We start from the raw sequence: 144,179 nt of genomic DNA, 5'->3' as shown, positions 1-144,179 counted from the left end.
TAATTATCAATACATATTTTTAAAATTTTTAATATATATTATTTATATTTATATATAAGTATATTAATATATTATATTTATATATAATGTGTGTATGTATGTATGTATGTATGTATGTATGTATGTATGCATCTATGTATGCTGTATGTGTGCTGGTACACTTTTAGACTAATAGAGATGTTGGGCTGCCTGGAATGGTTGGGCGCCCACTCACACGGATACTAGGAATCCAACTCCAGTCCTTTAGACGAGCAGCAAGGACGTTTTACCTGCCATCTGTGTATCTCTCCATTTACAGTTTTAAAGGTGTAGGTTTTTGCTGGGTATATTGCTCAGTGGTACAGCACCTGTCTAGCATGCATAAGTTCCTAAATTCAGTTCCCAATTCTACCCCAGCAAAAAAACTCTTTGTTTTAACAAACTTTATTTAAGATCTGTTTTTATTTGCCATTAATAGCATGTATTTGTCCCACAGAGTGCATCATAGTCTCCTTGCACTATGAACACTGGAAAGCAATTACACAATATGTTCTGGGGCTATTTAAAAAAGCAAGGCCACTAAAAATTTAAACAAAACAAAGACATGGTACATAAAAGCCAAAAGAGTGGTATGTATATAAAAGCTGAACGAAAAAGCAGGACGTGACTTATGTAATCTCCACTAGGAGCATGCTTATTGGGCAGTTCAGGCTGGGCTGCTCTGTGCACAGCCACAAATTGAAAGAGCAAGTTAGAAGAGCAATGCCAACCAACCAGAGCTTCCAGGGACTAAGCCACTACCCAGACTATACATGGACTGACCCAGGGCTCCAACTGCATGTGTAGCAGAGAATAGCCTTGTTGGGCCACCAGTGGAAGGGGAAGCCCTTGGTCCTGCCAAGGTTGGACCCCCAGTGCAGGGGAATATGGGGGGCCAATAAGGGGGATGTATAGGGGGAATACCTGCATGGGAGTGGGGAAGGGGAGGGAATGGAGGCTTATGGACAGGAAACCGGGAAGGGGAATAACATTTGAAATGTAAGTAAAGAAATATATCTAATAAAAAAATTTTAAAAAGAGGAAAAATAGTATTGATTTGTGTGTTACAAAACAATTAGTGAGTAGGAAAATTTTGAAATCCTGTTTGTGATCAGAATCAACTCTCATCTACAAACCCTTGCAACTTGCAATAACAACTGACCTACAAAATATACTGGTGCATTAGTGGCACAGATGTTATGGGAGTAGCCAATCGCTTTTAAAAAATAGATTTTATCCCATGAGATGAAACCAAAGCCTGGCACCCCTAAAGTATCCAAGTACTTGAGATTAGCTAGATCCTGTGCCCTAAGGGAAAAGCTAGTACTATTTATTATTCTACTGAATGAACTTATCAATAAAGTGACTCTTAATAATACATATCTATAGGCTTATATCTTCAAAACCTAGTTTAATACAGATACTTACATGTTTTAACCTCCCTTCTAGCTTACCACCCACCAGAGATAGTGGAAAGGAAAGGTTAAGAGGGCAAAAGAGGGTATTGATTTACTTAGAAATAGTTCTTTGGCACGATTCCAATCTTGGATGTCAGGACTGCAGCAGTTCAGTTCACACAAATCAACAGCGGTAGCTCCACCCACTCACAAACACCAGTCACAAATCAGCAACAGCAGTTCAATCCAGAAGAAACCACCAGGCTCTGCCAATCTACTGGAGTCCACAGAAGCAGTGAGAAGCTGTGAAACAGCACCAGAAGTTCTTTGGTGCATTTCTCTGTATGAAGTCATGACAATGATCAGCAAAGAAGGCAAGGAAAACCAAGGCCACAGCATCAGCAAAGTCCAACAAAGACCAGCAAGGAGGGCCAAGGCAAAGCAATGGCTCACAGCATCATCCTATCTCCATTGGGTTATATTTATACACTTTCCAAACAAAACGTATCTCTCAAGAGTTTGTTCTAGCAAAACATCACATGCCCTTTTCCCAGATAGCTTCTAGAAAAGTGCCATGTGAGACCATTTGTCTGTTCTCAGCAGAACATCCTCCTATGTGTCTGCTCAGCAAAAAATCCTCTCATAAGACAGTTTCCAGAAAAATATTACATGTCACAACTGAGTCTCCAAAGAAACCAAAAATTTCCACTTCACAAATTCATAGATAAATACATTGCTCGGTCCTCATCAGAGAAGTTTCTTCTTGTATTTGATGGTAATTAGTACAGAGACAATATGCAGAGAGAGTCTTTGAAGTAAGTAGATCTGAATGAGAAGTCTTCATCAAACCCTTCCCTTCAAAGCTCAAAGATCTATATGAAAGGTGGGGTGGAAAGATTGAAAGATCCAGAGGTAGTGGATGACTCCAAGGAAAAGTATCTTTCAGACACAACAGGACTGATGCACATAAGAATCCACTGGCAGAATGCATAAGATCTTAAGATTTGCACAATCTCAACCTAGATAAAATCTTGGTATGGAAAAGGGGAAGTGGACACAAAACTCATACCCCTGCAATTGGTACCAGCTAGGGAAGAGAAAATCAGTTCTCTCCAGTAGAGTGACAGTGGTATATCAATCACACTCTTGGGCATGCCTCAGGCACAGTGGTTGGTCAATGCAAAATGAGCACCATGGTTTTTTTTGTATGCATTTTTGTTTTGTTAGTTTTTGTCTTATGGACTTTTTGCTTTTTACTTTATTTTTATTTATTGTATTTGATTTTTATTGTTAGAGAAATAGAAAACATGATTTTTTTCTAGAGAGTATCTAACTGTAAGGAGTTGGGGTAAGGAAGAATATAATAACAATTTTGTATGGAAATATTTTTTAAATAAAAAATAGACAAAATCTGAGCACCTTGACTAAAGTTTTAATATGACCCTTATTTGCCTCTCTAATTCATCTTTCCTCTATGTAAATGAGTATATGCTGTATCTGCTCACCACTGAAAGCGGGTGATTAATGGTACTTTCCCTAATTCCAACAGTCTTAAAGCCACTCTAAGTTCTATCTGTTCTTTGCTGTATTCAACCAAATGCTTTCCTTTATTAAAATAACCCACAGATACATACACACCATCTGTTATTGACCTTTCTGTCATAGGAGTGCTGAGAATACAGATGTACATTACTATATGTAGCTTTACATGGGCTTTGGTGATTCAGACTCGGGTTCTCACGCTTGGACAACAAGCATTTTAACCACTGAGCAGTCTCCTGGGTGTCCTCCTTGCCCTGAGCTTAACACAGTGCTGTGATCAATTCCACTTGCTCATAATGTGTAGTTGGTTGCATCATCGTCATTCTTATTTTTACCTTGAGCAAGATCTCAAGATCTTTCCTTGAAAGACGTTGAGGACTGCATTAGAATTATATACTGAGTATGAGTAGGAATTTCTAATCTTCTGGCTTCCCTTTCCCAAGTTCTGAGAATAGAGATCGGTGCCAACATGCCAAATTTATGCAGTGCTGTGGATTGAACCCAGGGCTTTGTGTATCCTAGACAAATGGTCTACTAATTGAGCTATGTTCCTAGCTTTTAGTATTAATAAACCACTGGTATGGTTTGCTAGTATGTAAATAAGAAATTTTGCACATCTATGAGGTATCTGTAGTGTTTAAAAAACATATTTGATGTTCTTGATATCAAGATAATGATGGTCTTATTTAGTAAAAACTTTCTTTATTTCCATTTTTGTCTTATAGGTATTTGAGGAGGGTTGGAGAAAATTAGTTAAATGTATGGTACAATTTATTGGCGAAGCTGTTGTTCTGTGTATTATCCTTCTGATAGAATAATGAGTTATTTGAGACAGTCATCTTATTAAAAGGTTTACATTGGGTCCTAGTTTTGGAAATTTCAGTGGAAAGTAATGAAGATACATTGAGTTGGGCTACAGTGGAGATTTGAGTGGAAATAGAAGGAAATATGTTTAAGAGGGAGTCCAGAAACAAAGAGAAAAAGTGAGCACCCATCCCAACATGATCTCTACCCCCAAAGACACTGAATGAAATAGAACCTCTTTTTTAAAATTTCTTTTTATTTATTCTTTAAGCTTTTTTTATCCCCCTCCTGGCCCACCCTCTGACTGTTACAAATCTCATAACACCCCCCCCGACTCCAGTCTCCAAGAGGATGTCCCCACTCCGTCCCCCATGCCACCAGACCTCCCCAATCCTCATGTCTCTTGAGGGTTAGGTGCCTCTTCTCTGACTGAACCCAGATCCACCAGTCCTCGGCTGTAATATGTTGGGGGGTCTCAGCTGGTGTATGCTGCCTAGTTGGTGGTCCAGTGTCTGAGAGATCTTGGAGGTCCAGGCTAATTGAGACTGCTGGTCCTCTTACAGGGTCACTGTTCTCCTCAGCTTCTTCCTGCTTTTCCCTAATTCAACCACAGGGGTCACCAGCTTCTGTATATTGGTTGGGTGCACATATCTGCATCTGACTCTTTCAGCTGCTTGTTGGGCCTTTCAGAGGTCAATCATGCTAGGTTCCTGTTTGTAAGCACATCATAGCATCAGTAAAATTGTCAGGCCTTGCAACCTCTCCCTGAGCTGGATCCCAATTTGGGCCTCTCACTGGACCTCCTTTTCCTCAGGATCTTCTCCATTTTTGTCCCTGCAGTTCTTTCAGACATCAATAATTCTGGGTCAGAGTTTTTGACTGCAGGGTGGCAAGCCCATCCCTCCACTTGATGCCCTGTCTTTCTACTAGAGGTGGACTCTACAAGTTCCCTCTCCCCACTGTAGGGCATTTCATCTAAGGCCCCTCCCTTTGAGTCCTGAGAGTCTCTCACTTCCCAGGTCTCTATCCCACTTCCTACCTCCTGAGGTTGCCTATTTCCACTTGTTCTGTTGGTCCTCAGAGCTTCAGTCCTGTTTCTCCCACCCAATACCTGATTGTGTTCCCCTCTTCCCCTCTGTCCTCTTTCCCATCATGGGCCCTCACTCCCTTCCTCCTCCTGTGATTGCTTTCTTCTCCCTCCCAAGTGGGATTGAGGCATCCTCACTTGGGCCCTTCAGCTTGTTAACCTTCTTGAGTTCTGTGGATTATATCCTGGGTACTCTGTCTTTTTTGGATAATATCTAAATGAGTGAGTACATATACCATGCATGTCCTTTTGGGTCTGAGTTACCTCACTCAGGATGATATTTTCTAGTTCCATCTATTTGGCCGTGAAACCCTAGATTTCCTTGTTCTGAAAAGCTGAATAGTATTCCACTGTGTAAATTAACCACATTTTCTGTATCTATTCTTCTGTTGTGGAACATCTGGGTTGTTTCCAGCTTCTGGATGTTATTTAAAAAAAGGCTGCTATGAACATAGTGGAGCAGCATTTTTCTTATATCCCAATTCAGTCCTATAGAGGATTCTAGAAGGAAAACTCTAACACAAGGAGAGTGCCTACACCAAAGAAAAAAAACAAAATATTATTCATTTCACAACAAAACCAAAAGGAGAAAATCACATGCATATTATACCACCTACAAAATAAACATTATCAGGAACTAAAAATCATCTGTCTTTAATATCTTTCACTATTAATGGATTCAACTCACCCATAAAAAGACATAAGCTAACAGACTGGATACACAAAGAGGATCCAGCATTTAGCTGCATACAAGAAACACACCTAAATAACAAAGACAGACACTACCTCACAGTAAAAGGTGGAAAAGGTCTTCCAGGAAAATAGTACCAAGAAACAAGCTGGAGTTGCCATCCTAATATGTAATAAAATAAACTTTCAACCAAAAGTTATCAAGCAGGATGAGAAATGAAGGAAAGGGCATCTAGAGACTGCCCCCTCCCCCTGGAGAGCCATCCCATATACAGCCACTAAACCTAGACAATATTGCAGATGCCAAGAAGTGCATGCTGATAGGAGCCTGACATAGCTGTCTCCTGAGAGGCTCTGCCAGAGCCTGACAAATACAGAGGCTGATGCTCTCAGCCAATCATTGAACCAAGACCAGGGTCCCTGATGAAAGAGTTAGAGAACAGATTGAAGGAGCTGAAGGAGTTTGCAACCCCATAAGAAAAACAACAATACCAACCAACCAGACCCCAGATAGCTCCCAGGGACTAAACCACCATCCCAAGAGTACACAGGGATGGACCTATGGCTCCAGCCTCATATGTAGCAGAATATGGCCTTGCCTGGCATCAGTGAGAGGGGAGGTCCTTGGTCCTATGAAGGCTTGACCCCCAGTATAGGGAATGCTTGGATGGTGGGGCAGGGATGAGTGGGTGGATGGGAGAGCATCTTTGTGGAGGCAGGGGAGGGGTGAGGGATGGGGAGGTTTTGGAAGAGATGCTCTTGGTTCTGTGAAGGTTCAATGTTCCAGTGAAGGGGAATGTTAGGTCAGGGAGGTGAGAGGGAGTGGGTGGGTGGGTAGGTGGGAGAGCACCCTCATAGAAGCAGGGGGAAAGATAGTGATAGCAGGATTCTGGAGAGGAAACTGGGAAAGGGGTAACATTTGAAATGTAAATAAAAAAATATCCAATGAGAATGTTAAAAAAAATGGAGTAGTACTCCATTGTATAAATATAACACATTTATGTATCCATTTCTCCATTGAAGGACATCTGGGTTCTTTCCAGCTTCTGGCTATTATAAATAAGGCTGCTATGAACATAGTGGAGTATGTGTCCTTGTTATATGTTGGAGCATCTTTGGGAATATGCCCAGGAGAGATATAGGTGGGTCTTCAGGTAGTACAATGTCCAATTTTCTGAGGAACCACCAGACTGATTTTCAGAGTGGTTGTACCAGCTTGCAATCCTACCAACAATGAAGGAGTGTTCCTCTTTCTCCACATCCTCTTTAGCATTTGCTGTCACCTGAGTTTTTGATCTTAGCCATCCTGATTGGTGTGAGGTGGGATCTCAGGGTTGTTTTGATTTGCATTTCCCTGATGACTAAGGATGTTGAACATTTCTTTAGGTGCTTCATGGTCATTCAATATTCCTCAATTCATTGTTTAACTCTGTACCCCATTTTTAAATAGTATTATTTGATTCTCTGGAGTCTAACTTCTTGAGTTCTTTGTATATATTAGATATATCCCTCTATCAGAGGTAGGATAAGTAAAGATCTTTTCCCAGTCTGTTGTTTGCCAATTTGTCCTATTGACAGTGTCCTTTGCCTTACAGAAGCTTTGTAATTTTATGAGGTTCCATTTGTCAATTCTTGGTCTTAGAGCATATGCCATTGGTGTTCTGTTCAGGAAACTTTCCCCTGTGCTCATGTGTTCGAGGCTCTTCCCCACTTTCTCTTCTATTAGTTTCAGTGTATCTGGTTTTATGTGGAGGTCCTTGATCCACTTGGGCTTGAGCTTTGTACAAGGAGATAAGAATGGATAGATTTGCATTCTTCTACATACTGACCTCTGAAAATTTTAGATTTTTTTCAAAGACAAAACAAAAGTAGAAATTGAATTGAGAAAAGCCAACTGTATAGAATAACAAAAGAGTAGGCTATTTCAAAAGACCAGTGAACTCAATAAATCTCTAGTAAAATGGATGAGGAAAACTTATAAGTAGAGAAATCATAAATTGCCAACAGCCTGAATGTGATATGAGCATCACTACAAATCCTGCCGACATCCAAGTATGTCTACAGCCTGATCTGTACAAAACCACGCTCAATCATTATAAAATATGGGAACTGAATATTCTGTAATTAAGGAAAATAAACTCATTGCTGAATCATTACAAACAAATATAGCTTTGTGTAATTCTACCAAAGTGAATAGGAATTTTATACACTATTCCTCAGAAAAGAGGATAGGACTGAAAGAGAGACAGTTCAGAAGAAAGACCCACACATGCACACACACACAGAGAGAGAGATGGGATTATTTCTATCTTTCTGAGAGAGAGAGAGAGAGAGAGAGAGAGAGAGGAGAGAGAGAGAGAGAGAGAGAGAGAGAGAGAGAGAGAGAGAGAGAGAGGAAAGGAGGGAAGGAGAAAGGGAGGGAGGGAGGAGACGACCTCAGTTCAATGTCCTTCTGCATCTGTGTGCCCTGGCTCTGATGCAGCACCACAGTGTCATGTCTACACCCTTGAGGGGGCTGAATAAAGTGCACAATGGATTTCTTTGTATTCTTTTCAGTTGGATGTGCATCTAAATTGGCTCACAATAAAAGTTTCCCTTTTCAAATTGACAAAAGCTTAAAATAAAAACAAAAGCAAAATTACTTTTTTCCTGGAACTTTTGCAGTACATAATATAAAATAGGCATTTTATTGTTTGCTTTATATATTGTGTTTTGATTGAGACCCCAATAAAAATTTTATGGCAGAAGATGACAAGTCTATAAACCAACACCCAGAGAGCTGAGGCAAGAGAATTGCAAATTCAAGGCCAGAAAATTCAAGACTCTGTCTCAAAATCAGAACAATAGAAAAATAAAAAAATCACAGTTCCCAAATTGGAAACAAAATAGTTGAATAAAATAACTGCTTAGGGGCTATGTAAATGATAGAGTAAGTAAAGTGCCTAATACACTGCCATGAGGGCCTGAGTGCAGCTGCCAGCATCCAAGAAAAAGCCAGGAACATAGGAGATGCCTGAAATCTCAGTGTTGAGGAGGGTGGAGTTCTGTGCAGTCAGACTAACTAAACCAGGGAGCCCCAGGTTCAGTGAGACAACCTCTCTCCTAAGGTGGACTTGCACCAGATCAGACCAACCAAAATCCTAGAAAGATTTGGGGAGGGACTCATGAAGCTCAACCCCTCTCTGAGGACATTTTGGTAATTAATAGCTGCTAGTGAGGGACAGCCAGTTTTATTCAGGGATGCAGAGCGTTGGTCTATCACATGCACATTATGGAGGCACTAAATGGCCTCCATTCATTTACAACAGACAGAGACATAGAGGAAGGGCAGGGGGAGCACACACATGAAGCTGAGAAGGAAAAGTAAGAAGGTGGAGAAGAAACTGAAGGGGAGAACAGGGATGCATTTGATCAGAGCACACACATGTGAACGTTATGTGCATCCTTTGAAAGTGAGGTGGAGAGTGACAGAAGACACCAACCAGTACTGATGTCTGCCTTCCAGACACACACACACACACACACACACACACACACACACACACACACACACACACACAGGTGCACACCCCTGAAGTACACACACAAGCTCATATATACAGATATGAACACACGTGCACACAGTTGAAAACAGTAATGCTAAAGAACTTCAGGATTGCTGATTAATTTCAGCAAAAATATAATGCATCTGTTTTCATTTTAAAATAGAATATTTTTAAATTTTCACAATATTTCATGAAAATAAGGTGTTTATGTCCATATATTTCACACAGCTTGTAAGTAAGAGCATTTTCCCTCCGAAGAAGTGCCTCATAATGGACTTGTCTTGTATTAAATTTCCTCCAGTGACACTTCATGACATGGCTGATCCTAGTTAATCTTATGAGTGTTCCCATCAGTGTCAGGGAATCTACACGGCACAGAGCATCTGTGGAGGTGGACATCTTGGAGGAACAGGATGATTAGCTAGACAGTTTTAGATCCTTACTTTGGGTTTTTGTTTGGTTTTGCTTTTTGAAGAAAAAAAATAAAGTACACACAAACTTCATATGGCATGAATGATCTTCAGTTAACTTAATATCTTTCAGTCTCAGTTCTTTTCATAATTCACATATGATAAAACAGAAATATAGATGCAATTAGCACTAATACTTGATGGAAGATAATCATTTAACTACTGGGAGTGAAGGCATAAGTAGACAGTGTGTCAATAAAACTGCATTATATAGCCTCTGCAAGATCTCGCAAAGCAAAGAAGGCTTCTTCTGAAGTCAAAAGAAAGGAGGATCATGGGGTCATTTCTACAGAGGAGCATCGTCAGGGTGACCGAGAGCCTCTGGAGGTTGTTTCAGGTGTCCGGTCCAGGGATTCCTGTGCTATGTGCACTCTGATCCTCTGATCGGTTAACAAACAGCTGCATTATGAGATGCCCAGTGCTGGGGGTCTTACTGCTCCATGTATGTTTCATGTACTTTATTTTAGGCATGTTGTCCAAACAATGTAGTAATCACAGTGGGATGCAGAAAGGAGCTGAAACCAGAACACTGCTAACGTTTACTTTGCACATAGTTTCTATTCTGCATCAAGTTGATACTGGATGGGAAGGCAGACGAAATACAAAACTATTATTATTAAGAAAAAGAAGTCTAAGGGTGAAATGGCTGATTAAATACCACCCTCACTACTTTCTAGATGGAAGGTGCTGCCCAGCTTATTCATGTCTCCAAGCCTGAATTCCTCAACTACCAGAATGAGGCCAAGAATATTATAATGCACTTAATATGCTTTATAAAATAAACCATATATTAAAAACAATAAATCTAAGTACTTATAACTTCAACTAATACAATTGATTTTTCAAAGTTGTATGTAAACTGGATAACTAAGTATCTTTTAAATATATTCTTTGGCAAGGTGATATAATAAGAATTAGAGCATAATTAAATTATAAGGAAGTCATTATAAATCCAAAAAGTTGTATACTAGACTCAGAACAGTAAGTAAAGCTACTGTTCTAAGAAAATGGTATATACTTCAGTTTAAAAATACTTAATAAGATTCATTTCCTATTCAGTTTCTTGATAGAAATTATCAAGAATAAAACTCAAGTGATTATATTAAAACTCATTTTATACTCATGAACCAATTTTAAAAAAAAATTAAAAAGCAATCTAAACATTGTTTATCCTACCAAGAACAGTAATTTGCAAACATACGTATAAGAATTTAACATGCATGAACTGTTTATAATATTCAAGTAACTCATCCTTAGAAATTAATTTGTATTAAATAAACTACATTTTAAAGCATTTAAAAGTTAAAGAGTATTTCCTCACAATTTAAAGCACTTGGGCCTGGGAAGAAGAAATTAACTAGCAATGCTATAGTTGTGGGTAACAGCTGCACAGCCAATATTTAATCACTACACTGTGAGACAGTCAGGAGAGGAAGGCAGGATTAACATATTGCTTTAAAACATTCCAGTATGTTCTGCATCTGTTTACTGACAATAAAAGACACAGCTGTTCCAAACGATGCACACTAACAGGTGTAACGTGCCAATCTGGCACTTTACATACAAGTTACCCCTCATTTCCTTTTGGAATACTCTAAAATTATCCCGTAAGCCACAGCTACCAGTACCATAAATGGTTTCCACATTAATTTTGATTATTCTAGTCATTAAGTAAAAGACGCTTCTTTCTCCATGAATTCAACAGCTTTTAAAACAAGCACTACAGATCCTGAACCAACCAATTATAATTACCCCAGATGTTTTCCATAAAAAATGGTATCTTTAGCAAATGTTCTATATCAAATTCACAGCAAAGAGCATCAAAATTATGAAGTAACTGTATCAACTTCACTGTGCTTAAACCAAAACTATGAATAAAGTTTGAGCTTGTAATTTATTTTGACATAGTACTTTAGTTAACCTACAGCCATTCATATTTAAACCAAGGGCACCATGAGGAAAATGTTTAAATGTTCAGAAAAAACACTTTTACACTTAATATATTAAAATCATGTTAAAATGTTCTGAGCAAAAAAAAAAAAAGCAATTCCACTCTGTTCTAGTATACGGTAAATATGGATGATTGTTTTTATTTATAAATTATAACAGTGACAGTGTGAATATAAAACCAATGTCAATGAAAAAAATTAAAGAAGTGATGTAATGAGAATATGAAATGTCAAATTTGGGTCTTCTCTTTACTTTTAACATAGAAAATCTGGAGAAAAGATGCAGAAGTAAATTGTAGGAGTCCAAAACGTTCCAGGCACCTTCTCTTCTTTTCCTACAGTTAAAACATTGGCGATGTTAGTTTTGGGGGGGGCGGGGAGTGTGACAAGACATTTATAGGGTCCATGTTAATTATGTCCGTGCTGACATGCACAAAAATATTCAGTTTTTAAAAAGTTTTATTCATGCATAATTATATAAAACATTCCAGCAGTAGCTGCTGTACAGGAGGTATTTTTGAGACAGGGGCTCATGCTGTGCAGGCTGGTCTTGAACTTACTATATAGCCAAGAATAACCTTGAACTTCTGGCCCTATCTCTGCCTCCTTAGTGTTGGAATGACAAGCATGAGCTACCACACTCGGCTGATGCAGTGCTGAGGACTGAGCCTAGGGCTCATGCCTCCTAGGAAAGCACTGGTTTCTACTGAGCTGCAACCCATCTTAAAATTTAGATAAATGTCTTGTTTCCACAGCAGTACAGGTTCTTCTGGAAGACAGGTATAGCCAATGCACACTCTTACTTTGCTGTCTAAGGTCTGTTTGGAGGAGAGAGTGGGTACTGGGTACTGAACCCCTAGCCTTGTGCATACTAGGCATGCGCACTCACCATTGAGCTTCAACCCTAGCCCCTGATGCTTATATTTTGAAAAACGTTACGAGTATTTTTTTAACTTAGAAAAATCAAGAACAATAGTATTGACTATTTTGAGACAGCTTTGTTATGCAGCCTAGATGACCTTCACTATGCAGCCCCAAACGGCCCACGTCCTCCCTTAGCCTTCAAAGTACTGAGATTACAGGCAAGTAGTGCTATCCTTGGACTCCGAAAATGATTAACTACTTGAATGCAGTTAATAATGACGCATAACATCACTCTTTATGTGACCTTAGAAATACACCATAGGTAATGTGCATTGTCTGATGCATAAATTAAAATAACATTATATAACACGAAATTCTATGATAAAAATTCAGACTTCAGAAACCTCTTTAAATCCACAAATTTAATGACTGTAAGTCATATTGATCCAACATACCTTAATTTTGTAATTTGTTATAACCATTTATTAGAATATTTATCAATAAAAAATGTTTGGGTCCACCACTTTGGGACTTCTACCCTAAGACCTGCCTGTCACCCATTGTTTTCCAGAGACTCTTGAGCCATAGACTTGGAACAGTAGGATCTGCTGTCCTTCCACTGCCTCTCCCCTTCCTGTCTCCCTCCCCCTCCCTACCTCTCTCAGTCCCATCCTCCAGCCTCCTATAAGAAAGCAGGCAGAATAAGGCAGTAAACAGTAAACCTGGGGTAAACCCTCCAAGGCTTCGATATCAGCTTCTGCCTCCAGGTTACCGCCCTGTTTGAGCTCCTGACTTCACTGCCTTTGAATTGTCGATGGAATCATGAGCAAAACAAAGCCTCTCTTCCCCCCAAGTTGTTTTGGTCATGTTTTCTTTTTTATTCTCACAGCAATAGTAACCACAACTAAGACAATAGTTTTAAAAAATTCAATTAAAAGATAAAAATACTGAAGAAAGCAGAAATGAAGACAATGATGATGAATTCAGAAAGCCTAATAAAGAACTCCATGGTAAGGCTCACTAACAGAAAGAATCATACAGAAGACAGAATAATAGGACTTGACACCAAGATAGAAGAAGTTAATCAAAGAATATAACAAAAATTTAAAAACATACAAACAGAATATTAAGGATGTTAGGGACATCATGAAAGGTCCAAATCTATGAACTGTGGGCATAGAAGAATTCCAGGTCAAAGGCATGTAAAATATTTTCAATAAAATCATGGAAGAAAATTCCCCAAATCTCTGGAAAGTGATGCTCATTCATATGAAAGAATACCAAACAGACAGAATAGAACCCTACACTCTGTTACACCTAAGGCACAGAGCTTACAGAGAAACAGAAAGTGCTAACATAGATTACCTACCTAATTATGAAATTATCTTTCATAATTGAAGGAGAAAGGAAGACAAATCCAAATCTGTTACAGGGTTGTAAAGCTGTCACACCAGCCTTACAGGAAATGCCGGAAGGACTATTTGAACCGAAGGGCAGCTATGTCCAAGATGGTGCAGGGAAAAATATATGATGCTAGGGTCATATTGTTTGCAAAATAGGACTAGGAAAACAAGCACCAAAAAAATCAAGATTTCTGAATATTACTAACATCGGATTAGAAAACAGGATGCATCTATTTGCTGTCTACAAAAGCACACCTCATTTCTAAGGGCAGTACTACCTTAGAATGAGAGAAAAGAAAAGAAATATCCCACAAAAATGGGGGAAGGAAATAAGCAGCTGTCACAGCTTTAATATCTGACAAAACAGAATCCAAGCCAAACTAAGCAGAAGAGAGGAAGTCGCTTCACTCTGATTAGCACAGCAATCCCCCAAGTAGATGTTTTAATTTTAAACCCACGAAACTCTGGCATACTCAACTACACAAAATAAATAATTTTAGTATTAAGCCAATTACTCCAACATGGTAGTAGCAGGTGACCTCAAACGTGCCACTTACATCAAGGCATAGATCACACAGAAAAACAAAACAAAACAGAAAAACACTGGGGTTAGATGACACCATAGAGCAAACGAACTTAATAGAAATCTATAGAGCAGTCCACACAAACACTGCAGACCACAATTCTTCTGGGCAATCCATGAATTTAATAAAAAACAGAACACGAAGTAGGACACAAAGAAAATCCCAGTGAGCAAATAAAGCATAAACAACTTTCCGTATTCTTTGAGAAAACCAGGAAGTATGAACCCAGAGATTAAATAATACACTCGCACTATGAAGGAAGAAAGGGTCATTGAAGAAATCAAGAAAGAAACAACAATTTCTACAAATGAATGAAAATTAGTGAAAACAAATCAAAAGCTAAGATATATAATGAGAGCCATGTATGAAAGGGCAGTTTATAGCTGAAACTGCCTATGTTACAAAAAAAGAAGTCACAGATAGCAAGTTAATAGTGTAATGGCGTACCTAAAGGCACTGGAAAATCGAATCAAAAGTTATCACATGAAAGTAATAACTAAGGTTAGGGCAGAAATTAATGGAATAACCTTATAAAACAATAAAATATTAATGAAAGAGTGAGTTTGTTCTCTTGAAAAGACAAAACTGACAAACTATTAGCCAAATTAACCCAATTAACCAAATGAGATAAAAGCTGAATTAATAAGATTAGAGATGAACATTACAACAGATACCAGTAACATCAGAAATATCTTAAAATCAGACCTTAAAAATCTATAGTCTGCCGAATTTGAAACTCTAAAATCATGGTTGAACATGTTATAGATATGGCCTACCAATGCTAAACCAAGGTGAAATAATCAACATAAATGAACCTAAAATAAGCAACAAGACTGAATCAGTAATTAAAAAACATTTCTCACAAAGGTTAGATGCATTGCATGTCTTTGTTAGGGTTTTACTGCTGTGAACACACCATGACCAAGGCAACTCTCATAAGGACAACCACCTGGGGCTGGCTTACAGTTCAGAGGTTCAGCCCATTAGCATCAAGGCAGGAGCACTGCAGGATACAGGTGGACGTAATACAGGAGGAGCTACATCTTCATCTGAAGGTCATTAGGAGAAGACTGACTCCCTCCCACATGGGTAGAAAGATGGTCTCAAAGCCTACTCCCACAGTGACATACTTGCTCCAACAAAGCCATCTTCCTCCCTGCTCCCTTTTCTAGTGGATCACACAGGTCTGTCCCTCCTGATTTCCTTCACCCCACTCACTCCCACCTCCAGTGAGCATTCCTTGGGAACCCCCAGAACACTTCAGCCAGCAAAGCAGTGGCCTAGCTGCAGATCTTCCCCCATTTTCACCCCCAGCTCTATAGCATACCTTGTGCTGTGGCCTCTCTGTACTCTCGGTCACTGTTGCCAGGGAACTAACAAGATCTTGGTGGAATACGCCACATCCCTCCCTCCTGTGAACTCCCAGAGCCACTCATCTTAGCCCACCCCCATTCCTAAGTGTCAATTCCCAAAACAAAGAAACATATTTTGCCTGAAACCCTCAGTGGTAAAACATCAGGATCTCAGAAGAATTTCTCACCAGGCATCACACAGCTACCACACTCTCCTAAGAACCAACAAGGACGACAAAACTCAAGATCAAAATACCCACCCAACAAAGATAAGACCAGATACCAGCACCTAGGATTAAAACCTTCCCAAATCCAGATGCTTAGATTCCAGCATAAAAAGAAAACCAATAATAGCCACGACAATATGTCTCTACCACTACCCATCATCCTACCATAGCAAGCTCTGTGGATTCCAACATAGCTGAGGCACAAGACAAAGACCTTGAAAGCCTGTGCGAATATGATAGAGGTCCTTAAAGAGGAAATAAATAAATCATTGAAGAAATCTGTAAAATTGCAAGGAAATAGTGTAAGGAAAGGAATAAAGCAATCCAAGACCTGAAAGTGGAAACAGAATAAAGAAAATCCAAATTGAGGAATCTAGAAATGAGAAATTGAAGACCTCAAATAGAAGGCTCAGAGCAAGCTTCACATAGAGTACAAGACATGGAAGAGAGAATCTCAGAAACTGAGGAAACAATATATAAAAGGGATATATCTCAAACAAAGAGATTATTAATGCTAAAAACACTTGTGATACAAAATATCAAGGAAATCTGAAACACTATGAATAAACTACATCTAAGAATAACAGAAATAGAGGAGAGAGAAGAAACACTGGTGAAAGACACAGAAAATAATTTAACAATATCATGGAAGCAAATTTCCCTAATCTATCAAGGTATAAGAAGCATATAATACACCAAACAGAAATCTGGACTAGAAAGGAAATTCCTTTTGACACCTTATAATCAAACCACTAAATGCACAGAACAAAGAAAGAGAATTAAAAGCTGCAATGGAAAAGTACCAAGTAACATATAAATGTATACCTATTAGAATAACACATGATTTCTCAGTGGAGAATCTCAAAGTCAGAAGGTCTTGACAGATATGCTACAGATGCTGAGACCACAGATGCTAGCCTAGACTATTATACCCAGGAAAAGTTTCAGTCATAATAGATGAAAAAAAAAAGACAATTCCATGACAAAATCAGGTTTAAGCAATCTCTATTTACAGATACAGCTCTATAGAAAGTGCCAGAAGGAAAACTCCAACCTAAAAAGTTAACCACACCCAAGAAAACACAAGACATAAATAATCCCAGACAAGCAAATCAAATGTGGACTCTCTCTCTCTCTCTCTCTCTCCCACCACCACCACTGCTACCACCAAAACCCATAACAATGAAATAAAATAAGAATTAACAAACACCACTCGCTGATATCTCTCACATCAATTGTCTAAATTACCCAATAAAAAGGCACAGATTAACAAATTGGATTTTAAAAAAAACAAAAATCCAAAAGCCCAGGATTTGTCCTTTTGCTGCATTTAAGAAACATACCTTAACATTAAGAATAGACATCATCTTGAGGTAAAAATATTAAAAAAAAGATATTCTAAACAAATGGACCTAAGAAGCAAGCTAGTGTATCAATTTTAACAGCAGAAAACATAGACTTTAAACCAAAACTAATCATAAGAAATAGGGTAAAATATTTCATACTCAAAGGAAAATCCACCGAGAGGACATTTCAATTCTTAGCATCTGTGCTCCAAACACAAGAGCACCCAAGTAGATAAATATTACTACAACTTAAATCACATATTGACCCTCACATGCTGAGAGTTGAGGCTTCAGTACCCCATGCTCACCAACAGACACATCATCCAGGAAAAAACGAAAAAGAGAAATGGTAAAGCTAATTGACATTAGAAACCACAGTACTAAAAAGATGTCTACTGCACATTTTACCAAAACACAAAAGAATATACTTTCTTCTCAGTACCTTATGGAATTTTATCCAAATTTGACCACATACTTGTTCACAAAGGAAGCCTCAACAGATACAAGAAAACTTGAAATAATACCTTGCATCCTATCTGACCACCACTGGAGAAATGCCATAGTAAAAACTTCAGGTATTTTATCAAGGTCCTTCCTCAGGGGAACCTGGCCATCCTTTCTGTGGTGGTTCAAATAGTATGGCTCCCTTTGACTCCTGTGTTTTAACATTTGGCCCACAGGAAGTCGTTGTACTGGGGGAGTGTCCTTACAGTAGGCACTGCCTTTGGAAGAAGTTCGTTACTGTGTACTATGCTTGAGGTCTCATACATGTTTAAGCTATGTTCAGGGTGGTGCATCTGAAGCCTGCAGATGAAGATGTGGAACTCTCAGCTCCTTCTCCAGCACAATGTCTGCCTGGATGCCGCCATTCTTCCCACAATGATGATAATGGACTCAACCTCTGAAACTGTAAGCCAACCTCAATTAAATCTTTCCTTTATAAGAGTTGCCTTGGTCATAGTATCTCTTCACAGCAATGGAAACCTTAACTAAGACACCTTCATTCAAGGGTTTCTGGATGGCTCAAGGAAATTGATTCACAAGCCAAGATTCCCTTTTTCCATGATCCAGTGTAGACTTTCTTCCATTTGTCTGAGAACTTTTCTGCTTATACAGATGAAAGGAAAATCAGTAGGCTTTTTATCTATTTCATGCTTGCATACACAATGATTTATTAGCCAGTACCAAAGGTCCATCCATGGCACTATAGAATTCACTTTGCCTGTACTGACATTACAGGTTGGGCCATTGTAAACATTGCTGTGACTACACTGCCCATTACAGTAACTAACATCACCTTGCTTTTGGTGATTCAGTGGTGCCACCTGGCCTCAGCTACCCCAGGACTCAGCTAAACCCACTGCAATTAATTCATCCAACCAAGCTGCCACATTTCCAACCATAAGGTTTGGCAGAAGAAAAAGAGTGATGACAAAACTCTTCGAATATTCTGGTGCCCTCTCACCATGTCCTGTCTTGTAGGATAGAGAAGGGCATGCCTCTGGCCCTTCCGACTAGGATTAGGCTGTACCCACTGTGCCTACTCTGTTATTGTAACCTGGGCCTTAAAATACCCTCGTCAATAAGCTAAGGGATATGAGGCATTTCCAAGCACTTTTCAGTAGGCCGTCTTTTGACAAATGTTTTAACCAGCTATTTAAACAAACTTTTCTTAAACCCATTTGAGATACCATATTAAACATAGGATCTCCACTTGGAGAACCTATATCAATAAACTCAGTCTAACCCAGTTTACATTCTTACCACCATGATCCTTCACCCTAAAATCCATTCCCACACATATCTCCCAGACTTCTGTTTGAATGAATTAGCAAAATCCTGAAGCTCTTTACTGTACACCACACTCCTCATGGGCTGTACTTCCTATTGCAACTCGAGTTGCCTGCCTTACCTTAAATCTGATTATAGGTCTAGAGGGACATCAGTAATGTCTTGCCTGGTATTTCTTTCAGAGAAAGTCACTGCTGGTTTAGCAGACAATGGAGTAATTTCTTCAATCAAAGGTTAAAAAAGGCAATAATTCGAGAGCAATTGTCAATAATTAGAGAAAAAATACTAGTATAGAAAGCAATTAAGAAAGAATTGAAATTGACCTCTGGCCTCCACAAGCAAGTCTCACCCATGCATGCACATCATTACACACACATAAACACATGCACATATTCATGAACATACAAACATGTGCATGCTTAAAGACATAAAGAATTTTATGATATTATTGATCCAACAGCCAAAAACAAAAAATGCAAAGAAATGACAGTATTTCATTCTGATATTTATCTCAACATTTATCTTTAGTTACTGTTAGATGACTTCATGCATCCTGTACCAAAAGGTTTCCTTTTGAAAAGAAGATGCTAAAAATCATAAAATAATTTTATGCAAATTTAGCTTTTTTCCACGTCTATGTGTGTATAAATTTGACTCTTTCATACAAATTAATTTAACTCTTAAAATATAACTTAATTTAGTTGCCAATTTTTGTAATTACAAATTAAATTACTTGACTCATCAATTTCAAGTGATAAATTACTGAATTAACAAAATTATTTTATAAAGTTCTAGTCAGAATATGTAAGAATACATAAAATTTTAAAGACAAAAGTTAATCTAATCATAAACCAAGCAAAACACAGATTTTATTATATTTAATCTTCACTATACAAATCATTTTTACAACTTAAAAAAGTCATATTTTTCTAATATAAATGTATCACTATGAAACCAATAGCTATTCATAAAAGGATAGAGAAAACAGTAATACTCATTAATAAAAATAACAATTCAAATTTTTGTACATTAAATATTATGGCTTACCATATCAGCATTTTCTTTGCCTAAAATACAAAAATTCACAAACCTTAAAACAAAAAACCATGAAAACCTATAGTTACAATAATTTGTAAATATATATATATATATATGTACACAACAAAATGATGTAAACTAATTCTTAAAAACATAAACATGGAAAGAAGTAGAAGTATAGTTTGTTACACAAATAAAGTTTAGTTTTGGCACCTTAAAGTAGACTGCTATAGAGGGCAACCAGTGTCAATGGAAAAATTGTGTAGTTTGGTGTCTACCAAACTCATGAGAACCAATGAAAGAGATACATACAAGGCAATTCATAGCACTAAGTACCTACTGTTTTAAAAATGGAAATATCTTATATTTGTAACTTAATGGCACACCTAGAAGCTCTAGAACAAAAAGAAGGGATAATGCCCCAAATGAGTAGATGGCAAGAAATAGTCAAACTCAGTGTTGAAGTTTAAAAAACAACAACAAAAAAAACCCATTAAACTTCCAACTCAATTCTTCATAGAGTTAGGAAGAGCAATTTGCAAATTCATTTGGAATAACAGAAAACCCAGGATAGCAAAAACTATCCTCAACAATAAAAGAACTTCTGGGGGAATCACCACCCCTGACCTCAAGTTGTATTACAGAGCAATAGTGATAAACATTGCATGGTATTGGTACAGAGACAGGCAGGTAGATCAACGGAATAGAAATGGAGACCCAGAAATGAACCCACACACCTGTGATCATTTGATCTTCCACAAAGGAGCTAAAACCATCCAGTGAGAACAACAATACCAACCAACCAGAGCTCCCAGGGACTAAACCACTACCCAAAGACTATACCTGGACTGACACATGGCTCCAGCTGTATATGTAGCAGAGGATGGCCTTGCTAGCCACCAATGGAAGGAGAAGCCCTTGGTGTTACCAAGGTTGGACCCCCAGTGAAAGGGATAGTCGGGGGAGGAGGGTTGGGAAGGAGGGGTGGATGAGAAGGAGAACACTCTTATAGAAGAGGGGGAGGGGGAGGGGATAGGGGGCTTATGTCAAGAAAACTGGAAAATTGAATAACATTTGAAATGTAAATAAAAAATAGCCAATAAAAAAAAGAAGGCAAAAAAATAGCATTTTCAACAAATTGTGCAAATGGTGCCGGTTCAACTGTAGGTCAGCATGTAGAAGAATGCAAATGGACCCATTCTTATTGACATGTACAGAGCTTAAGTCCAAATGGATCAAGAATCTCCACACAAAACCAGATACACTCAAACTAATAGAAGAAAAATTGGGGAAAAACCTTAGATGCATGGGAACCAGGGAAAATTTCCTGATCAGAATACCAATGGTTTGTGTTCTAAGATCAAGAATTGACAAATGGGACCTCATAAAATGTCAGAGCTTCTGTAAGGCAAAGGACACAATGTCATTACAACAAAACAGCAACCAACAGATTGGGGGAAGATCTTTACCAATCCTACATCTGATACAAGACTAATATCCAATATATACAAAGCACTCAAGAAGTTAAACTCCAGAGAGTCAAATAACCCTATTAAAAATGGGGTACAGAGCTAAACAAAGAATTCTCAGCTGAGGAATATCGAATGGTTGAGAAGTATCTAAAGAAATGTTCAACATCTTTAGTCATCCTTAGGGAAATGCAAATCAAAACAACCCTGAGATCCCACCCCACACCACTCAGAATGGCTAAGATCAAAAACTCAGGTGACAGCAAATGCTGGCAAGGATGTGGAAAAAGAGGAATGCTCCATTGTGTGGGGTTGCAAGCTGGTACAACCCCTGTGGAAATCAGTCTGGAGGTTCCTCAGAAAATTGGACATTGCACTACCTGAGGACTCAGCTATAACTCTCCTAGGCATATACCCAAATGATGCTCCAACATACAGCAAAGACACATGTTCCACTATGTTCATAGCATCCTTATTTATAATAGCCAGAAACTGGAAAGAACCCAGATGCCCTTCAACAGAGGAATGGATACAGAAAATGTGGTATATCTACATAACAGAGTACTACTCAGCTATCAAAAACAATGACATCATAAAATTCATAGGCAAATATTGTCCTGAGTGAGGTATCCAAATCCCAGAAAAACACACATGATAAGTGGATATTAGCTCCAAAGCTCGAATTACCCAAGATACAATCCACAGACCACATGAAGTTCAAGAAGAAGGATGACCAAAAAGTGGATGCTTCAGTTCTCCTTAAAAGGGAGAACAAAAATATTCATAGGAGGAGATATGGAGTCAAAGTTTGGAGCAGAAACTGAAGGAATGGCCATTCAGAGCATGACCTATCTGGAAATCCAGCCCATATACATACAGTCAACAAATCTAGACAATATTGATGAAGCCAAGAAGTGCATGCTGACAGGAGCCTTATATAGCTCTCTCCTGAGAGGCTCAGCCAGAGCTTGACAAATATGGAGGTGAATGCTAGCAGCAAACCATTGAATTGAGAATGGGGTTCCTGCTAGAGGAATTAGAGAAAGGATTGAAGGAGCTGAAGGGGCTTGCAACCCCATAAAAACAGCAATACCAACCAACCAGAGTTTCCAGGGACTAAACCACTACCCAAAGAGTACACATGGACAGACCCATGACTCCAGCTGCATATGTAGGAGAGGATGGCCTTGTTGGGCACCAATGGCAGGAGAAGTCCTTGGTCTTGCTGGATCCTTCAGTGTAGGGGAATGTCAGCATGGGGATTGAGGAAGAGAGGATGGTTCAGGAGGGGGATCAACCTTATAGAAGAAAGAGAGTGGGATGGGATAGGGGGCTTTTGAACAGAAAGCTGGGAAAGGGAGTAACAGTTGAGATGTAAATAAAAAGTATCCCAAAAAATATAGATTATGTTTGATGCTACCTTAAAAAATACAACAAATTAATGAAACAAAGACCTGGTTCTTTGAGAAAATCAGTAAGACTGACAAATCCTTAGCCAAAGTAACTGTAAGGCAGAATAATCAGTAAGACTGACAAATCCTTAGCCAAAGTAACTGTAAGGCAGAATAATCAGTAAGACTGACAAATCCTTAGCCAAAGTAACTGTAAGGCAGAGTAAGATCCAAATTAACAAAATTAGAGACCAAAAGGAGTAACAAAAGAGACACCAAGGAAATCTAGAAAAATCATAAAAACATACTTTAAAACACTGTACTCCAACAAGTTGGAAAGTCTCACAAAATAGATACAACCACAGTTAATTCAAGATAATATCTGCAATCTAAATGGACCTAACCCCTAGTGAAATGAAGTGCTCACTCATTAAAAGTCTCCCAACAAAAAATGCCCAGTGCCAGATGGTTTTAGTACACAATTCCACCAAAGTTTCACAAAAGAATTAACACCTCTATTCCTCAAGTTATTCCATAAAATTGAATCAGAAGAAACATTGCCTGATTCTTTTTACTATACTCATCCTGATACTTAAACCACATAAAGATACAAAAAATAAAGATCACAGATCAATGTGCTTATGAATATTAATGGAAAAAATCTCAGTAAAATACTTGCAAACTAAATCCAGGAACACATCAAAATCATTCACCATGACCAAGTGGGTTTCATCTCAGAGGTGGTTCGACATATATAAATTGTTAAGTGTAATCTTCCACCTGAAGAGACTGAAAAATAAAAGCACATGATCATGCATAAAAGCCCTTAGACAAAAATCAAATACTCCTTATACTAAAAGTCTTTGAAAGACTAGGGATACAAGGGTATACGTCAACATAATAAAGGTATTTTACAAAAGTCCATAGCCAACCTCAATCTAAATGAAGAGACACTCAAAGCATTTCCATTAAAACCAGGAATAAGATAAGATTATCCATCCATATATTTATTCAATACAGTACTTGAAGTCTTAGCTTCAAGATTAATAAGACAACGGAAGGCAATCAAGTGTACAGAAGGAGATGTCAAAGAATCTTTATTTACAAATGATGTTATAGTATACATGAATGATTTTAAAAATTCCACCAGGAAACTCTTAAACCTGCTAAACACTTTCTGGAAAGTCGCTGATGCAAAATTAAAACACAAAAATCAATAGCCTTCTTATTTACAAATGACAAATGAACTGTAAGAAATCAGAGAAACAACACCTTTGACAATATCCTCGTAAAACATAAAATATTTTGAGTTAACTCTGACCAAGCAAGTGAAAGAATTATATGATAAAAGAACTTTAAGACACCGAAAAAAGAAATTGAAGAAAATATCAAAAGATGGAAACCCATGCACAAGGATCAGTAGAATTAATATAGTAAAAATAGTCAATGTACAAAATGCAATCTACAGATTCAATGCAATTCCTATCAAAATTCCAACACAATTCTATATAGACCTTGAATAGATAATTTTCAGCCTCTTATGGAAACACACACACACACACACACACACACACACAGACACACACACACGATGGATAAACAACTCTGAACTGCTGGAGGTATCACCATCCACAACTTCCAAACAAACCACAAAGCTATAGTAATAAGACCAGTATGGTATTAGCATAAAACAGAAACAGTGATCAGTGGATCAGTGGCATCAAACTGGAGACCCAGATATAAATCCACACACCTACAAACACATGTTTTTTTAATAAAGAAGCCAGAAATATGCATGGTGTTGGTCATCTGGATGGCTGCATGTGGAAGAATGAATATATGAATATGTATGTATGTATGTATTCATGCCTGAATAAAACTCATCTCCAAACAGATTGAAGACCTCAATGTAAGGCCAGATACACTTAATCTGATAGAAGAGAAAGTAAGGAATAATCTTGTACTCACTGGCACAAAAAAAGGCTTTCTGAACAGAACACCAATAGCACGACTATAAGAACAATTAATACATGGGACATCATGAAACTGAAATGTTTCTGTATGGCAAAGGACACCATCATCTGGACAAAGTGGCAGCCTACAGAATGGGAGAAGACTTCTACTAACTCCATATCTGATAAGAGGACTAATATCTAAATATATAAAGAACTGAAGGTACTGGGAATCAAGTAAACAAAGAACCTAATTAAAATGGTTTACAGGTTAAACAGGAGTATTCTCAAAGAGTAAACAGAGATGGCTGAGAGGTACCAAAGAAATGTTTCAACATCCTTAGCCATCGGGAATTTTAATTTAAAACTACTTTGTGGGGATTGGAGAGATAGTTCAGTGGTTAAGAGCACTGGCTGCTCTTACAGAGGTTCTGAGTTAAATTTCCAGCAACCATATGGTGCCTCACATCCATCTGTAATGGGATCTGATACCCTCTTTTGTCACACAGATTTACATACAGATAGAGCACACACACACACACACACACACACACACACACACACACACACACAGCACACACACACGCACGCATTATGAACACCACGCACACCACGCACAGGCACACAATTCAGGTTGTTAGTGCATTCTGTATTGTAAATGAAGATGAAATACTCCTGTATATATATATATATATATATATATATATATATATATATATATATATATATGTACATATATTATAACAACTTTGAATGGTAGGAGAAGCCCTTGGTCAATGTTGGATCCTCAGTGTAGGGGGATTGTTGGGAGGAGGTGGGTAAGGGGGGTGGTGGTGGATGGGGAGGGGAACCCTTATAGAGGGGGAGGGGTTGGGGGCTGATGGACAGGAAACCGGGAAAGGGAATAACATTTGAAATGTAAATAAATACCCAATTTTTTTTTAAAAAAAGGGAAAAAAATAAATAGATAAAAACAAAGAAAAGAAAAGCAGATTAATTGAAAAACAAAAACAAACAAAAAAACCCTACTTTGAGATTTTATCTTGCCCCAGTCAGAATTCAAACTTTTTTTTCTTTATTTTTTTTTTGATGTGGATCTTCAAACTTTTATATATTAAAAAAATAACTACAAAATACTGTATATTTTTTGTAAGCTACATACAAAATCAGTCTTGTAACTTCACCACCTAAAGGAGTTTTTACAGGAGTATATATATCATCTGCATTTACAATACAGAATGCACTAACAACCTGAATTCACTCAATGCATGAATCTAGTAATAGAATTCAATAGTCAATTGACTCTAACCATGACAATAATGTTAATTATTGTTCACAAAACTTAAAACATCATAAGAAACACTTAATACAACCGATAAGAAAACATTCTTGCTCTGTTCTAAGAACCACAGGTCTAGCTATAAAACACTGTAGGATTTTTTTTTTAAAAAATATATGTCTAACAATAATGGTCAGGAGTTTGATTTCTAAATGTATTTAAGTTAAATACATTAAAAATAATAGAGGATCCTTCTGTCCTGAATTCAACCTCTCTAGTTAGTCAGTCTGCTACATATGTTTATCCCACTGAGTCTCCTGACCCTCTTCATACACACTTTCTTTCCAGCACACCAAATCTAGACAAGCTCCAACATCCAGTGGCTACCACCTAAGCTGACCACTTAAGCCAGAGCCACTCTGATCTCTATGCTTCTTCGAAGACCCTCTGCACTTATATGCCCAAATGCTGGGCTTTCCTGCTACACATCCAAACTTTCTACATTGCCAGATCTACCCCACTAAAGTCCAGGTTTAGACAAGAAAGAACATCCTGTATACCAACTCAGTCCTCAACATGGCCATGAGCCTCAACATGGCCGCACACCCACATACTCTCTGCTCATATATGATCTATCTGTATCAGACTTAGAACTACCAAAAGAAGTTCACATGCCCAGGTTTTATTGAAAAAATATAAAAGATAAAGGCAGTATCTTTTCTCCCAAAGGCAGCATCTTATTCATCCTATAGAGGTGTTTCAAAAGAGAATGACCTAATGGTGACTGAGAACGTCCAGGAGAGAAGCACAGAGTGGCACTTGCAGAACCCGTTCTGCCACTTTTTAACCAAAACACAAGACATAGAATTTTAAAGAACAATCATAAACTTCATCAAAGATTCAAGGAGTTAAAAGAATACAAAAAGAAATAGCTCGATAAAATTAAAGAGAATGAAGTTAAGGAAAATAAATGCCTGTGTGATGGCCAAGAAAACCCAAATGATGGGAAGACAAAAGCAATCCAGGACGTGGGAACAGAATTCAATAGGGAGATAAAACCTTTGAAGAGGACTCATGCTGAAGTAATGATGAAACTGAAAATCCAACAACTCATCTAGAAAATTCAAAGGAAAGTCTTACAAGTAGAATGAATCAAGTAGAAGATACTGTTTACAATTAGGACCTCCACGGGCCGCCCTGGAGCACTGCATACAAGGGGACAATCAGAACTTTTACAGTCAGCCAAAGGAACTCAAGACAAGACACAACTGTTACATTAGCTGCCCAGAGGTGACACATTCACACTGTTGCCTCTGTTGCACTTGTGCTACAATAGTGATTAAAAAGCTGTGCTTCCTCCCCCTTTCCCTTCTTCCCTTCCTCCACCCAGAGGCAGCCTCTGTGCCCCTTATGCCCTCCCTTTAATAAACCACCCATGTGAGGCCTGTTGCATGGTGTGATTTTGTCCAAATTTGCCACCTACTTCTATCAGCTAGAATATCAGGACTTGAAGATTGAAGATCTAGATCAAACTAGCAAGAAATATGAAAACAATTTTTTAAAAGCACAGGAAAAGATCATAAAGGAAATGTGTGACACCATGAAAACAAAAACAAACCTTCGGATTCTAGGTATTGATTGATGAGGGAAAAGAATTCTAAGTCAATGGCATGTACCAGATCTTCAAGGAGATCATAGGAGAAAACTTTCTCAAAATAAAAAGATATACAGAGCCACAAGAAGCACACAGAACATAGAATAAAGGAGATGAGAAATAAAATTCCCTACAGCATATCACATTTAGAATACTAAATATACACAAACAAGAAGGTGTAATGAAGGCTACAAGAGAAATACAAGCCACAAATAAAGGAAAAATCATTAGAATAGCAGCTGACTTCTCAATGGATATACTGAAAGAACGAAAAGCTTACACCAAAACACTCCATGTCCTAAAAGATTATGACACTATACCTACCAAAAATATCTGCCATTACTGAAGGAGAAGGAAAAGCATTTCAATATATAAAGATCCTTAAAAATTATATCTAATAAATGAGGCTTAACAAAACACAGGAACAATATTTCAGACTGAAAAGAAGAATGAACACAGCAGAGAGACTGTGGAAATACAAAGCCATAATTATTAAAACACAAAACACAACGGACAATATAAACAACACCAAAAATCAACAACACAATGATTGCAATTAACACTCACGTCAATAACAGCTGAAAATAAAAATGATCTCCCTCCACATCAAACCAGATACACTCAAACTGACAGAAGAAAAAGTGGTGAAGAGTCTCGAACACATGGGCACTGGGGAAAAGTCCTGAACAAAACACCAATGACTTATGCTCTAAGATCAAGAATCAACAATGGAATCTCATAAAACTGCAAAGCTTCTGTAAGGCAAAAGGACACTGTCATTAGACAAATGGCAACCAACAGATTGGGAAAAGATCTTTACCAATCCTACAAACTGATAGAGGGCTAATATCCAAAATATACAAAGAACTCAAGAAGTTAGACACTAGAGAGCCAAATAACCCTATTAAAAATTGGGTTCAGAGCTAAACAAAACATTCTCAACTGAGGATTATCGAATGGCCAAAAAACACCTAAAGAAATGTTCAACATGTTAGTCATCAGGGAAATGCAAATCAAAACAATCCTGAGATTCCACCTCACACCAGTCAGAATGGCTAAGATAAAAAACTCAGGTGACAGCAGATGCTGGTGAGGATGTGGAGAAAGAGGAACACTCCTCCACTGTTGGTGGGATTGCAGACTGGTACAACCTCTCTGGAAATCAGTCTGGAGGTTCCTCAGAAAATTGGACATTGCACCACCTGAGGACCCAGGTATACCTCTCTTGGGCATATACCCAAAAGATGCTCCCACATATAATAAAGACACATGCTCCACTATGTTCATAGCAGCCTTATTTATAATAGCCAGAAGCTGAAAGAACCCAGATGCCCTTCGACAGAGGAATGGATACAGAAAATGTGGTACATCTACACAATGGAATACTACTCAGCTATCAAAAACAATGACTCCATGAAATCATAGGCAAATGGAATGAACTGAAAATATCATGCTGGTAAAAGTAACTCAATCACAGAAAACACTTGGTATGTACCATTGATAAGTGGATATTAGCCAAAAGCTCAAATTACCCAAGATGCAATCCACAGACCACAGGAAGCTCAAGAAGGATGACCAAAATGCCGATGTTCTCACTCCTTAAAAGGGGGGAAAATATCCATAGGAGGGGGATATGGAAGCAAAGTTTAGAGCAATGACTCAAGGAACGGCTATTCAGAGCCTGGCCCACATGTGGCCCATATATATATATATATATATATATATATATATATATATACACACAGCCAGCCACCAAAACTAGATAAGATTGATGAAGCTAAAATGCATGGACAGGAAATGGATATAGCTCTCTCTCCGAGACACATCCAGAGCATGTCAATGCAGCAGCAAACCACTGAACTGAGAATAGGACCCCTTTGGGAAATTAGGAGGAAGTATTAAAGAGGTGAAGGGTCTTGCAACCCCATAAGAACAAATAATGTCAACCAACCAGAGTTTCAGGACTAAACCACTACCAAAAAGGCTACATGGACTGACCCAGGGCTCCAAATACATATGTAGCATAGAATAACCTTATTGGGGCACCAGTGGAAGGGGAAGCCCTTGGTCCTGCCAAGGTCCCCCAAGGAATGTGTGTGTGGGGCAGGGGAATGTGGGGGGGCAGTAAGGGGGATGTATGGGGGGAATACCAGTATGGGGGAAATGGGGGAGGGGGAGGGGAGGGGATGGGGCTTATGGACAGGAAACCGGGAAAGGGAATAACATTTGAAATGTAAGTAAAGAAATATTTCTAATAAAATTAAAACAAAAGAAAAAATGTGATGATTTCTATGGGACATTAATAGTGGAGACTTCAACATCCCACTCTTAGCAATGGACAGATCATGAAAACAGAAACTAAATAGAGATACAGAGAAACTAACAGAAGTAATGAGTCAAATGGATTTAACAGATATCTATGGAACATTTTATCTGAAAACAAAAGAGTATACTTTCTTCCCAGCACCTCATGGTATCTTGTCCAAAACTGACCATATAATCAGTCACAAAACAGACTCAACAGCTACAAGAAGATTTAAATAATCCCATGCATCCTATGAGATCACCAAGGACTAAGGCTGGTCTTCAAAAACAACAAAAACAGCAGAAAGCCCACACATACATGGAAACTCAACAATACTCTACTCAATGATAACTTGATCAAGGAAACAAAAAAAGAGGTTAAAGATTTTTTAGAATTTAATGAAATGAAGGCACAACATACCCAAATTTATGGGACACAATGAAGGAAAGTTAAGAGGAAAACTCATGGCTCAGAGTGCCTCCAAAAAGAAACTGGCAGCTTGACAGCTCACCTGAAAGCTCTAGAACAAAAAAGAAATACATCCAAGAGGAATAGTCAGCAGGAAATAATCCAACTCAGGACTGAAACTAACCAAGTAGAAATAAAAAGAACTATACAAAGAATTAGCAAAATCAGGAGCTGGTTCTTTGAGAAAAATCAACAAGATAAACCCTTAGCCAGACTAACCAGAGGGCACAGAGACAGTATCCAAATTAACAAAATCAGAAATGAAAAGGGAGACATAACAACAGAAACAGAGGAAATTAAAAAAAATCATCAGATCTTACTACAAAAGCCTATACTAAAAAAACCTGGAGGTTGGGGATTTAGCTCAGTGGTAGAGCGCTTGCCTAGGAAGCGCAAGGCCCTAAGAAAAAAAAAAAAAACCTGGAAATTCTGTATGAAAAGGACAATTTTCTAGACACATACCTGGTATGAAAGTTAAATCATATTCGATAAACTATTTATGTAACCCCTAAAGAAATATAAGCAGTTATTAAAATCTCCAAACCATAAAAAGCCCAGGACCAGATGGGCAGATTTAGTGCAGAATTCTATCAGACTTTCATAGAAGATATATTATAGAATACTGTCCAAACTATTCCATAAAATAGAAACAGAAGGAACACTACCCAATTTGTTCTGTGAAGTCACAATTACACTTATACCTAAACCACACAAAGACCCAACAAAGAAAGAGAACTTCAGACCAATTTCCCTTATGAATATCGATGCAAAAATACTCAATAAAATTCTTGCAAACTGAATCCAAGAACACATCAAAACAATCATCCATCACGTTCAAGTAGGCATCATCCCATGATTGGGGGATGGTTCAATATACAAAAATCCATCAACATAATCCACTATATAAACAAACTGAAAAGAAAAAAGGCATGATTATCTCAATCAATGCTGAGAAAGCATTTGATAAAATTCAACACCCCTTCATGTTAAAAGTCTTGGAAAGATCAGGAATTCAAGGTCCATACCTAAACATAGTAAAAGCCATATACAGCAAACCAGTAGCCAACATCAAACTAAATGGAAAGAAACTTGAAGCAATCCCACTAAAATCAGGGACTAGACAAGGCTGCCCACTCTCTCCCTACCTATTCAATATAGTATTCTATGTCCTAGTCAGAGCAATCAGACAATAAAAGGAGGTCAAAGGGATATGAATTGGAAAAGAAGAAATCAAAATATCACTATTTGAAGATGATATGATAGTATATTTAAGTGACCCCATAAATTCCACCAAGGAACTCCTAAACCTGATAAAAAAAAAACTTCAGTCAAGGGGCTGGATATAAAATTAATTCAAACAAATCAGTAGCCTTCCTCTACTCAAAGGATAAACAGGCTGAGAAAGAAATTAGGGAACTGATACCCTTCACAGTACAGAAACAGTCAGGTAGATTAATGGAATGTAATTGAAGACTCAGACACACCTATGGTCAGTTGATCTTTGACAAAGGAGCTAAATCCATCCAGTGGAATAAAGGCAGCATTTTCAACAAATGGTGCTGGTTCAACTGGAGGTCCACATGTAGAAGAATGCAAATTGATCCATTCTTATAGGCCTGTACAAAGCACACATCCAAGTAGATCAAGTACCTCCACATAAAACCAGATACAATCGAACTAATTAGATGAAAATTGGGGTAAAGTCTCGAACACATGGGCACTGGGGAAAATGTCCTGAACAGAATACCAATGGCTTATGCTCTAAGATCTCGATGTCCCAGGACAGAAGAATGGATACAGAAAATGTGGTTCGTTTACACAATGGAATACTACTCAGCTGTTAAGAATGAGGACATCCTGAGTTTGCAGGCTAATGGACAGAACTAGAAAATATCATCCTGAGTGAGGTAACTCAGACCCAAAAGGATATGCACTTTATGTTCTCACTATAATAAGTGATCTTAGCCAAAAAGAAAAAATTATAGAATACCCAAGATACATTCCACAGAACTCATAAAGGTCAACAAGCTGAAGGGCCCAAGTGAGGATACCTCAGTTCCACTTGGGAGAGGAAGAAAGTAACCACAAGGGCAGAGGGAGGAAGGTACAGAGGAAGGAAAGGGGATGGTGGGGGGGTGGGAAGGAACATGATCTGGTATTAAGTGGGAGAAAAGGAGGGCCATCAGGAAGATAGAAACAGGCGACTTCGGGAGGGAGGAGGTTGGGAAGGCCCTCTAGAATGTACTAGAGACCTGGGAAGTGAGAGAGTCTCAGGACCTAAAGAGGCAAACCCTAGATAAAAGGCCCTACAGTGGGGAGAGGGAACTTACAGAATCTACCTCCAGCACAAAGACAGGACCTCAAGTGAAGGATGGGGTTGCTATCCCACAGTTAAAGCTCTGACCCATATTTATTCTTGTCTGAAAGAAATGCAGGGATGGAAATGGAGAAGAGCCTGAGGAAAAGAAGGTCCAGGGACAGGCCCAAAGTGGGTTCCAGCTCCAGGAGAGGCCCCAAGACCTGACACCATTACTGAAGCTATGGGGTGGTCACAAAAACTGACCTACCATGACTGCTCTCCAAAAGACCCAACAAGCAGCTGAAAGAGTCAGATTCAGATATGTGTCCCCAACCAATGGACAGAGGCTGCTGACCCCTCTGGTTGAGTTAGGGAAAAGCTGGAGGAAGCTAAGGAGGAGGGCAACCTCATAGGAGGACCAGCAGTCTCAATAAACCTGGACCCCTGAGATCTCTCAGACACTGGATCACCAAGCAGGCAGCATACACCAGCTGAGATGAGGGCCCCAACACATATACAGCAGAGTACTGCAGGGTCTGGGTTCAGGAAAAAGAAATAAAAAAAACAACAAACTTTTCTGGTAAACCGACTCTAAACAGGCTTCCCTCCACCCTCACTTTTTCTAAAACTCCCATTTTCCCACTCAGATTTTCAACTTTCTTTTTCTTCTGTATTTTGTTATCTTCTTTTGCCTTTGCTATTGACTCTGAGTATTTCCATCGATATCACTGTTTTTTGTTTGTTTGTTTTTGTTGGTTTTGAGACAAAGCCTCACTACTTAGCCCAGGCTGCCCTGGAACTCACTACTTAGCCCAGGTTGGCCTCAAACTCACAGAGATCTGCCTGCCTCTGTCTTCTGAGTGCTAAGTTTACAGCTGTGTGACACCATCCATGATTATGTTACTGGTTTTTATATAATTTTATTTGTTCACTAATTGCAACCCACTGCATATATTTTTTAAAAAGTAGTATTCCAGACACCTTTTCTTTCAAAGTATATTCTCTTTCATTCATTTTATTCTTCCAATTGACCTTGATTCAATATTGAAATATATTAATATTTATAACTTAACAATATTTTGCATTTTAACCTAATTTCCCTAAATTTAAATTGGTACTTCTTGGTCAGGAGGATATTTAAATATGTCTTTAAATTTTTAGATATAAATAATAAATACAGGAAAAGCATAAATATTTTTGACATTTGAAATCATCCTCACAATCATCATTTTTCCTGCTAATCAAGACATTGCACATAGTAGATAAACTGCCTACCTCTGAGCCGCCCTCTGAGCACACTTGAAATAAAGTAAGAGAGGCAATTTTAGACACTTTTACACATAAAATATAAACATATTACAATATACTGTATAATATTTGTCTTATGATGCTATGTGGGTATATTTTTATACATACTATCTCCGTAGTATGGACTTATTAATATATTATGTAAATTATCAATGTTAATGTTGCAATAATGATATCAATAGATCATAATATAACATATTATAAGATGTTATACAAAAACAATAAGAAGTAAGCACAGAGAAAAACTAAAAATAGAAGCAGGGTCACATAAATAAAATGTAACTGTTAGATATGGACATAGGGAAAGCAAGAGTAGATATCACAATCTGAGCGAAAACAGATCTGAAACTGGTAAGAAAATGTCCAGCACCTACTCAATGAGTTTAGTGAATTTCAAGACTTTGGTTGAGGATAAAAAGAAATGCATTGATATAAACTCACTACTGTGTACAGGTTACATAGAAAAACACCTACTTCGGCTGTTTTATGAAAGGTAATTTAAGAAGTAGAACTCAACTATTCCACATTAGGAGGAGACTAAAAATATACTTCATGCACAGTAACATTAGTGTGTCTTTCTAATTGTATTAATATCCCACCTACAATGACATTCAGAGAGATTAAATTGAAGAGGTAAATCAGGGCTCATAAGATAGCTCAGTGTGTAGGCAATTTGTAAATGCATTTAACTTTCCATCTTTATTTGTATTTCGATGTATCTAGGCTCTATTTCAAGAACCTAATAGTCCATTATGCACACGTAATCACACCAAGTGTGAGCGCTCAATAACAACAATAACGTCATTGTGGGCATTTGACAGAGTATGTACAATCGTACCCTATCCCAGACCTCTTCAGCGAGGACATGCCCAGTGATTTATGTGTGCATTAAAGTTTGAGAGGTAAATTGTTATCTCTAGAAACTTAGAAAAGTCCTTTTTGAGCACAGAGGCAGACAGAGAACTGTTTATGAAGAGAAAAATCGTGTTTATCATCTCTAGGTATGTGATAACGTGTATAATCTATAATACTACAAGTTTTTATATGACCAAGAAAGTCAAGTCGAAATACAAGGAAAAGGTGAAAAGAACTTTAAGGTAGGTCATAAACACCTTACAAATGTTTGATGATCTCTATGTAGAAACACAGATTTGCTATGGTATTATGGAAAGAAATTGAGATACGCTTTGGCAGTACAGCTCTGTGTTTTTTTTTTTTTTTTTTTTTTTAAACAACTGGCATTCACTATCGAAATAAAAGCAAGTTTAAAACAAAACAGTTCTTTAAAAAAATAACATGTTCTTAAGTTTTAAAGAAATGTAAATTCACTTAAGCAAACATACCATTTTCTTCCAAAATATGTTCAGTCCATTCACAATTTCTTGCCTGTTTCTTATCTTGTCATTCATCTCTATGACCTAAATTAGAAAACACTTAAAATATCTAAAAGAAAGTGCTTAAAATCAGGTAAGCCTAGCTATAATGATCAATTGGACTGTCAGTTATTGGTATTAAGCATGTCTATATAAATGCTACCCACAAAATTGTCTTTACATGTTTAAGTCCCTTATTATTAAAAGAACTTCTGCACTTAAAGAACAGGTATGAAGTTTAGGATGGCTTCCAGAAGACTTCTAGTGCAAATTCAGCTTAAAATTAAACATGCTTTAAAAAATGGGGTACGGGATGTCTTTCCTTGCCTGTGTAGCCTTATGTTGGTTAGCTGTTCTAGGGACCTCTTATCATGTAAGTTAGCAGGAGCAGAGGAGAGGGCCCTTCCCTGCTCATCTTGTGTCAGAATGGAAATGGAAATCATGCAAGGTGATGACAGCCTAGATTCTCATATAAATGTTGTTTCTACAGAACCTTTAATCCATTTTGTTTGGACACCTTAAACTCTCTAAATTTTCAAGCATAACTTCCTTAATAATTTGCTAAAGTGTTTTCACTTTGTGTTTAAATTTTTTATTAGCTTTTCAGTCAACAGAAAAGAAGCCTTCCCACTCCTTATGGGCCTGAGACCTTGTCTGATCGGGGCAGTGCCATATCTCAGTGTCTGCCTGGACCACTCCTTGCACTCCCCTCACACTTGCACACTGCTGTCTTTATCCACCAACCCATTTCTTCCCCTTCTTCTCCTGGGTGATCTGTTATCAACCGTAAGAGTTAGTTCAATAATTTCTTCAGTGGGATTCTTTGCATTGGCTGTGGGTACCTTCTGTGTATGTTACAGTGGTGCTAACTTCTGCTCATGCACAACAAGGTACTTAACCAGTCTCACCAGAATACTAGCATTCAACCATTTTGCCTCTCTAGAGGCTAAGGTATATCTTTTCATTCCACATTTAGTGTGACACTGGTCCCACTCAACATAAATGGATATACATCTAGAAATTGAAAATTTTTATAACTTTGCATCCTCCTTGAGGATTGAGGGAATCTAGAACCACTGGTCATTTAAACATTTGTGGAAAAATGCACTAATTCAGAGATTTTTAAGTATGAATAATAATGCAGCTATCATTTGATGGGGTGAAAAGTGTTTCCAGATCCTGCTGAATGCTCAAGATGAAGTGGGCACGTTACACTGTTAGAAATGATCCTGGATTTGGGATCATATTTACATCTGAATGTCAGAGCTGACCAGATGATCATCTATCACAGCACAGTTGCTAACTGCTAACCCCTACTTTAAATTTTGACTGACATAGTGGATTTCAATGGTTTAGCAAGGATAAAAGGCCTACAGGTTTAAAGAAATGCATGTGATATAGGATGTATCAAAAACCAAAAGCAGAGGCTAAAGAAATTGACTTGAGACTCTAAGGGAATCTGTGTCCACAGACTTGGGCAGTGTCTCTATGCCTACAGCATTCCACAGAAGCTCCAGCATCACCTGGGAAGTTCTCATAAGTGACATTTTTGTCCCATGCCCACCCTGTCCCCCCAATCTGAAACTCTGGATATATGCCTAACAATTGGTTTCAACAAGGCCATCACGTAATGAGCCCAATTTGGATAAGTATTGATACATTTTAAAGTTCCAGGAAAAACCCAAAGCAAGTAAACAGAGGAAAGAACCTTTGGGTGGTTCTGTAAGAGTCCAAGTTGGATGCTGGCTCATGAGCTTTTCTGAATAGTGAAGGTTTTGAAGTACACGCGCATGGTGCACACGCCCGCGCACGCGCGCGCACACACACACACACACACACACACACACACACACACACACACACACACACACACACACACACACACACACACCATCCAGGGTCTAACATTCACTAGAAAAGTGTCCTACCATTGAGCTGTACCTCTAGCTGTTTTAAACTTTTTGAGACAAGTCTTGCTAATTTGCCCAGGATGGCCTTGAACTTACTTTGTACCCAGTCAGGCTTTGAATTTTCAATCTTGCCCCATCCTCTTGAATAACTGGAGTTACAGGTCTGATAGCCCAGCTGCAACTTAAAACTAACTTTTCATTATTTGTGCTAGTGAATGTAGAAAGCTGCTAACAATCTTATGTATTTTCATTTGGCTCTGCAGTAAGTTACTGTTTTCTTTTAATACCTTTGGTTCACTCATAGCTTCGACAGGAGAAATGTTGTGCACTACAATTTGTGTGCACTCAAGTCACTTAAATCATCTGCACGTTTGTTTCCTTCCGTGTACAGCTGACTGGGTAACCACACAAAGCCTTATTGGTGTGTATGACTCCGTGGACACTTTTGGAAGGGATGGGCTTGCTGGGGACCACATCCAGAGACTTGTTCATGCTAGGCAAATGCTCTGCACCTCAGCTCCATCCAGTATGGCACCAGTGTTTTGTGTCTCACAAGCATTTTCCTTTGGCAGTTGGAGCTGTTAAGTTAACCTATTTTGTATGTGTAAGCCCTAACCTGACGTTAAGGGCTCTCATTCCCCTCTTGCACCCCTTATGAGACTGGAGAGATCTTGCAAATCTATGATGAAAATAAACAGGGAAAAACCTTTTCTTTACACTTTTAGTTAACAAATGTTTGCTGTAGAGGTATGGGTACCAGTGACTGCAACCTAAGCCACAAAATTTGTATAAAACCACAACTAAATAATCAAGGAAGCCAGGTGGTGGTGGCACACTCCTTTAACACCAGCTTTTTTTTTGTGGGGGGGGTAGGATTTTATATATTGTCTTAATTAACCCACACTATAATTTTCTGAAAAGAATTTCATACAGTATATTCTGATCATAGCTTCCTTTCCTTCATCATCTCCCAGGTTCTTCCCACCTCTGCACCGATCCAACTTCCTACCTTCTTGCTCTCTCTTTGGAAAACAGACAAAATATTAAAAATAAAAACCAATTAAGAAAAAGCAAAAGAAATATATCCATACAGAAATATACCCGTCCATGCAAACAAAGCTAATAAAAGCATAAAATCAGAAACCATAGTATATAAGCAAAAGACTAGTAAGCAAAATAATGCCCAAACAAAGCAACTCGAGAGGCAGAGCAAGTGAAACTGGGTTTGAGGCCAGAGCCTGGCATACAGAGAAAGCAGAGAAAGTTCCAGGACAGTCAAACTACACAGAGAAAACAAGTGGGGTTGGAGGTCTTTAAATAATCAAGGAAAACACGGATTTGTTTATCTAAGTCGGACCCGACATTTTTAACTACGTAAATCTCCTAAAATGCCATAGACCTGCCCACACCACTCCTGGCTTCGGCTCTGGCTAAGTGTTTGTACAAAAGGGACCCGTAGGCCTCATCTCCAGGCTTCCACGTGGGTGTCAACGCTATGACAACCCTTATAAACACATTTGGATACCAACAATGCTTTGGGAAAATGACATTTAAAAGTCTCCCCTTTCTCAAGCTCAGGGCAGTGAATCCCTAGAGGAGGAGTGAGTAATTTAGGACCTTCCTGTAACCATGCTTAACATCCTGCTCCATCTTCCAAACCTCAGCCGTTCCTCTATCCGGGAAGCCAGGGCCTCTCCGTTGCTGCCCGCTCCAGCCATGTTGCGCAGGGCGCGTAGGTATTGCTAGGATTTGGTATGGGCGGGTTGTGGGGGGGAGGGGGGAAGGTTAGCTCTTGGAAGGTAGGCTATAGCCAATAGAGCCAAAAGCCCATAACAAAACTTGGCTGACCTCACCACAACCCACTCTATGAGAAAAGCAGGCAGCTCCCATACCCTGCTGCTCCAGTCAGCAGAGATGTGGACCGAGTTAATTTGTTCTAGAAGCATTTGTGAAAGTGATGTCAAGGAATGTCTTATATCATCCTTACTATCAAATACTTGTACTTTATGGACCCCAAGGCCCCTTTAGACCCACTTTTCACGGTAAGTCAGCTGTTAAGAACACTCTGTGATTAATGTTGATAGGATCTGCAAGCCTTAACGGATGCTCAGATGAGAAAGACAAAAATGAGTTTCTCTACTCAAGAGACCACTGTGGTAGGTAGGGCCAATCTGATTTACTGAGAAAACGAATCCACATTTTCTGTTGTTGTTCAGCAGTGGTGTGATGTCTGATGTGATTTCTTCTGTTTCTTGGTGACCTGTTACCCCTCAATTTGTCCAATTAAAGAGGATTAACTGGCCTGGAAGATGGCTCTAAGGTCTCTTCCTATGCAAGGAATTGAGTTTTGATCCTCAGCTTCCCTGTCCCAACACATACACACAGCATGGAGAGAAAAGCTGGGTTGTCAGTGTGAGTCTGTAAACCCAGCCATGGCTAGACAGCCTGGCAGAAAGACAGTGAGGCCAGTGTTCAGTAAGAGACCCTGTCAGAAGAGATCAATGGAGAGAGCAATATCTCAGAACAGTGCCCTCCTCTACCTGCCTCTGGTTGTAGGCAAACAGGCATGTGCAACAGATACACACCCACCACACACACACACACACACGCACACACACACGCACACACACACACACACACAGACACACACAGACACACACACACACAGACACACACAGACACACACACACACAAAGAGGTGTGTGTGTGTGTGTGTGGTAGCAATATTTGGGTCATAGGAAAAATAACTTTGGTAAGGAAACAGTCTGAGCAACAGGAACAACTATAGGCATGATAATTTTAATGTAAATACAAAGATTAAGAGTTTATAGATGACTCATGAGGACTACAGGCAGTACATGGAGACACCATACCCACTCCAACATGTCTTACTTTAGACAACAAAGGCATGTATTAAACACACTGTGTTCCAGCTTTTGGTGAAGCATTGGAACATGACCTGGTTCGTGAAGGAATATGTGTGAGAAAAAATATTGTAATCTAATTTTTCTGTTAAAAATGATTATCTTCTCTTGCATATTCTCTGATAAAATCTGACACTAAAGCTAAAAAAAAAATCATACTGTATTTTGTAATATTCTTATTCCCTACTGCCCCATCTTACTTTAAAGTGGGACTGAAAAATCCCTCTTTGGTATGCCAGCTAAGTCTGTTTTGTGGGGTAGAATCTTTCTAAATGGTTAACTTAATAAACCAAGCAACCAAGAACACACCTACCTTCTACTGTGGAGCCTACAACCTAATTAGTTTGAAGGATAGATGTGAAAACAAAATTTTATAGTCCACATTGTTTATTTATACATATTTTACAACTTTAAAAAATCTTTTCCAGTATACAAACAATCACTTTAGTACAAGTTTAAGAGCCACATCAATTCCCATAGTAACTAATGGTCATAAACTTAATCATGAAGTTCCTGGAAGATGGATCAAATGATGAAGAAATGGGCGACCATGAACACACCCTTTAATTTCTTTTCCGAACTGGTGCTTCATTTTATAGATAAGATCCTGGACATCCTCTTGCGGTAAGTACATGGGTAGCTGTCTGGATAGGCGGACGGCTTCTCCCTATGAAAAGAAAAGCCACACATTTCATCCTTATAGGTCCTGAAGAAGAAACACACGATTCCAGCGAAATAAAACTGATTTTCATTTTACTCAACAAATATTTATTAAGCACCAACAATGCTGGAGACAAATTCATTGGCAACAGAAGATCTCGTTGAATTTACATTTCAATGCAGAAAATCAAAAAGCGAATTGGACAAAAACATTGTGAATACCTAACGCACACAATTAACTGGGCAAGAGCAGGGATTGTGTGAGTGGGAAGGCTTGCTCCAAGAGATGACATTTAGGCTTTTCAGTTATGTCACAGTCATGAGCAACATAAAGCATTTCAGTAAAGGAGACGAGATAAGGAAGTTAAACAGGAATCAGGTCATCCTCTAGGACAGGGACAGACTAAAAGTTATTTGAATACACAGGGAAGCAGAGATTAAAACAAACAAACAAACAAACAAACAAACAAACAAAGCCTGCTAAGTGTTTCATGTCATAAAGCAGTGTGGCTGTGATGGGAAACAGGCTTTGAGGCTGACGTCACTGTGGTGCTGGCGAGGGCTGAGAAGAGGTGCTATGGACGGTCTGCCTTTGAGGTATTTGGTAGATTGACTATGAGACCTGCAGACTCAAAGGGAATGTACTCAGGCATGGAATATAAATGTTGTTTTCAGATGCAGGAAGAGAAGTTTGGGGAATAAGAATTTTAAACAAGACCAACTTCTTTTAGCACAAAGAAAAATCTTGCAAGCTCAGAGATGTTACATTATAGCATTACTCTCTTAGCCACAGGTATATCACCTTTTCAGCCATTCCACCTCTTTATTCCAACAGAATCCGGTTTTCTTTCACTCTGACCTTTAGCCTCTCCTTCCTCTCAGACTCACTGGAACATGTTTCCCTCACTGAGGTTGAGCACGGATGAGCTATCCAGAATCCAGTACTAGGGCTGACTTAGCAACAGTTTCTGGAATACAAAGTGTTCAGGTTTCTCTCTCTGACCCTTGTTAATCCTTAGCTGTGGGCAAATTCTATGCTGGACAATACTAGAATCAAACAACTGTCCTGACATTATCAATAGAAATGTCAGGTCTTGAGAGCCTCAGCGACACCTGGAGATTGTCCTTTCTTTGACTGGACCGGTATACTTGGCTTTATATCTGTTATGGTACTCAATGCCCAAAGCCTCCCTACCCTTCCACTTAAAGCAGACAACTTCTCTTCTCTTAACCACATACATAAATCAGATACATCTTCTCATTTACCTAAAAATGTTTCTTTTAGCAAGTCTTGATAGTGTACAGAAAGATTGGTGTGAATTTAAGGCCAGTATGGGCTACATAGTGAGGTCTCATCTCAAAAAAAAAAAAATAGTAATAATGAAAACTACCACAAAAAACCAAAGAAAAATTATTTTTCACTCTTGATTCAGAGAACATTATGTTTCTCCTTTCAAAAAATTCTGTCACACTGGATTATTTTATTTGCCCCAACCCTTCTCTTTTGGCTTTTCCGAACAGGACTTCTCTGTGTAGCCCAGGCTATCCTAGAACTCACTTGGTAGACCAGTCTGACCTTCAATTCACAGAGTGTCCTACTTTTGTCTCTGGCTGATTGTTTTTAACTTCTCCATAACAACCATGCCTAGATATTCTAGCCTGGTACACATCAGTAAAACCATTTCAGTTCATTCTCAACTCCTTTTTTCCTCCATTATGTCTAAAACCTTATTTCTTAACCACATGTTTTTTGCTCTTAAGAAAGACTTCTCTAGGGTTCCTTGAAACTATAACTGCTGAATTGCCCTGGCAACAGGCTGGGAATTTCCACAAGACAAAGCTTCCAAGGGTCTCTAAGCACCACTGAATCCATTCTCCAGAGTCAGGTGACACACAGCATGCTTGGTATCTAAATGCCATGAACAAAAAGCCCACTTTAATACAGAAGAAACAAAGTCCAGGTCTGTTTTGAGAATGACAGCAGTGGACCTTAATGAGACACTCAGACCTTCAGCTACAGAAGTAGGAGAGGCTGTTTCTCTAGACTTGGGCTACACTTGATGGGCTCAGAAACTTCCTCAGCCCCCTCCAGTTAGATTTTTTTTGAGATGAGTATGTAGCCCTGACTGGCAGTAAATCCTCCTGCCTCAGTCTTCCGAGTGCTGGACACGTACACAGATATGCCATCAAATCTGGCTTGTTCTGACTGCACCTTTCTAAATCTAATTTTATAATTCTCATTTTGGTAGATGCTACAAAGTTTTGCAAAGTGAAACTTCATTTATTCAACAACTTAGCTCCCAGTACTGAATAATTTGGATCTCTTCCTTTTGAAGTGCTTGTTCGGGGATCAGAGTCACCTCAAAATGTTTTAGATAAATAATATGGCATAAAAGTTGAACACCTCGGAAGCCACTCTGAACTTACTTACGGAATTAATAAAAAAAAAAAGAATGTTTCATAAGTAACCGTCTCGATATGGGTCTAAGAATTGTATGACAGATCTCTGATAGTGTTTATTAGTCTACACTGTGAAACATGTTATTGAGTTTTTTAAAATAGCATTTTCTTCTTGAAAACGAACATTTTAGAAACTATTCTTTTAACCATTTACTACTGGGGTAGGTGGGCAAAACACCTTTAATCCTAGCAGAGGATTAAAGACAGAAGGCAGAAAGAGGCAGGTCTCTTGTGAGTTCAAGGCCAGCCTGGTCCACAGAGTGAGTTCTAGTCAGCCAGGGCTAGGTAGTAGGACCCTGCTGGAAAAGTGAACAAAATAAAAACAAAGTTTTCTGTTTGTAGGCAGCTCCTGTGATCCAGTGAGGCATACCTTCAGATAATTTATCACTTTTCGAGGTCTACATTCATAAATCTCCTTTGCGTTTTTGTTTACTATAGCATTAAGAATTTCCTTTAGATCCATTACTCCATAGAACGGGAGGCACTTAGCCATGCCTTCTATTTCCAAGTAGTTCTCAGCATTGGAAACTCCTGAGAAGAAACAAAAACAAGCAGATGCAGAGACACAGTTAGGTCAGTTAAAACTGTATTCCAGAACACGTCTGCTGGAAACAGGCACCACTGCTAGAACACTTAACGAACCCTCATCAGAATTTAATACATCAGGATAAAGTTCTGTTCCTCCATGGAGAGTATAAATAATCACTCTCCAGAAGACCGCACATTAAGTCATAGGTGCTCATGACGATACATGTGCTTCCTACAATTTAATTTAATGTCGCTTCCTACTGCTCTGTTCCTCACATTTGCTCAGAATATTTACTTTGGAGAGAAAATGAAGTCCCATGATATTTATTAAAATCAAAAGGGTTTAAGCATTTTATCAACTGCTGTATTTCAAATTCTAGCCCACTGGTCTAATATTTAACTTAAAGACCTCAATTATTTTAATTTACGATGAATAAAAATAGGCACTCTTAACTTGTTACTATATGTTACTATAAACTTTCAGGAAATAAAAAATGCTAGCATTTATTCAACAATTTAACTAAGAAAATGCTTGAAATTGGTGTTATGTATTAAGTTATTTTAGGGTAATTCAGTTGGTAGGAAATCCCCAAGAGTATACATTCCGAAGCATCTCCTTTGCATTAAGGGACAGAATGTGCTTATCCTATTTGTATAACAGCACCTTTAATACTGTAGTCAATATCATGTTGCTTAGAAGGAAAGAGTCCAATCTTTGACTAATAGCTGTTGGTAAGCTAATACAAACTGAAGACTGCAGATCTCGGGAATGGAATGGTGTACCATCTAGTAAAACCTCGGGTTTGGTCCAGCTTTCAGACCAAACAGTAGGAAAGTAATGTTCTTTCCAGGGAACAACTGAGGAAAGATGAGCGGATACATCATCAAGCACTAGAAGATGGGCTACAGAGTTCACTAAGGGAGGAGATATGAGTTAGAGCACACGGGGACCTCAGGTAGGACCGGAAACCATGTAAGGAAGGCACGCAGGATTCAGCAGGCTGTAGTCCACCCTTTTAACATCTATACGGATGTGAAGAAAGGCACCTTTCATCACCTCCAGGAACAGAAGCAGGTGAAGAATGAAGTCACACAAATGCACACATGTATGCCCCTGCCCCCAGTCTCCTTAGGCAAAATTTCTAAATAAAAGATACCAGAGTCCTCAAGGAAAATATCTATATGAAGACTAGAAGATGTGAACTGGAATCAGTTCAGGTCTGAAAAAGGGGTGGGGGCTGGAGGATGGGCAGAGTCCTAGGTTTACTGGTTGTTTGTTTTGTATATGGGGACAGGTCTCACTGTGTAGCCCAAGATTGCTTTAAATTCACTATATATTCCAGGCTAGGCTAGACATGTGACACTTTTCCCACATTGGCCTCTCAAGGTATGGTAACAGGCAAGCTCCCAGCTGTGCCCCGGATTTATGTTACTTCACACCTACTCCATGAAGTTAATATACCAACTTTATGGAGGGCCATACAACAAATCCCCTAGACTCCTGAGGCAGGCTGCATGGGTTCCAATCTTGGACCTAACACTGACTGCCCTCTGGACAAACTTAATTTCTTCCTACTTTACTTTTCTCATCTATAAACTGTGGACTGCGATGCGAGCTACTCTGTAGGCTGTTAGAGGGTTGATATGTTAATTCTTTGAAGGGTACTCTGCATATAATGGTTATTCAAAATTTATTAGTTGTTGTTAATGGACAAACTGAGAAATCTATGATCTGGACATGCAATCTCCATAAAGTGTGACAGCTGTATCCGTGGAGGTAAGGCATTTATGGGAGGTATCTTTACATTGTGACTCTGAGAAAAAAATCAAGCAAAATTTGAAGTTTGGAAAACAGAAACTTTTTCCCCAAATATCTAGCTCTGTACTTTTGTACACTATTGTTATTTATTTTCTTTCTAAAATTGATTGATTGATTGATTTTTACTATTGTTGTTGTATAGTTTTATCTGTATGCATGCCTGTCCACCACAGGAGGACAGAACAGGTCATTGAATCAGAGCTGGACATATTTACGAGTTGCTCTGCGGGACCTCTGGAAGAGCAGCCGGTGCTTTTAAACGCTAAGCCATCTCTCCAGCTCCCGTTTACTGTCTCCTGGGCCTCTGGGAAAGCATTCTTCTAAAAACGCTTTCCTACATTTTGGGTATGACAGTTGAGGCACTGCAGTCTTTCCACATGGTGGCCACGGAACTGGACAGAACACAAAGGGGAAGACACTGTCATGCTGGGCTAGGGCGCTGGGGCAGTATGGAAACTAAAAAACGACAGAGAAGACCAGCAAAGAAAACTGGACTCCCTGGGGCGAAAATGTTAAACGGCAAAAGAGATGGTCACTTTCATCAGACCACGCCATGGTCCCACATATCTGCTTTACCATCCAAGAGTCTGGACAGCTAAGTTACACAAGAAGACAGCTGGGTTGCCATGTCAAAAGATAACAGAAAGTGTAGTGATCACCTGAGCACCTCTCTGAAGGAAGCCCTCCTCTGCAGTGACAACGCAGACAATGACGTTTAGTGAAATGGAAATATACCTGAGGGCTCTGAGAGCCGGAAGCAGCTCTTGGAAAGGTTTATTTTTTTCCGTGTCAGAAAAGCCACATTATTGTTACCTGGTGTCAATCTGATCTTGAAGCCATTTGCTGTGAGACGAGGGTCACACAGGTAAACTGATCCACCGCATCTTTCCTCAACTGTCGACATTTTATGTAAAACTTCTAAATAATCAGACCCATTAAAAAGACTGAAAAAGAAAGAAATTATGGTTCTTTAAGTTACTAAACATTCAGATTGAAACAAGGAAGTTTATGGGTGCTTTGAAAGTGTTCCAATTACATGAAGTGCTGAACCCTCTGAGAAGCACTCTGTATCCTGCTGGCATTGTCTAAGAGGCCCTCTGTAGACATAGCATTGAACTGAAGGTGCCTCAGAACAGTCATTACAGAGGAGGACCTGCCTACGCTGATCTGATGAGGACCAATCCCCATCTATGCAAAGGGAACGTGAGTGTCTAGCACAGTAGAGAATCAACTTAGGTACACAACACGTTGTAGAATGATGCTGTATCTTCTTATACATACATTAAAATCTTTTTGATTTTGATTTTGCTGAGTACTCCACTGACTGTGATATTACAGAAAACACATTGGCTGTGTGTCTAGCTCATCTTACCAACTCTGGAACCAATCTGAAGGCTTGTGGTAAGCATGACAGGGGAGATTCCACAGGTAAGCAGTCTGCGATAGAACCCTGGATGCATGGCTTACTTACTGCTTCTGTAAGGGCCCCTAAGGTGACTTTTCTGAGTTTGTGATTAGCTTAGAATCTAATCACTTCTGTGAGTATAGGAAAGGATTAAGTGTTAAGAATTCTCTCACACACCTTAGTGAGTGAAAGGAAACATGTATGGGCAGAAACAGGATAGAGCAAAGAATGTTGGTAAAGGCTGCTGAAGGCATTCGACTCTAGTGTATGCTTGACGGTGTCAGAGCAGCTTAATACCAAGAAAAAGCCCAGCACTCTAGCTTTCGATTACCACAGAGAAGTCATGAAGGTAGAGGAGAAAGGAGCTTGGGCCTTACTGAGTGGAGGAATGAACACTCAGAACTTCTAACATTATTTGTAAGCAACTCATAGCATCATTAGTTTCAAAAAACTTCCTCAAAAATATTCCTTTAAATAAGTATCATTATGCCTACCAGAAAACCTTCAACTTTTAACATTAAACATCACGAGTTAAAAATGCCTCTTCATCGTACCTCTCTGTTAATACGATTGGCTTTTCCAGCGGTTCTGCAAGGAATTTATGATTCTCAAGAAGTCTTTTAAATAGCAGGGCTTCTTCCACTCTGTATGGGTTCAGTAACATGATATCTGCTCTGGATGTGACCAGCCATGCATCAGGAAACTTGAGACTGTGGATCAGGCAAATCTCATCCTTCTCCTCTAAGTCAACTTCCTTGTGTTTGTTAAAGTTCACTTTTAAGTTTTCCATAGAAAAGGGGATCTTTGTTATTTTAATATTTTCACTCTTCTTTTCCTTCTGGGACTGGAAGAGCTCGTCGAGTTTTGGCTGGTTAGACGAGTCTTTCACCTTGTGTCTCTGTGTGCAGCCCCATGTGCCAGTGGCTCTTAGCTTTTTCCTGCCATCTTTTAATGACACTTGTGCTTCCTGTTCGATGGCTTTCTTCATTTGGTTATTGTATCGTTCCAAGTCTTTTTTAGCCTTTTCCTCATATCTAAGAACAGAGATAAAACAGAATTAATGAGTTCATAGTGAAAAACTTAACAACATAATAATCATCTAAAGTAAATTTTAACAGTAACAAGCTGTCATTCAGAAATGACAATGAAATATGTATTAGAAACCCTCTTGTGTGCTTATGATAAACTCCAAACAGAGCACAGAATTTGGTCCCTGTAAAGCAGTCAAAAGCAAATGGGAAAGGACCTGTATTTGCATCCATGAAGGTCTGACCCAGCATTAGCAAGTGGGAGCTTTAGCTAGGAAATGGCACTTAGTAGCCTGTATCATCAGAACACAGATCCTTGCTTCCAGAACAACTTGAAATCAAGAGAAAATCCCATGTGTGAAAGCCCTCAGGAAAACATTAAAATGCTAATGAATCGAACAGAGTTTCCATTGCTTCTGGTGGAGAAGAAACAGAGCCTGGTGTCTGAGTTACATGTGGAGCTTGGTAAGCAAGCATCATGGGCTTTAATTTAAAACTTGAAGAGTACCATGTTAGGAGGAAACCCCTACACCCTAGAACTGAGTAAATCTCCTATGATTCAATGCAAGACGAACTCCCACAAGCTCAACGGCATCTTAAATAAAAACGATCACTTTCCAGAAAGGAACAAACATCACCCACGATGTCCACTGCACGACTGAAACTCATCACTCCACAACAAAACATGAGAGTGTGAGTCATGGGCAAGGGGAAGAGGTCAGGAAAAGAGCCAGGAGTCAGATTTATAGTTAATAAAAAGTTTTGTGTGCATGTTTTAGGGCTCTAGATGAGCAACAGAAAGAGAAATAGGAAGGCTAAAGGGGAGGCTCCAGTAAGAAGTGGGATTTATATATATACAGAGAAGTGGGCTGTCTAGAACTAAATGACAGGATCTGAAAGGGAACAGCCATTGCACAGACTTAGTTATAGAACAGAGACGGAAACAACAAAAGGCCAGCGAACCTGAGGGCAGAGCTACAGCAATGACCACTGTGAGCACAGTGACAGAAAATGGACCTGTGCACACTGAAGCACGCAGGGGCGTATGCACAAGCTTCCCGACATGTCGAGCATTTAATGATGAGCCAACCTGTACAATTGTAATACCTTAAGACCCAAGCAGCAACTCCAGGCAGGATCAATGCAAGCGCACCTGCCAAATACACCAGAAGCAAACTGTGAACTGAGATGAATCAGCGAGAAGAGACCAAGAAGAAGGACAATGCGATCCCTGCTGAGTGTGCGGCCATTAGGCGGCAAGAGAGCCACAGTCCACATCTACCAACCATAAATATCCTTTAAAGGGAAAATTAAACAAATGCCTTCAGATAAAACACGTTTTCTGCTAACCTGGCTGCACTCTTAAAGAATGATATAAGCACAAAAGTAACTATACCTGTGGGCCTGTAGGTTTTATGTGAGACTCTATGGCATTAACTTTACCTAAGTGCGATAAGAGGGTGCCTGATGTATTCAGCAACGCAAACACTAATATAAAGTAGATGTTAAAATGTATTCACTTAAACCTTGAGTACCTCTGCAAGTGTTCCACAAGACAGGGCAGACACAAGAAGAGCATCTCTAATCCTAATGTCAATGATTTTATTACATAGACCAAATCTGCAAGCTAAAGGACAGGATACCCAGTGTCATGGGCTTCTAAGAATTGTACTTTTATAACACAGAGGTATACAAGAATGGAGAAATGTATATACACTATCCAAACAGAAAGTGTAAGAAAACAAGAGACTGACAACATTAAATGAAGCAGACCAAAATGCTAAATTGTCAGAGATGCAGGGCTCATTAGAAAGCTTAACACTCACATGTGTGCACCTAGTAATAGAGCTTTCAACATCAAGAGATTTGAAGCTAAATCTGAAGCAAAGTCCAGCGATATCAAGCAAAATCTCACAGCCTAAATGCAGAAATAAAGTCAGAAGCATAGCTGGAGACACTGATGCCTTTCCCCTCAGTGCCACATTCAGATTTCTCTTTAATGTAAACAGGAATTCTGACTCTTTGTATGTGAACATGGACCATTCAACAGGACCGGAAATACGAGGAGCAAATTCTCAATACATGCCAACAGGTGAGTGAAAACTAACTTATTTTCTGCCCATGTTAAACTGGAACCCAAGTTTATTCATAAAAGCCTTAAAAGTCTGAAAACTAAGACAATAGTATTCACACCAGCCTCAGTATCTACCAAGTAGAGGTTGAATTAATAAACCTTATTATTCTTAGAAAATTAAGCATTATTACTTAAAATGGTGTGTCTTGGAAATATTGTTTGAAGTTAGAAGTATCATATAGTTTTATTTATTTGAAGTTTAAATACTGGTAACTGACCTGGATTCCTGAGATCTCTCAGACACTGAGCCACCAACCAGGCAGCATACATCATCTGAGATGAGGCCCCTGACACGAATACAGCAGAGGACTGCCTGGTCTGGCCTCAGTCAGAAAACACGCACTTAACCCTTGAGAGATTTGAGGCCCCAGGAAATGGGGAGGTCTGGTGGGGTGGGAATGGTAGGGTGGGGCATCCTCTTGGAGGTGGGGGGAGGTATGGGAGGGAGTTGGGGGGCAGACTGGGAGAAGGAGGAAGTCTAGATTGTAAAGAAAAAAAGGATTAAAAAATAAAAATAAACACATCTTTAAAAAGTTTAGTAATTAAATAAAACTTATATTTTTTTAATTAGGTTTTAAATTTGGGCCTAGGGAACTAAGATTATTTCAGGTCTGGTAGGAAGCTGGCTTAGATTCTACAGAACGTTATTTGATTTGTATACTGTACAGTTAGACTGTGAACCAACAGAGCAGGACATGGTATACAGTCCATGCTCAGAACATGCTTCCGAATACAGAAACACTACACATTAGTTGGAGAAGATTGTGATTAAGGTCTGCTTCACTGTAAACTAGATAAACATTAGTCATCATTCGCCTTTCATATTCATATTTTTGAAAATTATTTTCTTCTACTTATTCCTAAAACACGAACATATGGGTTAGTTATACAAAGCACATGGTCTTTAATAGTTTACTTTCACAGGCACTAGAAATAAGTATATTTTTAGCACTGAGACCTCAGAACTCCAGACTTTTCCTATGGGGTGGAAGATGAGTTCAAGATAAAGGTCATTTTTATAATTAATTATAATGTGCAAATTTTCACATATGGTACTAATCTTTTGATTTATTCAAGAAGTCAATTTAATGAGTTCTTTCGGAAACATAAAAAAGTTATGTCCAAAATAATACTAGGTAAATGTTAAGTAATAACAGATGTTACCTTTGTATTTAATGCCATTAAGGGGCTTAGCAACTTAAATGGAAAATATTCGCCCTGTTTGACTAAGCAGTCAATCAAAGGATGTTTCTGAGACAAAAGGCTACATTTAATTATAAAGTTTACTTAACATTTTCAGCAACATCTGAATTACATTATTTAGTTATTTTAAGTAGGAATATATTTATGTATTGCAAATCAAAGCTCAAATTAACACCAACTGACTAAGGTTGGTGACTAAGGTCTCCCAAGTGGTGGGGAGGTGCATGGCTCATACCTGGACTCTGGCCCTCTAGAGTAAATGAGAGAAAAACAAGAGGTCGTAAGAATCAGAAAGGACCTAAGTACCCTACCCCACATCTGTCCTACTTTCTCAGCCAGGACTGAGATTCTGGCTAATCCTGGGGCTTGCAGAACTATCCTCGACCTCGCCACCGCCCCTTTCCCACCTTTCTTCATCACACTCTCACATTCTGCCCAAGTCGTACTGTCTTCCTTGGCAATATCATGTTCCTTCTCATGTGATAATTCCCTAAAAACTTTCCAGTTTTATAGAAGGAAGCAATTTTCCTGTATATCAGACAACTGGTACGTGTTTTCACAACTCTCTGTATTGCCCTTATGAAAGGCACTAATTCTATTGTGAAGGTCGTGGAGGGCTTCACAACTCACAACGTGCGGGGAGTGAGACTTTGTAGGACTCAGTCCTAAATGGGATGTCTATGCAGATGAGACCTAAAGACAGTCAGAGCCAGAGGAAATGGATGATTCTAAGGAAACAGCGTCGTCTTCCAGACACAGCAGGACTGATGCATACATCAAGTCACAGACTTCATATGACAGCATGCACAGGGCCTATAAGGTTCAAGACAGATGGGGTCCAAGAACTGAGAAGGTGCCATGGACACAGTTGCTTATTCTTAACCAAGAAGCTATCTCCCACTGACATCTGCTTGCAAAGGAAAAAAAAAAATTAGTTTTCTCCAATGGTGCCTCACTGGGTATATTAACTACATTTCAGGTAGGCCCCATGCCCAGCAGTAGATGACCACTGCAAAAGGATCTCAAGGGCATTTTTTGATCTTATTAGTCTTTTCTGAGTGTATATTTTAGTTTTTGGTTTTGTGTCTTTGTGATGTATGTGTTTCTTGATTCTTTGTATTTTAAAGAGCGAGAGCACAGCAAGAGCTAGAGAGAACAAGAGAGCAAGAGAGCGCAAGAAACTGAGAGAAAGGGAGAAAGGAAGTGGCTGGGTGAGGTTGGCTGGGTAGGTAGGGAGGGAGGAGCTGGGAGGAGCTGGGAGGAGCTGGGAAAGGGGAAACAATCATCAGAATATATTGTATAAAATGTTTTTCAATTAAAAACTCATAAAATTCTGTGATTGCTACAGGACAAACTGCAGACTATATACTATTTTTGAGTAGACAATTAATGTTATTTTTAACTGAAGTGACCAGCCAGAGTACAGGCTACCCTTAACAAGTTATTTCCTAAATGGAGGAAGGGAATGGAAAGGAGAAAGGAAATGCCAAAATGAACTGAAGCATTGTAGAAGGGGCTGACTCTTCCTACTAAGATGGAAGAGAGGGCGGGCCTTAGAGAGGAGGGCGGGCCTTAGAGAGGAGGGCGGGCCTTAGAGAGGAGGGCGGGCCTTAGAGAGGAGGGCGGGCCTTAGAGAGGAGGGCGGGCCTTAGAGAGGAGGGTGGGCCTTAGAGAGGGAGGCAGGCGCTCTGCCCTTTGTACTACCATGGATGACTGCCTGAGGAGGGGCAGTCAGGCAGTACCTTTGTGACAGTGAGGATGGAGGCCAGAGACTTATGGAAGGCATGCAGGTGCTCTGCCACTGAGATGCATACCAGATCTACTCTTGTAACACATCTATTCTTTGCAGAATTGAGGAGAAGAGGAAACTTCAAAATGACAACCATGGATTCGATCCAGTGGATCACAGTCCAAGGAGCCCTGGCCTTGAAACGAAACATTTTGTTTTTTAAAAAAGCATCTGTGTGTCTGATTCTAAGAGATCAGTACTTTCTTGGCACATTTCTGTCTCTGACATCCAAGTCAACTGAACTGACGTAGAACAAATGAAAACTGCCATTTATAACACAAACAGCTTAACAATCCCCATTACACTAACACAGAAGTCACTGTGAATGTGGGACATTGCCCTGAGCTCTAACAGCCATGATCTCAACTACTCCTCGCAACAGTGACAGGCCACAGCACACCTTTATTGACAGCCAGCAAAGAATAGTCTTGCTGTGACTATCCACAGGTCCCAGGTGTAGTTTCTGAGGTCTGCTCTAAATGGATTCCACAACACTACTAAAGAAAAATCTAGATGAAGCTTACTAGCCATAATGCTAACTAATAATCTGACAATTTGGGACTCATTGGCCATCATCTTTATTAGGGCTGTGACTGCTTGCAAGTGAGACTCAAGAGCCAACATGCTGAGAGGAAGGAGTAGAAAGGTCACCCAGCTCTGCTTCCTTCACCTCTCAGGAAGCTGTATGCAATTCTGACTCAACTGCATATGACATCATGGAGGTACTAAAGTAGACAAAGGGTGCTAACTGAGGGGCCTCTATCTGTACAGCTATGCTGGTCATGACTTTTTACTGGCACAACTGATTTGAGGTCACTGAGCCTCCTGTAAGCAAACCCGCATCCATGCTCTTTAGTTAAGCCCAATAAACTTACTGGTTCCCCATGCTGGACTCTGGTGGATTTGTACATTGGTTTGTCTTGGGTGCCTTGTAAGGAAGGGGTATAGTTTGTTCACATCTCCCAAGGGAAAAGTTCCCACAAGAAACTATGTATGCCCATGAGATTGTTTTGGGACATAAGCTTAGATCTGAAGATACAGGTAATATTTTAATCGGATCAAACCACTTACTTACATACCCCAAACACCCACAACATTTTACAAACTGACAATAAAATTTAGATGCTACAATATAGGTGGTAATACACTAATTTGGTTCTAAAACTCCAGCACAATCTTTTGTACTGTGCGTGCCTTTCTAGAGACCAATTTAACAGGGAGAAACAACCAAGTTTTTACAAAATACACTATCACTTCAACTGCTCTAATGCAAAAGCTTGAAAAAATCCCGCTCCAGTGAAGCTCTTTAACATAAATTAAAAGAAAGGAATAAGAGAGTGGAGAGTCAGATGGAGGTGGAAGCAGTAAAGGCCTCTACCAAATAATCAAGGAGATTGAACACAACAAACATTTTCAAAACAAAAATAAAAAAATAATACCCCACTATCCAAAATAATAATGAAAACATGATATCCAAAAAGACTTCAGTTAAGCTAAAGAATCATTTTCCGTTTTCTTCCTAAATGTGGTTTCTAAGGCTTTGAACCCGTAAGTCAGACAGAAGGAAGACAGCTGAGCATCTGGGCACACGTGCTCTGGAGACCTACTTGTGTTTTTCCTCTTCACTCAGTGTCTCCCACTGTGCTTTAACTTGTGCTGTCACATCCTCCAAACCAGTCTTGGGATTCTCTGCGAGGAACTGAGCGCGGTGGTCTTCAATGAACAGGGCACAGGCTGACATGGGCTTCCTGACTGCTCGACTGCTAATTAAGTCATAGGCTGTAAGCTGCCCAGGCCTGTTATCAATAACATTTGATGTTCTGCCTAAAGGACCAACACTGAGATTCTCTGGTTCAGGGTCTGGGTGACTATTAGTCACTTTACATGATAAGCTCTTTTGCGGCACTAAAATTTTCACAGGTTCGATATTCTCTCCCATTGAATTAAACACATTTCCCTTGCTCCAGTCGTCTGCACAGATCTCCAGAGCTTTCTCGGGAAGTGTTTTTTTTCCATCTTCCCCATTTTCTCCTGTACCACTCCTGCCATTTTCCCCTTGGATATGCTCAATAGAGCCTGCAGAGTGAGTCTCACTGTGTTTACTCCGATTAGGCTCTGATGATAAGTTATTCCTAGGGATATTTTGAAACGTGTCCTTATTAAGGTGAGAATATTCACCACTAAAATGACCATCACAGTGATCACCTATATTTATCTGTTCGTTTAAATGATGGTCAGTGTTTTTTCTAGATTCATCATTTTGGAAGGGAATAGCCAAAGTATCAGCACTTGGGTATTTATTTCCGGATGATTCCATTTTATTAAAAAGCACATCTGTTTCTGTTGTTTCACTAACGACAACGTTAGCTGAGGAAACATCTACTCTGTTATTTTCATAAGACTCTGTAGTGGGTAGTGGTCCATAACAGGTCATCAGCAGATTTTCAAGAGCAATTAAAACAGATTCCTAAAAATACAAATGAACAAATATTAGGAGGGAGACTGTGAAAAGGCACAATAACCAAAATAATAACAAAAATTAAAAAAAACCAAGTCGTTTTAAGAAGAGAACAGTTGGGACTGCATACAGTTATAGCATAATTCCATACTGAACTTTATTTGAAAAAGATTACCTTATTCTGTAATAGCACTTGACTTTTATCTGGTGTCAGATTTATATCCACCTCAGCTGAAGGAACATCAATTTTCAGAAAGAAAATGGGATACGAGCGGGTAGATTCCTTTAGGCACTTCAGATTATAATAATGTCGGATTAACTAGAAATATATGCGATGAACAAAAGACAGAAATATCTTGTTACTGCCAGCTTTAAATAAGAACTCTAGCTCCAGGGATCTGATTCCCTCATCTGGCCCCCATAGGCACCAGGCACGTGCTACAGACAGACTTGCAGAACAAATATCCATACACATAAAAGAAAATTTAGAAAAAGAAAATATATGAAAATTTAAAATATATGAAATTCCTAATCCAAGGGGTATTTTTTTCTTTCTGGAAGTGATTAATTACCTTTAGTATATCTTTTTGATGTACTGGTCGACTATTAATAAAGATGAAACTTCTCTCTGGGGTTGAAAGACTTGTGGAATTGTGGTCTGCATCATGCTTTGGAAATAATCCATGTAGGTGAATCTACAATTGTAATACACAAGTATAGAAGGTGTAACTTCAACAATAAAGTTCTAGTAGTCTGATTATATACAGTGTATTAGAAAGTATACAAAGTAATACATGGGACTTGTAATTTTAGGTCATATGCATGCTGGTAAGCACGCCTTGAGAATTAATGTTGAGAAACTGCTGAAGAGTACTAAACCAGTAAAAAAAAATCTTATTAATGGCCCTCGCTTTACATTTTTAACTATCAGGACAAATACCCTTACCTTGTTTTATTTTAAAATGTCTTTCCTCATAACGTTGACTTCAACCCCTTCCCCTTACTGGCTGTTTGTCTTTTTCTCTTCAACTATTATTTCCCATGAAAAGCAGCCATTTCTTTCTTTTTAATAATTTGAAGCTAATTGTACTGTGCTTTCATTGCTGTGTTTAAGAAAAAAATTCTTTACAGTGAATTAACTCCTGCATGTCTAAATACTGATTGTATACAAGTTACCATTATGATTGTTCATAGAACTTCCCCACAGATTTGTGATTATTTACACACTGTACTTTTCTTTAGTCTACAAATATATCAAGAGAAGGAAGAAACTGAAGGCTACCAGAAGGAAAGAGTGGTTTAAGGGATTAGAAGGCAGAATGTGTACCTGCTTCTATCTTGAGCTAATTAACATGACACAGAAAATTGTTAAGGATTTCATTCATAGTCCCTTTCTTCCCACTTTGCATTCATGGTGTGTGTGTGCGCGCGCAGATAATCTTATCTGAAATAACTCAAACTTGATGTGCTATGAACCCAATGAGCAACTCTAATGGTAAACGTTAAGCTTAGGGTAAGGAGTAAGGTGCTATTTATAGCCAAGCAGTAACCATGACACTTGGTAACAACACAACCCGTAGGCTGTCACCTATGTCCATGGCTAGCCCTGCTCTTGCGAGTAAGTGCTTAAGGAGATGTAATACCAATTTAGAACACTAATACCAATTTTAGAACACTAAGTGCATTACTGTCACAGTGCCAATGTGTACCAATTTGGAAAAATAAATTAATAAATCTGGATAATCCATTACAAGATGATACCACTTAATTAACTGTAAAACTTCACAGCATTTATAAATGGCTGTATAATTTACCATGTAACATGAGACTCTTCTTCAAGCACCTGCTGGGTACCAGGAGAGTCTGCTTAGCCTCTGGAGGACTTACTGAGTGTTTGGATTAAAGAAAAGACATAGATGAGGAGAGAAAAGAGAGAAGAAAAGTGCCCCTGGTGCCCTAAAATGAAGGAGACCAGAGCCAGGGATTTCCTTTCGTACACTCTGGTTGCAACGGTATAACTACGAGACACTGAGCTTTAAAAATGAAGGCAATCTTAGAAAATAACAAACCACATTAAAGTTATATGGGAGAGTCACGCAGGCATGGTGCATTCAATGTTATATAAATTAAATACCAGGCTACTTCATAAAAAAACAATAAACCCCCAAATCAGTTCAATAAGGAAACAATCTGATAGACTTTATGAGATTCTGTACCTCAACCTTAACCTAAAAAGAAAAATCCCCCTAAACACAATAAATTCCATCCTTTCAGCGGCTTCTCAAGTAGACCTCTTTCCTCTCCTCTGTCTCCTATACACAGGAGTCTCTCCCAGGCGTGGTGGGGCACACCTTCAGTGCAATCAGGAGGGCGGAGTTTTGACACCAGCCTAATTTTCACAGCAGTGAAGCAAGTTCCAGGCCATTGGAGCTACTTAGGGAGACCGTGCCTCAAAGAACAACAAACACCCAATAAACTGTCTTCCCTCTCAATAGCTAATGCAAGTCTTTTTTTTATTCTTTTGATTACGCAGGCCTGACATCAACAACTCCTTTAAGCAGCTTCCTCCTAAATGAGCTGACTTCCTTCCCTCTTCTGGGTCATGTCGTCTTCAGCATGATTAGCTGTGTTCTTTCATTTACTTTTACCCTTTAAGGACGATGGTCCCCTAAATTCCATCTTTAGGCCTCTTTTGCTCTGTAGTTAATCTGAATAATTTCAGTCTCATCCCTAGTTCCAACAGCTACCTACCACTGATAGTAATATAGCAAAGTTGTAGTTATTTCTTGCATCAACTAGCTGCCACAAAATAAATTCACCACATTAAAATGTTGTAAGATGTTACCTAGTTTTTACCCCGCTGTCCAACTGGCAATGTTTGTATTCTTTACCATACTAGAGAGTCATAGTCTGTCAGACAAACCTATTCTTTAATTAGAACAATGTAAGCCTGACTAATCTACTTACCCTTGTCTCCCTCTCTTTCCAGTAAAGCTCTATAATATCATACGAACATATCTAAATTACATATAAATACTAAAGGAGTCATTTAAATACTCTGTGGTCAAGACAGTAGAACAAGTTCATGTGGAAATCCCTTCTCAAAAATGTAAACTACATCGAGGTGATTAAAAACCAATGTTTAATTTCAATAGAACTATCAGCATAAACGACAGACAAAGGTTAAATTGTATGTGCATACTGCATAATGGGGAGTGCTGGCTGGAGGATGAGGCCTTAGATGGTAATTGATATCAGAGACAAGACGCCTCGTTTGCTAATTAAAATCTAGCAGAAGACTGAAATCAATCTTTCCACTTGGAACCTGGAGCTCACATAACACCTCCCTGGAAGAAAACAAAATGACTTACATATTGTGACCACTGTCAATGGCTGCTTGCCATGTCACAGGAAGAATAAAGTCAACTCCAAAACCAAGGACCAGGCGAGGTCATGCTGCAGTCAGGGAGGAGTCTGGGAATTCTGGCAGGATGAGAGGCAGGAACTACTGAGGTAACACCTGGCTTCACACTGGGACTAGGGAAGAGGTGGGCGCTGACTATAGGACAGAGTGTAAGCATGGAGAACAAGACAGAACAACAGAAACAAACCGTGTCCCCGATCTGCTACATTAAAGTTTCTAGTCACATAAAATAGTGGAGAATAAAACTCCTCTTTCAGAAAAAATAGAAATGACAGAACCTTGGAAATGACTCTGGAATTAAGTGTTGTAACATGGAATTTAAACCAAGCAAATAGCACCAATTGTATCAGAAAATAAGTGAGCAAGCAGGGATGGCTATGAATAAAGCTTAAAAAAAACTGAAAATATATTCCAAGTTCTGAAAAAATACAGTTTGAGGAATAAAAATCAGGTGGTAATAAGACATTCCCTCACCTTGGAGTAGAGCTAAAAGTATCAATGAGAAGACAGATGTCAAGAAGGACAACCTGACAACCTATCAAAAGATGTCACACCAGGGGCTCAGATGGCACCATCACCCATAACAAAGATTCTTCCTAGAACCAAAGACGTACAAAGGAGACCCTTATCACAAAGAAAACAGATATATATATATAGATACTCTGTATTCAATGTTCCCAATGGCCAACAACTTGTCATTCCAGTCCAAAAGGGAAAACAGGATGGGCAAATATTACAATCAAAGATAAGTTCTGGGGGACAGAATAAAGAGAGAGGTCATAGCCAGTAGCAGTGGGGGAAAATAGGATTGATTTTGACCAAGAATGAGAAAACACTCACGGAAACTCTGACATTAGAAGAGTCAAGAATAGAGCCAGAGTATGGTGTGCTGACGGACGGCTGGTGGAACAGAAATACAGCAGCATGACACAAAGCAAGAATAGCAGAGATCTGACTGCGATTACTTCCAGACATTCCAACGTTAGCAGACATTCTTCAGCCTTTGAGCTAGAACATTGTTAACACATGTATTATACATTCTTCCATACAAAAATAAGCACGTGAAGAGAAAGCAAAATTCCTATTGTCTATGAGAGATTACCAGAAGTCTTTACATAAATTGGTCTGCAAAGCCAAGGGAAAACAAAACAAACAAACAAAAAAATCCAAAATTAAATTTAAAAAATTATCTGGTAATGTCTCATAGACAATTAGTTGATCTAAGAACAGGCCTTTGACACTAATCCTAATAACTTCCATGCAATATCCAACACGCTTGGCCTACAGATCCTATCAGGATATCTGGAGTATCTAGAATACGAGTACACACACAAACACAACCAAGTCCCAGGAAAATAAGGGAACCAAGGACAATTCAGATTTACCCAGGCTATTCCAACTCACCTACTATAAGCATCATGCACTAGAGAGCCAACAGGCTTAAAGTGATCAGACAAATAGCAACGAATAAAGGGTCTCTTGTCTAAAGAAACTACATAGTGACGATGTATCACAAATCAATTACAATTAATTCAACTCTGTCTTTGAAATTAAAATAAAGGAAGGCAGGAAGAGAGAATGGAAGATCCCATGTGGACCTGATGGCGATGGATAAGTAGATTATGGATAGTTGGGTAGGGGGATGGATGGATAAACAGATGATAGACAGACAGGCAGGTAAGGATCACTCAACACGAACCCGAGAGTCAACAGCAGGCACGAAGACACACTCCCAATTAACATTTCCACAGAGCAAAAACACAGAGAATCAGAAGTATGGAACAGAAGGAAAATGGAGAGGGAACCAGAGATTTACAGTAACAAGACCTTCTAAGCAAAACAAAACTTGTCTCCAATGAAATAAAAATTGTTTAAGGAGCAAATACTTTAAAAACAAAACTTTATTCAGGGTTTTGAAAACACACACACACACACACACACACACACACACACACACAAAGAAGCTATAAAAACATTTAAATAAAAATACTTTTAGAAGCTGAACTTGCCTTCTTATGTAATCAATACGAGTTTGAAGATATAGAGACATAGATTTACAGAACACATAGGAAGACGGAAACAGTGAAAAATAAGAGGAGGGTGGGTGAGACAGAGAGAGAGAAACAGAGAGAAGAGAGAGACAGGAGAGATAGACGGGGGTAGGGGGACTGATAATGGATAGAAGTATAAATCCTATGTGGCTAAGGAAAATGGGTCTCCAGATTGAAAGCATTTCGTCCTTGGCACAGCAGTGAAACATAAATGATTATTATAAAACTTACAAGTAGGGGAAGTGGTGGGCAGATAGAAGGGGCAAACACTACTAAGAGGATATGAAAAAAGCCATATGGAAACAACTGTTCTATTAACTTATTTAAAACTTAATCTAAAATATAATCTTTGAAAGGAGACGCCCTCCATGGACATGGGTGATGTTCTCCCAGAGGTCATGTATTATTAAAGTGTACCAGCTTTGGGACACCTTTCTATCAGTGACTGGTCAGGGAGGTCCCAGAAGCACCTGAACAACACAAATTATGCGGATTGTTCTGGGTTGCCCACCAGAATTCAGTGGTTATGATCCCAGGGCATAAAAATTAAGTTAGAGCTGAGCTACAAATTTCTTCCCTATTGTCCAGCTGCCATGGCACCAGAATTGCTACATAGGTCGGGGTAGGGGTATTATTAACAGTCTTACTAAGCTGTGAATACTGCTAGCTATAACGATAACTTCAGAGGCAAGTGGTAAGATGGCAGAGCTGGAATTGAGGCAAGCAACCATTTTCTGATTATGTTTGAGGTCTGTTCTGTAAGAGGAAACTCATGCCTTGCTCTGTTAACCTGCTTAAGGGCCCTTGACTGGGAAATCATAGGAGGTAACGGACTACTACTACAGTTTTGCTAAAAGGACATGCTGTCAAACAGCTTTCTAGTACTGTTTGTACTCCTGGATCGTGCTATATCTAGACATCATCAAAGAAGTTTACTACAGTGGGGTGTTAATGCAAAACTCCACAAAAATGACAAGAGTAAGTGCTGGTGTGGCATTGGGCCTAAATGAAACTGCTGTTACACCCCACCAAGGCTCAGGGGCCATTACATAAGAGGAGGCAAAAAGAATGTCAGAATGAATACATGAAAAGGGGAGACAAAAATAGACAAGTTCACTAACCATTAGAACCTTAGGAAACGTAAGAGTTTACATGCAGTAGAACACATAAAACACAAATGAGGGGAAAACAACTCGAATTTTGAGTAGCTGGTGGGAATATAACAAAGGACAATATATTCCATTCGTGGAGTGGGAAGAGTCTCATTTGTGTGGCATAACAGAGAAAATACTGGATCCTTAAAGGGGAAATGCAAGCCTGGTGTAAGACCGGGCTTCGTACTGATTTGGTATACTTACAATCAATGTTTAGAGCAAAGGTGGAAACAAACAAGCACACAAACATGTAACAAAAACCCCAGGGCTGGGAACAGAGCTCAGTAGCAGAAGGCCCGCCACTGGTGTGAGGTGCTAGGTTAGACCCTGAGCTCTGAGGAAGAAAACTACATATGAAATATGTTAAAGCCAGGGCTGGCAGCCCAAGCCTGCAACTGCAGATCCTAAAAGGATGGGGTAGGAGGACCATAAGTTCAATACTACAGAGTTTAAACCTATGCTGGGTAACATAGCGAGACATGACTGAAAAATAAAAATGGGGGTGAGTGTGGGGGAAGGACTCAGAACATAGCTCAGTGTAATAGTGTCTGTCGCAAACACCAGGCTCCAGGTTCAGTGCCCAGGACTATGTGTATATGTATGGATATGGATATGTGCGCACGTGTGCACACACAGACACACAGACACACATACACACAGACAAATACACACAGATACATACACAGATACACACATACACACACAGACACACAAACACACAGACACACAGACACACACACACACACACACACACACACACACACGCACGCACATACAGCTGATGAAATTATGAAGGAGGAGCAAGTTAAGTTAGGTGGCATCATTTGGCAGTACAGAGCTAAATGTCCTATCTAAATCTGAAAGACCAACAGAAGGCAACGTGAGCATATATTCACAATCAGGAAGAGAAATAAAGGATAAATAAGATCTATGTTTTTGTTGTTGTTGTTGTTCTATAATGTAAAGAGAAAATTCTGAATTGAAAAATCATTTTTCAAAAAAAATCAACGTAAATAAAAAGGTAACCATGGCCCAGAAGGTTGGCTTTGCATTCTGCTGCTTGCCTTACCACAGTTCTTACCACGAGTGAGAGTTTCGAAAGGTGAGCGTTGCTGTTTACCTGAGAGTCTTCACAGTACCGCTCAACAGACTCCATGTTGCCCACGACAGCAGTTCCCAGAACCGACATTAGAGCCATCCTGTGATCTGGAACTCTACTTTTCTGCCAAATAACTGCCTGGGGACAAGGAAACATAGATGTGCTGTGGTACAATTAAGGTTTATATGAATTTGAAAACTTACAGCGTTTACATATTGAGCATTTACCCTCACTGTTTTCTGTGTCATCCAGAAGGAACTCAGAACTATGGTCTAAAAGAACAAACTCTGGTTCTACATTTGAAGCTGTACATGCAGAAATGTATAACCTTATCAAGCCCCAGTCCTTTCCTTAAAGTTTCACAAAATATTCTCCCTCTAACTCTTAGAATACATACTTCAAGGTATATTTACAATTAAGGTTTCTCCCTGGCCTCCCAGAATTGACAGCAATGCTATAAGATTATTGTAAATAGTTAGATTGTTGTGAAGATTTTTGAAAGCAAAATGCACTTTAAAATGATGTTTTCCGGTACTTTTAATAAACAGAGAACTTATAATTGACTGAATCTCGCATAAATAAATGCTACCTAGATCCATTTTACATGCTACATATTGCACATTGTAGGTAGATCAAGAGACATAATCAAGAGACTAGAACAAAGGTAGCTGTGTCCAATTAGAGTTGAAAACACTTGAGAAATTGTCAGTATAGAAACCATTCACCCGTCCCACAAATATTCACTCAGTCTCTTGCATGTCCTGATGAAAATATTTGAAGAACCTAAGAGAAAACAGTGTCAGCATCCTGGGGACAAGAAGAGAGTTGGGGAACAGGAGAGGTCACAGCGAATGAAGAGGAGAGACAGGACAGTGTCATGCACAGAAGAGTCTTCTATAGCAAGCAGTTCCTCTGAGGCAACCAAGATGCGACCACCGTATTAAACAGTCAGAAGATTGGCCACAGTTCTATAAGTACAAGCAGGGCTGAATGGCAGTAATTTGGGTAGTGGTCAAATAATAGGCTCGTGCATCTGTCTTAGGAGCTCTGAGTGATGTCTATTGGAAGCAGAGGGGTGACAAACTTGGCCTCCTGGCAGAGGGGTACACTGTACTAGCAAGTTGGTGTGGAGGCCTGAGGCATGTAAGTTCATCTTGTGTGTGTGTGTGTGTGTGTGTGTGTGTGAATGCACATGTGTGCTTGCTTGATGTAGTCTTTCATTTGTTTATGCCATCCAGAAAAACAGAACCAGTATCAGAAAAAGAAGTTGTTAATAAACCAGGCTGCTAAAACCATGTAAATAAATTTTGCTTCGTAATCCAATGTAGAACTTTGACAACTCAATAAACCTGTACACTCTTTGGGAATTTTCTTTTTCTTCTGAAAATTGTTAAAAATGAAGGGAGAAGTCTACTACACATGGCGTAGGGATATACAAAGACAAGGAGGAAAAGAGAAAGGGAAAGAGAGGAGGAGTGAACCAAGCTGTGCACCAAAACAAGTCAGTCAGGAGTCCTTAGCAAAGGCCAGGGACCCATGTGGTCAGACCATCCTCCTGGTATTATGCACAGTAAAAGCAGAACGGAAGGATGTGCTCGTCTGGACTCTCAAAGAAAAACCACACAGCAGACAAATGACTCAAGAGTATAAGGACCTGAGTGCATTCCAAGAGTTCTACTTACACGGTCGGATAATTACAACTAAGGCACCTCTGATCCATAAACTAAGGTATACTTTCACAATCATTCTGGATATCTATTATCTTGAGTAAATCAAAGCTCGAAGAAACCAACTTTCTTAAAGAAACAGACATTCAGTCATGGAAACAATTCTATTCCCTCTCCCTCCCTTTTGTCTCTAAACCTATTTTTTCATATTCCAACATTTATTTTCTAGTCAAAGAAAGCAGTAATTTAGGAACCAACTTGGATTTAAGGAGTTACAAAGAATCCTTCGAACAGCAAAGTGTTTGACTGACAAATGCATTTTTTGATAATTACCATGAGGCCATGTGATGTACTGTGGAATTTCCAATTACTGTTTAAATTAATTTATAAAATAAATACAGGCAACACTTTGCTGACTGATGGAACAATACACACAAAAGCATGACGGTACAGAGTAGGCTGGAAATAAAATTAAATGTCCAAGAGCAAAACTGAGTGGCCAACCACAGCATGACACATTTACTGTTTCTTGTCCATAATACTGGAAAAACTAATTAATGACAAAACATACTCAGACATGGTTGTTTTGCAAGAGTGATTTAGTGAGATCTGAAGTTAGAAAAACAAACACAAACCACTGTTACAGTATTTATCCAAGGCAGAGAGTCCCAGCTCTCTGACAGTGAGCATGAGAAATGAGTAAAGTTCATTCATAAAATGTTCCCTTAGATCTCTGGGAACTGTGGTTTCTGTTGTACTAGCTGTGGTATGGTTACTTTCCATTCTTGAAAATGTGGTTGACTATAAGCCCAGAAAAACACTTACAAAAGAATTATACTTCTAGTTTACCCATTTATTCATTTACTTATTGATTGTAAAGGCAATTCCCTTGTAAGCTGTGACATTAAAACAGATAACAGAACCAACATACCAGTAGGAGGAAAAAAGACAGTGAAGTAAACTAAAGGATTTGAAAGACATGTTACATGATGTGATGATTTCAAGTGTCGAAGGGAATATTGTGGAGGCTTTCTGGACTTTGTCCTGAGAGGATGAAATGTCAGGAATCCTACACAGCAAACAGTACTAACTAGAACAGGTTTGTCGGGAAAGGAAAAATGATGCACTCAGCTTGTACAATGCTGTGTCCCTCATATCAAGGGCAGCGCTGAATTTCGTGGATGATCCACAAGGCAGTGGTTCTCAACCTGTGGGCCATGTCCCTTTTGAAAGATCATTCTAAGACCCCTGGAAAACACAGATATTTACATTACAATTCCTAACAGTAGCAAAATTACGGTTATGAAGTAGTGTTGAACATAGTTTTTATGGTTGGGGGGACACCACGACATGAGGAACTGTAATGTGGTCACGGCATTAGGAGGGCTGAAAACTAGTGCTCTAAGGAATTATCTATTGAGTTTTCTGGGGAAAGCACCCTGTTGGAGGTACAATTACCTGTGTCTTCACTGGTTAACACGCGGGTGCCCAGCACTGGCTGCACCTGCTGACGAGTACAGACTTTGCTATGTTGGTCGAGGAAATCTGAAGCGACCTTTGCTCCCTTCAAGTAGAACAGTTTTATTGCGCCATAGTTTGTTACACAGCCTGCTTACAGATTTGTGGCATCTGTACTACAATTTTAGAAAAAAATCATCAAACAGAAACGACCTATTCATGTCTTCATAATCACTACTCTCTTCATAAAATTGCCTGTTTTCACTGTCATATGAATGGAATCACACAATATGTAGTGTTTTATTAAGACCTTGCACGATGTTCTGAAATTTCACGAGTGGTGTACAACCCTATCCTTTTTCGATGGTTGAGGAGTATTCATGACACATGTCTGATGCATTTTTCATAAATGTATGGCTATTTGGGTTGTTTCCAGCTTGGACCATTATGAATGATGCCACTATAAACACTGAATTTTTCGTGTGGACATGTTTTATCTCTCCTGGACAAGTATGTAGGCCATAAGTGCTGGGTGATATGGTATCTTTAGGCTGATGTTCCAGGGTTTCTACTACTGGGAAGAGACACCATGATCACAACTCTTATAATGGGAAATGTGCTTGGAGCTGGCTTACAGGTTCAGAGGTTTAGTCCATTATTTTTATGATAGGAACCATGGCAGTGAAGACAGCCACGGTGCTGGAGAGGAAGCTGAATTTTCTACATCTGGATTGACAGGCAGCAGGAAAGGAGAGTGACACTGAGCCTAGCTTGGGCTTCTGAAACCCAAAGACCATCCAACGTGATATACTTCCTGGAAGGGCACATCCTCTCCAACAAGGCCCCACATCCTAACAGTGCCCACTCCCTGTGAACCAACGGGGACCCTTTTCATTAAAGCAGCACAGCTGACTAGCATATAATCTCTATGTGCATTAAGCTTCTAAAAAGACAGAGAGATGCTGGCAGCGGCTGCTGTTGTAGGCACAGTGGTGACTTAAGGGAGAATATTCTAAAAAACAGAGGGTAGGGAGAAGATTCTGGACAGTCTGCAGCTGTACGGGAATGAATGCCCCACAGCAAACTCATGCAGGATGAGACGCTGGTCACAGAAGCGCACCCTTCACAGCTGCACCAGCTCTGGCCCTGGCACAGAGGAACTTCCTTCTCCGGTCTCCTCTTTCTCTGCTCTCCATCCTTCCTTCCTTCTATCTGACACATGCTGGGCAACTGCTGAGTCTCGCCCTGCTCTCCCATCTACATAAAGTTACGAGGAAAGCATTTCTGTTGCCTGGGTCTGAAATGTAACTATGGGGCTGGGAGCCCACACTGTGGACCGTGGCTGCTCCGATGAAGAGCTACCTTGTGAATAAATCTTGGTTGCTGACTAATGCCAAGGTTCCTGTCTCACTGCCCGGCTTGCTGAAGTCAGTATATAAAAGGACTTTAGGAAACTGGTCTTAGAAAATCTGAGCAACACAAGAACAAGAAATATGTTCGTTTCTTCTTTACTGTGATGAGAACACTAACTACTGGAAGCTTGGGAGCGCTGAATCACGGGCGGTTACTATGAACTACATGTCCCAGCGAGGCAATCAATTTAGGGGCACTGCCCAAACTTACTATCATTTGGCCTAGCAATGAATAATGCAAACATCTGGCAGCAAGCAAAACTTCAGGCTTGCCCAGAAAATACTTGTTTTCCAAACAGAATCCGTTATTGAAGAAGCTCAAAATGTAATATATTCTTAATAAAAACGTTATTCCTGGATCGTCCACACTGCTCTTGAACAGCATAATCTTTTTACTTCCTCAAGAGCTCTGTATATCTTGCCCTTAGGCTGAAAGCTTAACATATTCTAAAAATACACACACACACACACCTCCATATGTTTTCTATCTAGGTCACACAAAGCTGGAGCATCTGAGTGTGCCAAATGAGAATTGGACTCTGGGCAGTCTGATGACAGTGCAAAAGCACCATCAAGAATATATTATTACATGCACACCATCTGAAGACTGATTTAAGTTGGTCAGATAGATCTTGTCCCCAGCCCACTTCACTGATATATACTGTTTGAATAGGGAATGTGTATACACAAAAAATAGTTACTAAAGAAGGGCACTGCTAATTCTCCCTGGAAATAGGCATCTCTTTCTATAATAAAAAATACACGCTACCAGTATGAAATGAAATTCAATCGCTATATTCAAGGAATTGATTTTTTATTATTTTTCACCGTGTGTGTGTGTGTGTGTGTGTGTGTGTGTGTGTGTGTGTGTGTGTGTGTGTAGGGGGAGATGTGCGTGTCAGTGCAGGAGACTGTTGAGGCCAGAGGCACTGGAGGAGCTAGAGTGACAAGGCTCCCAGTGTGAATGCTAGGAAACGAACTCAGGTCCTCTGAAAGAGCAGCAAATCCTCTTAGTTATCCCTAGAGATAACTCCCTATCCCTAGTTGTTGTACTTGAAACAAAGATAAAGAATCTAAAAGTGTGTGTGTTTAAGGCTATAGTCCTAAGTCTTTTCTAAGATGAAAAAGAGAATTGGGAACTTGATGATAGGCTTATATTTCACATAATTTATTGTTCTTAATGTTAAAACTGTTAAAGATTTGAGTTTATTTTCTCTACCAGATAAAGGACAAAAATAATAATTAGAAATTTGTCTCAAATGGCTAAGATCAAAACTCAGGTGACAGCAAATGCTGGCGAGGATGTGGAGAAAGGGGAACACTCCTCCATTGTTGGTGGGGTTGCAGACTGCTACAACCATTCTGGAAATCAGTCTGGAGGTTCCTCAGAAAATTGGACATTGAACTGCCTGAGGATCCAGCTATACCTCTCCTGGGCATATACCCAAAAGATGCCCCAACATATAAAAAAGACACGTGCTCCACTATGTTCATCGCAGCCTTATTTATAATAGCCAGAAGCTGGAAAGAACCCAGATGCCCTTCAATAGACGAATGGATACAGAAAATGTGGTACATCTACACAATGGAATATTACTCAGCTATCAAAAACAATGACTTTATGAAATTCGTAGGCAAATGGTTGGAACTGGAAAATATCATCCTGAGTGAGCTAACCCAATCACAGAAAGACATACATGGTATGTACTCATTGATAAGTGGCTATTAGCCCAAATGCTCGAATTACCCTAGATGCCTAGAACAAATGAAACTCAAGACGGATGATCAAAATGTGAATGCATATCGCTCCTGAGAGACACAGCCAGAATACAGCAAATACAGAGGCGTATGCCAGCAGGAAACCACTGAACTGAGAACAGGACCCCCGTTGAAGGAATCAGAGAAAGAACGGGAAGAGCTTGAAGGAGCTCGAGATCTCATATGTACAGCAATGCCATCCAAACAGAGCTTCCAGGGACTAAGCCACTACCCAAAGACTATACATGGACTGACCCTGGACTCTGACCTCATAGGTAGCAATGAATATCCTAGTAAGAGCACCAGTGGAAGGGGAAGCCCTGGGTCCTGCTAAGACTGAACCCCCAGTGAACTAGACTGTTGGGGAGAGGGAAGCAAGGGGGAGGGTTGGGAGGAACACCCATAAGGAAGGGGAGGGCGGAGGGGGATGTTTGCCCAGAAACCGGGAAAGGGAATAACACTCGAAATGTATATAAGAAATACTCAAGTTAATAATAATAATAATAATAATAATAATAATAATAATAATAAAGAAATTTGTCTCAATGTATAAAAGGTATGTCTTTACATAGAAAATGAGGAAAGGGGAGTCAGACTTTTAAAAATTCATATAATTACTCAAAAGTTATAAACAAAGACTAATGTAGCCACATAAGGAGATACATGGAAATGCTTAATCATGAGGCTTAAAGTGACTTGTTTTTGAGACAATGTTTCCTGTTCTCACAGAACTCAGACTGGCTTCCAACTCACTACATAGACAAGGATGATTATGAACTTCTGACCTTCATGCTCCAAACATATAACACCATATCCAGGTTTTTAATGGTATCAGGGTTAGGGATCAACCTGAATTTTTTCTTCTCTGTACCACTCTTACTTCTCCATAACTCTGTAAATGAAGCTGTAGAACTAGAGTTTTAAAAAGGTTACTCATTGTCAGAGTCCGGATGTGCAGGGCCGGACGTGCCTGAGGGAGAGCCAGAGATAGGACTTGCCAAACCAGCTATCAGCCCCAAGGACATTGACCATCTGTAGCCACCCCCTCCCCTTCCTTCACCCCCCTGAGTGAGATGAGCCACCCTACCTGCCTGCCGAGCTGCTAGAGAGCACGTACTCCTTGCTGGTGTAATTTCGTGCCGAAAGTAACTGTGCACCATTTGAATTGACCAATCATGTGTAACCGCGCGAATGCCCCTAACCTCCCCTATATAAACCCCCGAGTTTGGAGGCTCGGGGTCGATTCCTCTGTCTCCTGTGTGAGATATGTGTCGACCCGGGATCCCGCTAAGACCCGGGATCTCGTTAATAAAGGTACCTCGTGCTTTTACATCAAGAATGGCTACTCGTGATTCCTGGGGGCACCCCACCCCGCGATCGGAGCGAGAGATGCGGCTCCCCGTTTAGGGGTACGCTCTTTCAAAGCTTAAAATGAAAAGACAAGCAAATAGCTCTACAGTGTGGCTCTTCACTGTCTTGTGTTTCTTTTCTAATCAAGTGGTAAGGTATGGAACTAATACATAGAGCTAGCCTACAACTGATTAGGTTTTTGCCTCAGTTTACCTACTTAACAAAAACTTTCTACTTGAGAGGTAAAATTTTCACTTAAGTATTATTTCACACAAAGGCAAAAGTAGTCTGGGACAGAACACTTCTGGTTTCAGGCTGTGCCCAGATCTGAATTGAACCTGTCCCACAGCTCCCTGCACCCAAATCCCCTCAGGGAGAGAGCTGAACTCCCAGAAGTACAGACAATCCTGAAAGCTCAGGGGAGACCCCCACTTCTGTCCACTTCTGCTTATATTCCTGGCCAAAGAGGAACCTGCATAGTGGCCTCCGGATACAGGAATATAGGAGCAGTCAGCTGAAGGAACTGGTTTCTGTCTGCACTCAGAACTGAACTCAACCTGGCCACAGCTCCCTGCACCCAAATCACGTAGGGGAGAGAACTGGACCCTTAGAAGTGCGGACAATTCTGAGAACTCAGAGGAGACAACTACTTTCTGCCCACATTTCTGACACAAATCGCCTAGTGCCATCTGTGCCCTCTGGGCAGAGAGACATAGGAGCAGTCAGGGCCAGGAACCCTCTGGTTTCTGCCTGCCCTGAGAACTGAAAGCCAGTCTCAGGAGCACCTGCACACCTGAGAGCAGAAGTAAGACCAACTTTTCTGATCCAAGACACTTGCCTGGTGGCCTCAGGACACACAAACCCAGGAGGAGCTCTCTGTTCCCAGGTCCAGCTGAAAGAAAACAGGTCTACAGGAGTGCTGACACACAGGCCTACAGGAGGGGGTCAAGCCACTGTCAGAGACAGCAAGACAAGCTAACACCAGAGGCCACCGTAGGGTGAGAGGCAGGCACAGGAACCTGAGCAACAGAAATCAATCCTACTTGGCATCATCAGAGCCTGGTTCTACCAGCAAAGCAAATATTGGATATCTAAACACACCAGAAAAGCAAGATCTGGATTTAAAAATCACATTTTGTGATGATGATTGGAGGACTGTGAGAAGGACATAAATAATTCCCTTAAAGAAATTCAGGACAAGGGGTTGGGGATTTGGCTCAGTGGTAGAGCGCTTGCCTAGGAAGCGCAAGGTCCTGGGTTCGATTCCCCAGCTCCCAAAAAAAAAAAAAAAAAAAAAAAAAGAAATTCAGGACAACACAAGTAAACAAGTAGAAGGCCTTAAAGAGGAAACAGAAAAATCCCTGAAAGAATTACAGGAAAACACAACCAAACAGGTGAAGGAATTGAACAAAACCATCCAGGATTTAACAATGGAAATAGAAACAATAAAGAAAGCACAAAGACTTATACCTGGAGATAGAAAACCTAGGGAATAGATCAGGAGTCATAGATGCAAGCATCACCAATAGAATACAAGAGATTGAAAAGAGACTCTTAGGGGCAGAAGATACCATAGAAAACATCTGCACAAACCTCACAGGTAATGTAAAATGCAAAAAGCTCCTAGCCCAAAACATCCAGGAGATCTAGGACACAATGAGAAGATTAAACGTAAGGATAATAGGTATAGACAGAGCAAAGACTCCCAAACTAAAGGGCCAGTAAATGTCTTCAACAAAATTATAGAAGAAATCTTCCCTAACCTAAAGAAAGAAATGTCCATAAACATACAAGAAGCCTACAGAACTCCAAATAGATTGGACCAGAAAAGAAACCTACCATCACAAAATAGTCAAAACACCAAACACACACACACACACACACACACACACACACACACACACACACACACACACACAGAATATTAAAAGCACTAAGGGAAAAAGGTTAAGAAACATATAAAGGCAGACTTATCAGAATTACAACAGACGTCCCACCAGAGACTAGGAAAGTCAGAAGATCATGGACAGATGACATACAGACCCTAAGAGAACAAAAATACCAGTACAGGCTACTATATCCAGCAAAACTCTCAAATACCAGAAATGGAAAAACCAAATTTACACAATTATCTTCCTACAAATACAGCCCTCCAAGGATAATAGATGGAAAACTCCAATACCAGGAGGGAAATTACACCTTAGAAAAAAGCAAGAAAGTAATCTCTTTGCAACAAAATCAAAAGAAGAAAGAAACACAACAGAAATAACAGGGAACAACAGTCACTGTTCCTTAATATCTTGTAACATCAATGGACTCAATTCCGTCGCCCCACCACCACCCACCACCCCAAAAATGACATAGATTAACAGACTGGCTACCTAAAGAGGACCTGGCATTTTGCTGCATACAGGAAACACACCTCAGAGACAAAGACAGACACTATCTCAGAGTAAAAGGTTGGAAAACAAATTTCCAAGCAAATGGTCCGAAGAAACAAGCTGGACTAGCCATTCTAATATCAAATAAAATCAACTTTAAACCAAAAGTCATGAAAAAGTATAAGGAAGGACACTTCATATTCGTCGAAGGAAAAATCTACCAAGCTGAATTCTCAATCCTAAATATCTATGCTCCAAATACAAGGGCACCTACATTCATAAAAGAAACCTTGCTAAAGCTCAAAGCACACACTGCACCTCACACAATAGTAGTGGGAGATTTCAACACCCGAATCTCATCAATGGAAACAGAAATTAAACAGAGACATGGAGAAAGGAGCCAAATAGATTTAACAGATATTTATTGAACATTTCACCCTAAAACAAAAGAATATACCTTCTTCTCAGCGTCTCATGGTACGTTCTCCAAATTAATGATATAATTGGTCACAAAACAGGCCTCAACAGATAAAAGAATATTGAAATAATCCCATGCATCCTATCAGATCACCATGGACTAAGACTGGACTTCAATAACAACAATAATGACAAAAAGCGCACAAAGACATGGAAGTTGAACAACTCTCTACTTATTGATAAATTGGCCAAGAAACAAAGAAAGAAAGAAATTAAATACTTTGTAGAATTTAATGAAAATGAAGGTACAACATACCCAAATTTATGGGACACAATGAAAGCAGTGCTAAGAGGAAAACTCACAGCTCTGAGTGCCTCCAAAAAGTAACAGGAAAGAACAAATATTAGCAGCTTGACACCTCACCTAAAAGCTGTAGAACAAAAAGAAGCAAACACACCCAAGAGGAGTAGAAGACAAGAAATAAACTCAGGGCTAAAATTAACCAAGTAGAAAGAAAAAGGACTATACAAAGAATCAACAAAACCAGGAGCTTATTCAGTAAGATAGATAAATCCTTAACCAGACTAACCAGAGGTCACAGAGAGTGTATCCAAATTAACAAAATCAGAAATGAAAAGGGAGACATAACCACAGAATCTGAAGAAATTAAAAAAAAAAAAAAAAAACCATCAGATCCCAGTACAAAAGACCATATTTAACAAAACTGGAAAATCTGGAGGAAATGGACAATTTTCTAGACAAACACCAGGTACCAAAGTTAAATCAGTAACACATAAACCATCAAAACAACCCCATAACCCTGAAAAAAAAAAACCAAAAAAAAAAAAAAAAAAAAAAAAAGGCCCAGGACCGGATAGATGCAGTGCAGAATTCTTTTTTTTTCCCTCCCATCTTTAGTAAATTGGGTATTTCTTCCTTACATTTCAAATGTTATTCCCTTTCCCGGTTTCCAGCCAACATCCCCCAACCCCTGCCCTTCCCCTTCTACATGGGTGTTCCCCTTCCCATCCTCCCCCCATTGCTTCCATTCCCCCCAAGAATCCCGGTCACTGGGGGTTCAGTCTTGGCAGGACCAAGGTCTTTCCCTTCCACTGGTGCTCTTACTAGGCTATTCATTGCTACCTATGAGGTTGGAGCCCAGGGTCAGTTCATGTATAGTCTTTGGGTAGTGGCTTAGTCCCTGGAAGCTGTGGTTGGTTGCCATTGTTGTTTGTATGGGGTCTTGAGCCCCTTCAAGCTCTTCCAGTCCTTTCTCTGATTCCTTCAATGGGGGTCCCGTTCTCAGTTCAGTGGTTTGCTGCTGGCATTCGCCTATGTATTTGCTGTATTCTGACTGTGTCTCTCAGGAGAGATCTACATCCGGTTCCTGTCGGCCTGCACTTCTTTGCTTCATCCATCTTATCTAGTTTGGTGACTGTATATGTATGGGCCACATATGGGGCAGGCTCTGAATGAGCGTTCCTTCAGCCTCTGTTTTAACTTTGCCTCCCTATTCCCTCCCAAGGGTATTCCTGGTCCCCTTTTAAAGAAGGAGTGAAGCATTCACATTTTAGTCATCCTTCTTGAGTTTTATGTGTTCTATGCATCTAGGGTAATTCAAGCATTTGGGCTAATATCCACTTATCAATGAGTGCATACCAGGTGTGTTTTTCTGTGATTGGGTTACCTCACTCAGGGTGATATATTCCAGTTCCATCCATTTGTCTATGAATTTCATAAAGTCACTTGTCTCCCTGCAGTCTAACTTCATGAGTTCTTTGTATATTTTGGATATAAGCCCTCTATCAGTTGTAGGATTGGTAAAGATCTTTTCCCAATCTGTTGGTTGCCGTTTTGTCCTAACCACAGTGTCCTTTGCCTTACAGAAGCTTTGCAGTTTTATGAGATCCCATTTGTCGATTCTTGATCTTAGAGCATGAGCCATTGGTGTTTTGCTCAGTAAATTTTCTCCAGTGCCCATGTGTGGGAGCCGAATTGGATTTGGGCCTGGTTGCCTTGTCACTGTATGGCCTTAGTCTTACATTGTAGGATCAAAAGCCTCTCCCTGTAACTTGCACAAGAAGTTTGCATTCATGGAATGTTTTCAGCCAGAACAAGAACCTTCTGGGTCTCCAGCAAGGTTTGACCCCTGCTGAGCCCTGCCCTTGCACGTGGAAGCTTTTTGTTCCCAACTGGGAACAGTGTGGCCAGGTACTTCTCACCTGAGTCAGAATTAGGCTGGCCTTCCTGGTTATTTCCCTAATTTATTCAGGTCACATAGTCGGCCCTTTGTTACTGAAGTCGCAGCCAGGGTTCCCCACTGTGCTTGGCACACACCTGCTAAGTGGTGTTCTTTGGATATATAGTTTGGTCAATAAAGAAACCAGAGGCTCTCTTCCTCTCCTGACTTGACAGGAATAACCTGTGTGTGTGTGTTTCTTTCATCCCACAGGCTTTCGCCAACACCTATGTGTTCGAGATGCTTCCCCACTTTTTCTTCTATTAGTTTGAGTGTGTCTGGTTTGATGTGGAGGTTCTTGATCCACTTGGACTTAAGTTTTGTACAGGGTGATAAGAATGGATCGATCTGCATTCTTCTACATGCTGACCTAAAGTTGAACCAGCACCATTTGCTGAAAATGCTCTTTTTTCCATTGGATGGTTTTGGCTCCTTTGTAAAAAAATCAAGTGACCATAGGTGTGTGGGTTCATTTCTGGGTCTTCAATTGTATTCCACTGGTCTATCTGCCTGTCCCTGTACCAATACCATGCAGTTTTTTATCACTATTGCTCTGTAATACTGCTTGAGTTCAGGGAGAGTGATTCCCCCTGAAGTCCTTTTATTTTTGAGGATAGTTTTAGGTATCCTGTGTTTTTTGTTATTCCAGATGAATTTGCAAATTGTTCTGTCTAACTCTATGAAGAATTGGGTTGGAATTTTGATGGGGATTGCATTGAATTTGTAGATGGCTTTTGGTAAAATGGCCATTTTACTATATTAATCCTGCCAATCCATGAGCATGGAAGATGTTTCCATCTGAGATCTTCTTCAATTTCTTTCTTCAGAGCTTGAAGTTCTTATTATACGGATCTTTCACTTGCTTGTTAAAGTCACACCAAGGTATTTTATGTCACTTGGGACTATTATGAAAGGTGTTGTTTCCCTAATTTCTTTCTCAGCTTGTTTCTCTTTTGTGTAGAGGAAGGCTACTGATTATTTATTTGAGTTAATTTTATACCCAGTCCCTTTGCTGAAGGTGTTTATCAGCTTTAGTAGTTCTCTGGTGGAACTTTTGGGATCACTTAAATATACTATCACATCATCTGTAAATAGTGATATTTTGACTTCCTCCTTTACAATATGTAGCCTTTTCACCTCCTTTTGTTGTCTGATTGCTCTGGCTAGGACTTCAAGAACTATGTTGAATAAGTAGGGAGAGAGTGGGCAGCCTCGTCTAGTCCTTGATTTTAGTGGGATTGCTTCAAGTTTCTCTCCATTTAGTTTAATATTAGCTACTGGTTTGCTGTATATGGCTTTTACTATGTTTAGGTATGGGCCTTGAGTTCCTGTTCTTTCCAGGACTTTTATCACGAAGGGGTGTTGAATTTTGTCAAATGCTTTCTCAGCATCTAATGAAATGATCATGTAAATTTTATCTTTCAGTTTGTTTATATAGTGGATTACATTGATGGTTTTCCATTTATTAAACCATCCCTGCATACCTGAGATGAAGCCTACTTGATCATGATGGATGATTGTTTTGATGTGTTCTTAGATTTGGTTTGCTTCATAGAAGACCTAATACTAATACTGTCCAACTATTCTACAAAATAGAAACAGACGGAGCACTACCCAATTCCTTCTATGAAGCCACAATTACTCTTATACCTAAACCACACAAAGACCCAACAAAGAAAGAGAACTTCAGACCAATTTCCCTTATGAATATCGACGCAAAAATATTCAATAAAATTCTCACAAACTGAATCTAAGAACACATCAAAACAATCATCCACCATGATCAAGTAGGCTTTATCCCAGGGATGCAGAGATGGTTTAATATGCAGAAATTCATCAATGTAATCTACTATGTAAATAAACTCAAAAAAAACCCCACAAGATCATTTCATCATTTCATACAATGGAGTACTACTCAGTTATCAAAAACAATGACTTCATGAAATTCACAGGCAAATGGATTGAACTAGAAAATATCATCCTGAGTAAGGTAACCCAATCACAGAAAAACACTCATGGTATGCACTCACTGATAAGTGGATTATGTCCAAAAGTTCAGATTACCCAAGATACATTCCCATAGACCACATAAAGCCCAAGAAGAAGGATGACCAACGTGCAGATGCTTCATTCCTTCTTAGAAGGGGGAACAGAAATATTCATAGGAGGGGACACGGAGGCAAAGTTTGGAGCAGAGACTGAAGGAATGGCCATTCAGAGCCTGCCCCACCTGGGGATCCAGTCTATATATATATATATATATATATATATATATCCACCAAAACTATTTAAGACTATGAAGCTAAAAAGTACATGTTGACAGGAACCAAATATAGATTTCTCCTGAGAGACACAACAAGAGCATGACAAATACAAAAGCGAACACTAGCAGCAAACCATTGAACTGAGAATAGGACCCCCGTTGGAGAAATTAGAGAAAGGATTGAAAGTGCTGAAGGAGCTTGCAACCCCATAAGAACAACAATGCCAACCAACCAGAGCTCCCAGGAAGTAAACCACTACCCAAAGACTATACATGGACAGATCCATGGCTCCAACTGCATATGTAGCAGAGGATGGTTTTCTGGGGCACCAATATAAGGAGAAGCCCTTGGTCCTGCTAAGGTTGGACCCCCACTGTAGAGGAATGTCGGAGGAAGGGGTAAGGAGGGGTGGGTTGGGAGGGGACACCCTTATAGAAGAAGGGGAAGGGAATGGGATAGTGGGCTTATGTCCAGGAAACCAGGAAAGGAAATAACATTTGAAATGTAAATAAAAAAATACACAATAAGAGAAAAAATTATTTGTAGTAACATTTTCGTGTGTATATTTATGTGGGTGTAGGTAAATGTGCATGTAGATGTCTACAGAAGCTAGAGGTATCAGATCCTTGGATCTTGTGGCACAGGTATTTGTGAATTTTATAATATAGATTCTAGGAACCAAACTTAGGTCATCTGGAAGAGCAGTATATCATTCCAGTCCCATGAATATTTTCTCTTCATGGTATATCTAGAATGATCTTGATGCATTTATTTTTATCACTTAATTGTACTATAATAAAAATGTTCTCCACAAACGGGTCCTAGATGAAGTCACAAAAATTACACTTTAAGAGAAAACCCAAGGAACAATAAATCAAGACATATTAAGAGAAAACTCAAAGAACAATAAATCAAGATGCATTGATAATATGGTAAGTTAGAAAGAACATTATTACAGGAAAAGATGTGGGACAGAGAGAATGCTTACAATTTTCAAGAGTCTAAAGAAAGTCACTGAACCAGATACATGAAACAAAACATTCTATCAAAAGCAAACTACAAATCAGCCACTCTCACTTAGAAATGAGACTGTATGCTTGAGGAATGAATCAAAGCAAGAAAAAAATAGTGTCAGAAAGTCGGATAACCTACAAGAGAGCTCAGCAAGCCAAATCAAGCCACTGACTGAGCAAGCTTCCGGTAAGCAAAGCTATGTTGTTTGTAGCTGTTTTTGTTTATTAGCATAGGAGCTCCACAGGTCAGAAAAATCTATGGTCTTTAAGATCTACAGCTATTTTTTAGCTATAAAATTTGCTAGTGATTGTAGACACCTTCTCAGGATGGAGAAAGGCCTACTTGCTCCAATAGTTATTAAGAAACTTGAACGTCTTCAGAAAATAATCCCTAGGACTGGACTGGTCCTGGCTTTACTGTCTGACAAAGTGTCTCAAAATGTGGCAAAGCCTTACATATTACTTGGAAATGACACTGTGTGTATGGGCCACAGAGCTTGTGTCAGGTAGAAAGGATGAAGAGAATTCCTAAAGAGACTGACCAAATTTTTCCTGGAAACGGGTTAAAACTTGTGTTAAACTTCTCCTTTTTGCCCTGCTCAGTGTCAGAAAGACCACTTCACCTCCTCCCCAAACTCCAAAATAGTCCCCAGACAGAAATGTCTAATCACTCCCTTTTCCAACCCTTGCAGGCTTTGCAGGAAGCTCGATAGGCCATCGACTGGACTATGAAGGAAATTCTACCATCCTCTACCTCTGACCCCATCTACCAGTTCCAGCCAAGAGACTTGATTTGCATAAAGAGGATCCCTCCCTGTTTCCTGGAACCTATATGAAAGGGACTCTACCCAGTCATTCTTGCCACCTTGACAGCTGTCAAAGTAGCTGGTGTTATCCTTTGGGGGGAAAAGTCCTCCATTTTCTCACTATGATGCAATATCATCAGATGAGAATGGATATAAAACAGTTACCTGGTACTTCCCAGCTTAAAGAGAACTCATAACATGTTAACTGGGGGTTGACCGAAAATGAATTTTCCCTGGGCTACTGGGCCTACAGTTTTCATAAGGTCCCTATATGATCCATAAAGCATGACAAAGTTTGTCAGAAGCATAGGAGACCAAGAAAGTGACAGTATAAAATTAGTGATCATGGGGTTGGGGATTTAGCTCAGTGGTAGAGCGCTTGCCTAGGAAGCGCAAGGCCCTGGGTTCAGTCCCCAGCTCCGAAAAAAAAAAAAAAAAATTAGTGATCATGGGCCACTGAGATGGCCCAGTGAACAAAGGTGATTGTCACCAAACACCAGAATTCACATGGAAGGAGAAAATTGATTCCTCCAAGTTGTCTCTTACGTATACACAAACACACAATACATAAATGCTAAAACAAAAAGGGAAAAGATTAGTTATTCTGAATCTAAAGTGGTACTGGGTATCATGGATACATGTTCTATATTTTGTACACTGAGATGAAAACACACATGATTTTAACATATCTGGTTAATCCAACATGTACATTTAAGTAGGAAAGCAGCAGAAGTCAAATAGAACCCAAGAAAAGGATGATAACATTGTACCATGTAGTTTACATAAAATATCATTCTGAGTGAGGTAACCCAATCACAAAAAACACACATGGTATGCACTCACTGATAAATGGATATTAGTCCAAATGCTCAGATTACCCAAAATATAATCCACAGACCACATGAAGCTCAAGAAGAAGGACGATCAAAGTGCAGATGCTTCAGTCCTTCTTAGAAGGGGAAACAAAAATATTCATAGGAGGAGATATGGAGACAAAGTGTGGAGCAAAGACAGAAGGAATGGCCATCCAGAGACTGCCCTACCTAGGGATCCAGCCCATGTACATATAGCCACCAAACCCAGACAATATTGCTGACGTCAAGACATGCATGCTGACAGGAGCCTGATATAACTGTCTCCTAAGAACCTCTGCCAGAGCATGTGAAATACAGAGGCAGATGCTCGCAGCCAACCATTGAACAGGATCCCCGCTGGAGGAGTTAGAGAAAGGATTGAAGGAGCTGAAAGGGTTTGCAATCCCCTAAGAATAACAATATCACCAACCAGAGCTCCCAGGGACTAAACCACCATCCCAAGAGTACATATGAGGGATTCATGGCTCCAGCTCCATATGTAGCAGAGGATGGCCTTGTTAGGCATCAATGGGAGAAGCCCTTGGTCCTGCCAAGGCTCAATGCTCCAGTGTAGGGGAATGTCGGGGGGGGAGGTAGGAAGAGGTAGGTGGAGGGATTCCCTTCTAGAAGCAGGGGAAGAGGGAATAGGATAGGGGGTTTATGGATGGGAAACTGGGAAAGGAGATAACATTTGAAATATAAATAAAAATATCCAATAAAAATATATTACATTTATTTACTCATTAGCAAAAGTTTTGCTGTAAAGGATTTTGACTCTAGGTGGCTCTACACTTGGAAACATGCAGTGAAAAGTCTGGCATTATTCATTAAATGTCTTCTAGAAAAGTTTATACCTGATGGTTTATTTCTCTTTGTTAAGCAGATTAGCTTCCAGAAGAATTTCTAAGTGATAAAAGTATTATATTACACTGTTGCGAGACATAGAATATATGAAGACATAAGTAGACATCTGCAAAAAAAACCAAATACTGCTGGGGTAGAAAAAAACCCCAAGAAAAGATCCAAGATTCAATCAATTTCCATTAGCCCAAATAAAAAAGCCAGATGCCAGAGATTATTTCTGATGAGTTTTACTATTAGAAAAATTCATGGTATTGGAGCAAATTTAAATATTAGGATATATAAGTAGAAAATGTATTTGACTAGAGGATCATTAAAGCAAAAATTACATGGCCCTATTAATAAGTTCAGAGAAACTAAACACGGAAAACCTACAGAGAGCTTAGAGACTGCTGTGTCACATGCTCACACTACCCCCAGCTATCCCACTGACAGTAAGTCTTCAGAATGTCTCGATTATTTTAAATGGAGACTACTAGCCACTTAGCTTCAAAGAAAGAAAACAGAATAGGATATGTCTACAAATAGAAGTGAAAAGAAACTAAAAATCTGAAGTCACTAGGGAATAGAAATGAACAAATCCTTAAAAGAAAATCATTTTAATAATAACTACAGAGAAAATTTGGGAAGAAAGAGTGTTTTTTTTTAATTGGATATTTCTTTACTTACATTTCAAATGTTATCCCCTTTCCTGATTTCCCCTCTGGAGCTCCCCTCCCCCTCCCCCTCCCCCTGCCTCTATTGAGGGGGCTCTCCCACCCACCCACCCACCCACCCACTCCTTCCTATATCCTTTTAAAATATTTATGGATGTTGATTTTAAGATCACCTAATTCATTTAACTCACCACCTTGAACTATGTATTCTAGGAAGATGCTTCCCATTCTCTTAGAGACAACTGCTGCTATACAAGGGAGGTGGAATGGAGGTGAGGCGTGAATAACACACTTTAAATACATGGAACGCATTATGCAGGAGTTGGGAGGCATTTAAGTTCTCTAGCAGGTAACAGAGGACTGTAGGGACTCTTATTAGAGTAGACAAATACCTGAACTCAGGAATCAATGATAAATCATATCTCTATCTACATATGCCTTCCTATAATATACGCACTCCCAAATTTCCACGTTGCTAATGCCTCCCCTCCAATACTCCTGAACTGTTACTTACTAAAATCCATATTCCATCTTTGCTACCCTAGTCCCTACTGTGGGTGGGTCAGGTGGGGCCGCCCTTCCCCACTCTTACATGGTTGAATGTTTTCAATTCTCTAGCTCTCAAGCCTGATTCTCCTGCTTCCTGGCCTTGCCATTTTGGCTCTGCCTTCTCCTCTCTCTGCTGTGTTCCTCACCAGAAACCTCAAGACCTGCCTCTGTCTCCCTTCCCTACCACTGGCTGCTGACAACTTTATTTACCAATTTGAGCCAACTGGAGGCAGGGACCCACATTGTCTTACTGTAGAGGAGTGAATTCTTGTGTTATTTGGGAACCCAACTAGCATGATATAAGCAATAAACTAAATCCACAACATACCTGGGTTAAAGAAACTGTTAACTCTAAAATAAAGTTTCCTGACATAAAATATCCAGGAAATCTGAGACACAAGAAAAGACCAAACCTAAGAATAATAGGAATAGTAGAAGGAAAGGACCCTAAATCAATGGCCCAGAAAATATTTTCAAGAAAATCATAGAAGAAAATTTTCCTAAGATACATGACACACACAAAACTCTAAACAGATTGGACCAGAAAAGAAAGTCCCCTTGTCACATATTGATCCAAACACTAAACATACAGAACAAAGGAAGTATATTAATAGTTGCAGGGAAAAAGACCAAGTAACATATAAAGTCAGACCTATCAGAATTACACCTGATTTCTCAACAGAAACTCTAAAACCCAGAAGAACCTCAACAGATAACCCACAGACTCAGGTCAGACTACTACACCAAGCAAAACTTTCAATAACCATAGATGGAGGAAACAATATATTCCACAGCAAAGTCAAATATAAACAATATCTATCTATAAATCCAGCTCTGCAGAAGACACTAGAAAGAAAATTCCCACCCAAAAAGGTTAACTGCACCCATGAAAACACAGGAAATAAATACTAGCAAAGTCAGAAGGGAAACACACACACACACACACACACACACACCACACACACACACACACACACACACACACCACACACACCACCATCCCTGATTTCAACCTCAAGAGTTATAGTAATAAAAACCAAAGAGTATTGTCATAAAAGACATGTTGATCAATGGAATTGAATCATAGACCTAGATGTAATTCCACATACTTACATATGTATGTGTGGATATCTGATCTTTTATAAAGAAGCCAGAAACACAAACTGGGCAAAAGCAAACATCTTCAACATGCTGGGAACAAGCAAAAGGAACTTATTCCAAGTACTCCATTTCCTTTTCAGATTCCATTCTACCACTGGGAGAAACTAAGTTCAAAGTCCCAGGCCCTAGGGGAGCTGACATCTCTAATAGCTGAACAGTGTCTATTGTAAGGAAACAGTTGTCTGAATCACGACATCTCAGGGACAACTTGTAAGGAAACAGCTATCTGAGTTCAGACATCTCAAAGACAACTTCTCTATCTTCCTTGCTGGCAGAGTCAAACTAAGCTCATGTTCATAGGCCCAGCAACCTGCTCCTACTTGACTGAAACTCCCTTGTTCAATCCTTCAAGTCAAAATATAATTGGACAATGCTACAGTCTACCCTTCTCCCCCTTGATTTATGCCATATCCTTTAAATATGCTATACGATGCACCTTGAAGGTCACAGCTCAGCTCCCTTGTCTTTATCTTGATGGATCAGTAGCAGATTGACTAGAATAAAGTTTTGTCATCTCTATTTGGCCTAGAGTTTGAGATGTCTTCGTGTAGAAGAACAGAAGTAGATCCATATCTATCACACAAAACTTAAGTTCACGTGGATCAAAGACATCAAAACCAAACCAAAGCCACTGACCCTGATAGAAGAGAATGTAGGGACTAGCCTTAAACACACCGGCACAGCAAACAACTTCCTGAACAGAACACCAATAACATGGCACTAAGATCAACAATTAATAAATGAAATCTTATGAAGCTTCTCCAAGTCAAAAGATACCATCAATAAGACAAAATGGCAGTCTACAGAATGGGAAAAGACTTTCATTGATTGAACATGTGGCACAGGGCTTATTTCCAAAATATATAAAGAACTCAAGACACTAGGTATCAACAAACCAAAAAATCCAATTAAAAAATGGGAGACAGATTGAAATAGAAAATTCTCAATAACAGAATCTCAAATGGCTGAGAAACACTTAGAGAAATGTTCAACATTTCTACTTAAAGACCCAGCTATACCACTCTTGGGCATATACCCAAAAGACTCTCCATCCTACCACAAGGACACTTGCTCAACTGTGATCACAGCGGCTCTATTCATAATAGTCAGAAACTGGAAACAAGTTAGATGTCTCTGAATTGAAGGATAGATTTTTTTAAAAATGTGGTGCATAATGGACTATCACTCAGCTGTTAGAAAAAATAACGTCATGAAACTTGCAGGGAAATGGTTGGACCTAGGAAACACCAAGCCTAAAGTGAGGTAACACAGACTCAGAAAAACAAGCATGATATGTATGTGCTCACACATAAGTGGACATTACCTATTTAAGTAAATGATAATCATTCTACCGTCTGCAGACCCAGAGAGGCTAGGTAAAAAGGAAGAAACTAGGGAGACACATGGATCTCCTTGGAAAGGGAAAACAGAATAGATTTGTGGATGTACTGAAGGCAGGTAGGGATAGGAACAGAGGGATCAGATAGGGGAAGGAGAGATGGAGTGTGAGAAAACCTGGAATGGGTGAGCATTTAGGAGGGAAGGTAGAAACCTAATGCAGTGGAAACTTCCTGGAGTCTCTGAGGGTGACCCTAGTGAGGACTCCTAGTAATGGAGAATATGGAGCCTGAACTGGCCATCTTCTGTAACCAGTGCAGGCTCCCAGTGGTGGGACTGGGTCAGCAACCCAGTTACAAAATCTATGATCTACAATCCGTCCTGACTGCAAACTGTGCTTAGGGCAATGCTGGCTCAGAGCCTGTGGGATGTGGCCAACCAAAGGCTTGGGTAAAGAGGCCCAAGATATGAGAGGGAGACCATGCCAGACAATGCCTGGAGGACCAGAAACTGGAAGCAGGTTGGCCTAGGATCACACCTAACAGAACAGACAACAACAACAACAACCACAACTACAACCACCACCACAACAACATCAAAGAAGAAGAAAAATAAAAAAGAAATAATATTCTGCTATACTCATTGATTGGTACGTAGCCCCTGACCCTGAGTAGTTCTAACTAGAAATAATGAATGTGACATATTTTAAACCAGTGGTCTACAAAATTACTTGTGTTCATATGCAATAATCAGTAATTACAAAGTTATCAGACTAAAATAGCCTTTTTTACTAATCTATATGCAAAACTACATAGAACGGCAATGCAGGAACTTAGTCCTTTTAACTAAACCTAAAACTGTAGTGCTCTGCCCAAAAAGGGCTCTAGCGATTCTCCAGATAATATTTACTTTAAATAAACTCGCTGAATCCACTCTGGCGATCTCATTATTCAATATGCTTTCAAGGAACGTGGTGATGAAAGAAGAAAAATACTTCTTTCTAACATAACCATACTGGCAAGAGCATCAACATTATCAGTATTCAGAGAATGTCTTGGCAGGTTAAACCTTCATAAAAAGAGGGAACACCAGCTAATCCAAGTCATCAAAGTAGCAAGGGTACTTCTCAGATTATGTGCAATGTGATTGTTTGCTTCTAATTCAAAAACAGGATACTCACCAGTATCATACTTAGGTTTTAGACAAAAAAAAAAAAAAATCTTCACAGAAACAGCAATGAAAGCGAGCATGTTTAAAAGATGAGCTGAGAGCAAGGCTTAGTGTACAGATTTAGTTAAAACGTCAATGCCATGTGGAAGGCTTAACGGTGTATTTTAACATTTTTTGAAGCACAATAGTATTGTTTATAAAAAGAAGAGCAGCTATATCAGTGATTAACACAAGTCTGAAGGCACAAAGCTTTTCCCGCTTAGTTCATGACTGGTTATAACAGCTAGCAATTTTACTATTAGATTTGGTAGAACAGTCTTGACACACAGGCCAGGATCTGAACTATCACTGAAATGGCTGAAGGCTATAGGGGGACTTGAATTTGCTTCAGTGCAGTACTCCCCCCTTAATAAAATATAACACATTACAAAAATACTGCTTTCCAGTCTCAGGAAAAAAAATGTGTATTCAGATAATCCAATATTGGTTAAGAAAATTACATAAACCTGAAAACTCAGAAGACATATATCCAATTCTAAATGAGTAAGAACTCTTCATGCTATCAAAATCTTTTGTTATTCTCACTTTTACTATCATCTTTTTATCTCCTTTACTTTCTTTTTAAATGATTATCTTTACTTGTATTCATGCTTTTTTATGAATGTGTAATCTTATTTCTCTTCGTTTCTTATTTTTTAAATCAGTCTCCCCTTATTGATTATGTTTCTTTTGACCCTGGTCTTTTCTTAATTGGAGACATTTAATTTCTAATTACTAAATGTCCTCTGGTCCCAGAGGTCACAGGGTTATTTTAGCAGGATGAGCCTCTGTCCATCAGCACAGCAGAGCTGGAAGTGTCTCAAGGTATCATCTGGTAGAGCGCTCTGCCAGCAGGAACAGGTGGCTGATGCTTCTTAATTTTTTTTCTTTTTTAAGATGACTAAATTTTTGATCATAAACATTTCATGTGGCATGAAAATAAAGATTATTCTGACGAGTTAGCAAAAACTGAAGTAAGACTGAGGCAAATATATTTAGGACTATATGTGTATATACATATATGTACATAACCATTAATGAAAAAGAGTATTATGCTATACTAAAATATTATAATAAAAGAAATAATTTGTTAACGTTATGGTTGAACACAGTCACTCACTAAAACATATGAAAGAATTCTTTTGTTCACATGGACTTGAGCTTTGTACAAGGAGATAAGAATAGATCAATTTGCATTCTTATACATGCCGACTGACAATGGAACCAGCACCAGCTATTGAAAATGCTGCCTCTTTTCCACTGGATGGTTTTGCTTTCAAAGACTAAATGGCCATACATAGGTGTGGGGGTTTATTTCCGGGTCTTTGAATCTATTCAATTGATCTACCTGCCTGTCTCTATACCAATACGATTCGGTTTTTATCACTATTGCTCTTTAGTACAGCTTGAAATTTCCCCAGAAGTTCTTTAATTGTTGAGAATGGTTTTGCTATACTGGTTTCTTTGTTACTCCAGATGAATTTGAGAATTGCTCTTTCTAACTCTATAAAGAATTGAGTTGGAATTTTGATGGGGACTGCACTGAATCTGCAGATTGCCTTTGGTAAGATGGCCATTTTTCTATGTTAATTCAGCTGAACCAAGAGCATGGGAGATCTTTCCACCTTCTGAGATCTTCAATTTTTTTCTTCATAGATTTGAAGTTCTTGTCATACAGATCTTTCTCTTGCTCAGTTAGAGTCACTGAGATATTTTATATTATATGGTTAGAGTCACACTTTTATATTATTTGTGACTATTGTGAAGGGTATTGTTTTCCTAATTTCTTTCTCAGCTTGTTTATCTTTTGAGTAGAGGAAGGCTACTGATCTGTTTCAGTTAATTTTATTCCCAGCCACTTTGCTGAAGTTGATAATCAGCTGTAGGAATTCTCTGGTGAGATTTATGTGGTCACTTATGTATATTATCATATCATCTGCAAATAGTGATATCTTGACTTCTTCCTTTCCAATTTGTATCCCTTTCATCTACTTTTGTTCCCTAATTGCTCTGGCTAGGAACTTAAAGCCAGATAAGTTGAATCTAATACAAGAGAAAGAGGGGAAGAATCTCAAACACACTGGCTTATGTTCTAAGACCAACAATTGACAAATGAGACCTCATAAAACTGAAAAGCTTCTGTAAAGCAAAGGATATTATCAATAGGACAAAACAGCAACCCACAGATTGGGAAAAGATATTTACCAACTGTACATCCAATAGAGGGCTAATATCCACAATACACAAACTCAATTAGTTAGACTCCAAAGAACAAAATAATCCTATTTTAAAATGGAGTTAAACGAAGAATTTGCAACTGAGGAATCAGAAATGGCTGAGAAGCACTTAAAGAAATGTTTAACACCCTTAGTCATCAGGGAAATGCAAATCAAAACAACCCTGAGATTACACCTCACACAATTCAGAAAGGCTAAGATCAAAAACTCAGGTGACAGCAGATGCTAACAAAGGGGTAGAGAAAGAGGAACACTCCTCCACTGCTGGTGGGACTGCAAGCTGGTAAAACCACTTTGGAAATCAATCTGGAGGTTCCTCAGAAAATTGGAAATAGTACTACCTGAGGATGCAGCTATACCACTCCTCGGCATACACTCAAAAGATGCTCTAACATATAACAAAGACACATGCTCCACTATGTTCATAGCAGCCTTATTTATAATAGCCAGAAGCTGGAAAGAACCCAGATGCCCCTTAACAGAAGAAAGGATATAGAAAATGTGGTCCACTTACACAATGAAATACTACTCAGCTAATAAAAGCAAAGACTTCGTGAAATTCGTAGGTGGATGGAACCGGAAAATATCATTCTGAGTAAGGTAACCCAGACAGCAAAGAACACACATGGTATATACTCACTGATACTCAGAATATCCATGGTATAACCCACAAACTATATGGAGCTTAAGAAGAAGGAAGGCCTAAGTATGGATGCTTTAATCCTACATAGAAGGGGAAACAAAATAATGACAGGAGGTAGAGGGAGGGAGGAATCTGGGAGATCTGAGAGAAGAGAGGGAGGGAAAAAGGGGGGCGGAACAGGTATGGACAGGAGAGAACAGAGGGTCAAGAAATTGAATATAAGCATGTAGCAGTGGGGGATGAGGACCTGGGTGTAGCCAATAAAAAGTCCCAGACTCCAGGGAAGCGAGAGGCTCAGAGGACCCAGTGGTGATGACTTTAGCCTAAATGCCCAACAAAGAGGGAGTACAACGTGTAGATACCACTGCCTCCAGTAGAAAAGTGTGGTCTCCAGTTGAGGGATGCGGTCACCTACACATCTCAAAATTTTTAGCCCAATAATGTTCCTGTCTAAAGAAAAGACAGGGACAAAAAAACAGAACAGAGAATGAAGGAAAGTCCATCCAGAGACTGCCCCACCTAGGGATCTATTTCATCTGAAGACACCAAACGCCCACACTATTGCTGATGCTGTCACAGCTGTTCCCTGAGAGGTTCTACCATCACCTGACCAGTAAAGATGCAGATATTCACAGTCAACCATTGGACGGAGCCTGGCACCCAATGGAAAAGCTAGGGAAAGGCGTGAAGGAGCTGAAGGGGATTGCAACCCCATGGGGAGAACAATAACAACTGAACCACCCAGAGCTCCCAGGAGCTAAAGCACCAATCAAAGAGTATACATGGAGGGAACCATGATTCCAGATACTTATGTAGCACAGGATGGCCTTATCTGACATCAATGGGGGGAGAGGCTTGATGGCCCAGCATAAAGGGATGCTAGAAGGGTGAGGTGGGAGTGGGTGAGTGGGTAGAACACCCTCATAGAGGGAAAGGGGAGGGGGTAGAGATAGATCGGGATGGGGGTGTGTGGAGGGGTAACTGGGAAGGGAGATACCATTTGAAATGTAAACAAAAAAATGATTAATAAAAGTTGGTATGTAATTATAGAATACATTTGCATACCTAATAAAAAAGAATTCCTTTGTCACTCTGAGCTTTAAGTTCCTCATATACATTCAGGTAATACTGTTTCCTTCAGTTACTGCAAGTATTGTAATACTTGCAGTATGGAGAGGAACAACACAGTGTAAAGTGGGAAGAGACCTCAGTCAACTGAAGAATCTATACTCCAGGGTAAACCAGTTTCCAATCCCATTTCAACCGTTTACCTGCTGTGGAACTCTAAGGAACACATTAACGTTCTCTGAGTTCAGTTCAGAGGACAAAGTGGTACATTGCCAGTTCCTCTGCATGTTCTGTGAGGACAACAGCAGACCGAAGCACATGGCATCCATGGATCCTGGCATCCATGGATCCTCAATGAAGGTTAATTCCCTGTTTCCCATCTACTGCTGAATGAATCTGTTCTCCTTCCACTGACTATTTCAACGTGGTTATGTGGAATCAAGGAAAAATGAGTTCAGAAAAGATATAAACCTTTGTTTCCCCCAAGATTCATTACACAAGAATGAGCTGGAGTGGCCTTTAGAAATCTTAAGCAACTCTGGGTCTCAAATGGGGAAAAAGTGCAGCCCATATTCATCTGCCTGAGCACACTCCAGAGCTGTTCCTGGGAGAAAGGTTCTAGGAAGTGCTGATGGCAGGTGTTATAAGGTGTAAGGTCCTAGTAGACTTCCCATAGCTCTTCCGTGAAGAGCTGAGGGCAGGTATTATAAGGTGTAAGGTCCTAGTAGACTTCCCATAGCTCTTCTGTGCTCCTAAAGAAAAAGGAATGTGGACCAAAGACTTTAGGGAAGAAAGCTATATACTGTCCTGAGTTGGTTAAAAGAAATAGCACAAACTGAAGCTATTTTTCATAGAGAGGAGTTGGAAAAGCCAAGATTAAGGTATTAACAGGCTTGCCTTCTGATAAAAACCAAGTCCTGGTTTCTTTCCCCATCCTCTGGTGACAGAAGACAGAAGCAACTCTTCTGGTTTCTCCCGCATAGCCGATTTACAAGGGCTCCTCATGGCCTAACCACCAACCCAGGACCAGCTTCCTACGTCTTCACACTGGGGTCAGACTTTCCACAGATGAAGGACAGTTGTGGAATATGGCAAATGTCCACTCCATGGTACACATCAATACAGGATATACCATCTCTTCATTATATTACCACAAAGATTTCTTACAAAATATAGTAATGCTCACCTTATTATGTACAAAAGTAATTCTTAGGTCAGGCTTGAGGACAGCGTAGCTTATGAGAAGATCCTGTACATTTTTTAGTTCATCTTTACACTTTTTGGGGGTTGAATAAAATTGTCTCCTTACAGGAAGATTCTTAAACAACTTTAGAGCAGTTACAGTTGTACCTGTTGGCAGATAAAAGCATTTTAGATATAGAAGAAACTACAGATTTCTAAGTTCACATATAATTGGTAAACAACCCTTTCTATCATAAAGACCAATCTTCCTCCAAGTACAGAGGTCCAAAGAAGGATCATCTCTATAAACTATTCTAATGCCCTACTAGACTCCTCTTCTACTCATGATCCACTGAGGAAACAAGAGTAATTTTATTTTTAATGGTGTAGAGAAACACAAGCTCACTAGAGTGCAAGCTTAAGAAATCTGCGGAATATCAAACCACGTGAGATGTTGACTAGTCTACATTTAGAGTCCAATACAGAGGTGACAGAGGACTACACAGTGTATGCAATAACCTTAGGCATGTCACGCCACTTTAAAGTTTGCCCGATCAGTCTCTTTCTGATGTTGATCTGTTAAAAATTTCTTCTGTAAGGTAAGACTGGTCCTTAATCCTTAATTTTGACTTTTCATAAAGCTCTAACTACCAACGGGGTGTGTGAGTTCTTTATGGTAGCATAGCAACACTGCATCCGGCTGCATACCTTATTCCTTACAGCACTGTAGCAAATGTACTGTTAGTGCATAAACAGAGCAAGGGCACTGTTACTGCAATTTCCAGGCAGAGCCTTATTTCTGGCTGATACTGGTGCCGTGCTTCTTCATCTGCTGAGCTGTCCCTAGAATCACATGCTCTGGTCACAGTATTTTAGATCCAAGCTCTCCCATTCTCTGCTCTCCTCTAACCGCACAGCCACTTTTGCATGGTCAAATACAGGGTCAATATGGATCTTATGCAGCAGTGCTAGTTTCCTATATTCACTTGGTTTTTGTTGCAAAAAACAAACAAACAAACAAACAAAAACAAAAAGAAAACAAAAAACCAAGGGGCTGGAGAAATGGCTCAGCACTCAAGAGCAATTGTTGCTCTTGCAGTGGACCCAGATTTGATCCTCATGCCTACAAGCTGTCTGTAACTCTGGTTCTAGGAGATCTGACCCGCTCTGATACCCTTTTCTTACCCCCTCCATACTAGGCGTACGTGTGGTACACTTACATACATGCAAACCAAACACTTAGTGCACATAAAATAAATACATCTGAAATTAAGCAACAACCCTGAGTCTGGGAAACTTAAATGAGGAGATTAATTCCGTTCACAGTTCAGGAGATTCAACAGTAACTGGTTTAGTTTGGTAAGGAACTTATTGCTATGTCATCAAAACGAGGGAACCCTGAGAAGACTGCAAATGGTGGGCAGGAAGCAGACATCTAAACTGATGGTTACTGACTGCTATTCTTTTTTTTTTTTTTTTTGAAACCAGAGCATTTATTTTATGACCGATTGAAATCCTCAAGATGAACTGGGTGCTGCAGCAGCTGCCCTCTTGGTTAGGTGTTGTCCTTCATGGAATCCATGTCTGAACCTCGCGTAGACAATCTTTAGGTGCCTCATCTGACCGGTCCCGGCAGTGTTTCGCCTCTTAGCCCTGGCCCTCCAGTTATACTTCCTCGAGCACTAGGCAGGGTAGCCGCATTAGCCACAGGCCGACTTCTGAAGGTGGGAGGCCTCAGAGGCACAGCGGCGGCACAGCGCGTGTGTCTTACTGCAACACCTTCCAAAGGATGACGCTCCTTTCACCATTTACTTCTACCGGCGAGGCCAAATTAGACTCTGTTAAGTGAAGTTTTTAGCCTTGGCTGTATTTTCATTAGGATCAAGGGAGGATAAGGTAGGCCTGGTGCAGTCCTAGCTACTTGGAAGACTGGGGCAGAAGGATCACAATTCAAGACACCTGCCCCATCCAGTGAACTCAAGGCTAGCTTGGGTAACTTATTCAGATCTTGTATCAAAATAAAACGTCAAATGAGGCTGGGATATGATTGATAAGAACTGCTCCTTCACCTTCATGTGTTGGAGGTCTGGTCCTTAGTGTGGCAATACTATGCTCGGGCCTAGAGGGAGGTCTTATGTCGCTAGGTGAACTTGCTCTCAACAGGATTTAAAGTTCTTATGAGTCCTGGGTTATCCTGTCGTCTCTCCCAGCTGCATGGGTTCTGCTACTATAATGTCGCCCACCATGAGGTCCCACCAAAGCCACGCTGACAGAACTGACCTGACGACTAACTCTCATGGGACCAGAAGAGTCATGCTATCCTGTAGAAGAATAAAGAACCAGCAGTCCTACCCAGCTGTGATCCCTCTGACCCCAACAGCTAGCACGGCACACTAACCCCACGGCACAGCATCTCGGCAGTAACCAAAGGCTCTCTAGTTGAACTTAAGACGTTCTCAAAATGAGGGAAATCATGTCTGGTACTAGACACCAAGGCAGCTACCCAGGGCTAATGAAGTCGTGGATCTTGAAGGAGAATCTACAACTGCCACTTTACTAAACCAGCATAATCTCTAATCATACCTTAAATATTTGTCCTTACACCAAGAGATAAGTGTTGTATCACCCCTCATCAAGGAAACTTCACTTTTCAACAGAAAAAGACCACTAGAGAAAAATACAACCGCAATCAAATTAAAGAGTTATAGAATCTGGTCCCAAGGAGTACATCTACAAAACACTTCGATACTCAGGGAAGGTTCAGAGAACATTATGGAGGAGGGTCAGGGAGTATGCTATGAGACTTTGTCTCCTAGCAATGTCACAGCTTCCCCCATAAACTCTCACCAACAGGACTACCAAAACAAAGACAACAGGTACTAAGACCAACAATTAAACAATGGGACCTCATTAAACTGAAAAGCCTCTGTATGACAAAGAACACCATCATAAGGACAAAGTGGCAGCCATCAGCTTGGGAAATCTTTACCAATAACGCATTCAATAGGTGGTTAATATCTTGTTGCCGTAAAAATTAAAAATGAACGTTTTCTATCAGTTCCCGCAAGCCAGATCCGCTTGCTCTGGCTGCTACTCTACCACATGGTCTGCAAGCTGCCCTCTCCAGGAGTGCTCGGTCCCCTAGGTGGTAGTTACCACGCCTGACACACGCCTGACACACGTGCGTGCGTGTACACACACACACACACACACACACACACACACACACACACACACACAGAATCTCCTGCTGCAGGCCCTGCGCGTTCTCACTCCGTGCAGGCAGCAGAACCAGATCCACACGCTCCAACTGCCTCTCAGCCATTTCTTTCACACACTGTGTCCTCTTCAGTCCACTAGAACCAAAGTTCCAGGAACTTGTAGTTTAGCATTAGGTTTACATGTTAAATTCTCAATCCACAATTCATCCACACAATAAATTCACTGCCAATTGATAAAGATATAAATCGTCCACCTAGACAAGGTAAAAGTCAATCTAGTTCACCTAAATCTGAACCATCCTCTTCCGTAGACTCCATCTTGATCTCTCCTTCCTCCTCTCTCTAGCCTTCCTCTCTACTGTCCAATCATGTATCACCTTGACATCAACCTACAATATCTAAAATATATAAAGAACTGAAATAACTGAACATCAAGAAGACAAAAAACCCAATTTAAAAATGGGGAAAGGAACTAAATGGAATTTTCAAAATGTCATACACAAAGAAATGTTCAACAACCTTAGCCATGAGAGAAATGCGAGTTCAAAGCACTCTGAAATGTTATCGTATCCCAGTCAGAATGACCATATTCAATACAACCAATGACAGCTCAGCCAAACTTTTACAACCTCTACGGAAATCAGAGTGCTGGTGCGTCAGGAAGCTGAGAACTGATCTACTTCGAGATCCAGCTAGACCACTACTGGGCATATATGCAAAGATACTATGAAAAACACCCTGCTCATCCATGTTCCCTGTTGCTCTCTTCCTCATGGCCAGAAACAGGAAACAGCCTGGATGTCTACTAACTAATGAGTGATAACGAAAGTGAGATACATTTATACCGGGACTACTGAGAGGCTAAGACCGATGAAACCACCACATCTGTAGGTACAAAGGATGGAGCCAAAAATGAATGTCCTCATCAAGGACATTAAACAATAATAAACAAATAAACAATACTTCATGCTTTTCAGCTTCATATTATGTTTCAATCCGAATAGCTGCATAAGTTAGGTAACTAGTTTCTAACCAGAGGGAGGGGATCTTCCCAGGATTTGAAGAGGTCAGGGAGAAAGAGAGTAGAAGGATTAAATGGGCAAGAGGATGGGAAGAGCAGGATAAAGAAAAGAATATATAAGGGACAACTAACATTAACCACCTTTTAAAAACCATATAGAATCCTATTTCTGTAGAAGTTTCCTAAAATATATAGATATATGGAAAGAATTTAAATGGAGTTACATACAAAAAAAATAAAAATAATAAAAATAAATGGAGTCATATATATGCCCCAACTAGACATCTTGTATTTCTATTGCTAGAAATTGTTAAGACATTGTCCAAAGGAGTCCTAGTCCCTCCTCAAAACGCTGCCAAGGCTACTGGTTACCTTCTATAACCTGACAGTAAGATCACATTGCTGAGACCCACTTAATTAAGCTACTAAACATGGAGAGATAAAACTGTCGCCAAACCAGAGGCTTACTTCTACTGACTAGTGTTCAAAGTATTTTGCATACTACCAGAGGAGAAAAATGATCATCAATATTATGCAGCTACAAAACCTTTGACCTACAACAGTGAGGTGCTTGTACGATGTGCTGGGGGTACAAATGTTATGGGAATAGCGACAACCTTTTTTAAAACTGGATTTAGGAATCACTCTATGAGATTGAACCCATATCTCACATTGAAAATAGAGCTAACAATATGAGACTGCACAAGCCGTGGGCAGGGAAAACACCTACCCTTTTTATTCTGTTACAAGGACACAGCAAGAAGGTGACTCCTAATGACTTATTGTTATGCTATAGATCACTCAACCCTCATTAGAGAAGTTTCTTCTTGCACCAGATGAGGCTACAACTGAACAGTTCAAGAGAGTAAGACTTTGGAAGGCTCGGTGTTAAATGTGTGTCTTTAGCAAACCCCTCTCCCTGCAGGCTCAGGCATGTGTACAGAAGAAAAGTGGAAAGGTTTAAAAGGCAGAGGTGGCAGATGACTGACTTTAAGGAAATAGTGTCTTCCAGACTCAACAGGGCAGATACACAGAGACTATATAACAGGATACAAAGTCAGTACAGGTTCAAACTAGACCAACTCCCGGCGTGGAGTTGGGAAAGTGAACAAAGTCCCATCCCTAACAAAGAAGTTATTTGCAATTGGTTATCTTCTGAAAATGGGAAAAGCAGCCTTCTCCAGTGTAATGTCTCCATGAATACCAAGGACATTCCAGGACAGGCCTTTTCCCTTGAACAGATTTGATAATAAATTTTTTGCATGCTTACTTGTTTTGTTGTCTTATTAGTTGTTTGCCTGTTTTGACTTTTTAAATTTTTTTCTTTGATAGATGGAGAGGGGGAAAAAAACATGAAGCTGAGTGAGTAAAAAAGTGGGAAATGTGGATCCACATTCTGCCTTACTGCTGGGGTGTGTGGGTGCCGTGCTGGCAGACAAAACAAAATGCAGAGGCATCAGGCCACTAACAGGTGAGAAACGAGACAGTCTGAGGTCAAGGAGGCAGGGGTTCCCAAACTCCCGGGTGTCCAGTCAGGAATGACAGGGTCGTGCTGGACAGCAATGAGCCCAGGGCCTGGGGGAAGGGGAAACTCTGGCTTAGTTCAGAGGTGAGTCTCTGTGTCTAGAGGACAGAGGGCCTGAGGGAGACTTAGGCAGTATGGCTCTGTATGACAAAGCCTTCCCCCCATGGTGGTTCTTGATGAGAAATAGTCTTTGCTTGTCCAAACCGTTTATTCATTGTTCATGGTGGAAAATGGGTGCATACCACTTATTCAGGGTGGACCTTTGGCAGGAAGAAATGTCTGCAAAGAGAAGCTTATCAGGGCCCATACAGATATCTCATTAGCATGAAGAGCTCTGTGCTGTGACTATCGGCCATGATCCTCATATGGGATGATGTGGTCACATACTCCAGGACAGGAAGCAGGTAGGAAGTAGAGGAAACTCCTGCTGTTCTCAGATACGAGAACTTACTGGGGTTTCTGAATCTGCTCAACCTTCCCAGTTTTTGTCTGGTGACACCTTTCTACTTGCCCCACAGGTGAGGAATTGTGAGGAACTGAGAGGGACAGGAAAGAATGTAATCAAAATATATGTAAATATTTTTTTATTAGAAAGTGAAAATAGAGAGAAAGAACCTACACAGAGGGGGAGATCTACAATTCACTAGGTAAAGAGCTTGCTATGCAAACACGAGAAACTAAGTTCAGATCCCCAGGAACCACACAAATGGAACAGAGTGGCATAAGGTGGGTAGAACAGGTGGATCCCAGTAGACACACTGAGCAGCCAGTCCAGTAGAAACTGTAAGTGGCAGGTTGGTAATAGATAGAGTGTTAAAAATACACTTAATATTGAACTCTGACCTCCACATGCAGTCACAGAGCCAAATAAGGGTACCTGTGCACACGCACACGCACACACACACAGTGTCTCTCTCTCTCTCTCTCTCTCTCTCTCACACACACACACACACAGTCTCTCTCTCTCTCTCTCTCTCTCTCTCTCTCTCTCACACACACACACACACACACAAGTACGTACCAACACATGCATACTCAGCACCATTGCACATGAACATAATCTATATGCAGTTGTTTCTATCACATCACTTTGTAAACACACATCCTATTGAATAACACTGTTTTCTCTACTGATCAATTCTCCTGATCGAGCATAGTTATTTACGCCTGAAATCTCAGCACTTAGGAGGCTGAGGCAGAGCATCATCGAGTTCGAGGCCATCCTGGACTGTAAAACAATCTGTCTTTTCATAAAACAAAGGGAGGGAGGACTAGACAGACAGGAAGTGAAATGGGGTAGAGGAGAGGGAGGAAATAACCTATGTGGATTAGATTTTCAACTGGATACAAACCTTGACTTATCAAGAAAGAGAAATCACAGCTAAGAAAACGCTTCTATGAGACCTCTTAGAGTTGCCTATGGTTGTCTATAGTGTATTTCTTAATGAATGATGGAGTAGGAGGGCCTAACCCACTCTAGCACCACCCTTGGGTAGTCTGCAGTGTATTTTCTTAGTGAATGATTGATATGCCCTGCCTAACCCACTATAGCACCAGCCTTGGGCAGGTGGTCACGGCTGTATAAGGAAGCAAACCATAGCAGCTTCTTAATGCCATGCCAACAGGGTTTTAGGCAGTCAGAGTGAATAAGGCCCCTAAGGCCCTTCTAAAAAGCCCTAGGAAACCTTTGAGATAAAGTTCATTTGCTGTCTGGATGATTTCTTAAGAGTCTTCCTGATGCTGACTTTTTAATCAGTGCTAACCTTTACAGTAAAAATGCCATCTAAACCAAAAAAGAATCAATATTCTGCTTTTCTTGCCAAACTTCAAGTTTTATGTTTTTTTCTCTTATTTTGTTACCAATTCTCACTGTAAATATAGCTAAAAGTTTCCAGTAATACTTAGGAAATCTGTGTTTCCTTCAATTTTTCACTACCAGTACTGAACTGCCCACAGAATGTCAAGGCATGGGAATAATGAAACCAAAGTCTTTGTCAGGTGGTATGAAGTTCAACTGCCAATAAAGAATTCCATTTGAAACTACACGATCACCATCTTTACTATGTATTTTGATTTTCTGTAAAGGCTTTATTTCAAATTACAAGTACATATGTGATTGTGGAGTATGTATGTGAGTGAGTACAGGTGTCTGAGGCCAGGGGAAGGCACTTCCTTTGGAAGAGTTGTATCATGGGTGTTGTGACACAGGTCCTCTGGAACTCTGCGAGAGCAGTAAGCGTTCTTACCTGCCAAGCCACCCCTCCAGCCTGACTGTCCGTATTTCTATCACCATCTGGTTTTCACCCCTTAAAGTCCACTTCCAACAGTCTGCACTAGCACAATCCTCCAAAGAACCAGTTCTAAAACTTGTCACTGTCAACTGACACAGTGATGGTGATTACTCCGCCTCTCATCACCAACTTTCTGGGACAGGGGACTTTCTATGACCATAACAGCACCCTTAGGCCAATCAACTTGAAAAAAGTAAGACACTTACTTCAACTCCTAGCTGGAGGTTTTATATCATGATCAGCTGGCACCATGCTTTGGGGCCTGCAATGAGCTGTGCATCTTGGTGCTTGTGGCCAAGAAAACTTGTGTCTTGGCAACTAGGAAGCAAAAAGAGAGGAAGAGGTATGGTGCCAGTAGCCTCTTGCAGGGTGTACCTAATGTCTAATGACCAAAAGAAGTGAACAAGCCTTTGACAAAGGGGACAGTCGAGATCTTAACTATGTCACCTTTCCGTGAATACTTGGATTTAACAGTTTTATACTTCTAGAATTTTCATTTGGTTCTTCCAAACTTTCCATTTAGCATACAAACCCCCGACTTTTTTAAAAATTATTTTTAATGATGCAGGATTTGCTTTAAAACATTTTGGTCAAAAAGTTCTTCTTAAAGATTCTCATTTTGTTCATCTGCCTCTGCTACACTTTCTTTCTTTTGGTTATAGCTTTTACTTTCCCTTGATTGTATCCTTTAAGGCTTTTATTTGATTTGCATAAACATCCCCAGCTGCTGAAGATGGTCATATTTCCTGGGTTAATGTAGGGTAGGAACCAGTAGTAACCAATGGTGTAGCTCAGACATCACAGGCTTGACACTGGAATTAATCCTCTTCCTCTAGTAAGTTGTATAGTCCAGTCTCAACTTTCTTCAGCACTGTTCAGTCAGCAAAAGTCCTGTGTGTAAGTGAATGAGCTCAGTCTGCGGATGGCATACTTCAACCTCAGCTCAGTCCACAGGTGGCTATGTGAAGATCTGAAGGTTTTCCCAGTGCTCTACGACATTCTACCTATGGCAGGTAGCTCTGTTATGCACCTACACATGCAATCTCATGTGATCCTGTCAGCAGCAGAGCATGTGGTCATCAGTTACTTCTTGTCTGGAAAGGGGTAACTCTTTCTCTTAAGCTTAGTTCGTGAAAGATTTTTCATGACACAATTCTTCAATAAATTTAAAGAAAAATATGCAAGTTTTTTAAGTTGTATTTTTCTCTCTTTATGGCTATAGAGAAATGGTCTATTCTCCACACGTCAGTCTCTGGCTGAAGGTTCCACTCCTTTCCCTCCTTGCCCTCCACCCATAAGCTTCCAACTCAAATGCCATGCTCTCTGAAAATCTCACTGACCCTGCTCTAAGTTCAGTGTTTTCATATCACTGTCATCACTTATTGGCTTATCCATTTCTTACTAATCCTTGAATTCCTAAATGGCAATGTAAAGACATCTTTTATAACTATGAACAAAAGAGAAGAAGGAAGACAGGCCAAAACCAATACCCCAGATACATATGTTTATGAAAACAAAATGTTATTTGTTGACTTTTAGATACATATAATGCTCTAAATACATTACACCTAACCCATATATTTATAAATTACTTTTCCATCTTAAAAGAGCCAAAATAAACTAAGAATCACAAGTAAGATTTTAATAATTTCAAAGTAATGTGTTAACAGAACTTGCACATAAAAAGGACTTTTTAAATTTCAAATGAAATACATATCCTTAAAAATAAAGGTACCAAGTAATACCAACTAATGCGGAAGAGGCCCCAGTGCGCTATCGTATTTTACAAGAGAACTGCTCAGCTCTCTAACTTTAGCACACTCTTCACACACCAGAATTAATCTGCAGGCCTGCGATATGCTGTTATATTTTTATATGACCCTATACTATGCCACTTAGGAAGGCGGTTATTTACACTTCTAATGTAAAGGTATGGGTGCTGAATTGTCACAAAGTGTTCTAAACTAATGAACAAAGTTCCACTCTTCTGTTAAGAAACGCAAAACTGCAGTCCATGCACAATCCCACAGAGCAGTAAGCCATAGCAAGGGTTTCTCACAAGGTACAAGAATGGAATACGCTTTCGAAAGTATTTGTTCTGGACAATAAATCAACCTAGAAGCAAAAAACTAGGGGACACAAAACTATATGAACACTATGGATAACTAAGTTATCCAAGACTTGAAAGCTGGAGAGTTATTCTAGTTCCTTAAAGGAAAGCAGGTATAGAGGCTGGAGATAAGCTCAGAGGTTAAGATTGAAAATGGCTTTTTCCTGCATTCCTTCACTTCCTTTGTACAATTCTTTGAAAAATCAGCAAATTGTTGAACATTGTAGGTGGCCCTAGTCAGTGAAGAGAAGACAGAGACACCACTTGCCTTAGAATAAAAACTATGTGCACTTCCTGCTATAGGGTGCTTGCTCTTCAGAGAGCACTTCCTGCTATAGGGTGCTTGCTCTTCAGAGTGCACTTCCTCCCAGTGTGCCTGCTCTTCAGAGAGCAGAGAGCACTTCCTCCCAGTGTGCCTGCTCTTCAGAGTGCACTTCCTCCCAGTGTGCCTGCTCTTCAGAGTGCACTTCCTCCCAGTGTGCCTGCTCTTCAGAGTGCACTTCCTCCCAGTGTGCCTGCTCTTCAGAGTGCACTTCCTCCCAGTGTGCCTGCTCTTCAGAGTGCACTTCCTCCCAGTGTGCCTGCTCTTCAGAGAGCACTTCCTCCCAGTGTGCCTGTTCTTCAGAGTGCACTTCCTCCCAGTGTGCCTGCTCTTCAGCACTTCCTCAAAGTGCACTTCCTCCCAGTGTGCCTGCTCTTCAGAGTGCACTTCCTCCCAGTGTGCCTGCTCTTCAGAGTGCACTTCCTCCCAGTGTGCCTGCTCTTCAGAGTGCACTTCCTCCCAGTGTGCCTGCTCTTCAGAGAGCACTTCCTCCCAGTGTGCCTGCTCTTCAGAGTGCACTTCCTCCCAGTGTGTCTGCTCTTCAGAGAGCACTTCCTCCCAGTGTGCCTGCTCTTCAGAGAGCACTTCCTCCCAGTGTGCCTGCTCTTCAGAGAGCACTTCCTCCCAGTGTGCCTGCTCTTCAGAGAGCACTTCCTCCCAGTGTGCCTGCTCTTCAGAGAGCACTTCCTCCCAGTGTGCCTGCTCTTCAGAGAGCACTTCCTCCCAGTGTGCCTGCTCTTCAGAGAGCACTTCCTCCCAGTGTGCCTGCTCTTCAGAGAGCACTTCCTCCCAGTGTGCCTGCTCTTCAGAGAGCACTTCCTCCCCAGTGTGCCTGCTCTTCAGAGAGCACTTCCTCCCCAGTGTGCCTGCTCTTCAGAGTGCACTTCCTCCCAGTGTGCCTGCTCTTCAGAGAGCACTTCCTCCCAGTGTGCCTGCTCTTCAGAGAGCACTTCCTCCCAGTGTGCCTGCTCTTCAGAGTGCACTTCCTCCCAGTGTGCCTGCTCTTCAGAGAGCACTTCCTCCCAGTGTGTCTGCTCTTCAGAGTGCACTTCCTCCCAGTGTGCCTGCTCTTCAGAGTGCACTTCCTCCCAGTGTGCCTGCTCTTCAGAGAGCACTTCCTCCCAGTGTGCCTGCTCTTCAGAGTGCACTTCCTCCCAGTGTGCCTGCTCTTCAGAGAGCACTTCCTCCCAGTGTGCCTGCTCTTCAGAGAGCACTTCCTCCCAGTGTGCCTGCTCTTCAGAGAGCACTTCCTCCCAGTGTGCCTGCTCTTCAGAGAGCACTTCCTCCCAGTGTGCCTGCTCTTCAGAGTGCACTTCCTCCCAGCTCTCTTCAGAGAGCACTTCCTCCCAGTGTGCCTGCTCTTCAGGTCCTCCGAGGGCCCTTCCTCCCCAGTGTGCCTGCTCTTCAGAGAGCACTTCCTCCCAGCTCTTCAGAGAGCACTTCCTCCCCAGTGTGCCTGCTCTTCAGAGAGCACTTCCTCCCAGTGTGCCTGCTCTTCAGAGAGCACTTCCTCCCAGTGTGCCTGCTCTTCAGAGTGCACTTCCTCCCAGTGTGCCTGCTCTTCAGAGCGCACTTCCTCCCAGTGTGCCTGCTCTTCAGAGTGCACTTCCTCCCAGTGTGCCTGCTCTTCAGAGTGCACTTCCTCCCAGTGTGTCTGCTCTTCAGAGAGCACTTCCTCCCCAGTGTGCCTGCTCTTCAGAGAGCACTTCCTCCCAGTGTGCCTGCTCTTCAGAGAGCACTTCCTCCCAGTGTGCTTGCTCTTCAGAGTGTAGTTCCTGCCATAAAGTGCTTGCTCTACTTCTGTGTTGACTATACTGGTCTTGGCAGAGGACCAGAGTTCAGTTCCCAGTACCCACAACAGGTGAGTTACAACTGCCTGTAACAGACACTATATCCCGGCCTCTGTAAGAACCTATACAAGTTGCAGACATATATAAGTACATACATACATATAGACAGACAGATAGACAGACAGACAGACAGACAGACAGACACACACACACACATTAAAAATAAATATTTTTAAAAGGCCAGGTACAATGTTTGAGAATGTGATGATGAAGAGAAGGGAAGAACAACTAAAATAACATTTTATAAAATCATAAATAAACTTTAAATGGCCAGACAATCTATAAAATAAAAAAATATCTACACCAAAAAGACAGAAAAGGAATTTTCAGTAAATCACTTTTAAATATGTACAACTTTTCCAGTGTCTAACTGAGAGGTTGTCACTGTGCCTACAGTTATGCCGTCTGACCAGATGGTATGAGGAATCCATGCTAAGGACTTTCCTATCACAGCAGAGATTAATCTACAAGAACCTCAAATGCACAGGTATGAACAAGGATTGCTGAACTGCAGTCTTATCTTACATAGAAAACATTTAAATGGAAGCTAATGACAGCTGGTGAAATGTGAGTATGCGACTCAGTCTCTCACAAACCGTCAACACGGAGCAATGGAACTGCAAGATCACTTTGAGTGTGCGGAGTTGTTTAATTTGTCTACCTAGAACACTCTGAAATTAAGACTCTGGGTTTCTGGGTTTTTTTTTTTTTTTTTTTTTTTGCTGTTACCTAAGCAATCAAATATAGTTAGGTGGAAAAAGTGAGTTACAAAAAGTCATACTGGTTTTGTAACGCTTGACCTTTCAAGTGTGTTGTTTCCTGAGTTATGAAATAAGCTAATGAAAATAAGATGCATTTACTGACTACAAAACTTCCTTAACATGCATACCTAATTTTACTTACAGAAGGGGAAAGACTGACGTCAGTAGAAGAAGAGAAATCAGTCAGGAGAAGGGCAAAGATCAGATGGAGTCCTTCTGTAAGGATTGTTATTTCATAGTTCCCATGGAGATGAATACAGAAAAGCATGAGAAGTATGAGTGATACAGAGCCACTGGCTACCCAGACCAGACTGGCAAACACTGACTAGACTACTTCAAAGAACTCTACTAGGGGGCACTCAATGCCTCTGGTGCTTTCCTAACTTGAATTTTTAAGATCCAGAGTCCTTCTTAACAGGGAACATATTTAAATTAAAAAAAAATACTTATCTGTGTGTTCAACACAATACATATTAAATGGATAATGTGTATTACTTTAACTGAAGTATATAATACTTATTACATATCTAACTAAGTAGTGTTTATAGATAAGGTCACCTTTATTGACTTATGAATGAGATGTAAATGAGTATGTTTTCTTAGGATTTCCTATTAATTATTTTTCTCTGTGAATACAAGAATGTAAATTCCTAATGAGCAAAAAATAATCCCTAACTATGCTGACAATTTCTAAAATTATAGGCAGAGTGAGTGGATTTATCAGAATTAAGAAAATAAATTTCGGGGCTGGGGATTTGGCTCAGTGGTAAAGCGCTTACCTAGGAAGCACAAGGCCTGGGTTCGGTCCCCAGCTCGAAAAAAAAAAAAAAAAAAAAAATAAATTTCAAAGACCAAAGTCATTTTAAAAATTAAATATAGTATTTTAACATTAAGATGGGAATAATAAAACCACAAACCGTGTATTATGTTTATCAACTGTAACAAGGAGCATAAAAATAAATTAAAATTAACATTCTAGATGTGAGAAGGGAACAACTAATACCCCACAAGCCCCTTGCAGATTCTGAAGAGGAGCACCTTTGACATTGGTACCACTAACCACCTACTGCTGGGAAAATGGTGAGGAGATATTGTGAACTCAGACTGAAGAGTTCTACCTTAGGATTAGTTTTTAGAAGAACTTAAAAGTATACAAAAGAAAAATCACACAGATGTGTATAAAACAATAAAAACTAATAAACAGCTGATATCTCAGAATAAGAGTGGAGAGGTGGAACAGGTGTCAGGTAAGACTTCAGCTGTAAACTGGGAAACTGTAGGAGCCAAGCAATGATTACACCTTTTATCTATGTTATTCATCAATAAATACTTTTCAACTATTTAACCATCAGGGATACAGTATATGACAAATCAATGACGTTTTAGGCGCCTCAGTACAACGCTCTCCCTCATCTGTGAAGATGACACAAGGGACCCAGCCACATGAAAACACTTGCTGCTATAGGCCGTTCCCTTGAGTCATCCTGTCTCACTGTGCTCCTCTGGAGGATGACTCTGCACTCTGAAGAGCTTCACAGAGGAAGGCTGAATGCTTGCTTGAGAGATAACCAGCCTTGATTAAGACTAAACCCAAAATGCTACTTAAAGTCAAGGCAAAGCTCTTTTTTTTAATGATGGTGACAGCAATTTTACACACACACACACACACACACACACACACACACACACAAAAACACAGAGTGAGTACACTTACCTTGACCAAGATGTGAAGGCTTCTGAGAAAGTATGTGGCCACTGCCATCTAAAACATACTGGGTGCTAAAGTCATCAGCAGCTGTCCTTGTTGTCACTACCACCTGGAAACAACAAACCAAACCAAAAAGGTATAGATAACAGAGGCTGCTCCCTCTCTCCCCTTTATTCCCCCCACGCCCGCTTGAAATGGGACCGTACTATGCACTTTAGACTGCTCTCCAACTCAAGATCTTCCTGCCTCCTGCCTCCTGGATCAAAGAAACGTATCATTACAACCCACTAGAACAACCCTTTATCTATGGCCACCAAGATAATTGTCACAATGCCAGCATGGTAAGCCATGCCTACAACTCTAGCACTTGCTAGTCTAAGGCAGGAGAACTGTTGTGAGTTCTAGACCAGGTTGGGCTGCAGAGTCTCAACCTTGTCTCAAGTCAGTCAGTCAGTCAGTCAGTCAGTCAGTCAGTCAGTCAGTCAGTCAGTCAGTCAGTAAGTTAATAATCACACATTTACTTAATATTGAAAAAGGATATTACTTGGTAATTCTTTTTTAAAGACTTATTTTATTGTACTGAAATGGTGCATGTGATTATGTACACACATATATGTTCAGGTGCAGGCCAGAGGCTTCAGATCCCCTGGAGCTGCAGTTACAGTGGGTTTTGAATCTCCATGTAGGGTGCCTGAAACTGAACTCAGGTTCCCTGGGCTGAGGCTTCAGTCCATTGCTTGATCAATTACTCTGGATGCTTCTCTGGTAGTGTTTTTTGGAGTTACACTTTGAAACAACAGAGCAGCCTGTGATTTTTCTGTGTTGCAAATGAGCTGGTGTTTGAGCATTTTAATTAAAACAAAAAACAAGTATACATCAAACGGCCATTTGTATAACATGCTTTACAAATGTAAAAGCAAATACTTTAATTGTACCATGTAGAATCTTTTTTTTAAATAATTTCCACAAATTTATGGAAAAATGAATAATCAGTAATCATTTTCTTTCCCATATATATTTCATATAAAACATTTATAGGTTATAAAAACAATTATAGTTTCAACTAGCAAAATTTAAATATATACACAATTATTTAAAGGTGTTATTCAGAGAAAAACAAGTTTAAAACAATGTTTAAGTATACATTTTTCATTAATTAAAGTCAGCATTAAGCATATGATCATAGGAAAGAGATCCATTAAAATACCAAAATATTTCCTTATGATGTGAGCTGTGGAATTGAGGTTTAAGAATCCCTCACTTTTCTGCACTACCCATACATATCCTGTGATACTGGCAGGAGACATCACCTTAATGGAAAAGAAAATGAAAACCAGACAAGACGCACTGGTGTGGAGTAGAGATCCTGTCGGGGAAAGAAAGGTGACTAAAAGAGAGCAGCCCTATGATAGGTGGTGATGCAAAGTTGGGAGTTATCTCTTCTGACTATCCTTGGACTCAACAAAAATTAGAATCTACAAAATCTAGCTATACTGCTGAGGCTTACCTATCAAGTAGACATAATTATAGCATATGCACTATGGAACACCTGGGTACTATGTGTATGTGGGTACCCATACCACCACTGCACCTCCCCTTCGTGTGTGTGTGTGTCTGTCTGTCTGTCTGTCTGTCTGTGTGTGTGTGTGTAGTGGGGGGGAAGATATCTTATTAAGTTTCAAGAATTAGTAGATACTACTAAGTTTTCTGAAATGTCTTTCCAACTTGTTAAGGTTGTTAAGGGAAAGCTATGTGCTTCTGTGTATTCCAACTGTTCTATTTTGCTGAACAAAAGTCCATTCCATAAGTTAATGATGCATGACTTTAATCTAGAGTCTACCAGCCAATGTATTATTTGATTTGTTTACCCAAAACGAACAGAACAATAAGTGGTAGAGATTTTTTTCTATGTTTCATTATTTCACATTTATCCCTTTAAAAGTAAGTCTACATCTAAATAACTGCTTCTTCAAAATGCCAAGGTCAACTGAATTCTATTTCTATTCTCCAAAGAGCGAGCCACTTGACATAATGTTGGTGTCACTGAGCAAAGGCAGTCCTGGAACTCGGAGTTCCAGTACTAACTCTGCCAGTGGCGTCTAGAGGCTCCTGAATAAATGATTACGCGCTCTCTATGGGAGGGTGATGATAAGATGAGGATGCTAATGCTTTATAAGGTTACATGGCATTTTGCTTAAACTATTTCAAAGCCAACTTCTACAACACTAATTTGTTCATGCTTTAGACATTTTAATGAACAGTAAGTATATACCAACCTAGATGAAGAAACTGGAGTGCAAAGAAAGGAAGCAGGATTTTAATGTTAAGAATATTAACATTTATGTTATACTAAACACATTATGGTTCTTAACAATAAAATTTCATTAATGTCAATGTATAGAACACTATAGAAATGTATTTATATGGGCAATGCTCATGGTGAGACAGTGAAGAAAACATATAATTATGTTTTGCAAATTCATGAAACACAGCATATTCCTCAGATGAAGGAATTGTATTTCTAGGATTCATTTCATGTGACCTCATGTCCTGGGCAGGAAACTTGGACAGGTTCAAAATGTATTAGTTATGCAGGAAGAGCTGGTGTCCTACACTAATTCATGATCAGGAACATCTCTGATCACACACACACACACACACACACACACAATCATTGGTGATTTTTCACAGGAGTAATGAGCAGTTGTTGAAAGAGTGAGTCTAGTGATCAAGATTTTAAGACATCTTTTAGAATTCTTCAGAGACCTTGAGGATTATATTAGCTCTGAATTAAAAGTGAGCCTAATTATTTTTTAAAAAAGGTTATATAGGGGCTAGAGAGATAACTCAGTGGTTAGGAGCACTGTCTGTTCTTCCACAGGTACTGTGTTCAATTCTCAGCCATCACACAGGGCTCACAACCATCTATACAGGGATCTGATGCACTCTTCTGGCATGCAGGTGTACATACAGATAGAGCACTTGAATACATTCATTAAATAAATAAATAAATAAATAAATAAATCCTTTTAAAAAAGTTTTGTAAAATCATTTAAACCTTATGTAAGCAGTTTCCCCATAGGAGTTAGACGACATGTCAACAAAATTACTTTTAAATGCATCCTGGCAATTCAAGTAAAATTTTCTTGACACAAATTCATTTAAGGCAATGGCTGTAAACTTTTCAAAGCATTTTCTATTGCCCATAATGAGCTAAACCACCATTTAGGAAGCAGGATTCAAAAATTCATGACCCTGTTTACACTAAAGTTCTACTACTGTGGCTGTGAATGACACAGGAAGCTCCTGATACTGAAGAAAGTTGCATTTATTTGTTTGACATCAGTCTAACGCTGGAGGCTTCCTCTTGCCTCTTTACAGGTCTCCCAGCTTCTCAGTGTACCCCTCTAAGCATGGGGGCTTAAACAAACCTACAGATCTGTGTTCTTTCTACGGAATGGCTCATAACAAATGTGAGTGCTTAGAGCACTACCAACCCCACTGTGACAACTCTAAGCCTGCTGCATGGGTGGACCGGCAAACATGAACGTTAGTTATGAAGTAACAAATACGAGGACCACAACTATCAATAGGAAAGAACAGAACAAATCAATGAACTTGCACTACAGAACAAAGACGTTTTGTGAAAACTAGCAGAGATCTGCCTACAGATGGCTACCAATTTTCAGAAAAGAGTCACCGACATGAGGAGCGTAGGTAAATGTGAATGCCTGTAGACAGGGACTAAGCAACTGATTTCATCACTGATTTAAGCACAAGAGCATATTGTTTTTTACAGTGGAGTCCAGAGCAGGAAAAAAAGTTATAAACTTTTCAATGTATCTAAAAGACGTGGTACAGATAAGATGTAGGAAGCTCTTACAGGTGTAGCAAGGTACAGTAAACCCTGGCTTTTGAGTAATAGCATGAATATGCTAAAAAGTAGCAATAGCACATTCATGAACAGACATTATTATTGTAAAATCGATAAGCCTGTGGACTTAGATAATTGAAAGTGCTATAATTCTACATAGCCACAGTGACCAGTTTGTATCAGCACCAACCCCAGAGTAATTCGCACGCACTGTGGTGACTATGATAATAAGAGGGTTTCATCTCCATTATGATGAATGCTCCTTTGAAGCTGGAGTAAGAAAACTTGGCATTTAACTCTGTAAGACCCCATTTTCCTCACCAGTAATATAAAGAGATTATCTACAGAAGATCTCCAAGAAGTAGACTTTGGGACAGAGACTAATCAACAGGCCTTTACTGGGGCATGGCCTGGCACAAGCACCTATAGGACAGAGAAGCACTTTCCTGAGCTGGTTGTACCTTAACAACCCTTCATCAGTCACTCAGTGCCAAGTGCTTGTTCTCTATGCCCTGGGCAACACAGACCCCCTCAGAGGAAGTGAAGGAGACTCAGCTGTGAGCTGTTAGTGACCAGCACTCTTGGAAACACGCATCTTAAGGCAGGGCATCTGTACGGTGCACTAAGATCTACCGCGACTACTAGAGGTTTCAGATAGAACCAAGCCTAGTCAATATCTTCTTGTGATATTTCAACAATTCTTTGGTAAATTCTGATAAGTAAAATGATTTCAATTATTTGTGTGAGCCCTTTTGAATATCTCAAAGATAAAAAGATAAAGTGATAAATGTAGGTGTCATGTGACCTTAACTAATCTACAAAAAAAAGAAACGAACAAGCAAGATAGTGACCAGCAGACAAGCAAGCAGCCATCCGACGTCAGAAGCGCAGAGGTCACACTCACAGACTCAGTGCCATGCTGCCATCTAGCAGACAAGGCTGGTACGACCGCTCAAAGCCTGGCCACATCCTCAGAAAACAGACACATCGGAACACATTAGTTCCTGACAATACTCTCACGATATAAAGTTTAATTTCTACCTGCCAGTTTAGACGACAGCTAGGTGATCAAATATTTATACACTAACGCAGCCGATCAAAGCTCCAGCCATGGAGCAGCAGTAGAGAGCTCCGAGGTTTCACACTCTATACCACGTTTAAAATGAGCTTTCTGCACTCGTTTCAAGGCTGCAGACAGCCAAGTACGTTCTCCAGAAGAAAGACTGGCTACTCCCAGCTGTACCCTCCACTTACGTTCTTCTAAAATCTAGGTGCAGTCTCAAGTGAGCTCTAAGTAAAGCAAGTGCTGAGTGAACTAGCCGAGGAAGAACCTGGTATACTAGGTCTGGGCTAGAGGCTGAAGAGGATACTTGGGAATTTCCTCCTAAACCTAGCTCTGAACATCTGTAGTCCAGGGACTGAGGCCTCGTCCTCTTTGTGTTTTAATGGCAGAATTTCCCACTGAATTTCATCATCTTTGCAATGTTTTTCCAGCCTACTACGGTCAACTTTATAGAGCCTCCAAAGCCAGAGCATAAGTGAATCCTTAGTCAAGTACATATACGCATGTATGTACGCACGCATGCACGCAGGCAGGCATGCACACATGCCCACCCACACAAAACAGGACAAGTGAATCTGGAGAATACCACACTGCTGACATCAGGCCACTACACAGACATTCAATGACCAGAGAGGAGGACACGGCAGTATCTCACATTCATACCCCTTTCCTTTTTTTTTCCTTTTTTTCTTTTTTTCGGAGCTGGGGACCGAACCCAGGGCCTTGCGCTTGCTAGGCAAGTACTCTACCACTGAGCTAAATCCCCAACCCCTCCTACCCCTTTCCTAAACATTAGGTATCAATGTCACTGCTTTCTGGCACTCCTACCTGAACGGTGTATTCTGGCCTTAGCACAAGTAATATGGCCATGGGGAAATTTTCAGTAATTAAAGAGACCCTCAGTTACTGGCACTCTTACCAGCATACAGATAACTTCAAACAGTGACAGGGCCCAACAGCTACACAGTGAAAGTTTAGCAAAGGGAGCTAGTCAAGTCATACAATCAAACACAACTGAGACACATGCAAACCAGAGACTGAGATTACGTAGTCCTAAAACCTGGAGCCGCGGCAGTGTCAGACAACTGAGTATGCCAGGCACTGAAGTAAGGGCTCTAAAGAAATGACAAGTGGAACTGACTAAATTTGCAACATCCAACTGTTATCTATCCATATCTATCCCTAGGTATCCTATCGGATAGGACAAGTCAATTCAGAGATGGAGAACTCATTCTCATCACCTACATTCACCACAATGGCATTTATACAGTGTGCTCCATAGACTCACAAACAATTCAGTGCCATGCCTCTTAATAAAAGAGTTTCCATGATCAAACAGGTACAGAAAAATATACATACTATAGACTACCTTTAGATTCACAGTCTATTTTAGGATAAACTCTCTAAAACGTGCTACAGTTAAATGCTGACTTTTACAAATTTTCCAAATTAATGGTCTATTAAACAACCTCCTCTAATGAGCAATAATATATAACCAAGCACACGTTACTACTTTCCCAAAACATTAAAGACAGACTTATCATATGCGGTACTAAGGTCTACTTCACCAAAATCAAGGACCTAAACACGTTTTTGAGCACCTGTGACCAGAGCAACTCTTGTCATGACAGCAAGCCACAAATCCAAAAGCAAAGGAATCATAAATAAAATGTACTGTATACTCAGGTATATTTCGATAATGTGCTCAGGATGGCCTCAAACTCCACACTGGTAAACTGGCATGAAACACACCTGGTTCGGGAAGTCTGTCAAGTGTTACAACATAATGAGAACAAACCTTGAAGACATTTTGTAAGATAGAATAAGCCAGATACAAACGGTCTAATGTCCCCTCTTTTATGAGGTACCTGTGACGTCAATTTATAGAGACAGAAAGTGGAACAGTACCTGACAGATGGAGGAAAGGAGAAAAGAAAGAGGGCTTTATTTAATGAGTATTGAGTTGTAACTTGGAAGAGGAAAATGACCCAGACAAATGCAAATTGATAAACGCACAACAATGTAGATAAACCTAATGCCATCAAATTGTAGTTGAAAATGGTAAATTTCATATTCAGTGTATTTTACCACAAGTTAAAAAAAATGTAAGCTACTCTGACAAACAATAAATTGGTTTTCTCCTAATTCTAATACTTGGTCAATGTTAAAATAATTAAAAAGCCAATATAAACCCCCTTACCTCTGCAACATTGCATATTGCCCCCAAGGCTTCACCACGGAAACCATAGGTTGTGAGAGTTTGAAGGTCTTCATGACTGCTGATCTTGGAGGTGTAGTACTTCACTGCCATGACAGGAACATCCACAGCCTTGATGCCCGCACCATTGTCCCGAATCTCAATTTTATCAAACCCATAGTTCTCCTATCAAAAGACATTAAACTGTCGTCACATTTAACACAGGATACACAATCTAGTTATCTGACAACTTTAAGGAAAGGTGACACCATGCACACAGGAGCTTCAATTCTTTAGCTCTGCTAATTCCTAGGTATGCATGGATAATAAGCTAAGTACCTGCTCCCTCTGGATCTTGACTCAGCTATAACACAAGGAGGTCAGTCTATTCTCTGAGGATTCTTTTAACTTTTCACTATCATAGGTATTTATGGTAACATATTTAAAATTAAATTAAAAATTCAGACATAGTGTCTATGTATATTATCCCCCAAATGAACTAAAGCAAAACACTACCACCAGCAAAACACAACCTGATCTCACCAAAAAGCCAGCAAGCATCCTTATTTAGCTTGACTTTTAATAAGTTCTTCTGTTTGCCTTTATAAAAAAAATTTTTTAAGTGTTTACAGCATGATAATTCTCAAAATTTTATTATAAAGTTCACCAAACAAGAAATGGTGGAGAAAATATATCTAACTTGGTAATCTCTTTTAGACTTGAAAATTAAGAAGACAAACCCCATTCATAGCTTAATCTATTATACTAAGCTGTATAAGAGAATCTAGATTTCTATAATGCCCCTACTTTGTATGGATGTCGTCTTGTAAACGTGATCACCAACTGTCATCAGCCTCACTCCAAAAAGCTCTGCAAACATCACCTCAGTGCAAGTGACAGAGGGGAAAAACACCTTCTGGAAATTACACTGACTCTGTTTTATACAATGATATCACACTGTAATAAGCAAATACCCAAGATTTCAGTCCCCACACATTTCTCTTAATGTACAATTAAGATGATATTCTAAAAAGCAGCGTGTCTGCTTCATTCATTAAACAATAAACAAGAGAAATGTAAATCTTACAACATAATTAACTCCGGGAATCTGAGTAAAATAAAAACACAAAAATTCCAATGTATATTTAAAACAATATTAACTTATGTCCAGAATCAGATTAAAGCGTGTCTAAGTGCATTTTACTGGACCCAGTTAGGCAGTTTACTTAGAAATCCTACAAAGTAGACAATGATGAGAATAAATATGGAACTAAGGTCACAACATTAATTTACTTTTGTAAGAATGTGTCCACTGCCCTGTTAACAGTATCTTAAGAAACATTTTTTTCTTTCAGAAACAAACATTTAAGAACAAGATACATTTCAAGAGAGTTAAACAGGAAGGAGCAAAAGGCAAAGCTCCACGAGGAAGTTAAGAGTGACATGTATGGTTTTCTCCCTCAGAGTCTCCAATGGCGTCTGACCGATGTAAGGTCACAATCACTTGTACCCTAATTAGGCTACTTACATGAAATGCCTAAGAAAGATAGTCACTTGACTTTTAATTCATTAAACGTCCACATTTTAAGTACATGGCATATTATTTAAAGCACTGGCTCTCAACCCCTAATGCTGTGACCCTTTAAAACAGCTCCTCATGTTATAGTGACCCCCCAACCAACCAGTTATTGTGTTAGCACTTCATAACTGTAACTTTGCTACTGTTACGATTATACAGCAGCTGCAGCAGCCAGCAATTTGCTACATTATGTACACACTAAAGCTTCACTTATAATCTGAAACTTTAGGGGTAGAGCCCAGTTATTGCCTAACCAAGTCCCCAACTTAGCCTGTTGTATTCAAACCATGCTAAGAACATGGTCATAAATGAGCCAGGAGCACTAGATTCCAATCTCACATTCACTACTAGCTGAGTGAGTGACCTAAGTAAGTTTCGGGAACGTTGATTCTCTGTAAAATGGTAATCCATACAATGTTTGTAAAAAGTGGTTGGGATGTTATAGCCATTGGGATTTTAGCTGATAAGTAAAAGTTAGATCCTTTTTACAGAGTGCCCCTGTCAGAATTATAATGTCATAGTGCTTGCAACAAAAAAGAAATCTGACAATTAGATACTTAAAACCATATTCTTTGTTTCATTAATATAATCCTACACAACTCGTATATAGTAAATAACGAACAGGTAGGGAGGACACAAAAATGAAATTAAATTTAAAATGAGCAGTTTCACGAGCACCGTTGGGTGCTTCCTAAACTTCTTCTTTTCATTCCCCAAATTTTTACACAATTTCTGGTATATAGTGATATATAAAATAGGTATACAAATCCAATATTTAATAATTGAGATACTTTGTTATACATGTTTTTATCATTTATTAAGAATGAATACAGATTTGCACATTGAAGGGATAGATAGAGGTGCTTGTTTATTTTTACATATTTAAATCCTGGAGGAACATTTGCTGTTTTTAGAGCACAGAACATCTTGAAATCTTTCAGGTCTGATCACCTGATTCTGTAATTGTCAATACTTACAACATACTTGGTCTATGTATGTTTTACAGAACTGCATAAATACATTTAGGGACTATGGTGGTTTGAATCAGAATGGCCCCCTGGGCTCATATTTGGATCCTAGTTGATGAAACTATTTTGGGAAGCATGAGGAGATGTGGCCTTTTCAGGTCCAGGGCCTTTCTCTGCTTCCAACTTGTGGATCAGGATGTAGCTCTCAGTTACTTCTCCAGCACCAAGCTTGGCTGCCTGCCACCATTCTTCCTGTCATGATAATAGATTTACCTCTGAAACTGTAAGCAAGCCCTCAGCTAAATGCTTTCTAGGTTGCCTACAACATGGTGCCTCTTCACGGCAATAGAACAGTAACTATGACTTAAGTTGGTCCCAGTGATTAGGGTTCTGTGACAGAATGACCATGCTGCTTTTTGGAGAATTATGGAAAACACTGGAACCTTGGACAGGAAAGCTGTTGAATGCTGCAAGTGGGGTTTAATAGGTCACCCTAGTACAAATTTGGAAGACAGTAGTGCTAAAAGCAATTTGGATTATAGAGGCCCAACTCAGGAGCTTTCACAGGGGAATAATATTAGCAACTAGGCTAGAGACATTCTTGGGATACTTTGGCAAAGAATGTGGCTGCCTTTTGCCCTTGTCCTAAGAATGTGCCTGAGGTTAAGTTGAAAAGTTTTGGATTAATGTCCTTATAGTTTAGGATGACTCCACTGTATAATGTATAAAGAGCAGGCAGGGCAAAGAGAAATATAAACACATTTCGAGGGTCAAAAGAGCACCAGAGGATGTAATATCAAGTTGGAGCCTCGGTTTGTGCTGAAAGACATGGAGGTGGGGGCAGTAAAGAGGGTGGGGTTGACAGCGCAAGACCCTACCCAGCTAATCCTGCAAGTTGTAGAAGAAAAGACCTAGGAAGTGAAGGGAAGCTTATACAACAAAGAGAAGTACCAACAAATCAAACCTTATACAAATACAATTCAAGGAGCAAGAGAAAAGGCATTGTGGAACCTTCTTCCTTGGTTAAGAAAAGCTGCCTAGACCAGGTGTGTGACCGGGGAGTGGGTCCCCATATGAAGGCCTGGTGACGGCTTGAGAGGAGCTATTTTAACAGCTTCACTTTAGTGAAGCCTGAATTATGTTGGAGACTCCACAATGCTGAACATGCCGGAAGCCTGCAATGTCTACTGAGGAAAGCTGTGTTTGGGAGAACCAGCCCAAGGGTGAGAAGTGTGTTGCAGACAACTGAGATGAAAGCAATGGGAGATCTGAAGGGCCATCCAAAGCCCTTTCTCCCTGGACTCACTGCTGTAGGATTTGGACTTTGCCTTGCTTGGCTTCAGTCTTACCTTTATCCACTATTTCTTCATTATACACCTCTTCCTCCTTTTTAGAATGGTCCTGTACATCATGTACCATTGCATGTTGGAAGTATATAATTTGATTTTGATTTTATAGGAGGTTACAGCAAATTTTAAAAATGTAACATCCTGATATAAAATAACTTGAAAATAGAGATATTTACATGCTTATGTGCTGAGAAATGATGAGAGAAAAATATTTAAAGTCTTTATTTCCATAATTGCATGCATATGTATCTATAAGGGTAGAAAACTTAGCATGTACAGTAAGAATAACTTGTAATATACAACAGTGTGAATTCATAGTGAGGTGCTGTAGGCACAGCCTGCCAGCACACACAGCACATACTTTGCTGGTCATTCAGAAGCTGGGGTTTAAGTCATATGAATAACTAAGGACAAACATTAAAAGAAAACATATTAAATCGAGTGATTGGGTAAAAGATTCCTTCCTATCTAGCATTTGTATTCTTTTGTAATTTCCTTCAGTGTTACTATAATCTTAGTTTAAATTACGATTTATTCTTTAAGACGTGCTCCAAAATGTCCAATGTCTGGGGGAAAAAAAGACATCAACAATGTAACAGGACAATCGGTCAGGCCCATTTTACTTTAGAGGTATTTGCTTCACAGGGACACTCACCAGTTTAACATCAATGCTGTTGGCTCCGGCATCCAAGGAGTTTTCAATGAGCTCTTTCACAACACTGACCACTGAAGTGATTGTCTGAGAACTGGACAGGAGGCGAACTGTCGCTGCAGGCAACTGTTTCATCCTAGCCTGCACCAGAGTAGTTAGAAAAGAATCATTAGGAGTAAAATAAGAATGGCTAAATACTGCTGACTCTCACGGAGCAGACAACACTAGATGACACCATAAGAGCTCACCGGCGTTGAGCCACTACTTATACAAGACTGTACTTCAAACTCACATAGTCAGATAATTAATTTCTTACTAATATCCTTGGATACAGGTACCATTACCATCTCTACTTAGTGAGATTACTGGAGCATTCAAAGAGAAACTAAGTTCATTCAGTTACTAAAACACAGGGTCAAGACTTGGATCCAGGAAGTCTTGAGACACATAATGAGTTACCTCTCACAAGTGCAGTGACCCAACAGCTCTAAAAACCCCAGGAGAAGTAGATTTTCAGGAAAGACAGCAGACTGGTAGTTACCGCCACATGATGGGAAAGTAGAAGCATCAGAATAAGAAAAAAAAACAGATCAGACACAGAAGGAGCTGGAGGGAGAAAAAGAAAGAAGAAAGTGGTGATAGGGGGTGGCAGAAGCCATTTGCTTTGAATTACAACAAAATAATAAAAAAAAATGTTTAACTGATTAAAAAATAAAACAAAATGGACTTTACTTTTAAAGAGAGAAAGAGGAATTCACATATGCAATGGCAGAAAAGCTAAGTGCAGGGGAAAAGGTGGGCAATACTGAAAAATGATCTGAGCCAGAGGCAGCAGTACAGTCTTGTTCACAGCAGGGGAAAGTAAGCAGAAGACCCTTTCAAACAGATTCTCCCCTAGAAACAGATTAGGTTTGAGTAGAGAGAGAGCTACTCACCAGGACTCCCCAGATACTCAGAAGGGAGACAAAACCAACACATACACAAAGTCAAAGAGTTGTTAATCAGAAACAAGCAAGATTGGGAAAGCCCTAGACAAATTAAAACAAAGAGAAGATTCTAATTACTAATAGAAATGGAAAAGGTCATGTGGCAAGAGTTCAATGAAATAATGAGGATCATTTGGTTATACTTTAAAAACATATGATGGTGGTTTGAATAAGAATGTCCCCAGTAGTCTACCGTAAGTGATTTCAAAATCTTTCTGACCCTCATCTAACTTTGTGTTTGCCTTTAAAACGTCTTACTCCTGAGTTTGAGCACCAAGAGGGTTTTCATAGGCAGGAGTCCACTCTTGATCTGGCCATCAACAAAAAAAGGACTAAAAGTTTTAATTGGCTTAATCAGAGTGGTTGTCAAAAACCATCTCAGTGGATCATTTCACCAGCATATGGATGCTGGGAATTGAACCCTGGTTCTCTAGAAGACCTCTTAACCTCTGAGCCATCTTTCCAGACAAGGGAAAGCAATCTTATGGGAAGGGGAAGAAGGTAAAAACAAAAGAGGGTAACAGAACACAAGTATCTGAGAGCAGATGGAGTGTTAACTAATGGAGGGAGAAGGAACAAAAAACCGAGTAAGACTTGGGAATAGAGAAGTGTGGTCTCCCTACCCCCTGGAGATCATGGTTCAAGGCTTATATAATTTTGGGCATGGGGGTCAGAGGGTCAGAATATCCAGAATGGGCAAAGGTCACTACATCATCATCATGGGGAAGCATTTTCATGAATATCAACTGCTAGCTGAATGGGTTCTTATTGGCAGAAAGGAAGTTGAACCTGTTATCTAACTAAGGCTATGTGACATTCTACAGGTAGAGGTGTGTAGGGGTGTTTGAACTCCCCAGACAAGGTCAGAGAAGGGGAAGCTCTGTCAGTGAGGGACGTCCTCCATATTGTGCTGAACTCAGAAGGCTATCCAGACAATGGTAGACTCTGACCTTAATTAGCAGGGCACCAGGGCAGGGGGACAAACTGGAACAAGGTATAACACTTGTATGAACGAAAATGGCATAATAAAACTCATTATTTTCATGCCAACTTAACAACTAAATAAGACAGAAAGTTCACTAGCGTAAATGGAAGAAAACTGATGTTTTTCTTTTTCTCTCCAAGGGTTTTGAATATATGTATAATTCTGATTTCCTTCCTATTAAACTCCAAGTGCCTGCTGGGGCCGCCAGGTCAAACTCAGGGTATTCCTATCAAATTAATTACACAGTCAAACCCGGATGGAATGAGTTCCTATTTCTCATCAAGTCTTTTGCTTCACACTTAGCCCCTCCCTTATGAAATTTAGCACGCTAGACACTGTGCTGAGCTCTTCATATATGAACTGCTTTTAATCTCTAAGTGTGAAAATGAAACACCCTCCAGGCATCTTATCACCATTTAAGATGTGTACAATAAGTGGAAATGTTCTCAAGATCAAGGTTGTTTCATGTTGACCTTCCTCTGTTCTGTCCCATGAAAGAAGGACAAAGAGCCAGGAATAAGGAACATTCTTATACATGGTTTTCTGACAATATATCACAAAAGATGGCCAGAACCACAACTTACTCAAGGCCACTCCAACTCACACAAAACACAGAAAGAACTACAGGGATGTCTGCCCCACATCTGCTAAGCCTCAGGCTGATGTCACTTGACTCACCAGGCTCCCCTTGATTAAGCCCTGGTAAACTCATCCCATTCTTGGCCTTACAAACTCTACAAATATGTATAATATGTATAACTAGTCTTCGAAGTTTTCTTTTTTTTTTTTTTTAGGTTAATAAACAGAGATAAAAAAAACAGAATAACTGAGTGATTGGGCTTGACTGCTTCTCAAAAGTTAGAGATCTTTACCTTAAATGTCCTGGTCCAAGCTCATCATATCAGCTCACTGACTCACTGAGGGCAGTAGAATCACAGAGACAAATGAATTTCAAAGACTTCTTAAAAAGCACCAGTGAGCTGTCAATAATTTAAGAACGATAAGGACGGTTATCGTGAGTGTAACTGAGATATGCCTGGCTGGCAATGAGCACATGATGCTGGCATTTTTGGGGTGCGGATAACGATTCAGCCATGTAACCGAGTCCCTGGTACATCATTAATCATGCAAATGTTTTGGAGTCTTACGGTGCCTTTTTAGACCAGGCAGCTCCTTTGGATTTGGCTATCAAGAATCTCAAATCACTTTTAATCCAAACGAGTCAAACTCCAGACCTAAAACATGTTTCTAATCATGTGAAAATCATGTTTCTAATCATGTGAAAAATCTCTGTGCAGGGAACAGAGGGTCCTTCGTCTGATGATCCAACAAGGAAATGTAACTTTTTGTTCAAAAAGAAACTAACAACAACAACAACAGCAACAACAACCAGAATTAAAATGAACACGTTGGTACTTAAAAGCCATGCAGGAGGATTTTTGCTGCTGTTGGTATGCAGCACTTGCCAGCTGGGAATTCACTGAGTAAACCTCAGACTGGCAGTCATTCTCCTGTCTGCGGCTCCTGAGTGCTAGAATTACAGGTGTCCACATGGCAGGGAGGGGCGTTACATCTGCTTTTATTTACACCTAACTTCAGAAAGCATTTTGGGAAGATTAGCCTGACAACATGTAACTCCTTCAGAATGTTAAGAAGGTCTTTGTGGTTGTTATTACTGGGGAGAAGGGACCAAAAAACTGTAAAAACAAAACAAACAAAATACTCTACGAATCTCCTTAATTCCACCTAACTAACAATGTATTTAAACAATGAACCGGAGCTAAGGAATCTAGTTTTAAACAAAATGAGAGTACACGAAGCACAAAGCCAAAGGTCAGTTTAGGATTCTTTCTCAGACAATATAAGAAAGACCAGCTGTCATGTGAGGAGACCGGAGGACAGGCGCTGTAACAATTATGCTGGGATTGTAGATAAGCTTCTGAGAAGAGGATAACTTCCTGGGCTCAAATAATTCACCAATACTTTTTTCCACATAGAGAAGACAAAGAAGCACAAAGAGAACAGACCAACAAAGCATCCAAAAAGCTGGAAAAATCACCAAGAGAACTCTCAGACCAAATACAAGAGGCAGCCGAACCTTACTAAAGCTCAAAACACACATTTACCTCACACAATAATAGTAGGAGATTTCCAGGTCATGAAGTGGTGAACTTCCTTAACGGATATTTATAGGCGATTTCTACCTAAAAGCAAAGGATATCTGATTCTCCAAACAAGTACTTTCTCCAAAATTGACTATAATTGGTCAAAAAAGGAAGATAGAAATAATCAATGACCTAAAACTGGTCTTCAATTGCTACTCAATTATAACCTGGTCAAGGAAGAAATAAGAAAAGGAATTAAAAGACTTTTTAGAATTTAATGAAAAGAGTACAACATACCCAAACTTTGGACGGACAGGGATCAAAGCGCTGAGATGAAACAGGAAATATGTCAGCAACTTACAGCACACCTAAAACAAAAAAGCTGAACATAGGCTAATCAAACTCAGAAAATCAACCAAGTAGAAACAAAAGGATAATGAAAGAATCAACAGACAAGGTTCTTTGATAAAGATAGATGGGTAACGAGGGGTCCAAATTAACAAAATCGAAATGAAAGGGAGACATAACTACAGATTCGGAATTCAAAAAATCATCAGATTTACTATAAAACCTATTCAACAAAAGAAAACTTGACAATCTGCAAAATGGACCTAGACAGATACAGTACCCAAGTTAAATCAGGAACAGATAAATAGTTAAACAATCCTAAGGAAATAGAAAAGAAGGGTCTCCCAACCAAAAAGGCCCAAGAAGATGAAGTGTTCAAAGACCTACCAAAATTATCCTGACAAAAGTACAGATGGAGCACTACGATTCTTCATGACCCAACAAAAGGGAGTTTCCCTTGAAAACTACTCATAAATTCTGGCAAACCAGGTTATCACCATGGGCCTAAAAAAGTAATTATTATTTTCTGGTACTGGGGACTGAACCCAGGGCTTTGCATATGCCTCTTTTCTTTGTGAGACAGGGTCTCAGTACATTGCCAGGGCTAGTCTTGAACTCACTCTGTAGGCCGGTCAGGACCTGATCTTGTTAATTCTTCTACTTCAGTCTCCAAAGTGTGTCACCAGGACAGACTATAAATCTTATGATGTGAGATCATTATGTAGAAGCACAGTGGGAATTTGTTTCTAATACTAACAATTACCTATCAATGATTTGATTTAGTTTTAGGGTAAGCTGTTTGAAATGAAGAAGGCCAGTAATATGGGCACTTTGGAGTTCTCAACAAATGGAGAACACTGGACAGCAATGCTCCATCAAAGCTAACACATCCATACAAACTAATGCTTTTTCACAGATAAAAATTTCTAAGTGTGCCTTCTTGCATTCTAAGGCTTGGATTGGCCTCGGGTTGGACTATACAGTAAGTAGACAACAGCCAAATAACCTACGGAGAATTCACAGCTATGCAGAGCCTTTACAATGGATAATAGATTTAAAACAGCACAAAAGCATAAAATGTGATTAACTCTCACTCTGATTGTAGCAAAACAGTATTTTGGCTTTATAAATGAAATAATAATGTATAACAACATAATAGGGTTATAATGAGATAAGTAAATATATAAAGAGGCTTATTATGGTAGTGTCTATAAAAATCTCAAAAGAACTCAAGATGCTCTAACACTCATTCATATTGCTAAATGAGCAACCCAGTTCCTATCTTTTCTCTTCCCCTAATCCTCCCCTCCCCTATCTCTATTCCAAGACAGGGTTTCTCTGTGTAGCAGATCCCTGCTGTCCTGGACTCCCTATATTGATTAGGCTGGTCCTAAACACAGAGATCTGCCTGCCCTGCCTCCTGAATGCTGGGCTTAAAGGCATGTGCCACCATAGTCTTGAACTCACTCTGGGCCCAGCCCCATCTTAACATTATGTAGAAGCGCCTACCCAAAGATTTGAACTCAGTAGTTTGGAGTTCTCAGGCTTGAATCTCCATCATCACTTAACTATCCACTAACTAATGGGTTTCTTGTAAATCTCTTAGTAGAAGCCCCAATGCCCCTAAGTTTGGATATATTCAGCACAAAGCATAATCTCATCCAGACCTTTTTGGCTTTATTTTTCCCAACAAGTCTTCAGAATCATTTTGTCTCATTTTCTACAATGTTTCAAAATAATTTTTTTTCAAATTGCTAATTTTACCCCACGTTTTGTTATTCAAGTTATCAGAGATCATGGCAATTCACAGCAACTTGTCACCATCCCTCTGTGTCCTGTGGTTCCATAACATGATTCTCTACTGCCTTGTTCCTTCGGCAGTGTCAGACCAAAGTCCCCTCTCTCCTACCCAACTCCTGTGGCCTGAATGCTTATGCTCCCAATAGTAGTTACTAGGACCCTCTGGGATATATCAGGTCAGGAGGGTAAAGTCCTCATGTCTGGGATACAGCATAGAGAGGAAGTCCTAGATCTTCACTCTTCAAGGGCACAGGAAGGAGATGCCACCTCTGAGCCAAAGACAGTCACCAGCTCCTGAATTTGCCTGGATCTCAGTCTTGACAGCATCCAGAATTACAAGAAGCCCGTTGTTCATAAGCTTCCTGGCTCGTGGTTCTTTAACAGCTAGAATAGACAAAGGCACTAGCATTTACACCTCCCTTTGTCAATTTAGTCTCCCTATAAGCATGCTGACCTGAAAACCAAAAAACCTAGCCATTTCCCTCAGCCCTCTTATGCCAGCAATTTTCTCCTTTTCTGTGACTAAACTTAAGGTTGAGCCCTTACCCAGTGTTACAAATTCCCTACCACCAAATCATTTCTAACATAGTTGACAAACAGAATATACTACACCCGCCTTTGTACAAGTCTGAGTTCAACAATGATCTTTGCAGGCACTAACCCCTTTCCTTGGGACCTATGTTGATATTTTCTTTGCTTTGGTATTTAGAATCAAACCAAGGGTCATGCAAGACAATCACTTTACTGTTGCTATGTTCCTGGTAAGGGACCATATCTATCTATATCCCTAGTGAGGGACCATTCTGTTCACTTCCCAGATAGTTCTATCTGTTTCTGATGTCTTTGCTTTTTCTTGGCTTCTGAGGAATATGACCAAACATAAATCTGTATGGCCATGTGACAGGCATTTCTAACAATACTTGCCACTGCTGCCTCAGGTAAGTATCTGTAAACTAGACCTTATCATCTTACTTCCCTGTCCTTTGCACTTAGCTTTGCTGTCTCCAATAACACATTAGTATTAGTGGTCACCATAGTCAAGAACTCCATTTTCCTTTGTTATTAAACTCTATTTGTATCCCCGCTACTCAACTTCCTCTTAATGAATCAGTTACAGTGTCGGTCACAACAATCCTTTCTGATTACCCACTGGAATAATCCTTCTCTTTCCCATATTCTTTAAGTACTTGGCTTGCATCACGCACAGGATGTTTGTCAAAATCTTATCCTCAACGACGTAACTTTTTGAGAGCAAGGGATCATATAGTTTATCTCTGAATGAAAAAAACAAAAAAGAGGAGCAAGCTCGGTGTTTTAATCATGCTGACCAGTCCTTGATTAACCAGAGACACTAAGAAGTCCATCCCCCAGCCCAGTGTACCTCCTGGCCTTCAATTCATCCCCAGCCTTAGTTAAGGTTTCTATTGATTCAATGAGACATCACGAACAAAAAATAAGTTGGGGAGGAAAGGGTTTATTTGGCATATACTTCTAGATCATAGTCCATCACTGTACGTCAGCACAGGAACTTAAGTAGGGCTGGAACCTGGAGGCAGGAGCTGATGCAGAAGCCATGGAGGAGTGCAGCTCACTGGCTTGCTTCCCCTAGCTTGCCCATCCTGCTTTCTTATAGGACCTAGGATCACCAGCCTAGGGATGACAGCACCCACAGTGTGCTGTGTCCTCCCTCATCGATCACTAGTTGAGAGAATGCCTTACAACTGGATCCTATGGTGGCATTTCCTCAACTGAGGTTCTTTCTTCTCTGATGACTCCAGGTCGTATCAAGGTGACAAATACCAGCCAATACATTCCCCTGATCCAGTGTACTGCCTAGCAATTTCTGGATTCCAGGGCCTTATTTATCTTCCTTCTAAATATCATACTTAGATGACCTAAGAGACAAGATAAATTTTATTATATCAGAATCTCTTTCTTTCTATAATTTGTTTGGTAATAAAATTAATAGCCAACATAGGAACTCTGTGGACTATCTCTTATAATCCTCAACACATATTACACATCTATTACAATGAAATGGAAAAGCTTGTTAACTCGCAGAAGATTACCGTCTTTCTAAGACACATGCATATTCTGGCTTGGAAAACCACACCTCAATATTTGCCAAGCAAGCAAGCTAAAAATCTCAACAATACTGTAAGAACTCCCAGATACATGACACCTGGTCTTATTTCTGCTCCTTCCTGAGTTTATTAGAAGAGGATTCTTCCCAATACCACTTCTGGTCAGCCCCTTAGTATTTCTCCTCTGAACGATTTCAATCACTACCAAATTGATATCTGGACTTAAATATTTATAAGCTGTTTCTATAACTTAAATATCTTTGCTACCCTACTTTAAATTTTTAAGATTTTTCAATTGCTAAGTACGTTAAGTCCAAATTCCCTACTACCCTATTTCTCTAATTTCATCCTATTTTCCAAATGTACACATAGTACGAATCTGGCCATACTACAATGTGGCTCTCTTTATCTAGATGTGGTAGGATTCCGAGTCACATGACATTTTTCTGGGATATCTTGTGCCAATTCCCAAAACTCTTCTTCTGTATTCCAATCTCCCAAGAGATTAGGCATCCCTTCCTTATTTTTAATTCAAACCCATAAATGGCTATTTTATTTATTTGTCCCTTCCTTTTGGCTCACACTGCTTTGAGGGCAGAGAATCTATGTTGAAAACATATTCAGGAGTGTGGCATATTATTAAGTGGTGTGCAACTTAAAGGCCTCTTCTGAAAAGTCAAAGGGTTATTGCCAGGCATGTCCCAGAACAAAACATGGAATGTCGGAAAAGAATTCATACCTACTGAGGACAAGCCTAGTATTGGAACAGTCCTAGTGTTGGAAAAGAATTCATGTCTACTGAAGCCAATCAACAGTACTAGAAATATGCGGTGATCAGAAAGAGAAACTGATGTACGAAAGCAAGAAGATTAGAGAACTTGGACTTTACGGAGCAAACAACAAATTTTAAAAAAGAATCCACTCCAACCATTACATAGAACCAACATAAATATAAGATATCTACACATACATGCAAGCATTCTGCCAACTTTAAAATGTTTTCCAGAATTACTTCTGAAATAAAACTCACAAAGTTTTATAAATACAAATCACCAAGGTAAAGAAAATGTACTTTCAATGATGATTCAGGAAGAAAATGGAGCAATTAAATCTTTTTTTCTCCCCTTCCTCAATGAGATGAACTTCTGGTATTCACATCTCTTTGGGATATACTTACACGTGACTGTTTTCATCGGGGATAAACGCAAATTAACACCTTTCTGTATGAGACAACGCACAGCACTACTTGGAGCTACACTCTCTAGCAAGACAAAACTTTCCCAGCTCGAACCCCAGGGGTCTGAGCTCCAACTACTGCCTAGCCAGCCCAGAAGGCTTGACAAGCGTGCGCGCGCAAGCCCTGCACATTTGCACCTGGCTCCGGGAGGCGCCTCCAGCCTCCCCGAGCATCACCGGGCGTGCCCGTCCGCCATTACACTACCTTCTAGCTCACGAGAGGTATGGGATTCACCACCCACCGCTGCAGGCACTCAGTAAACCCGGAGCAGCAGGCCGTACTACGCGAGATGTCCTTCTCCTGGAGCGCGCCTGCGCTCAACAGGACCTGCGCTCGCGTTCCTCTTAGGCCCGCCCACAGCGGGAAGTGGGATGGGCGAGACTGGTAGCCAATCGGCTGCTCGCAAGAGCAGTTTGGCAGCCTTCCGGGAGCGGTGAGGCGCACCAGTGGCGCGCTGGCGTGGGCACCTACTATAGCTGCCGCGGGATTTGTCCTGTAACCTGCCAGGAGCTGGCGGCCGGTAAGCTCGAAGGCTCCCTGGAGCTAGCTGCGGGAAGGCCTGCGGCAGAGCGAGCTTCCTCTGCTTCAGGGGCTCGCGCCGGGCACCCAAGGTGCCCGCAGGTGGGCGGTGCGCCGCGGAAGTGCAGCTGCGATTGGGTCGGTGGGACCTAGGGTGCATGTGCGCGGGCCGGGAAGGTCTGGGAAGGGCAAGTCTTTGTCTGCCGCTTACCTGTAGGGAAAGGTTTTGTAGTATAGCATAGGTGTGAAAGTGAGGCTCATTCCAGCAGGTTTTGGATTTGGGTTTTAGGGTTTTTTTTAAATAGTCTATATTGTTTATATTTTATATTTTTATATATTTAGTTTTTTACATTTTATATTTTTTTATATTTAGTTCGAAGTATTAACTTTTTAAAATGCATTATAGGTTATTATAGAAGCAAAATTTACACGAGACTTTCCTTTAGTGTAACTTTCATCACTGCCTATTCCAAACATCTTGAGAAGCCGGAAGAACATTACACTCCAAAAACACTTGCTTAGCAGGGTGAAATTCCTTTCTTTAAACACTGCAGTGGAAAGGGTTTTATGTATCTTTGAATGGGAACTGAAATGTATTCTAGTGCAATTCTTTCTTTCAGACAATACCCATTTCAGTTTGATTGTAACAGACTAAACTCTCAGACCATGCCCCCCCATACTGTATGATCAGGATAATTGAATACTAATACTAGTTCTTTAGTGTTTCTTCCTGAACACAGAAGGAGGAGGAAGCCAGTGGTGTGGTGGGGGAGGGGCTGGGGCAAAGAAAAAAAATAAGTACAGAGTTTGGCTAAAGAGATATTGAGAAAGATTCATGACTTTAACTTAGTTGTGGTACAAGTTTGTATAACTAACCCAGCAAATTTTTCATTTTACATCAACAGCTTGTTATTTCTAGGTTCACTATTCAAGTGGGGGCACAAAGCCAGACATTGTTGCCTTGTACACTTGTAATCCCTCTACTCTACAGGAGTTTGAGGACAGCCTGACCTACACAGTAAGACCTTGTTTCAAGAGAGTGGGAAATTAAAGAGGAAACAAATTGCTTTTGACCTCTGACTATTGTTAAAATGTTCCATTACATGTTAGCATCTTGCCACTCAGACTGGTTGAGCCAGTTCTGCTACCCCCCACCCCATTTTTTTAAAATACTATTTTATTGGTGATTATCATATTTGGCAAAACAAACCCCACAGAGAAATAAAAGTAATATGTGGAAAGCTAATAAAAGGAAGCAAAAAGATGACCTGAAAATATAAAATGGGCTAGATTACCATGGGAAGGAGAGGGGATACCCTCGAAACATGATATCGACATATATTGAAACATCACAGTGAAACCTGCTAACTTGCACAATTATATATTTAGCTCCTGGCTTTCACTCTGCTTACATTTTACACATATGTAATTTTTTTCTTTTTTAAAGAAATTTTGAAATAGGGTATTGTCATGTGGCCCAGGCTGACCTCAGATTTTGGCAGTCCTCCTGAGTCCTGGGATTACGGGACTGAACCAACACACCTGAATTCAGTTTGAGCTTTCTTTCCTATTATTTCATCTAGTTAAATTGACAGGCTAGGAAACAGGCTTTAGAAAAAGAAGCAGTACAAGTAAGCTTTGTCTGCCTGACAGTAGTGACAGCCAGCGTTGATATTTCATTGCTTATGTTGACATCCGTAGAAGGTATATTTTGGAGGTATGTGTGTTCCCTGTCAGGATGAGAAGGGGAGAAAATCGCAGTAACATTTTGTCATGTAAGAATGTGGGTGTTTATGTTTCCAGCTATGGCACTGTTAATTTATTTCTTTCCTACAGAGCAGACATGGATGTTGGAGTTGCCCACAGTGAGGTAAACCCCAATACTCGTGTAATGAACAGCCGTGGTCTGTGGCTGACATATGCTCTGGGAGTTGGCCTGCTTCACATTGTATTTCTCAGCATCCCCTTCTGCAGTGTTCCTGTTGCCTGGACCGTAACAAACATAATACATAATCTGGTAAGAACTCCATTTTACTTTCAATATGGTGCGCTCTAAGATTCTATGTCAGGGAGTTAAGGAAAGAAGCAGTGAGATGCTATTTAATGAGTACAGAGCTTCAGTTTGGAGCGATGAGAAAAGTGGAGATAAGTTACTGGTGTTTCATAACAGCATGAAGGTATTTAATACAGGGTAAATAACATCTGTAACTTAGTGGTGTTTGGACAGCACATTGCTCTTCAGTACTGGGATTTGAACTTGGCCCTGTGGATGCCTGGCAAGCTCTGGACTGAAGTACACCTCCAGCCCAACACTTAGGGGTTTTGTTAACAGCGCTGTGCTATAAAAGTCACCTATTTAAAATGTACAGTTCCAGACTTGGCATTGCAAAGATAAGTACATGTATATAATCCAGTGGCTTGAGATAATTTTGAAGAATTTTAATGTTGGTTAGGATTCCTTACTTGTCAGGCTTTAATGTTAGGCCTGTTTCTAACACTTCATTTTTTTGCCATTTTAATTTCATTACACTTTCATTGATTGCCATTTTAATAAAAATTACATTATAATTTGGGTTATTATAAATTGATTCACTAGAATATTTGAACATTAATTGGGTTTTGTTTAAGTCTAATAAACATTTTTGGTTTGATCCTTGCAAAGTTTTTTTTTTTTTTTTTTTGAAAAATTTTTTTTTAAGATTTATTTATTCATTTATTATATATAAGTACACTGTAGCTGTCTTCAGATACACCAGAAGAGGGAATCGGATCTCTTTACAGATGGTTGTGAGCCACCATGTGGTTGCTGGGAATTGAACTCAGGACCTCTGGAAGAGCAGTCGGGTGCTCTTAACCGCTGAGCCATCTCTCCAGCCCCGCAAAGTTTTTTTTTAAATTGTTTGACTACTTTTTTTTATTCAGTATAAACATTTTAACCTAAGCACTTTTCAGCGTCCTATGGTACCTTAGATATTTCTTGTTGGTTTCATGCTCCTGCCACATTAGCACTACAGATTGTCACAGACTTCATTGACTCCTGAGCATGTTACTCATGCTTGGAAGTTGACTATTAGGAAGAGAACCCATCCAACACTGTGAGGGTTTCTTAACCTTTAAGTGATTACTAAAGCAGAATGGAAAGGGAACTGAATCCAAACTGATTATATGCTTGCTTATTAGAGCAGAACAGAAAGAAAGAAAGGAGATAGGTGTTTTTATACTAATAGTTAATTTACATATGGAATGTTGGTGAGGTTGATGATCAGGGTACTGGGTTGGTAGAAAAGATAAGTAAATACTTCTTCCATTTTAAGTGAGGGACTCTGATAGAACATCACTGTTGTACTTGTTTAAGAGGTGGAATCACTGGGCATGGTTGCACGAACCTCTGATTAGGGAGGCAGAGGCAGGTGGATCTCTGCAAGTTCAAGGCCAGCTTGGTCTATTTAACAAGGTCAAGAAAAGCAAGACTACATAGAGAGGCTCTGTCTCAAAGAGACAGAGACAGAGGAAAGGGGGGAGGGGGAGGGAGGGAGGGAGGGAGAGAGAGAGAGAGAGAGAGAGAGAGAGAGAATGGATGAGAATGAATATATCTTATCACGTTGCCCAGGATGGCTTTGAACTCCTTGGCTCAAGTAACCTTCCCATTTCATCTTCCCAAGTAAGTGGGACAGAAGGTGCATACCCAGAGTGGTGCATAGTTTTAAATAGTGGTTTCTAGAAATGCTTGACTAGAAACCTAGTCATCTCCTTTTGACCAGAACTTTTATTTTGGCTTCTGTGGGATCACTTTGTCCTAGGTATACCTCCTGCAGAGTCTTCTTTTTATGTAGAGGGCCGCAATAACATTCGCCACCACAAGATGGCGCTGGCTTCCACTGCGCCCCACGTGGAAGGCCGAGATAGCTTTGCCATTACAAGATGGCGCTGGCCTCCGCCGCGCCAGCCGACTTCCTTTCAGGAAGTTAACTGTGTGCGCATGTGCAAGAGTGCCTTCGTGCCAGGTCTTTGCCCACTCCGGGGTGTGCCTAATGAGATCATGGGTAAGCGACCAATCAGGTGTGGATGCGCCGCGCTAGGGTGTATATAAGCCGCGCCATGCCGGCGGGCCTGGCCTCTCTTTAAGATTCAATAAACGTTTTAGGTGTCCCCGCGTATTCTTGCTGGCGAGGTCTCGCGGGACATTTGGTGCCGAGAACCCGGGACGCCACACCATCGCCAGGCGCTGAGAGAGGAGGTCCTCCATCCGTGGAGAGAATCCAAAAAGCTGCAGGACGCAGGTAAGGCCCTGAGAGACATGCTTAGTCTTGATCTGTTCCACTTCACTCCCCTGCTAGATGCGGTGGAAGGTTTTGTTATCGTTTTAGCAGCCCTCGTGCTTTCTCTATTGGCCTTTGAGTTTTTTGCTGCTGCCAGACAGCGTCAGAGGTCGCATGGGAGCCGCCCAGCTGTAATAGCAAAGCAGAGAGCGCTAGGGCAAGTACAAGACGGCATGTCAGAAACAGGGTGGGGTAAAAAATTAAAGAGCTCAAGGAAAAAAGATAAAAATAAGCAGACAGTCCCTTCCAAAGACTTCAGATCTGCGGAGGCGAGAGATTGGGGAAAAAACGCCCCTGGAGAGATGAAACAGAGAAAGGAGAAAAAAGTCTTGAAAAGGAGAAGTCTTTATCCGGTAAAGGATTTAAAGACTTCAGAGCTTGATAGCTCAGAGACAGACAAGCTTAGCTCCTCTGAGGGAGAGGATTTAGAAGATGAGGCAGCTCGCTGTGAAAAAGAAAGACACTACCCAGATGAACAACGAGCTAACAGCTTGGGTAAACAAAAGGAAGTGGGAGGTGGAAACCATGCGGTTTCCCAGCCTATAAGTCCCAGCGCCTCTCCATCTTATATGGAGAGATTCCACTCAGATTCCTTCCTCACTAAAGAGGAACAGAAAAAAATACAGCAGGCATTTCCGAAGTTTGAGGCCGCCGATGGAGGCCGTGTTCACGCGCCAGTAGAATATGTTCAAATTATGGAACTTGCCGAGTCGGTCCGTAACTATGGAGTTAGTGCCAATTTTACTATTGCTCAAGTCGAGAGGCTTGCCACTCTGGCCATGACTCCAGGAGACTGGCAGACAACAGTGAAGGCTGCGCTCCCTAATATGGGACAATATATGGAATGGAAAGCCTTGTGGTATGACGCCTCTCAGGCACAGGCCAAAGTCAATGCCATTGCTGAAGGCGATCAGAGAGATTGGACACTTGATCTGCTAACAGGACAAGGGCAGTATGCCAATAATCAAACAAACTATGACTGGGGAGCATACGCTCAAATCTCTGCTGCCGCCGTTAAGGCGTGGAAGGCACTTTCCAAGAAGGGAGAGTCTGGGGGATACTTAACGAGAATTATACAAGGCTCCCAGGAGCCATTCTCAGACTTCGTGGCTAGGATGATAGAGGCAGCAGGCAGGATCTTTGGAGACCCTGAACAGGCAATGCCTTTAGTGGAACAGTTGGTCTATGAGCAAGCCACACAGGAATGCAGAGCAGCTATTACACCTAGGAAGAGCAAAGGATTACAGGACTGGCTGAGAGTTTGCCGAGAACTTGGAGGCCCGCTTACTAATGCCGGCCTCGCGGCTGCTATCCTACAGGGCCAAAAGTGCTCAGGTACAGGAGATCGCAGGGTCTGCTATAACTGTGGCAAACCAGGACATCTGAAAAAGGAGTGTCAGGCCCTCACAAAGAAGAGAGCACCAGGACTGTGTACTAAGTGTGGGAAAGGCTATCATTGGGCTAGTGAGTGTCGCTCAGTTAAAGATATCAGAGGCAGGCTTATTCAGCCCGGGCCTCCGCAGGCAAAAGGGGTATCTGGGCCCCAAGTCTCAGAGCCCCAAAACATATGGGACTCCAGCTCACAACAGACAGACACCACGGTTCACAGAGCTACAAAAGGCTCAGCAGGAGTGGACCTCTGTTCCACCACCCAATTCATATTAATGCCACTGATGGGTGTGCAACCTGTCCCCACTGACTACAAAGGCCCCCTACCCGTGGGAAGTGTCGGCCTTATTTTGGGTCGATCCTCCTTAACCTTAAAGGGACTTATTGTTCACCCTGCAATAATAGATCCAGATTACACGGGAGAACTTCAAGTTCTCTGCTCTTGCCCTCAAGGCGTTTTTTCCATCTCCTCAGGTGACAGGATTGCTCAGTTGATTATCCTTCCAAGCTTACATGATCATTTTCCTTCTTCCGGGGTCCCTAGAGGCACCTCGAAGTTTGGCTCTTCCAGGACTGATTCTGCTTATTTAATGATGGACCTTAATTCCAGACCCTCTTTAGAGTTGAATATAGAAGGGAAAACTTTTATGGGAATTCTAGATACAGGGGCTGATAAGAGCATTATCTCCTCTAGTTGGTGGCCTAAGGCATGGCCTGTCACTCAATCATCCCATTCCTTACAAGGACTAGGGTATGAGGCCAGCCCCACTGTCAGCTCACGCTCCTTGATCTGGCATGCTCCAGAAGGCCAATCAGGAAGGTTCATTCCTTATGTCCTCCCTCTTCCTGTTAACCTTTGGGGGAGGGATGTCTTACAGGGTCTAGGACTGACATTGACCAACGAGTACTCTCGACAAGCTGTCAAGATTATGAAGAGAATGGGCTACGAGGAAGGGAAGGGATTAGGAAAAAAGGAACAAGGAAAATTAGAACCGGTCCCACAAGAAGGTAATATAGGAAGGCAGGGCCTGGGTTTTTCCTAGGTGCCATTGAGGGTTCTATGCCCATGGCTCACAGAGGAGGCAAAATGGGTTCCTCAATGGCCTCTATCCTCTGAAAAATTGGAAGCTGCCACTAAATTGGTTAATGAACAATTACAGCTTGGTCATTTAGAACCGTCCATTTCACCATGGAATACTCCTATTTTTGTGATAAAGAAAAAATCAGGAAAATGGAGACTTCTCCATGATTTGAGAGCCATTAATGCACAGATGCGTTTATTTGGCTCGATCCAACGAGGCCTACCCTTACTCTCCGCCTTACCTAAGCAATGGAAGATAATAATTATAGACATTAAGGATTGTTTCTTTTCCATCCCCTTGTGTCCACAAGACAGACAGAGGTTTGCATTTACTATATTATACCAGCTATTAATCATCTTGAACCTGATAAGAGATTTCACTGGAAGGTCCTGCCTCAAGGCATGGCCAATAGCCCCACTATGTGCCAACTATATGTGCAACGAGCCCTTGAACCTATAAGGAAGCAATTTCCATCTTTGCTTCTGGCTCATTACATGAATGACATTCTAATGTGTGATAGAGATTTAACAACCTTACAGACCTCATATCCCATCTTAATCAAAACATTGGGACAATGGGGACTACAAGTCGCTACAGAAAAGGTTCAAATCGCAGAAATTGGCTCATTTCTGGGATCGGTCATTTATCCTGAAAAAATAGTTCCTCAGAAATTAGAGATTCGCAGAGATCATTTACATACCTTAAATGATTTCCAAAAATTATTGGGAGATATAAATTGGCTGAGACCATTTTTAAAGATTTCCTCTGCTGAGTTGAAGCCCTTATTTGATATTTTGGAAGGGGACTCTCATATCTCCTCTCCGAGAGCATTGATGCCAGCCGCAAACCAGGCCTTACAAGTTGTAGAAAGTGCCTTACAGGATGCTCAATTGCAGCGCATCGATGAGACCAAGCCTTTTGATTTGTGTGTTTTCAAAACTATACAATTACCAACAGCTGTCTTGTGGCAGGATGGGCCTTTATTATGGATCCATCCCAATGCATCTCCTGCTAAGATTATTGACTGGTATCCTGATGCGGTTGCTCAGCTTGCACTCCGCGGATTGAAGGCAGGTATTACTCATTTTGGGAAAGAACCCAAAATTTTGATAGTACCATATACAGCCATTCAGGTTCAAACATTAGCTGCTACCTCAAATGCTTGGGCAGTGTTAGTTACTTCCTTTGCTGGACAGATTGATAATCATTATCCAAAACACCCGATCCTACAATTTGCTTTAAGCCAAGCCATTGTGTTCCCACACATAATGTCTCAGAAACCACTTGTTGATGGGGTTGTAGTGTATACAGATGGGTCAGAAACTGGTGTAGGTGCTTATGTGGTCAATAATAAGGTAGTATCTAAGCAGTATAATGAAACCTCACCTCAAGTTGTGGAATGTTTAGTGGTGCTAGAGGTCCTCAAGACCTTCCCAGGCCCGCTTAACATTGTGTCAGATTCCTCCTATGTGGTTAATGCAGTTAAGGTTCTTGAAGTGGCAGGATTAATCAGGCCTTCCAGCAAACTTGCTCAAATTTTTCAACAAATTCAATCTACCCTTCTCAGCAGGAGATCCCCTGTATTTATAACACATATTAGAGCTCACTTGGGCCTTCCTGGTCCAATGTCCCATGGAAATGACCTAGCGGACCAAGCTACAAGAGTGATTACAGTTGCCTTGTCCCCCCAATTAGATGTAGCAAAAGAATTTCACAGACAATTTCATGTGACAGCTGAAACTTTACGCCGCCGATTTGCTTTGACTAGAAAAGAAGCTAGGGAGATAGTTACCCAATGTCAAAATTGTTGTCAATTCCTGCCTGTACCCCATGTGGGAGTTAACCCACGAGGAATCCGACCGCTGCAGGTCTGGCAAATGGATGTTACTCATATCCCTTCTTTTGGAAGACTTCAGTATCTGCATGTTTCTATTGATACATGCTGTGGCATTATGTTTGCTACACCTCTAACAGGAGAAAAGGCCTCGAATGCAATTCAACATTGCCTCGAGGCGTGGAGCGCTTGGGGTAAACCCAAATTCCTTAAGACAGACAATGGACCAGCTTATACTTCTCAAAAATTTCAACAATTCTGCCACCAGATGGATGTGACTCATCTGACTGGTCTCCCGTATAATCCTCAGGGACAGGGCATTGTAGAACGTGCCCATTGCACTCTCAAATCCTATTTAATTAAACAAAAAGGGGGAGTCGAGGAGGCTCTACCCTCAATACCAAGAGTAGCTGTTTCCATGGCACTATTCACCCTTAATTTTTTAAATCTTGATGCCCAAGGCCATATTGCGGCCGAACGTCACTATTCAGAGCCTGATAGACCAAAAGAGATGGTAAAATGGAAAGATGTTCTGACTGGTCTATGGAAAGGCCCGGATCCTATTTTAATAAGATCCAGGGGAGCTGTTTGTGTTTTCCCGCAGGAAGAAGACAACCCATTCTGGCTACCAGAACGACTGACACGGAGAATTCTGATGCCTAGAAATGACTCCCGGATGGATCCCTCGGAAACTACCACTAGCCCTCACACTGCCTCTTTGGATTTGGATTCCTAGTACTTCAAAGAATGGGTGGGGGTGGCTCTGTTTGGTGCAGCCCTATGCTGTGGATTAGTGTTCATGCTATGGTTGGTTTGCAAACTCAGATCTCAACAGAAACGTGACAAGGCTGTTATCACTCAAGCACTTGTGGCCATTGAACAAGGGGCCTCCCCTAAAATTTGGTTATCTATCTTCAAAAATTAGTCGGTATCTGAGTTCTCTGCTCTTGCACCCCATGGATCTATGGATCCATTGCACTGGGATGAGAGAGACTCAATGATTCTTTGATCAGCCCTTCTACATCGCTGAGGTTTCCTCATTGCACACGATAGGGTGATCATGATTTCCCCACTAACTCATTTTCTGGCTGGCCTCTTTTTAGAGTTCGCCCTAGGTCATTTAAACAGTTACTGTCACACAGCACTGCGGTATCCAGAGACGGGCAACTTTCCTCATGCACAGACCAATCTAAGACACGGGGCCCGGTGGCGATAGGGTTACCCTTCGACGGATAAGGCTGTGACATAGAGGAACGACCTAAGACAGGAGCCACAGCAGATGGACGTAACTGCAGGGACCTAGACCAGCCGAGACAATAATTTATTGTTATTAATAAAATAATAAGGGGGAGATGTAGAGGGCCGCAATAACATTCACCACCACTAGATGGCGCTGGCTTCCACTGCGCCCCACGTGGAAGGCCGAGATAGCTTTGCCATTACAAGATGGCGCTGGCCTCCGCCGCGCCAGCCGACTTCCTTTCAGGAAGTTAACTGTGTGCGCATGTGCAAGAGTGCCTTCGTGCCAGGTCTTTGCCCACTCCGGGGCATGCCTAATGAGATCACGGGTAAGCGACCAATCAGGTGTGGATGCGCCGCACTAGGGTGTATATAAGCCGCGCCATGCCGGTGCGCCTGGCCTCTCTTTAAGATTCAATAAATGTTTTAGCTGCAGTAAGGATTCGTGTGTCCCCGCGTATTCTTGCTGGCGAGGTTGCGCGGAACATTTTTATCCATCCATTAATATTAGTAATCTCCTATGATCCTTTGCTTTGATTCTCTTTATGCTGTATACTCTATCCAGATCATTCCGCCCACCTATATTTTCAGTTTCTATCTGTAGACCAATACTTGTATTTAGATCACCTTACATTTGAAAGCAAACATATAAATGGAACTTGTTGTAGTCCTGAGTTAATCCTCACCACAATGGTCTGTTCCTAACTTCCCTCTAGATCTCATCTTAAGGATTTACTGCCTGCTAGACCACTGAATTTCAAAGGTAAAACATTGTATTCCCACCCTGACCTTTTCATGTTCAAAGGGGACTCCAGTAATAGCCACTCCAAGAGAGGTAGAAGCCTGCAATGCCCTGTGCAAATAGGATGTGGCCACTTCTACATTGTGTTAATGCTTTTTCCTATGTATGGCTACTTACTGTTTTACTATTAACTTGCTTATAGCATCATTTATCAGATAATTGTCACAATAGTGTTCCTCTTCATATTCCTCAATTCTACCCTCCTCTATTCAGACTTGACTTAGAATGTTTTTAAATGTGTATTTATACAAGACCTATTTATAAATCCTTTGAGGATTCTCCTTTGTGTTTATAGTAAGATCCCTAGCTCTTTGTGTGGCATAATTATTCTGTTCACCTTGTCTCTAAACCAAATATAGGCTGTAGGCTATGTTCTAGCAGTTTTGAAAAAACAATATTGTTGTGAACTTTTGCCTTGGTTTCAGCTTTTCTATTTCCTCATTCTGCCTGGCTGATTCCTGTCCAAAAAACTACTCAGACTTCACCTCCTATACTAATCTATAGAACCCTTTGCATTTGTTATATATTCATAATAGTTTGTAATTAGGAGCTTAATCTTAATTGTTCATTTACTTTGACATTTGAAACAGGCTCTTGCTCTGGCCCCAGGCTGGCCTTGAACTCTTGGCATTCATCCTGTTTCAGTTTTCCAAGAGTTAGGATTTCATGAGTGAGCTGTCACATCTGGCTTCTTTATATTTTAATTTCTGCATTCTCTGATGATGTATATGTGTGTGTGTGTGTGTTTACTGAATACATGTGTTTAAATGTATTATAGATGCCCTTTCCATTCCTGCCTTCCTTGCTTTGAAGTTGATTGACTTGAGATTGTGTCACAGTACACAACTATGGGCAAAAACTGGATAGTGGGCACAACATAGGGAAGCATGTTCTTCATTCATTATTAGTTCAGCACACTAAAAAATAAAACTAAACTAAATTTGACCAACCCTAGATAATAGCAACTATAAGACTGCAAGTTAAGCTTTCCATTGAAAATAGCCCCCATTTTAGCCAACTGAAATGTGATATGCGAAGCCTTAAGCATGTGGAAATGGAGGGCACTGTAGTGCAGGACTGTACTGTTCTTCAGAACTCAGTGATTACCTTTATTTGATGCTAAAGTTCATTCTTTCATTTTTTTTTAATACTTTATTTTCATGTATATATCTGTGTGTTCACACATACATTCAGGCATCTGTGAAGGCCAGAAGAGGGTGTCAGATCTCCTGGGAGTTACAGGTAGTTGTGAGCCACCTATCATGAGTTCTGAGAGATTCCCAGGATTATCATCCCAGCTATAAAATGTAGTCTTTTTGCGTCAATGACTATTAAGTGCTAGTACACCAAATATGTATTTTCTTTTCCTAATTATTTTGGTTTGCAAATAATAATCATTAATACTGTTGTATAAAAGCTACTAAAAGTGAGCATACTAAAAGAAAAGATACAGTCAGGAAAAACATCATTTTGTGTGATGATGTGCATGTTGTGTGCACATTGCTGGGAATTGATTGGAGTCTCATGCATGTTAGTTGTACACTGCTGTCGAGCTAACCTATACTCCAGTGCAAATTTAATCTTTTTCCATTGAAAAGGGTAAACTTTTGAGTATCCCATTTTAAACACTAGTGAGAGCAATGTGGTTTGAAGAAAACAGCAAAAAGATTGTTCTTTTCCTAGATTCTAAGAAAAAGATGTGTTGTAGAGGTACTTCTTTTTTTCTTAAAAATCAGTAACAGTTTATCAAAGTATCTTTAAATTAGCCTCTTACATTTGATGTAAAACTATATCCACATAAAATTAATCATTTATGTCACCGATTAATGCAAAGGACAATGAGAACATTTTTACATCTCATGAGTTTTAATCTGTTTTCTCATGTTTCTAGTGTCAACTTTATGTAAACTTTCTGGTTTTTGAGTTAGAATCTGAGGTGTTCTTTAGTCTAAGCATGCCAGGTATTTCACCACCAAACCACACCCCAGCTTTATAGATGAGTGATCTATATAACAAGATCTACCCATTTTAAACATGTAGTTGGACTAAATTTTTAATTTTTTTCTGAGAATTGCATACTTGAATACTGTATTTACACTATTCCACCCTTTTCCCCCAACTGTTCCTTTATTCCCCCCACACACACACTCTAAAGTTTACAACCTCTTGTTATTGTTGTGCATACATATATGTGTATAGAAATACAATCTGCTGGGTCCATTTAGTGTCCTCACATGTGTATGTGTTAGGATCAGATAATTGATCAGAGGGCTTGTGCCTGGAAAGGACTGGGGCTTCTTCCTCGCCTTAGATCATTTATGTTCCCGGATGACAGACACACACAGCCTTTATATTTTTTTAATATACCTTAGGAGCACAGTAGATGGGCAGCTGCTTGCCCTCCATGCTGTTAGAATTTTCTTCCCTGTCAATAACCCCAAGTTATCACATACTATTTGCTATGTTCACCTTGGCTGCTCTTTACCCGATTGGGCAGCCCTCTGGGCCTCATTTTCCTGGCCCTTAGCCCAGGGCTGCACTTCTCCTCCTTCCTGCATATTCTTCCACGGCAGCCTTTCTCTCCAGGCCTGCATACCTCAACCCTGCCTTTATCTCTTCTGCCCAGTTACTGGGTGTTAGGGGCAGGGTCCCAGGGACTACCTGCAGACTCCAGGTCTGGGGGCTGTACTCAGCATTAGAGTCGACTGTAAACGACAAAACCTCAACACCATCCATGTTGGCTCATCAACTATTGTTACACTGTGTAGGCTGTCATACTGCTGAGAAGTCCTGAGTGCACTTTCTCTGTTATGGATAGAAGATGCTATCTTACAGCGGATATCCTGGATTTCTGAGTCTTACAGTCTTTCCACATCTTCGACTGCAGTGTTCTCTAAGCTAGCTTAGCATAGAAATTGTGTTATAGATGTTGGGTACCTCACAATCAGTTGCTCTCTGCATTTTAACCAGATGTGGATTTGTGTAACGGTCTGTGCTGCAAAAAGGAGCTTATTTGATGAAGTGAGAGTTACACTCACTGTGGGAATAAGGATAAGAATGCAGTTAGACATTTCACTGCTTTAGGAAAGTGACAGTAGTAAGTTTTCTAGAGTCCAAGACTTAACCAGCCAAGAATGCTTCCAGGTCCGGCTGGATTCCTCCTTTATCTGAAATGGGTAGTGTATTCAGTAGTGCGAAAATTTGTCTTCTGTTTTTGTCAATTTAGATGCGCGCACACACACACACACACACACACACACACACACACACACACACACACACACACAGTTTGTTCATTCATTAGTGGTGAATAAAACTCTTATGTGTATATACCTGTGTATATACACATAGATACATACTACATTTTGTCTTATCATTACTCTGTTGATAAGCATTTAGGCTGGTTTCTTGCTGTTGTAGAGTGTAGTAATAAATATAGATATAGTATATGTTAACATTCATATTTGTTTAATGAACATGTTCCTCTTGATTGCCCATGTACTGGTTTTTAACCAAATGAAACATACCCCAGAAAGCTTTATATGTCGTAGATACGGAACATAATTTTTCACAATTTTATGAAAACCTAACTTGTTAGTTTAAATTATATACTCTTTCACAAATAGCCTAGAACCATCATGAGGGTTAATTGTAAGGATGAACTCTGCATTTGATTCCCTCTGTTGTTTGCTTTTCAGGGGATGTATGTATTTTTGCATGCAGTAAAAGGAACGCCTTTTGAGACTCCCAATCAGGGTAGAGCAAGGCTGCTAACCCACTGGGAACAGCTCGACTATGGAGTAGAGTTTACATCTTCTCGGAAGTTTTTCACAATTTTTCCAATAATTCTGTAAGTGTTAGAAGGGTTAAGAGATAATATATTGGGTAAGAGAATAGTGTTTATTTATCAGATTTTATTAAGAACTTTTATCAGCAAGTAGAGGCAATAAGTAGTCATAAGGTACAGGTACAATTTTTAACACATTGGTAAGAAACCAGCTTTTACTTGAATTAGTACAGGTAGAAGTACTACTGATCATCAGTGAGTATAACAGTCTAAGATACACAGATAAAAAACATTTGTGTCTTTGTTTCTAAGGAAATTATGGGTACACTATTATTTTGTATCACATTATCAACCTAAGGAATGATTTACTGATGATAATTATATTGATTTCTGTCTTAGGGTTTTATTGCTGTGAACAAACACGATGACCAATGCAAATTTTATAAAAGACAACATTTAATTGGGGCTGGCTTACAGGTTCAGAGGTTCAGTCCATTATCATCAAGGGAGCATGGCAGCATCCAGGCAGGCATGGTACAGGAGGAGCTGAGAGTTCTACATCTTCATCTGAAGGAAGCTGGGAGTAGACTGAGCACCCCCAGGCAGCTAGGAAGGAGGGTGTCTAAGCCCATTCCCACAGTGACACACATCCTCCAACTAGGCCACACCTTCTAATAGTGCCACTCCCTGGGCCAAGCAAATGTAAACCATCACATTCCATGCCGTGGCCTCCTTCGGGTTGTTTAAACACATGAGTGTATGGAGGCCATACCTAAATTTAGCACAATAAAAAAGAACATTTCTTCTGAGATCCATTCAATCACTTACCTGTAATCCCCGAATAAACTTCAAACTCTACCATCTCCATGTCTGTGTCAAAGCGGTCTTCAGATCTTCAACTCCTTTTTCATCTTTGCTGACTGCAACAAACTTCTTTCTCCTGAGCTGGTTTCACTCCCTATTAGCTGCTTTCCTCAGAGATAGCCCGTGGCTCTGG

The 144,179-nt window shown here is 40.2% G+C and overlaps 2 protein-coding genes and 1 pseudogene across 4 annotated transcripts; 1 reads left to right on the top strand and 2 right to left on the bottom strand.

Annotated features, from left to right (window-relative positions):
- Positions 1-40,808: 40,808 nt before the first annotated feature.
- Pms1 (PMS1 homolog 1, mismatch repair system component) lies at positions 40,809-128,539 on the bottom strand. 3 transcript variants are annotated; one of them, XM_032901070.1, is made up of 13 exons: positions 128,152-128,539; positions 118,670-118,807; positions 114,122-114,304; positions 106,991-107,093; positions 92,180-92,343; positions 63,673-63,789; positions 56,496-56,618; positions 56,099-56,242; positions 55,073-55,932; positions 47,866-48,345; positions 46,720-46,850; positions 43,930-44,090; positions 40,809-41,106 (listed from the first exon to the last, which is right to left on the bottom strand). In XM_032901070.1, the coding sequence occupies exons 2-13, from the start codon at positions 118,799-118,801 to the stop codon at positions 40,942-40,944; spliced, it is 2,763 nt and encodes a 920-aa protein (XP_032756961.1). In that variant the 5' UTR covers positions 118,802-118,807; positions 128,152-128,539; the 3' UTR covers positions 40,809-40,941. The 3 variants fall into 3 exon arrangements, with proteins under 3 accessions (XP_032756961.1, XP_032756962.1, XP_032756963.1); XM_032901071.1 differs by having other exon boundaries at positions 128,453-128,513; XM_032901072.1 differs by lacking the exon at positions 128,152-128,539 and adding an exon at positions 121,510-121,571.
- Positions 93,693-93,983, bottom strand: LOC116899364 (annotated as a pseudogene).
- A 104-nt stretch (positions 128,540-128,643) lies between the features above and the next one.
- Positions 128,644-139,035, top strand: Ormdl1 (ORMDL sphingolipid biosynthesis regulator 1). Its single transcript, XM_032901073.1, has 4 exons — positions 128,644-128,731; positions 130,567-130,747; positions 132,875-133,010; positions 137,959-139,035. The coding sequence occupies exons 2-4, from the start codon at positions 130,574-130,576 to the stop codon at positions 138,015-138,017; spliced, it is 369 nt and encodes a 122-aa protein (XP_032756964.1). The 5' UTR covers positions 128,644-128,731; positions 130,567-130,573; the 3' UTR covers positions 138,018-139,035.
- Positions 139,036-144,179: the final 5,144 nt, after the last annotated feature.

Source organism: Rattus rattus, chromosome 4 (genome assembly GCF_011064425.1).
Source record: "Rattus rattus isolate New Zealand chromosome 4, Rrattus_CSIRO_v1, whole genome shotgun sequence".
Lineage (NCBI taxonomy): Eukaryota > Metazoa > Chordata > Mammalia > Rodentia > Muridae > Rattus > Rattus rattus.
Note: the sequence above shows the minus strand (reverse complement) of the source record. Positions and strands in the feature narration are given on the sequence as shown.

Excerpts from the sequence above, each read along its gene's own strand:
- Pms1 (XM_032901070.1), bottom strand. The coding sequence starts at position 118,801 with ATGAAACAGTTGCCTGCAGCGACAGTTCGCCTCCTGTCCAGTTCTCAG. Across the intron at positions 63,790-92,179 it reads TTACTTTTGTACATAATAAG|GCAGTTATTTGGCAGAAAAG; the intron begins GTGAGCATTACT and ends CCTTGTCCCCAG. Across the intron at positions 55,933-56,098 it reads AAGTGCTATTACAGAATAAG|GAATCTGTTTTAATTGCTCT; the intron begins GTAATCTTTTTC and ends TTGTATTTTTAG.
- Ormdl1 (XM_032901073.1), top strand. The coding sequence starts at position 130,574 with ATGGATGTTGGAGTTGCCCACAGTGAGGTAAACCCCAATACTCGTGTA. Across the intron at positions 130,748-132,874 it reads CAAACATAATACATAATCTG|GTGTCCCCGCGTATTCTTGC; the intron begins GTAAGAACTCCA and ends TAAACGTTTTAG. Across the intron at positions 133,011-137,958 it reads CAAAAAGCTGCAGGACGCAG|GAAGAAGACAACCCATTCTG; the intron begins GTAAGGCCCTGA and ends GTTTTCCCGCAG.